Genomic DNA, 142,950 nt, shown 5'->3' on the forward strand with positions numbered 1-142,950 from the left:
TTTGCCAAAGCTCATGTGTATGAGACGATGTCGACTGATGCAGAAACACCTTTGTATGTCGGTTCAACTAAGTTCACACGTTTATCAGCGGTGTTAAGGCTCATGAATTTGAAGGCGAGCAATGGATGGACTGATAAGAGTTTTACAGAACTGTTGACGTTGTTGAATGAAATGTTGCCAGATGGAAATACACTGCCCACTCGTAATTATGATGCGAAGAAAATTCTTTGTCCAATGGGTATGGAGTATAAAAGGATACATGCTTGTCCCAATGACTGCATTTTGTATAGGAAAGAGTTTGAATTTTTGACAAAGTGTCCAAAATGTGGCTTATCACGATACAAGTCAAAAAACAATAGTGAAGATAATGGTCAGATAGAAAAAAATGTTTTTATATGCAGGTCTGTTTTTGTGGTAATGGATATCACAAAAACAGACCTGCAATTTTAAAAAACTGCAGGGGAATATGCCGCGGTTCTAACCACAACCGCGGCATATAGTGCTTCGTTTTTTTTACAAACGAGACATATGGCCGCGGTTTTGACACTAACCGCGGCATATTCATCGGCCTATATGCCGCGGTTGAACCGCGGCATATAGTGCATTTTTTAATTTTTTTTTTAAATTTTTTTAGGGTTTAGGCAGCGGTTCCCTAGACAACCGCGGCATATTCCGCAGCCTATATACCGCGGTTCGAACCGCGGTATAAAGTGTTAATGATATGAATATGTTGATCTATATATAGTGAAGGGAAGAAGGAAAAGTGGGGCAGGGAAGAGCAGCAAGTTTTGAAGAAACCAGTTTCAAGGTTCTGAATTGGAGGACTGGTTCCATTTCCATTCCAAGTTTATTAACAATACCGTTGACAAAAGTTCAGTCAGACCACGGGGCAAGACAGACACAGAAGACCCCATCCATGCTAATCGAAAAAGTGTCTCTTTCTTTCCTAGCACCTACTGCCTCTCTCCTTGTGTTTTTCCTATTATTACTCTCTTTTTGTTTCTTTCCATTATTATAAACTCTCAAAACACCAACTTAAAAACTAGTCTATAATCCATGTATATATATATATATAGATATATCAATTTAGCTGACTTTTGTGCATGCATATATTTTTAATTTGAGTAAAGTATCTATACAATACATCACTTCGTGTATTGTATATAGTATATGGAAGGAAGTGAGAGATGGAAAAAAGAAAGTAACACATGTGATAAAAGGTATGCTTATTTCATCTGGTTTGGCTAAGTCAGTGAAGTATAGCAGCCTTCGTTATCATGCCCTTTTGTCTTAACAAAATGGTTAGGATTTGAATTCAATGTCATTATTCTTTTAATTCATTTTTGATGGCTATGGTGTGGGGCAATGATTAATAATTGAAAATCCAAATCTTACTCCGTACTGAATTTACTTTCCACGTCATGTTTAAGCCTTTTGTGACTAAAATTTTTCATATTTCGTAGCTGAGGCAGCTTTTTCGCAAGCCACCACCATATACCTGTTATTAATATTAATGGGTAAGTAGCCTTGTGTTCTCTGTCTGCACTGTTAGCACTCTTTCTACATCTTTGTTTGAATTCTGATTTTGAATCTGATAACCTTTTCAAGTTACTTCTTCTATTTAACAATTATCACCATCTTCACCTGGTTAATGCTTATTAACTTACTAATTCTTTTGTCTGCTGAGTGCATCCGCATTGTTTTTATTATTCTGCTTAAAGGTTTGCACGTTTTAAATTACCGTCAATACGTGGAATTCCTTGTATTGGACTGCTTCCAGAAGTTTTTACAGCTGAGAAAATCATCTCTTTATCGGTTACATATTCATTCCTAAGTTCATCACATTCATGAGTCATACAAATATATCCTATATGAATAAGGAACAGGTCAAAATCAATCTGCTAAATTCTTCCATAATCGACTCTTTCTTAAATTTATACTTTTGATTTTATTTTTTACAATTTTTTTGGATACATTAAAAAGGTATATAATTTTAAAACATTTCTATAGACGTATTGGATATTTATCCACCAAAATTGTAAAAGGAATTTGTAATTACTGCAAAAAAAGGAAATTAAGTTTTAGTGATTATGGTTTTAAGAAAATTATTTTCAATATATGAAAATTTAGCCTTATTTATATTATTATTATTTTCGTTAAGTTTGTTTATATACAAACTAAAATAAAAAATTGATAGCATGATTAGACAAGTGGACCAGAATGTCCAACCCACTCTAACTCTTAATCAAATGGAATGGGACAAGTTAACCCACTTGTCAGATTGAAAGACAACGTTTATATTAAGACTGAACCCGTCAAAAATCTGAAGAGGAAATAAAAATAAATATTAAAATTTTATTTATCATCTCAATTTGAAAGTTTCATTTATTATTTTTATTTTTGTGGTTCATAATATTTACAAAGCATCTTAATATTAACAAATGTAGTACAAAGAATAAGATTGTCTTGAAAAACATAGTGCAACGTCCATCAAAGACAGAAAAATATGAAACATACAGATTTTTTACCCTTGCACTAAGCTAAACTTCTTACAATGCATGTTATTGTCAGTTAACGTTGTTCCATTACTTCTCCATGAGTGTTCTAAAGTAGAAATATAAATAGTAATTTTTGTATAATTTGAATTTTCTACTCATACTTAAATTTGAACAATAATAATGTCAAAATTGAAAACAGAAACTTATACAGATGCAGATTTTTGAGATGAGAAATTGTGTAGTTTCAAAATTGCGTGCTGTGACGAAAAGTTGACGATGGAAATTATTGTTAGTTTGACTGAGAGTGTGTTGGGAGGAGGGTTCCTAGAGAGTACTATAGTGAGTCATTTCACCAATAATTTTAGTTTCATTAAGTAGTATGCTTTCACTGTACCTTGCAGCAGGCATAGAAACTACGTATACCTATATATATATATATATACTATGTCTTATGTCTGTACGTGGTAATCAAACTAAAATGAGCCTGATGTAAAATAGATTGTTCAATTGTTTTATATCAATTTGACTTTATAATTTATAATTAATACCAGTAGGCTTTAGCTCTGGCAAATTTGTCTTGTTTTGAAGGATATTTTCGCAAGTTGCACAATTTATATATGCAAGATTTGAAACTTTCCTTAAATGTTTTTATTTTATTATCATCGAAAATACTTTTCAATTTTTATTTTTGTATATTATTTCGAAGAATTTTCTGAATTGTCCACAATTTTATTTCTTTAAAATGTCTTATTTGGTTCTATTTCTACTTTATTATTTTATAATAGTAATTTTCATATGATTTTTTTGTAAATCTTTGTCCGTGTAGTAAACTCTTCACTATTGCTATTTTTTCCTTGGCGTGATTTTTCAAGATTAAAAAGTATTGCAGATTGAAAAAATGGAGCACATACTTAAAGCATTATATCTTAACATTGATATTTTCATGCGTGTGTAGGGTTTATTTATGTCTCACTGTGCTCATTTTGTTTTTGTTGTTGTTGATGTTCGGTTTAGGAAACTTATTATTATATACTTAAACTTAAGTTGTTTTTTAATGGAACATTTAATGCTCAATAATCAACCATAATAACTGACTAAGTGACGAAGACTATAGAGTCCGTTTCACGCAGATCTATGCCTGCAAGTGTGCTTCCCATCAAATAATTTTACGGAATCACACATAATACAATATTGTCACACTTGATGAAGTTGCCAAGTGTGATTAGTTGATATAATTCAACATTTTCAATTTTTTTTGTTGTATGAGGTTTGTCTCTATAATTATTAGGTGACAAAATTAACTAGACTAAATTATCAATTTACTATTCTATATTGAAAAAAATTAAATTGTTTATAATAAAATCTGAATTTAACTATTTTATAGTTTAATTTTAAAAAATTAAACAATTTTAGTTAAAGTAATTACTCATTAACTTAAAATTATTCTATTTTATACTTTTTTTTATTTTTTTAGAATTTTTATCATATTTTTGTCATGATTGACTTCATCGATTTTTGGTCCTCACTCTATCAATTTTTTATCAATTTTTTATTAGAGACGATTCAACTTAATTTCGATAAAAAATAAAAACAACTAAATTTCAATGGTGAAATTTTTGACTGAAGCCTACTCAACTAAATTTCACCTAATTTTGCTTAAATTTGTTCTACAGAGAATTATAGACTAGTTAGTGTCAAACAAGTTTTTTTGTTGGAAATTTTGACATAATCTAGTTAAAGGAACACTTTTTATACCGTATGGAATGAATAATTTTAAATTCTTCTACAATACCGTTTTACTAATTGTTTTGCCTTTTTTAGGGCAAGTGTTCGATCTTTTATAGTTTTTATTAGATGTACTTCTTTTTAACTTAATATATATTTTTTTAAAATAGTATGAAAATTTGTTAGAATTCATGGTTCAGAAAATTAATATTAAGAGAGATGTATATAACTTTACAATTTTTTAAATAAAAACAATATAATTTTTTTTTTTTGTGAAGACTTAAGACTTCTACATGACTAAACTTGAAGCTATTTAAACAAGAGAAACATGACATGTACACTTCAATTTATCAAATTATCAATCACTAAAATTTTATGTATGTCTTACTGGACACTATTAAGATGTAAAAAAGAATAATCAATACAAAAGTGTTAAAAATTAAGGGTTACATCATCAAATTGTATTATAAGATTATGTGATAACCTTATATTCAATCCTATATTTGGAAAAGATACTAATTAAACTCTTAGTTTTAAGTTTTCTCTTATTCTTTTTGTGTGAGTGTGAAGCCTTGAGTGGTTAAACATTTTCTTGTTAAAGATTGATAATCGTCTAACTTGTGTAATTTATCATTTATTTTCAACATTTGATCATTTAGTAAATTTCTTTCACTTTTTTCTTAACTAGTATTTTGATCACTGTCAAGGTTTATTTTTAAGACATCTGAATTTTGTTTTTCATACTAATTAAAAATATATTAAAAAGTTAAAATTAAATATTATAATTTAAATAATGATAATAAATATAATTAAAGTAAATCATGCATAAATCATCATATTTTATATTGTATATATATATGGAGAGATACGTATGTTTCTATAATTATGAAGATACCTATTATTATTAAAATTGATATTACTGACTTAATTAATATAAAGTCTCATTTTCTATATTAATTACTTTTTTTTAATCGGTACCACCCATGTCTATTTCTTATTTTATTTGTCCCGTCAGGTTTATATCTTGTTTTATCTGATGTGGAACTTTGTTTGTACCCAACATCCAAACATGAACCATGGGCTTTAATACCAAATGTTGTGTAAGTTTGCTTTAGCTAAACTCTCACGGATTTGTTTTTGATATCATTCCAAAAGACCTTTTACTAAGAGAAGTATCTTATGTGTGTATAAATTCATGTTTATATCTTGTTTTATTTGATGTGGGACTTTGTTTGTACCCAACATGGGAGGTAAATCTTTTCATATTAAAACACTTTCCTCTCAAACATGAGTATTTTAGTGATAACCATTTCTTTATACTGTAATTCTACAACTAGACATATTTTCTTAAGATATATTTTCTTAAGATGGAAGAGTTTTAATGTAAGGAATCATTAAACTTTAATATTCTTTTCCTACTTTGTACTACACTCTTCCAAATTATTACCAAGATGAATTCGGCTTTGGTACCTACTAAGTTCTTTTATGAAAAATACACCAATAAATTGTAAACAAGTTTTTAAATATCATAATACCACTTTCAATCTAAAACGTTAACCCAATCAGTTTACATATCTTTCTCTTATATATTGGTCATTTGACATTGTTTAAGCATTTTTCCACTTTTACTTAATATGAAATTTCCAACTCACCTTATAATAAAATTATATTATTTATCATAATAAAACTTATAGCAAAATATTTGTTTTTTCACACAACTTTTTACACATCATCACTTTTATTGATTGATCTAATACACTAATTTAACTTACTAACAAGGGTCTACAGTAGTTTCTCAAGTCTCCCACTGCAATTGTAATTAATAAATCTTTTCCATGCATTACAGCTGTTGACCTTAAGTTTTTGAACATATGCTGTTGTACTTATGTATGAATTAATTAAACAAACGATATTAAGTGAGTGTGCACATCAATCTCTATACTATAGCTGAAGCACTCAATCACTAATTAATCATATCATAACATTTCATCAGTTAGGTGATGTTTAATAATCAGCATAAACAACCAGCAGATAGGATTTGAGCTAATAAAATAATGAAACCGTACATATATATATATATATATATATATATATATATTGTTGGATACAAACAAAGTCTCACATCGGATAAAATAAGAAATAGACATGAATTTATATACACATAAGATACCTCTCTCGATAATAGACTTTTTAGAATGATACCAAAAACAAATCTGTAAGGACTTAGTCCAAAATAAACAATATTTCTCTAACGTGGAGATCTATAAATATTATAGGTAAACTAGAATAGTTAGAGTAGCATGATATGTATACCATAAATGTTCACGAGAGGCATAGAATTATTAACCCTACAAGCTAAAGATGTTAATGCAGACAAAATCTCGTTTAAGGGAATTAAGGTAGTGGACCTACGAACATGGAATTTGATAATAGGTCTAAATTTTGATTAAAATTCTAATAATTAATATTAAACCTTATGCCGAACTCAATTTATCCAACCACGAAGTTTATTCTTGTTTATACAGTACAATTTATTTTTATTTTTAATCAATATAAGATCTGCAATAATAAAAAAAATAAAAGTAGTATTTATACTGTTCCACCAATAAAATTGACGGAGGAGGCTTGTGAGTTTGATATCAGGTCAAGGTCTATTGATGATGTTTTCTGCAATGGCCTTTTAAATTGAGAAAATTCATGCACTAAATTCCTAAGAGAAACAAACATAAAAACATTGTTTCAATCTAAATTGTTTGCATCCATTTATTTCATGACTTAACTTTATTAATTGATTATTTAATTTGTTTATTTGCATAGCCTTTTGTCTCTTACTCATTCATAAATTTCCACTAAAATTTGTCTTACATCCTGAATTCATTGGATGACATTTGCCTTACTATTGTAGCGTGAACTTCAACCAGTGATTCATCATATTTTATGTCTTTTAGTTTCACTGGTTTTCGCTCACCACCTTGTTATTTGGACTTTCTCAAAGGACCTTAGATATTGATTTACACTGTTTCAATCTGTTCAAAGACTGTTCACGCAGAAAGAAAGCAGAAGTTCAAAAAGTAATGTATTGAAAAGCGTAAAACTACAAACAAAAGATAAAATTTCAATCTTAAATTCCGGAGATTCAAAATAAATTTGCGAACAAAATGTACCATCCTCGATTATGATTTCCACTTAATAATCGAGGATGTCATAATATACTATCCTAAAATGATTATTGTATAAATATTTTGCTATCATTTATGTTTATATGTTTCACTTTTATTATTTTAAATATTATAATATAGGTTTTATATTTTACTAGAATAAGTAAATAAAATATAAATGTATTTATATATATATATATATATATATATATATATATTTATATTTATGTATGTGTATATATATATATATTATTTATTTATTTTTCTTGTAATAAGTATTTAAAATAAAAATAATATAATTAATTAGCTGATTTAAACTTTCATATTTTTGAATTTATATATTTTAATATATTATTATTTTAAAATGTAACTTGTTTATTTTTAAGAATTAATATTAAATGGTTTATTTATAAATAGTTTTGTTATAAAAGAGATCCATTATTTAAAAATATATCATATATCATATGTCTAGAAAATACCTTTTTGGAGTTCTTTACCTTTTCTCTAAGAGTTCTAACTCCTCGATCATCTATTTGACAACCAGGAGGTGTCTAGTTGATCACTGTGACAAGGTCTACCTATCTATCCGATCAATTTCTAATTTAGAGCAAGTAAGTTTCAACTCTTTTTTTTCTCTCGTTCTTAGTTTGAGATCATACGTTGTAATCCTTTGTTGCATGTGATTCATGATCTCTTTTCCTAATTCTTGGTCAATCTAAAGTCCTAAAGACTCTTTTCTTTTTTAATTTGGTGTTTCGTAGGTGTTTGTATAATTTCCTTGTGTTCCAAGCAATCGGGGGGACATTTTTAGAGTTTGATAGTTCCTCGTGAAGTAAGGGAAAGATTGTGAAACTAACGTGATAGTTCCTTGTGTTTCAAGCAAGCAATCGGGGAGACATTTTCAAAGTCATAATAATTGATTTATCATAGTTTCTGTTTTAATAGATTGTGAAACTAACGTAATCAATTAAAATAGACACTTCAGCCTAATTGATTATGACATTAACTTAATCAGACACTTTAATCTAATCGATTATGTTAGTGACATGATAGATTAAAATAGACAATTTAATATAAAAAATATTAAATGAATCATATCTACTACAAGTTTCACACTCAGTTTTCACTCCTTTTCCTTTTTTTCTTCTAAAGAAAGTATTAATTTTCATTTTCTTCTTTCGTTTCTGTTTAATATAAACAAAATTCTTATAAAAGTAATCACAATCCTTTTCCATTGAGGTAAGTCCCCAAATTTTAAATTTATCAAATATAAAGAAACATAGATATATTTGGGTGTATGTGAAAAATAGGATTTGACACAGTTTAATATATTTTATTTTTAAGAAAATAAAGTCTATAATGACGTGATAATATTTTTTATAACTATAGGTAGTGATTTTTTTAAAGAATCAAAACTTATTAGTGACATTTTTTAAAATATTTGTGCAACTAATATTAATTTTTTACAGAACTGAAAAGTATATTTGTGAATATATTTTTAAAAATATCATTCTATTTTCTAAAATTTTTAGTTCGTGTTTGAACAATTAATCTTGATTTTTCTTATTTTTACTTTCACTCTTGCTTTTACTTGCATTTCACAAAAATTTATTGATTTTTTAATTATTTTATATTTCGATTGTTTTATCAACGGGATGTTTCAATTCAGAATTGAAATCTAACCTCTTTATTTGTTAATAAAATTAAAATATAATGACAAAAAGAACCAACCAAAACCTCTCCTTACACAAGTTATATATATACATATATATATATATATATATACACACACTATCTAGTGATTGATTTTTCTAACGTTTGTTTGGACAAGTCTTTACCCTTGAAGGATAGGATTGGGCCAACCCAAATAACTAAAACTGAGTTTTGTTCAGAAGAGTATGCATTTGGGGCTAAGCATTTTTCAAGGACTTGATTGCATAGCAATTGTCCGAGATTTTATAAAAACTAGATTTTATCCGGGCGATGCACGGGTTTTAAATAGTTTTTATTTTATTTTATAGAACTATTATATTATTATGTCTGATTTTTTATTTTCTTTTATTTTCAATTTTAAACTATTATAATGTGTTCTATAAATAGATTGATAAATATGCTCAAAAAATGTTTAAGACATCATAAAATAAAGTATCATATTTTGTCTTTTGAAAAATAAATTATTTATACTGATATTTGTGACATCCCAAAATATATAGCAATGTATATATGTAGAATGCATCGATTATAATAATAGAAAGCAGTTAAGGGTACACAATAGATAGAATTAAGGAGTACAGCTATCCAAGTCTGGCTGAGAAGTTTTAAAACTTAAGTACAAGTTCATAATTCTCCAAAATACAAGACTAATGAAATTTTAAAGAGACCTAAAAAGTTTCCCGAAATGACGGATCATGATAAAATGAAGTCTAGAAGTCTTTCAAAATGAAGAGCTATATAACATAAGAGCTAGTAGAAATCCTAAGCACTAGGTGCTGGGTCTTCCTCAACTTTCAAAGCTTGCTCCAAAGGTACATCATCACCTACTGCTCACATCCAAAGGATTGGATGATCATCGCAAGGGGGAAAGCAAACACATGCAACACATACAAATGCAAGGGTGAGCTAGGTCTCAAACAATCATACAATTCATTTTCAACCAATCTAGCATTTACCAGAATATCCATACACATAAGTCATCATAAACATTAGCATTTATTTCATAAAACTCATCAAGACAAGCATCCTATCATGTTAAGACTCTAGACACGTCCGGACATAGAATGTATGTAGAGCTGGGGCGGGTTGTGCACTTGTGATGGCCTCTACTGCTTTGCAAAGCCATTGCCGAGGGGTTTCACCCGACCATACACAAGGCTAATCCGTTACCGCGGAATAGACCTCCAGTGATAGCGTCTACCCTAGGACCTCCCACTACTCCCACCACACGCGTCAATCCTCTCTAAGTGAGAATGAAAGACCGTTGGAGTGTTAGGGATAACCCCCCATATGGAAGCCTCTTACATTCATTCAATACACTAACTGATCCCACCGAGAGATCTAATTTCCGATTAAATCCGACCATTTTAAATGTCATGATATTCCTTTTGGATCGACAATGTACATCATAAACCACTTATAACCACACACTTTCAACCAATTTGGATCACATGAAAATGCATTCATAAATTGTAACTGAGATATTTAAATAACATAGCTTACTGGAATGAGAGGAAATAAAACAGAAAACTCCACCACTTAAATGGACGAACCCTGTTTGGACGGACGCCAAAAGCACTTGGACGAACCCTATTTGGACGAACGTCAAAAGCCCTTGGGCGGACACTGTTGGGACGAACGTCATACACCCTTGGACGGACACTGTTTGGACGAACGTCATACACCCTTGGACGGACACTGTTTGGACGAACGTCATACACCCTTGGACGGACACTGTTTGGACGAACGTCATACACCCTTGGACGGACACTGTTTGGACGAACGTCATACACCCTTGGACGGACATCAAACACTAGGTCGAACGCCTCCAATATGAACGCTCGCTACTACTTATGGACGCTCGCTACTAATTCAGCCCCTGACCGAACGCTAATTAAACCTTCAACTGACCGAACGCTACTCAGCACATGGCATGACCGAGCGTTCAACTCCGACATGGACGAACGCTCAGTTTGCACATTCTGCAGAATTCTGCAGACTGTATCAGAATCTCCCTTGGCCATTTCTAACCACTTTTCTCAACTTCTTAGACTCTTAATTCTCGTTTTAGACTTAATTAAACTTATCCAAATTATTCTAAACATTTCTACTACCATTTTTAAGTGATTAAAGTTCACTTTCAGCCCCAAAACACTAACTTCAACAACTTAGGGACCCAAATTTGATTCTTACCACTTTGCACCTATCTTGACCAAATTAGTGACTCAAACAAGTCACAATACAGTGGGTGAAACTGTCCCCACAGTCCAAAAACATGACAAACCTCATTTACTCAAAATCACTACCTCACTTCCTCCAAAATGACCAAAAAGTGACCTTAAGACACTTGATTTTCCTTCCTATCAACACCACAACAAATTTTACACACCAAAACAGTTCCAACATACATAATTCATCACTCAAAATCATCCCAAACAGTTCATATCCATCAATCACCAAATTCACGTAACACTCACACTTCTATACATGCATTTCAAGTTAGCAAAATTCAAAATTATGCTTCCAACAACATACCAATTTGAAAATCATCATGCATTCACGTCATACAACTAAATCGAAAAAGAAGAACTAGCTCCCCTTACCTCTAGTGTAGACAACCAAGCTCAAGTAGGAACCCTAGACCACTTGCTTGCACTTTCAAAATGTTAGAATCACCTATAAATCATCAATTGATGATAGAAAACGAATCTTAGCACCAAATAGAAGCTAGATTATGGAAGAAAACGAAATGGGTTGCATGCAACAAGTTCAATCACATGCTTACAACCCTAGGGCACATGAGAAAGGGGGTTTTCTTACCGGTTCTGATTAGAGAAAAGGATCGACTAAGAGCAAGACCCGCTACTTTGTGATCGTTGGAGCGGCACCTAATCGAGAATTTAATGGTTCAGTGTGAAGAATGGAAAGGGAGAAGATATAGGAGGAGGAGAGAGCTTGCAGGAAGAGGAATGGTTTCTCAGACAAGAGGAATGAGTTAAAAATCAATGTTTCAAAACTAATGAAATTTTATTTTAAAGTACTCAACCTCTCATCTTTTGCCACTTGTCATCCTCTTTTTGCTGACTCAAATCCAAGTCCTTACAATATTCCCCTCATGTGTTAATACAATATTATCATATTATAACAATGCGTACAAAATACAGTAATAAGCTAATACTTATCAAAAAGTAATATTTTTAATTTATAATTTTCAAATATTAAAATAAAAATAAAAGTAATATTGCTATCATCAATAATTATATAATCATAGCACATCCTCATTATTAAGACATGGTTTAAGATTTGAACTTATTTACTCCACCAGAACAAGATTAAGACAATTCCTGACATTTATTCAATCTGTGTTTGCGGTTGTGTCATCGCCTTCTTATCTAAATTTTTCATTTGGCATTTAATGAAACTTAATATCTCATTTCCTCAACAACTTCAATACTTAATGTACACTAATTCTAACATTAAGAAAAACATTCAAAATATAAAATTAATCTATTAAATTAAATTAAATCAATAAATATAAAAGAACATTTAAAAAATATAAGTAAATAAGAAAGGTTCACATTTTTAGCAATTTCCTTATGTTTGTTTCACCAATTTACTATAGCAGAGGATGGAAATGCATGTGAATGTTGTGTTTCTATCAGTTGATTTAGAAGGATTTGCAAAGATGGATTCAAGGGAGAGAGTGATCTTTCCTCTAGTGAAGAGATTTAAATGGAAAGTCAGCTCACTCCCCCACACAAATTCTGTCTTTATATTTTTACACTTTTGTACTTGTTTTTGCACTGTGCCTGGAATTTTATTTTATTTTTTACCTTTTCCATATTGCATGATATGTGTCTATGCTGCTTGACCAGATTCTCGAATGCATTGGTCATGGTAAAGGTAGTTGTTTTAAATTTTGAATGCTTTATTTAAGCCCGTTGAGAGGGGTTGATGGTGGCCTATATATATTGAGAGAGGACATGATTCCTGGTGGTCATTTCTAGATAATGTTGGTTACATGATTGTGAGTTTTAGTTTAATTGGTGCATCTTGTGAATGTGAGTGGTCGTGGCTTGTTTTGTTTGGTTCGTGAATCCAAGGTAAGTTTTGTTCTTGGAGGTTAACAATAAAGACTCTGAGATTTTTTATGGTGGTCAAGGTTTTGACACCAAAAGAAAATAGATATAATTGATTCTCTTTACTCACAATAATCGATGATGTCATAATAATAATAATAATAGAATTGTTTTTGCCATAATTCAGAGAGAATCGATTCTACTTTGTTTTCACGAATGATGCATGCTTTGTGTTGACATGGTTGTTGTTTTGTTATTTGTGTTGGAGTTGTTTTTTACAGTGTGGTGTGTTTTTGGCAAGTTTCGGTTGTTCTTCTTGCGAGTTCTAATGTTGTTATTGTCTTGGTAATGTGTAATCGTTAGAGTATGGTGATGTGATTTTCCTCGAGTTTAAGAATTGAAATTCTAATTTTTAAGTAAATTCTCATCTAAAATTGAAAACTTAGAGTCATGTGATTGAAATTATAACTTTAATCAAAGTAAATTTTCATTTAACATGTTTTTGTATCTCATGCTCAATATTCCAATTATAACAAATCTTAATTAAAATATTTATTTAAAGTAGATAAGCCAATTAAGAATTTAACATTAAATGCTAAATTGGGTATAAATATGCATTTATCACACCCTCACACTTATCTTTTTGCACTCTTAAGCAAAACTTAGTAACTTCAAAACTTTATTCTTGATCAATATTCATATCAACATTAAATCGAATAAAAAGATCTTCATTGGAAACAAATAAACTTTCTAAGTCAAGTTTTCATGAATCATGCAATTGAAAAAACTCTATTTTAAACATATGAATTAATATTTTGAATTTATCAGAAAATCAATAATAAAAGAGATCACCCAAGTTAAAATGAATATTCTCTCATTAATGCTCTCTAAAGCGTTTAAATTGTGTTTTCACTCAAAATATTATTATAAATAAACACTCTTAACTCAACAAAATTTTAATATTCATATACTTTTAAAAAAACATACACTCAAAAATCATAAAGACTTTTCAAAAATTATAATGTGATCAAGGTAAAAATAGAAAAAAATTTAAGATATAAAAAACTTAAAATATTTTAAAGAAAAAAAATTAAAAATCTAAAATTAAAGACTAAACGAGTATATCTATATATATATATATATATAATTAATTTATTATTATATGAAATACTCTGCATTCTTTACACTCACATAAGTTAGAGTGCACCAGATTTAATATATAGATTAATAATAAGTAGCAGTATTGATAAAATGACTAAAAAATTAATCCTAAACTTTTATACCATTTATTTCTTAATTAATTATCTAAATGTAGCTTAATTTCTTTTTTTCATTTTGAAAATGAAGTAGTCAATCTAACAACCCATCTTTGGAGGAATGAAAATTGAAGATCGACAAACCTAAACCAAAACCCAAAAAATAAAATGCAACTTTTCTTTCTTATTTAACCACAACCTCGACCAATTAATCATGATGAACCAATGACAAAACCTCTGTAATGAACTCCTATTTCTCCCCTCTCGTTATCTCCATTGTTGGCATAGTTTGTTCTACTGTGGCAATAGTGTACCACTGTATAATCCTCTTGAGGCATGTCGTTAGAACTCACGATGCACAAAGCAGAATCCTCTGGCATGTGGTCAGAACTCATAATGCACAACGCAGGGACAACAGAACTTGTGTAAAGAGTGAAGGGATCCAACAAGAAATCCTTAACAAAATCCCAGTTTTCCCAATCTCTATGACACAGACAAGTAGTAGTGCCATTGCCATTCATTTGGACCAAAATATTGAATGTTCCATTTGCCTTGGACAATGGGAAGATGAGGATGTGGTGCGGTTGTTGCCTTCTTGTAATCATGTTTTTCACAAATCCTGCATTGATACATGGTTCATGGACCATGCCAATTGCCCAGTCTGTCGGTCACCAATCACTTTTGACTGTGAGTTAGCCTTGCCAATGGCTTCACAAAATGGTGATGCCTAAAATTTCTCACCACATATGTGCATATTAATTTCTGTATAGGTTTGCATGCATTTTATATTCACTAAGCTTTTTTATTTCTGCCCTTGTTCTCCCCAATTTTCTTACCTAGGATTTTTAGGGTTCTTCACATGTTTTTGGATTTTCTCACTTTATTTATTTGCGTTTTTGATGGTTAAAGCTTTTAGAGTCGGAGTGATTTGGATCCAAAATCAAGACAATTGAGACTTTGTCAAAACTAGAATCAAGAAATAGAGTAACTATATAGACAACTTCATTGGAAGAAAAATGAAAAATAAAAAATGGCTTCGAAAAAAACAAAAGAACAAGACTAATGGAAATAAGGGCACGCTTTATTTTACATTGAATCCTTAAAATCACGTTGAAATATCGATTGGCATGTTTAATAAATATTTACACATGTTTGGTTTCGTGTTGAAGAATTTATTTTAGGTTCAAAATTGATTTCAAGTTAAAATAAATTCAGATAATGTTTTTGTTGTATCAGAAAAATTATATCAGGCTATGCTATTAATTGACTTCTATAACAAAAGCGTTTCAACATAAATCACATAGTGTTAAAATTAATGTAAATCAAAATCTTATTTTTAAAAAAGTTCATTGCTATAAATATTGATTTTTTTATACCATAACAAAACACTAATTAATAATTCATAAAAAATTAATTAGCAAAAAAATATCACATTAAATGCATCAAAAAGCTAAATTTCAAAGTATTAATTAATTTTGAACGCATATGATTTTTATCGGTTTTTATACCCTAAATTAAAATAGTAATGTATTACCAGTTTTTAGTCATCGCATCACTCTCTATACTTAGTAAATTATAAACATGGTATAAAAGAACTTTTCTAAGTGACACATGAATGATTTTTTGGTAGTTATTGTAATTATGTAAGCTTTCTTTTATTTTATTTTAGCTTAACGATTCGAAAATTGGGAAGAAATATAGATAGGTTGTTCAATACAAAAATTAAGAGACAAATTGTATTTACAAGTCAAACAATATGAGAAATAAAATAATTGCATCACATTCTTTAATTCTTAGGATAGTCAAATATATGTGATTATTTTCCTAATTATTTAAAAATGATTTAAAATAGTAAATAGGTGAATAGGCTTTAGTTCTCCATATAACCGAAGCTTATCCAACTATATGTTTCGGTCTCAAAATAACTTAATTCTAATCCCCTGTATGATTTGGTTCTAGTAACAGTTGAAGTTTATTTTTCACTATGTGCTATAACATATAATTGATTTTTTTTAATATTTTTTGTTTTGTTTTGGTTTCTGCTTATAAAACCAACCTAGACAAAATAAAACAATTAGATACAGTTAGACAAAAGCCATATACAACAATATATATAGATAACAAATTTGAATCAAAGTACTTTTAATAATGTATAAAGTATGTAAACATGATGATTATTACAGACTAGATGAAACTACTAAACATTTTTACTATATAGTTGGCACAATATTGGATAACTCAATCCGACAATAATCTCAAAGAAACAAAATTTAAGCATATAAAAACAAATTTTAAAAAAATAAATCAATTTATTAAACATGCAAAAATTACATTAAACAACATATATTAAAAAATTTTAATAATTAAACATATCTACCACATGAAAGGAACTAGGGAGTAGGAGAGAGAGAATGAAAACAACAACTAGTGTAAGAGCAAGAATAAGAGAGAACAAGATCCACCGCTAAAATGCAGACCAACAACTAAGACAAAAAGCAATGTTGCGGTGTCCCAAATGTCACACACCAAAACTAACAAAATGTTGTGAAAAGATGACCAAGACCTGCAATGTTGTGAACCCCAATGCGAAAAGATGCCAATGGCTACCAAAATGTAGTATAACAACACCAAAGTAAGAAGAAAAACAATATTAATGGAAGAAAATTGAGAAATGAAGATAAACAAGAATGAATAAATGAGAAACGAGAAACAAAAAAAAAACCTCCAATGAAGGCTATAATTTAGGAAAACACGAGTTTAGAAGCGGTTGATAAGAAGAATGTAGTGACGTTATGCAACAAGAGCTCTCGCGGGTTGTAAAAATTCATAAATTTATGCTATGCATACGAGTATAGGCTTTGGTTATAGATAAAATCGAAACTTATACTTTAATTACATAAGTGAAGACTTTGTCCCTTTCAAATAATCGAAGTCTATACTCATACATTGAAGGTAGAAACTTATGTTTAACCTAGAACTAAACGTATATTTTGATACTTGAAGTAAAATCTTTCATATAATAACCGAAGTATATATCTTATTTCATGAATATAGGTTTCGATTATTTGAAAAACTAAAGTTTATACTTATACAATCAAGTAATATTTGATTATTTTAAAACTAAAATTTATAGGTGTACAAATATTTCAAAAAATATGATTTTTTTTGAAGGTTTAGGTTTTTTTTTTTTAATCTGAACCTTATTAGATGAAATTAAATATGGATTCGAACAACTCCCACATAATCCATATTTTGAAAATGATAACGTTATCACCTAAATTTAATTATTCATTCGTTGTGTAGATTTATCAATTAAGGATAAAGGTAGGTAGATAGATGTTTGAGGTTTTTTTGTCTTTAAGTGAGGCTCCAAATTTCCAGCGCTCCTACCTAACTACTTCGTCTCTTTGTCCCAGAAAAGAAAAATTGCATCGTGGCATCGGTTTTAATAATCACAGAAAAAGGCACTACGCAGTGATAAAGTATAAACTAAACTTTTTTGTGTGGCCAGGTATAAGCAGAACTAATCATTCACATTTTTGGAGGGTTAAAAGAATGAGTGAAAGAAGGAAAGAAATTAACGAAGGAATATAGAGAAAAGCAGAGGGCGTATTTTTAGGAGGTTATGTAGGGCAAAAGGAGAGAAAGTGAGGCCAACTCATTGAGCTCTCCAAAATTGGAAATGATAAATAGAAAGTTAATTTGTCCCCATTACTTTACATGCACACAAATTAATAAGTAAAATAAAATACAAAATATACACACTAAAAAATAAAAAGCTATGGTTATCTTTATGTAAACGACCCATGTGGATGGTGGGTCATTGAAAACTATAAAACGGACTTCCCAAAGACATGCCCTTTTATTCCTTAATTACGCATACACCCACAACAATTAAACATTAAACAAATTGCATTATTGAATCTTCATAAGGGGTTTTTTCTTGGACCCGAAAAGAGGGAACTTTCCTATATACCCTTTCTTTTTTTCCCTTATCACGGACCTTGGGCAAACCCCCCTCCAAAGCCTCCCATTTCTTTATTGAAAAAATTTACAATCACGAGGTTTCTCACCAAAGAGTGCTGTATTATATATTACAAGTAAAAATATATATATAAATTTATGTGGTGAGGAGACGAAGTTGAAGTTGAATATTGGAGAATATGAATAAGCATCCTTAGGAGGCAAAGGGTGCCCTATGAGGAATTCCTTTTCTTCTCCTTGCGTTTGAAGGAGGTGTGACTTGATACATGTCTTGTGTTGAACCTTCACGCAATCCTTCTTCTTGCTGATTTGATGAGACTGATCCTCTTGAAGTTGATGTAGTGGTAGTGGTGGTAGTCTCCATTGTCAATTCTTCATTTCTACCATCCAAAGCAAAGCTTGCATCCCCATTTTTCTTTATTCCTTCAAGCTAGTTCAATCCCACAATTAAAGTATATATGTATTAGTATTAGTAGTACCATTCAATTAAATTAAATGGTCACATTAATGATATCTCACGCCATGTTCCCAACCATATACGCACAATTTAAATAATCGCAAAACTCGTGCTTTGTTTAACTATAATTATGATTATGACTATTAAAAATGAATTAAAATACTTTTATTCTCGGACATCATGAATATTCAAAAGTAACTCTGATGGTGAATGATGGCGATGGGGTTTCAAATGTAGGTGATGATGTATGGGTGGTGGGTGTTATACCCATATGATGAGGATGATTGAGTTGTGAATGATGTGCATGTTGATAATGAAATGAATAATACGGCAAAGATTAATAATTGTAGTAATAATATTTCACCTTACATCCCAAAGAACAGAAGCGAAATGGGTCCAAGAGGCTCCTTCCACAAATCTCACAAATGTGAGCTACTCCTTTCCCAGATTTTGGTTGTGGCCTCACATTCAAGAACAAAACTCGAGCACTGTTTATCACATATGTCTGCACTCCACTTATGTCCAACACCCTCTCAATTTCAGCCACCCTCACTACATCATGATACGAAGATCTTCTTATCTATATCCATCAATAAACAACAGCCTCACAAATTTTCAAAAACATTATTGCATATAATTTAACTCACAAAATACATATACAAATAACATATATACATATACGAACAAGTCTGTACTGCTCCACCCACCTGAATGACTCGATGATCTTTGTGTCGAGAAGAACGGCAATAAAAACAGAAGGCTTCGCCATTGCAATCTAAACAAAACATGTTACATTCACTCCTGGCTGCGTCTGCGTGAATTCGACAAACATTGAAGAAAGGTGTGTGAAGAAGTTGTTCCAGCCAAGGAGGTACCAGAACTGTGTCCTGTTCAAATCCCATTGTCGGAAAAAATGGACATTTTGTAAACCTCGTCAATTTAAAGACATAAACAGAACCTATGACTATGAAATAAATATATATGCATACAGATAAATATACCATTGTCGGTAGATATGGATAATATTAATAATGTGGATCGATGGGTGAGTACAGAATGTTGGAAAGGTGAAGGGGTTCGGTTTTCATTCACTTGTTCAAAAGGAAAAACTCAGACGCTGAAGATGAAAATGGCGAGGGAGAGAAAGAGCGATGAGAATGATAAACGGCCCTCGACTTAGAATTCAACTACACAACAACGCTAAAGACTGTATAAAGACAAAGGGTGATTAAATAAATAGGAGAATATACCGATGAGATTGAAAGATAGGAGCCGGAGAAGATCACGGCCGTTGGATGTTTGGGGATGTGTTTGGCGCTTACGCTACTTTGGATCTTCTTTGCGTCTAAGGTTGCACGATACAATATATACCTACCCTGGATGTATTGTAGTACTCGTTCATCATCCTACATGCCATACTTATCCACGTGTCGTTATGTGTATGGTCCATCACAGATTGGTGGCTCCCATTTTCAAGGAATCTTCTGTCTGCTCTTTCTAAAATATTGTGAAGGAAAATGTTTTCTTCAAACTATATATATTTATTTTTTTTACTATTTTAATCATTAAAAAGTTAACTCATATATTTATTAAAAACATAAAAAGATTAAAAAGCAAAATAGTGAATATAAAAAGTTCGTGAAATTTTATTCGATGTTAAACTAATAATACCTATTATAAATCCTGATATTTATATAGTTCACACATGTTTCTTTCGATGGTTTCATATTTTTTTTTTATTTTCTGATGTTTGTGTATAAAATGACCTAATAATAAGAAAAAAAAGGATAAAACTATTATTTTGTAAAGTGGGACTATATTTTTATTTACACTCAACACTTTTTTTATTTTATTTAACATTTTATGAGTATATTTTTATTTGTTTTTTATAATCTTATACAACAATAATTATTTTTAACTGGAGTTATATTTAGCATTTCTGACCGCTAAAAACATTTCTCGCAGTTTGCTATTTTTCTAAAAGAGCCAACGTCACTAAAAGTTTATTTAGAGTTTTTAGCAATCTCTGAAATAGTGCAACTTACAAATAATTAAATCTATGGTATTGGCTTGTGTTTGAAATTCTCATATTGTCTAGAGTTTGAAACCTCTTTATGTCAAAATAAACTTTAAATGTTTTTTATTAATTAAGGTTTTCTATTTCATTTGTTTCGTATTTTTTAATAATACATAAGTATTGAAATAAAAAAATGGTTAAATATATTTTTAATTCCTTAATTCTTAGTGAAAATTAGAAATAGTCTTTATTCAAAATTTTGATCCAATTTAGTCTTTCAAATTTATAAATGTGTGAATTTAGTCATTTAAACTAAATTTTGTTAGTTTATTTGATATTTCAAACCTATTTTATGATAGCATCTGAAGTGTTAACACTAATACAAAAATATATTAAACCGTATAAATAACTCAAATATTATCATGAAATGCATTTAAATTCACACGATTTTAAAAATAAAAATTAAATTAGTTTAAAATTTCAAAAATAAACTAATTCTAATTTTTACTAAAAAATAATAGACTAAAAATTTATTTAATCTAAAGAAAATTATAAAGGCAAGCAAAAATTTATAATTGTGGACTCTTTTTATATTTTTTTAGTAACTTTCATTTGATTTCTACAAATGTATTAAGAATTGTACAGACAAGAAAGTCCGCAGCACAAGGTGGAAACAAACCAAAGGTTAAAAACCCCTTTATGCGTATAAATTAGTAGAGGTTTATAACCTTAGTTAAAATTAAACTCTCTTGTGGTCATGCTTTGTTATTTTGTATCCTCTTTTGTGACAAAAAATGATTGATTAGATTTATTTGGTTTAAAGTTGTCTTTTTAATATTCTTAATATTTTTAACAACATTATTCTATTTTTTTATTATTTTCCTTTTCTATCAATTTTTATTCCTTTATAAAACATTTAATTAAAATAAATACATATATGTATACAGAGAGAAGAGAAGTATTAAATATATATATTTTTTAATTAAATTAACTTATGTATAAACTGAATAACTTCTCAAAATTACTATGTTTAATTTGATGATTGATCAGCTTGTGTGAGGAATATTACATGGAATAAAAATATTACTAAAACTAATAGAAATTACAAATTTTATTTATGTTGACATTTTTATGATAATAAAAAACTTATAAAATTAATTTAATTTTTATCAGTTATTATAATTATAAATAAAGTACTTTTAATTTTTATCAGGACCACTTTTATATATTTATTATAGATTATGAAAACTAAAAGTAATTAACAAAGATAAAGATAGACAAACATAAAAAGAAGTTACAAAAATTAATTTTTATGATTAATTGTGATAAATAGTCTTTATAAAAAATAGTATAATTAGAGGGGAAAAAAGTATTTTTTTTAATACAATTAGGAAAGTTTTCCTTTTTCCTTAATTTCTGATGCATTTATGCCATTTGGCCCATTCACTTCTATCAATGTTTTCTGTTTTGCACTGTTATTAATATTTTCGTTTATTTTATTATTTTAAAATATTAAATACTCATTATAGTGGGAACATGATTTTGATGTCTTTGATTACTTTTATATGAGAAAAAAAAAACTCTATAGACTTGAAGAGAAGATTGAGGATTTTTCACTATAGTTAATTTTAAATAAAAATTACTCAAATAAATAAATTTAAATATTTTTTCTTATATGGATAAAGATAAGATTTTACTGTAAAAAAATGGAATATGTATGACATAATTTTAAATTTTTCCGTGTTTATTTTGTATAATTTTTTAATGTGAGAAAAAATTGTGTGGGTTAAATACTATTTTGATTATGTTTAATTATTAGTTTTTAATTTAAACTGAAATATTTTAGGAATGTTAACATTTTAATGTGATCTGGTTTGGATTAAAATCATGCAGGAATTGTGAAATTAATTTAGTTTGATTTAAGCTTAAGTCGTTTGTATGATTTCAAAATTTAATTTGTATATTACACTGAAGCCGTATAAAACTTCAGTTTAAATTATGAAAAAAATACTTTTAACATGATTTCATTTTAAAAAAGTTTGAAATTATATCATTCATCCAACACTTCCTAAAAAAATCATTTCAGGCAATCACAACTTATTCATAAAATATTTAAAATTTACCAACTTTTATACTTTTTGTTTAAAATTGCACCTCTATTAAAATAAACCTAAAATATAACTTTATAAAAAAAATATTTTTAGATCATAAACTATTATTTATAAAAATATTTCATTACCAAATAAAAATTATAATAAAATAAAATATTTATGTTGCTTCAACTAAATTCATATACTTTTATTTGTTTAGTAAATAATAAATAATTAATAAATTATTTCTCTATTTATTTTTCTTAACTTCTTTCTCCCTATTTTCCTTTAAATTTTGATCTGTGTAAATACAAATGTTATCATGGAGTTTGTATGTAAATTTTAAATATCTATAAACTATTTAATTTTAAAAATAGTAATTAAAAGAATAAAATTAAGAAATATAAAAAATGTATATAATTATAGATATATAATATTGTGTAAATAATTTTTTATTATGAGTAATTATTTAAATTCGAAAAAATAATTGATAAAAAAGTATGTAATTATTTTATAATGAGTAATTATTTGAATTAAAAAATAATTACTAAAATGATAAAATTGAAAAGTAATATTTTTATTATAAATTATTATTTAAATTTAAAAAACTATTAAAAAAATAAAATTAAAAAAATTCCAAAATGATATATTATCTTTATAAATATAATTATAGATGAAAATTATTTTTCTAACTATAATTAACTTCGAATCCATAATTATATATTTTATTTTATTTTAGGTGATGGATAAAAGTTATAGGCCATAAAAGCACTGGGAGGTTAATTTTATGAGTAGCTTTACATTGTGCATAATGTGGACAAAATATCATGTCGTGATGGATTGGGTAACTTTAATTTGTCTTAAATCCCATCAATGTCTGCAAAGGAAATAATGAATAATTTGTTTCTTCTCTTATTGTACTTTCTCTTTCTCTTGCTATCATTTTGTTTTATTTTGTTTTTTACTTTTTTTATTTTTACTATCACTTTAGTTATGCCTATTCAATTTGCGGGCTAAAAACAATAGAAAATCTGAAATTACTCGACCTTTGCTAGGTAACAAATTACAGAAAAAGAATAAATGAAAATAATTTGGAAAAAATATAATAGAAATAACTTTTAAGATAATAGGATCCACTAAAAAAATCATGCCATCTAGAAATTATTCTGTGAAAGTTATAAAAAACCTTTAAAACCTTTAAAAAATAGTATGATTTATGATGGTTTTATCAAGACAAGATTTTAATTTTTTTCGGAGAAATTAATAACTTATTCAAATTACAATACATTTTTTACTTTTATTCTCACATTTTTTTACACATGTTCATTTTGAAAATTTTTTTCCCAAATTCATCTATCGTCACTTCCTTCTTTCGATTTTCTATTTTTTATTTCTTTTCTTTTGTTTCCTTCTTATTTCCAACATTCCACTTCTTAAGAATTAATAATCATTACCTTCCAATGTCTATAACAGAGCTACCATAGTGACAACAGAGCTCCAAACAACGATTGTACGAACCGATGGAATCAATACCAAACGGTGGAACTCTTATTCATAAGGTCACGATCCACGACAGACAAAGAGGAATCATTCATGATTTTTTCGTATTTGAGACACCATCTTTCACAATCTTATCAACTTTTGCTTAATGTTTACGACATTAGTGTTTCCTAAAACCTCATTTACCTTTCACTACTGCTTTGTTTGATATTTTCTTTTTAGCTTTTCTGCTTTCCTCATTTAGTGTTTAAAATGTGAAGTCCTATTATGAAATTCATATGCCTGCATCTCTGAAACCCTATTCGGTGTTCACATTACACTTAAGCATAAGTATTGAAGGTTTTACAAGTATTTTGTCTTCGCTTGTGTTCACAATACACTCAATCTTGCTTTTATATTCCATGAATATTGTTTTCTTTTTCATGTGTTAGTGTACTTCATTTTGTTTAGAAATTTTTTGAATGGATAAATCTTGGATTGCTAAAGCCTCAAAATACATTTAAACTCTCAATTGGTTTAGAAAAATTCTTAGATTTTTCTTTTGAGATACAATTTGATGTCCATGTCCCGAATGTGGGTTTATTGAATGGCAAACTAGAGGCATAGCTGAGTAGGACTTGATTTTAAAATAATTTTCCAAAAATTATGTTATTTAGAATATTCATGATGAGAAACAAACATTATATATTTCTATAAATAAAGATGATATACATGAAACATTTCATTTTGAAAGTCCAATGGAAACAATGATAAATGAAACATGTAGGCATTATAGGCAATAAGGTAGTAATACAGGCAGATCATGGCCATTGAGTGTAAATGATGTTTTGAATGAAAGGCCAAGGGAGAATCATAATGAATTTAATGAGTTTCTCAATGATGGAAATCAAATATTGTGTGACGGGAGAAAGTACACAAAATTAGAGTTTATAATTAAATTATAATGTATAAGGTTTTATGTGGATTAAGTGATAAGACAATGACTATGATCCTAGATTTATTAAGAGATGCATTTAGTGAAGCAATTCTTTTCATGAGGCTAAGAAAATCATTAGCAAACTTGGTCTTTACTATACCAAAATAGACGCGGGTCTGAATGATTGTATGTTATATTTAAGAGAGTTGAAAAAGATTTGCAAACATGCAAACATTGTAGTACATCTAAATGGAACCCAAACAAGAAAAAAAAAAGCAACCTGCAAAAGTTTTGCGTTACTTTCTATTAAAACCAATATTGCAAAGATTGTTAATGTGTTGTAATTAAGACTACAAAGCATATGAGATGAATTCTTTAGAGAACAAGGATGAGTTTTAAGACATGCCTAACACTTACTTTTCGGACTCTGTTTTAAGAAAATGTTATAATTATATATATCATTATGCATGTATGACATTTTATCTTTTTTAAATGTCACATTTACTTATAAATGTTAACACACTAATTATGTTTTTTTTTTTAAAAACCTCAGTTTTGTTTTAGGATTAGTGAAGCTAGTGCACAACGATGTTGCAAAATAACTCTAGGTAGGAAGCGGGTTGCACATAGCCAAAATTCATGGAATGAGTTTTATGATCTAACGAAAACCAAAGATCAAATCATAAGTAATGTGCCAACTTGATGGTATCCCCCACTCTTCGACGTAATCAAAACAACATCCTAGCACAACCTACTCTATTACACAATAATATGTTTAAGTGACCTCCTCATTGACCTACATAACCATGCGCTTAAGTAAAAATATTTGTCAACAATTAATATTCTCGAGTGGCTTCTCACTCGTCGATAACATAATAAGCTTGAGTGACCTCCCACTCACTAGCCAAATAATATGCTTGAGTGGCCCTACACTCACCAACAAATCAAAATATGTTTCGACTGCCACGTACTCACAAGCAGTTTAACAATTGATTCTTATAAAAACGTGTACTCTTTTTCCTTAATTTAGATTTCTTTTCCCCAAATTTGGTCTTTTATATAACAGTATCTTTTAACGAGACATATTATTTCAAATATATTATATCACTAAGTTCAGATGCACTTGATATTCATAAGCTACAGTTAAATGAAAAATGATAAAAGTCATTCATCCATGTTAAGAATAATAAAAGTCATTTATCCATTAACATGGTCCACCTGCATCTTATTTCTGACTTTAGACTGAAAATTCGTGTATATATATTATCAAAATATTACAAAATATCTTCAAAATATTTAAATATAAAATCTTATGATATAATAACTTATTATTTATATCTCCATTATATTATAATATAATATATTATATATAATATAGCATGGTATAATATCTTATTATATAATATAATAATTAATATCTTAAAGATATTATCATATAATAATTGATTATTTAACATTTTAATTATATTATAATATAATAATTAATTATTTAATATTTTCAAAATATAATATTTAATTATCTATTGATAAAATATGTTTAATATATTTGATCGTATAACTTTTGCTTTTTGAATTTTATTATTCTCTTGGTCCATTTATATATGATGTAGCCTTAACACTTATATTCTTTTAGTCAAATAATAATATGCAAAGGATAGTCACTTTTTTCAAAAGATAGATTAATAATTGAAATGAACCGTAGAGGAATGTTTTATACGAATAGCTAGGAATAGAAAATAGGTTTAATCCTTTCAATTAGGTCCTTTATAATGTAAAATTGAATCAATTTGGGTCTCGCCGTTAATTATGCTGGATGTAAAATTGAATCAATTTGGGTCTCGCCATTAATTATGCTGGACGGTGTTAAAAATTATGGTTTGTGGCTTGGTGACTCAACAAATTTTATTCACCTGGCAAAATTTGAACACCTGAATTTTATTTATTTATAATTTTAAAAAACTTTATTTTAATGAAAACACAACATTTTACTTAGGGAAAACTGATTAAAAGTTAAAGATTAGTGCTTTTATTGTTGAGTGCGTAGATTGGGGAAATTTGAAAAAAAGGGTTTTTTTTGGCTTGGTTATTGTGATTGGAAATTGAGGGTTTCTTCTTGCAGGTTCGGGTTGTTGATGGTTGAGAAGTGCGAAGACAAAGGTTGATGGAGGCAGGTTGCGCGACAGCAGCAACGAAGGTCGCGCTAGGGTTCGAACCCTTGCCTCTCTTCGCGATAGGGTTTCGCCTATTCTCCTCCGCGGTGCTGCTGATGCTCTGTGGTGGCGAGATGAAGGTTCGAATGGTTGGTTGGGTTCGCGTTAGTGATGGTGGCGGCGAGGAGCGAGAATCTAGAGGTTATCACGGTGGTGATTTAGGTTTTTAGGGTTCTTTCGGTTTGGGATTTTTCTGTGGGTTTCAGGGGGAATCATGGTGGTTCTGTTGGAGAAGATGAAGATTCATGATGGTGATGTAGGTGATGGCTAAAGGTGATTATACAATGGCGGAGACGCGACTTGCTTCATTTGGGTTTCGAACAGGTTTCTGGTGTAGTGGTTGTAGGTTCTCGCGTTGAGTGACGCGATTCTTACTGCGACAATGGCGTGAAAAGGGCTTTACAGCACGGCAGCGATGGTGGTGGCCTTGCGGCGACGTGTGCGTGGTGGTGGTGCGAGGCCATGGCGGCGATGGAGGGATTACGACAGCGATGGTGGTGGCCTTGCGGCGACGTGTTCGTGGTGGTGGTGCGAGGCAATGGCGACGATGGAGGATGACGGTGTTGTGGTTTTTCTGAGGCTTGGTTGTTGTGATTTCCCAAATTCCCCAATTTGGCACGCACGGAATAATCAAACCATTAATCTTAACTTTTAATCAGTTTTCCTTAAATAAACGTTGTGTTTTGATTAAAATAAAGTTTTTTAAAACTGTAAATAAATAAAATCCAGCTCGCTAAAATGCTGCCATGTGAATAAAATTTGCTTAGTTACCAAGTCACCAAACACAATTTTTAACGCCGTCCAGCCTAATTAACGACGAGACCAAAATTGATTGAATTTTACACAATAAAAACTTAATTGAGAGCATTTAGAATACGAAAACCTATTTGAGATAAACCTACACAAATAAAGATGTCCGAAAAAATTAACCCTATAAAATATAACAAATAAAAGTCACAAAAATCTTGGATTATTCGGTCACAAAAATATTATATTAATATTACATATAGATATATCATATTGCAGTAATTGTTGAAATATCTTATAAGACTGATTATATAGTATTTAAACCATCAATATAATTTTTGATTTTATATTGAATAAAAAAAGGTTAACGTTGTTGAAGTACTAAAATTAACAAAAGTATAAGATGGAGTTAGAAGATGTATTAAAAAAACGAAAGAAAGGAAAGGAAAAAGAAAGTAACGTGTAAAAAAAAAAGTAACGTGTAAAAGAAAAGTAATGGGTTTATTTATTAATATAAATTTATAATATAGAAATTTATTGAAATAAAATTGATTTTGTTAAAATTATTTTATGTGATAAAAAAAAACTCATAGTGAATGGGCCAGGCCGGAGCATTTCGAGGGGCCCAGCAAAAGTCAGCCCAGAGCCCGTAAAGGTTTTTATGTCTAAAACTTACATGAATTAAACTAAATTCAAAGAAGGACTAGTTTGTTCCCACACTGCGAAGTTTCCTTCTCTCTGAAATTTCGAGGGTTTCTGTCAATTCTTCGTCTGGTGGATCGGCAATTCGGGACCAGTTAGCCATGTTCAGATTCTGGTAATTCTTCTCTGCGCCCCTGAAACTCCAATTCGTTAAATTTCATCTACGTGTATCTCTCTTGGTTTAGATTAACGGAAAGAAATTGAAGGGGAAAGGGATGTGATTAAATAGTTAATGTTCATTTTTTGAATTGAGAGCTCTTTCCAATTGATTCCATGGTTTTCAGCCCTTTTTTTCCGAACCGGAGAGTGTGATAAAAATGGATATTTCTTTCTCTGTTTTTTTGGGAATTTATTGTTTTCTCCTTTAATTTCTTCAACCCTCCACCCTGTAGACTCCGTGGGAGGAGACCATGGATAGACAGCGAGTACTTTATTTTCTCACATGGCTCCATTAGGATTGCACGCCATTTCCTTAAAATTAGATTACATTATTTTGTTTTCTTTTAGCTATGAAGTTATGATTAACTTATACTCATTATATTTTTCATAGTCCCTCTTTCCTTTTTATCTTTTTCGATGAGATGCCCCTGATCTTCACATTCTTTTGGGCCCAAAGATACGCAACTATTTTATTTTTGTTTAATTTAGAAAAAAAAAATATCCCTTTTTTTTTTTATCTGTGAATTTATTATATAAGCCAAGTCAATCTCCCATGGAGTTTCCATCATCCTTAAAAGCATTCTTGTGTCCAAAACATATTTTTACTACCTTAGTTGATGCAAAATATAGGCATGTGGGAGGTGACATTAAAAAAGAGAATGATAACACATGATTGAAATGTATATATGTAAGATTATAATAAGGGTTGCAAGCTTACATATAAAAAAGATAAGTGTATTATTAGAAAATAATTCATTTATTCCGTTCTATTCATTACTTAAACAATGGAATAATAATTTTCTTCCATTCGCGCATAATATATCAAACAATAGGACAAAAGATTTATTATGTTATGTTTCGTTTCGTTTTAATCTATCCCTTTCTGTCCATTTATTTCCATTAATCCAAAACCTATAGAGCTTAATAGCATATATGAATAGCAGTAATAGTCTTTTTTGGCCGGTTAATCGCTATCGTGCATTTGGTAACATCAAACTTTCAGTAGAACAACGATAATGATAATAAACTGAATTTCCAGCGTGATAGTGGTTAATAGCATATAAGAATTTCTGTCTTCCAATTATGCGCAGGGGATCACAAGAGCAACAATCACAGGATGGTTCCTCGCAGTCACAGTCGTGGTATCCACCATCAGTGGTAAGTTCACCAAGTTCGTCTAGGCCTGCTACACCGTCTGGATCTTCTTCTTCATTACCGCATAGGCCTTCTTCTCATGTTCCGCCCTCCGAAGCCGCCGGAGTCATTGCTGTTTTGAAGGACAAGAGGTTTGAGTTTTCACAGTTTATTTGCTATTCATAATTGTGTTGTATCTGATTTTGCAAATGAAAAATAGTTGGAGGGGTGTTCTTGTTTGTACAATTAGTATTTTGTAGTTACGTTGAAGTTGTAAACTGTTCCTGTTTTTGAATATGCTGATCTTAATTGTTTTTTCTTGTCATTATAAATTGCAGTGTTGATGAGTTGCGGAAGCTTTTATCTGACAAAGATGCATACCAGCAGTTTTTACATTCGCTTGATCAGGTCAAGATTCAAACTAATGTAAGTTTCATATCTTCACTCCAATTTCTAGTGGTTTTTTTATTGACTTCATTGTAGTGCCACGGCCTTGGGTGCCTGGTCCTGGCCTTTTTCACTTCCAGCCTAATGAAAATTTTCATTTGGTCTTTTGATAAGTGGTTTGAAAAGGTTGGGGGCTGTCCATAGTTTACTTAAAAACGATTTTCTTTTCAATGTGCTAATTTTGTAATCAATACATCAGAGTTTTTTTTGTTCCTTTGTACTGCACTGAGATGGAGTTCAGTTGCATGCAGCATTTCTCGGTGTCTGAGAGTGTGAATATTACTGACATACTTGTTAAACTCTTGAGCTATTATAGAGTACTATTCTAGGTAGAAAAAATGAGTTAACTCCCTATCAAACACTTTTTTGGGAAAACTTGGTAAACTCGTGTAAACTCTCAAACAGTGTTTTACCTGACTCTAATGATTTAAAGAAATTAACTCATTTTAGAAATGTTTTTGCATCAGTAGCTTATGTTTTTATGAATTTAAATATAATTTGGTCATGTATGTGGTTTAATCTTTTTCAGTACCAGTCTATTATTACATTTTCTTATTGTGATTTGCTATGTTATTTTATTATGAAGTGAAATGTTGAGTTATCGTTGTGTTTAGAATATTGTTTCTTTTTGTGAGTAAAAGTATTATGTGTGTTTAGACTATTTTGTTAAGTGTATGTGTCATTAACAGTTTTATTGTTATGTTTTTTATTTTGTCTTACTGAGTTTACAAGTCAACTCTGCTAGTCAAGACTTTATAGGGGTCCACGTCATACACTCTCAAGTTTAACAACCTTTGTATAGCATTGTAAATCCTTTATATAATCTCTCAAGTCCACGTCATACTTTGTTAACCCACTCCCAATGTTATAACTTGCCACATTATTATTTTGTTCTAAAATCTAGAGGGATGGTGCCAATGTATTCCCATTTGTCTTCTAGGAGTATTGCAAGTGGCAACGTGGATATTTTAAAATGCAATTTGGTGGAATTTTCTCACAGACTTTTGAAAAAATTTTGGTAGTATACTGGCAGCATCTTACATTATCAATCAATTGCCCCAAGGTATTGAGTTTTGTAAATTGATACCTTTAATAACATTTTACAAAACTAAGTTTTATCTTTCGCAGAAAGTTATTAGAGGCATGTAGTTGAATCTCAAACAACTGTGAATTGAAAGACCCATGTGCAGAATCACGGATCTGTGAATTGTAAAATTCGTGATCAGTAATTTTTAAAACCCATATTCGTGTTCAATAACGTAAAATGTGACTCTAGGAGCAAGAGATGCATGAGGTCTTTTAAAATTTATTAATATGAAATAATATTAGAATTAAAATTTATAATAAAATTTGCTGATATTAAAATTATTATATATTAATTAAATATTTGTATTTGAAAAACCATAACAAGTTTTACTGTGTTTTTGTTATAAATTTTATTTATAAATAAAAGATAATGAACGTTAATTGAAATAAGAACAATTTCCACATCAATTAGATATTTTAATTTGATACTCGAGATTACACAGTGCTTTAAGTATCATGTCAATAATTAAAATGAAAGCTGATGGCCCAAAGTCAAAACATGTTTTGTCTTGCAAATAAAGCACAGGTTGCTAAAGTAAAAGTAGATACTAAACTGTTATTTTGGTTAGTATTTTCTAATCCGCTAGATGCAACCGTACCTGACTGGAACAAAAGTTAGAACTGCAGTTTGGCACAATTTACCTACTCCACTCACTGTTTTCTGCCATTTTGACCAAAAAACCTTCACGCCTAAGTGATGACCCTTGCGGATGGAGGCCTTGGAGAACTTCTCCAGGTTGTGATTGTTGCTTTCAAGTCCAGTTCATGCACCAAAATTATTTGTTCTTCAATTTGTATTACCAGCTTCTTGACTCGAATTATTTTCATTGTATTGAGAATTGTGTGATACTGATAAGCATGATTAAAGGTGCTGATTTATAAAGCTTAACATCTGACGACAGTTGAACTTATTCGTATGCAAGTCGAACTTTTTCGACAACTCTTAGAACTTTACGATTTTACAAATTAGAAGGGATCGAAGAATCCTGAACTGCAATCATGTTCGGGTTGGTGGATTGTGTCCAAATGCATAAGTATGGTAGGATTTTGTGACTTGGCTAACTCAGGAAATAGCAGCACGGTGGAGCTGTGTAGTCAATAATTCATTTAAATGAAAAGCAGCCTAAACTCATTAACCCATCAAAGATTAAACCTGGTCTTAATTGTCACGCTGCATTTGAAATGGGTTCTGTGTGATTATTAGATCTGAAATTTGACTCTTGTAATTGGGTGTGATTCCATTCTTTTTCCACTGGATGCATTTGTAGTTGTTACTGGGTGTTTCCGCCATTGCCCCTTCCTGAAACCCTTAATTCGTTGTTTCGGATTGGCCTTAATCTTGTTTATGCTCTTTCAACTGGGTGGTGCTGTAGATAGGTGTGAATATAATTTTATTATTTAATTGAATATTCTTTAAACGTGTTGCCAAAAAGTGTGGGAAGTGACTTGTATCTAATTATTTATTTAATGAAAATGAAAAAGAAATATTAACATTTTCTATCTGTCCAATATTTATGTTACTGTAAGACAGATGTCTTTAAATTCGTAAATTTTCTTTTTAATAGTTTAAATATGAATACTATATTGTTTTTTTTAACTCAAGGATTGATTGTTCAGTCAAAATGCTCCTTTTTTTAGAAAAATTAAAATTTTGAATGTTTTGAAGTGTATGTAATTTAAGAGATAAGATACAAAACGAAAAAAAATAATAAATGTAATAGTGATGTGGAATATTGACTTTTTATTTTGGCTTATTGACCTGATCAGCTGAAAGATGAACTTTGCAAGGAGAATTTGCAGCTTGCAGGTGAGTTATTTAATTTCTTTATATTGCCATTAAATGGTCGGCCTGCTGTTAAATTGTAGTAGAGCCTAAACTATTGCCTTCTACAGAGGAAAATCTTCAAAAGGAGCCTCGTATCATGGAACTTAGGAATCAAGTAAGAACACAATCCTATTATTAGTTTGATTTTTCTTTCGAACTATTGCTGATTACTAATTGCTGATTATTAAAGTTACTTCTTCCTCCTATGGAAACAGTGTAGAATAATTCGGACAACTGAGTTAGCTGCCGCTAAAGAGAAACTAAATGAGCTTGAGAAGCAGAAAGAAGAAATGTTGAAACTGAATTCACCAGCGTCTCTTGTCCAGAGGATTCAAGGTGTGACTTAAAATTGTAGTTTGCAACAATAGTTTTGGTTATAACAATTTTATTACTATTGAGACAAAGGGTAGGTCTAAATATGATAAACCATATAATATTTGCAGAGTCTGCGAATAAGACGGAAGAGGAATCTGACAATCTACACCAGCATTTCCTTGACGGAGAGATTGATCTTGGAGCTTTCTTGCAAAAGTACAAGAAGCTACGTACCACTTACCACAAAAAGACTCTCATACATCTTGCTGCTAAAACATCAACTGTATGAGCGCCAATTATGAAATATTAAGGAAGTAGCTTGTATTGGCAAGTACATATTTGATTTTTGATTCATTATTGTCAATAGTTGATATTGGTCAAGGATACTTGCCTCCTATTATACAAAGTTGCGGTCGCTGGGATACAGCAATCTACTATTAATGAGATTGTTCGTATATGTACAGCCTGTGATTGTTCATTCCAGTCACATTCTCGAGTGGTTTCAACGCCAGAGATGAGGTATGTACTCGTATGCAGACCTTCAACACTATTTGTATGAACTCTGAAGTACATGCCAAGATCACCATCGCTGATATAGGATTTTACTGTTGTATTGTAAAATATAAAACAAATTCTCCTTTTCTTTGGGAGCAACTACAAGTTTATCAGAACTCATTTTATGTTAAACCCTTGCCAACATTTTTCCCGATTCTTCATTTTCGTTCTTTTTGTTATGATGGATACACCAAGTTGAGAAAACAAAAGGAAAGAGCCTTCAATAAGTTGTGAATGTGAAATTTATTTTGGACATGAGAAATGCTCATTTTATATTTGTACGAAGGAGCACAAATAATTTTTTTTCGCCATTGTCATCAAATTTTAGGTTGAGATACACATTTGTTGCAAAAGTAAATAAGTGATAAACAATAATAATCATTTGTATTGAAATTAAGCAGAGTGAGTGTGGCCATTAATTAGTAGTAGCCTCCTGGACCGTGGTGATCTTGAGGTTCAGAATCAGAGACCTCAGTGTCTGGTTTATCGCACATAGGAGTGGTGTAATAAAAAGGTTTGAGCATGTATTTGATCAAACTGCGATACATTGATGTAGGATTGTTGAGCTTGACACCAGACTTTCCACCACCGAAGTCGGTGGGGATGTTGCAAACGTTATCTGGAGAAGACACCAACCTCACCGAGCATCGTTTTGTATCCAATTCCTTGCCATAGACATACTTTTTCACACTCAAGTCGTATTGACCTAACTCATCTGTTGTGTCACTTGTATAGTAAACAACCCTGCTTCTCTTGTCCATGCATGTTAGGGACACCTTAACTCCTGTCAGTGCACGCACAATTAGCAACGAGCTGTGGTAAATATGAATATGAATATGAATATGCGATGTAGGAAAATATTAGAATGATATTGCTACAATACCTTTCATAGGTTTGTCACCATCGACCCATTCGTTCCATCCCTGGCTGCAGTCCTGGCACATCACTTTTCCACCCACGTAAATCACTCCTGATTCATCCAAAGCTGAGGAGCAACCCACCAGCAGTGAGGTAATAACGATCATCAAAGCTCTTGGAAATCCCATCTCTTCCTCTCTCTCTCTCTCTTGATTCACAGGGTGATATATGGCTGAAAGAAGTATATATATATATATAACAAGCCATGTGGTTGAATTGTTAACAAAAGTGGAAGGGCACTACTACACTATCCGCTTAAGACGTGCACCCCACTACCCTACTGCAACATTAATTTGTCATATGAACTGATTATCATATTGATCAAGGCTAAACATTTTCCTTTTTTTCTATTTATTTATAGAAATGGAGTAAAATTGACGAGTCTAATTAGGATTATAGTTTGAAAAAATTAAAGCAATTGCTTTGCTTTATGTTTTAAAATTCAGAAAATGAAGATGAAACTTATGGATGCTCTTCTATAGAGACGAACTTAATACCTTGGGAAACGGATTGACAGTTTGGTAGAGACAATAAGAAAGAACAATTTAGGGACTGAGATTGTTACAGCACTTAGACGATGATTTAAGACAAGTGATGAATGAGTTGATACTTCATCCATTGATATAATAATCAAGTACAAAGAAAACTCATTCTCTTTCATAGATGCTCTGACTTCATTTAATAATATCCCAAGTTCTTTTACAATAAGATAATATGACTATTTATAGGAGAAATGTTATTTGTTTCTTGTCTTCCATTATTCATGCTCCTATTTTTTATTAGACTTAATAAACCTAAATAAAATATTTGTATTTTTACAAATGAAAAAAATACAATAAAAATAAATTTTTAATTTCTGAAACTTACACTTGACCTTTAATCTATAAGCAAAAATTTTATTTATTTAAGCTTTAAAACTATTTATAACTATAATAAAGAGATTGCATAGTTTTGTGTTTCCATCTTCGTTATACTGTTTTATCCTTTAATTAGAACTAGTCATTATAGTATCCTTTAATTATTCTCTAAATTACCAAAACTTTTTTTTTATTAAGTCTATAAATCGCTTAATATTTTTTTTCATACCATTATATCAAATTAGTTGTATTAAACTTTTGAAAGATAATAATCATAATTACTTTTCACCATCAACTACGCTACTATGTTAGGAGCAACCTCATTATCTTCTTCTATGTCTGCTTTCGTCTTCATACATTTGACGGCACCCCTTCCTCTTCATATTATTAATTATGCCTTCGGTAAATTCTTATATAATAATTACTTTGTTGATCATGTTAAAAATATTTTTTTATGGTTTGCGAATACAAAAAGTTATTTATCAACATTTATCAAATATCAATTAAACTACAAAAACACGAATTTAATTTAAACAAATTGGTGTTTAGGACAGAATTATGATTATGGATACATTACATGATCAATTACACCGATCCAACACAAAAACACATTACGTGATAAATAAAAATACGTGGAGCAGGTTGCATGGAAGGAATGCATGCACGATGTAGCTTACAACCAAAATAAGGAATGGATTGTTTGCATGGTGAAAGAAACAAGTTGATGCCATCTCTATTAATTCCATTCCATGCATCGTAAAACAAAAACCAAATAGATACAACAACATCAAAGAACGTTGTACCTGTCCAATTCCAGCCACAACAACCTGCGTGTTCCACCGGAAGAAGAGAGGAGAACGAGGAAATCCACCACCAGGTTTCCTCCTCTCTCTTCCAATATCATACATACCTATTCTTACGTAAATTTACCCTAAGCTAAAACCTTCAACAATGAAGATCCTCCAGAAAGATTTCGCCCTCAACCAAACCGGAACTGCGAAGCTCATGGCTGAAGAACCCGACGACGTGTGGGTCCTCTACAACCTCATCCTCCCCGGCGACGTCGTTTCAGCCGACACCACGCGCAAGGTTCACCACGATTCCTCCACCAAGAAAAACACAGCATCACGTGTCAAACTCACCCTCCACCTCAAAGTCACGTGCCGAGACTTCCACAAAGACTCCTCCACCCTCCGCCTCCAAGGCCGTAACCTCCAGCACAACCAACACGTCGCCGCAGGCTCCTTCCACACGCTCTCTCTCGAACCCAACAAACCCTTCCTCCTCCGAAAAAATCTCTGGCAAAACGACGCCGTCCAAACCCTCAACGACACCACCCGAAAAGAATGTTCCAAATCAAATTCCACTTCCATTCCCGACCTTGCCGTCGTTCTTTTCCACCCGCACCGCGCCGAGATCCACCTCGTCGCAGAAGGAGACAACACGCACTGCACCAAGGTCGAAGCCTGTCCCAACTCCAGGAAAAACGGAAAAGTTTCTTCGTCCGTGTTTTTCCGCCGAGTGTTGGCGGCTTTGGTGAAGCGCGTGGATTTCAAGGTTTTGAGGGGCGTGGTGGTGACGAACGAGGAGTTTCGTGCGTTTGCGGTGTCGGAAGCGAGGAAGATGGGGATACGGTGGATCGAGGATAACAAGACGAGCGTGGCGGTCGTGGAGGATGGTGATAGTTTGGAGAAAGTTTTGAGTGACCCGGCGGTGACGGCGTTGGTGAAGGACAGCAGGGTTAGGGCGTTTAGGGAGTTGTGGGAGATGGTGTGCAACGATTCGGGCCGCGCGTGTTATGGAGCCGAGGAGGTGGAGCGTGCGAAAGAAATGAAAGCGATTGAGACACTTTTGATTACGGATGATCTTTACAGGAACGAGGAAGTTGGTACGAGGCAGAGATACGATGGTCTGGTGAAATCGGTGAAAGACGGTGGAGGAAAGGCTTTGGTGTATTCGCCGATGCATGTTTCGGCGTCGCAACTGTCGCAGCTCACAGGCGTTGCCGCCATTCTCCGGTTTCCCTTGCCTGATCTCGAAGTCCAAGATTGAAATGGTGTTAAATAATTTACAGTTTTAAGAAACAGGGTTGTGTTGTACAGATTAACTAGTTCTAGTTAATTTGTTCGTTTAATTTCGTTAGTTGTTAATTAACTAGTTAATTAATCTCCTGCTGAAGTCAGGGGAAAGCGGATTGTCGAAGTTACGTGTAATGATTTGGGTTTGTGTGGTGTGTATGTAATCACGTGTTCTATTTGTTGTTTACTCTGTGATCAGAAACTTAGTAATGCATGTCAGTTCTAAAATAATTTTATTTTGAAAAATATTTTTTTAATAATTTTTTTTTACAACATTGATTTCAAATATACCAATCAATAAACACAGTCAATAAACACATAGTCTATTCTTAAAAAAGTTATTAATATATATATAATCTTTTTATTTTAGTAACCAAGTCTTCTCATCGGCACTGTACCATTTAAATTAAAAAAAGCAATCAAATATCACCACATTCTTGGTTGGATTAGATCCGACCAACATGCAAACAGATGCCAAATTTAAATCTAATCGAAGCACAAGCTGCTCCTGAAACAAAGAATAATTTGTGAGGTTATATATATATATATATATATATATATATATATATATATATATATATATATATATATATATATATATATATATATATGCTATTATCCTATTCCTTCTAACTAATAATATATTGCGTGAAATATGATTTCAATGTGACATTTTAATTTATTTATATTTAAAATTTCGATATATTTTATTTTTCAAATTTTAAAAATAATAAATGTAGTTTTTTAAAATTAATAATGTCGTAGACTGACATGTAATAAACTAAAACTAAAGTTTGTTTTGTTAAATTGATATTAACAATTTAAAAGCTATTGTGAAAGGTATTTGTATTTAATGTAATTGAATTAGAAATATTATATTTTTTATTTTTAAAGTTTAGAACCAAATTATCTTAAACTAAAAATATATTTAATCTAATACATTTTGGGATTCTTGCTAGGATAAACCAAAAACTATTACAGAATAAATAGAGGGATCTAGACATTGTTAATATTACTCTCAGCCATGCATAATATTTTGTGAAGAAATAATCTTTTGAATTCTTTATCAAAAAGCTTAAGTATCGCATATTCAAATTATGAAGAAAAATTATCCAAAAGAAAACGCTTCATTTACCTTTTGATTTATGCTATAATTTGATATCTTGAATGATGTGGGAATGTAAATGATGAGAAAGTTAGATAGAAACGAAAAAATTGAATAGACCCGTAAACTTTTTATCATATGTTTTGAGTTTTTTTATAAGTCTTACTATTTACTTGTATTGAATGTTAAGGTAAGTTAGTCTGATATTAAAAAAATAATAATAATAAGATGATTAATATATAAATATAAAATAACTCATTAATTGTTTTAAGGTTTTGAGTTGAAAATTCTTTTTTATCTGTTATATGGGTTAATTTACAACTTATTAGTATTAAATCTCTCAATAACTTTAAAAAAAGTCTAATGGTGTTATAAAGTTAATAGTTAGTCTTAGTATAGTTGCAATTTGACACTAGACTCGGATCATCCTCTTTGATTTAGAATCCTTGACTTCTAACTCGAAAGCTTTACGTCATTCTTCTCCTTAAACAGATTCCATCTTGATTTCGCAAACTGTCAAACCACTATCCACCTTGATCGTGTCATAAACATTGCTGGCATTGAATTCCTTGAAGCTTTCGATGATTGAATATGTATTTTTATCATGAATACGTAGAGTTTCTATGCTTCAATATGTATTAATGAAGTGTGAGGACCAGTATTCGTTATATGAAAGCAAAAGGTGTTTGATGGGTCACAAGCAACATAACATTGTAGTCAGTATCCTTAACACGGACAAAAATATATCAGCAAAGAAATAATGCTTTTGAAACCAACTAGCAGTGAAAATATGCATTCGGTCACAGGATTCCAAGAAGAAAAATTTAGTTTCGAAACATACTACCAGTAAAAGACCAAGGATTTTAAAGTTGAGGGATTAACATGGTCACACGAGTCTGCATAATTATTTCTTGGATTTTGACATGTTAATTACATTTTTCTAACAATTTTTTAACGATGAATCACGCATTACTATTCTATTAGTCTATTTAAATTTATTTTTAAAAAAATATTTAAAAGAGACCAATCATAAACCACCACGTTAACATCGTAAAAGTATGGTTAAAAAAACATTTTTTTTTATTTCTTATACTTCAACCGCTGTAGTGGCATTCAAATATGAATATTTTCAAAATTTTGGGCGTGGAAAAATGAAACAAATACCATTATTTTATTTTAGTCTCTTAAAATTTTAAATAAATTATATTAATTCATATTCTTAAAGTCTTAAACTAAAAATATTCAGTGAAAATATGAATTTCAAATATTATTATAATATTTATATAAAAATCAAAATTTAATTGCAATTTAAAAAATATAAAATTATTCTATATTAAAAAATATTGAAAATAACGAATAACGAATATAGGAATTGAATATAAAAATATTGATCCATATTACTAATCATAATACATGATACTACATTGGCTTGATGTGTGAATTTTTCTTTTTAAATTAAAAAATTAAAAAAACTAAAAACTTACTTCTTGTTTGTTAATTATTTAAATAATATTTAAAAAATAAATTGAATAAAATTAAAATGAAATTAAAAAATATTAAAATTAAATAAAAAAATATTAAAATTAAATAAAATAAATTCAACAGAAAAATAAAAATTAAATTATGAATAACCAGAAAAGTAATAAAAGAATGGAAAATAAAGAAGAAAAGAAAAACAGAAGATAGTCCAAGAGTTCAGCGCTGCACGCAGCAGGAGGCAGTGCCAGTGGGACAGTTTTGCGGTGACAGTGCGTTACAACGGATATCCTTTATTGGGTTCTGTTCCCTTCAAATTTCACCACATACAATATCTATAACTAAACAAACATGCTTTTTTACAAAAATGTCACATGACCAACTTCGGTAATACAATAACAAGTCACTGATTCTGTAACGAGGCTAATCAATATTCGACTATACTATTATTTGATAAATTTTAGAGATAAAATGTTTCTAGAATAAAGAATGAATATTAATAAAATATAATGTCAAATGATAATAAAAAAATCGTGACGTTAAAATATTTAATATGTACCTTTAACGTCACTTTGCATCTTTTTCCAATCTTGGTAATTGCTATGCTCTTTCAGACAAATTTTCAAATTCAATCAGACTTTGCCCAAGGGATCCATGATCAACCAACTTTGCTAAAACAAATTATGAACACAGACACAGTGACACTGTGCTGTGATCATTCATCATCGATCACATTAAGATTGGTAAATGTGGTGTGAAACAATGATGTGGTGAAAGATGAAATTGTGGTGCCTCAACGATGAACCAAAAAGAGCATTAGCAGGGTTAAACGGTCTCTTTCATGATGAACTTGGGGATCCCAATATGTCCCACTCAAGAAGAAAAGCTATTCAAGCATAACAAAAAATCTCATCCAAATTACTCTGCAATTGCTCACAAACAATTTTTAAGCCATTCGAGTATTTTATTTATTATTAGCTAAATTCAAATTTTGTGATAAAATAATTATTGAAGACGCTTTATAGACTAACTCTCATACAAAGAATTAAGCCAAACTTCTCATTTGATTCTTGCAAAATATTTGGAGCGTTTTTAATTTATTTTAAAATAAATAATGTTTATTTGAAGATATAAAAAAAATAGAAATCATATGTTAACACAATATTAAATTTGTACATTTCATATGTTAACACAATAGAAATCATATGTTAAAAAAAATAGGTATCATACGAACATGCTAATTAGTTTTACATCCACATATACCTTAGAAAATACAATTTAAAAAGTACACCGATAATAAATTTAATAAAAATGTTCTATTAATTTTGGTTAATTTGTACTCTTATTATGTATAATGTATAATATAATATAATATTCTAGTTAAGACTTAACAAGTGAGAGAAAAGAGACCAGGTCTTTTACTCTCTCTCTCTCTCTCTCTCTTTATTGTTTGTCTCTGTAGAAGACTCAATGCACCAACTGCGTCGTCGTGGTCGCGATTGAAGAGCAAGAAGAAAAAGAAGGCAGACAAAAATGCGGGCCTCCGTTTGCCTGTGGCTCGCGTTAGCCACCGTCGCGTTGTCTGCGGCGCTGGTGCACGGCGGTTTGACGGGGACTTTTCTTCCTCTGGAACGGGCCATTCCTCTGAACCAACGAGTGGAGTTAGAGTCGCTGAGAGCTCGCGACAGAGCACGCCACAGTCGAATCTTGCAAGGTGTCTTTGGTGGCGTTGTCGACTTCGCCGTCCAGGGAACCTCCGATCCTTACTTCGTTGGGTACGGGTAATTCTTTTTTTTTTCGCCTCCTTTCAAATTCCCCGTGTATTTTTTCTTCTTCGTAATATTCCATTTTTGTTATGCTTTTTCTGTTTACCGTATTTGCAAGAAGAAGAAAGAAAGAGGAATAGCCGTAACGGATAGAGTATTTATTTGAGATCATTGTTTTACATTATGATAATGATATTAACGGCTAAGAAGTTTGAAACAGCATATGGCATGTACTTTTGAAGCTTGGGGCTAATCTTGGTTTCCTTGCTCAGGCTCTATTTCACGAAAGTGAAGTTGGGATCGCCTGCGAAAGAGTTTTACGTTCAGATTGATACTGGAAGTGACATATTGTGGCTGAATTGCATGACTTGCAGTAATTGCCCGCAATCTAGTGGGTTAGGGGTGAGAATTTATGCTTTTATCTGTTGTCATTTAATTTGACATTTTTTTTTTGTGGATGAGAGTGTAATCATTTGACCTTTTCTTGGTGTTTTTGTATGCACACTACAGATTCAGCTTGATTTCTTTGACACGGCCGGCTCATCCACTGCTGCGTTTGTTTCCTGCGCTGATCCAATATGTTCTTATGCGGTTCGAACTGCGACAAGTGAATGCTCTTCTCAGGCTAATCATTGCAGCTACACTTTTCAGTATGGGGATGGAAGTGGGACAACTGGTTATTATGTTTCTGATACGATGTATTTTGACACAGTCGTGGGACAGGAATTGGTTTCTAACTCTTCATCTACCATCGCTTTTGGGTGAGTCCTTATGCTTTTGAGGATAGTCATGTCATGAGTGAGTTTGGGAACGTATAAAGATCAGAGCTGGATCATAGGGGTCAGAGGAGCGTAGTTTTTGTGTGTGAAGATTATGTTTCGAGCTTAGTAGCAAACATTGTAATTAAATTATTATTACTGATAATATAATACTGTGGATCAGGGAAACACTAACTGCATAAAAATATTGCCAAAAGGTAATTTTTTTTAAAGGGAGAGAAAAGGTAACACAATATGGGCTGTTTATTTTGAGGTTGTTCACTGTTTTACGTCCTCTTTCTGCTGTGATAGTTTGCACACTTTCTCCCTTGTTTATGCTAAGATGGATATTAAGTTTAAATGAACCTTTTGGGATTATTGTTTGGAAACAGGTGTAGCACCTACCAGTCTGGGGATTTGACCAAAACAGATAAAGCAGTTGATGGAATTTTTGGGTTTGGTCCTGGTGCTCTATCTGTTATATCACAATTGTCATCACAGGGTCTGACACCCAAAGCGTTCTCTCATTGCCTAAAAGGACAAGACAATGGAGGAGGTGTGTTAGTTCTCGGTGAAATTTTGGAGCCAAGTATTGTTTATAGCCCACTTGTCCCATCACAGTATGTTCTCTCTTCTGCATTCTTTTTCCAAGTTTACTTTATTCTGTTGGTGGACATGTTTTTTTTTTTTTTTCTTAATACGAAAGTACAAGTACTATTCATTTCCTAGAAAATTATGAAACTAGGTATTTGCATTATTGTTAAAGATTAATTAGTGTGTGTTTGGATGGTAGGTAGGAAGTTGAGTTGAGTTGAACTCAACTGGAGTTAAGAAAAAGCAACCATTGTGGGTGTGTTTGTATTTTAGTTAGAACAACTGAATCAGCTTTCAGTTTCCATTGAATACTGTTCGTGCAAGTTTGACATGTTTTTAGATCCAGTTAGAAATAAAATTCACCTCTAACTCTAGTCGACTTAAAACCTATGATGAGTTGCTTTTGTATCAACTCCAATTGAGTGCAACTCAATAAAACTTTCTAACGAAAATCTAAACACGCACTAGCTTTTAATTCAACTGGAGTTTGAGGTGATTTTTGTTTCTATCTAGAGGTGAAAAAAAGTGCCAAACATGTTGACACAACATTCAGTGGAAGATGAAAGTTGGTTTGGGTCTCCCAACTGGTATCCAAACACACCCTTAATGGTAGACAATTATGAGCTAATTAATCTTGAATTTAGCATACCAGTTTACTAGTTACATTACAAGTTGTGTACAGCAAAACATAAAATTAGCACTGCTAGTTGACATCTTGAAAAAGTTACTAGCTAACACGAAGTTTCTGATTTTTGTTGTTGTGAGGACTGCTCATAAAATTGTCACCTTTTATCCTTGATTGTAATTTTCTGAAGGGTAATTTTGGCCAAATATGTTAATTTTGGCCAGTGTTCTAGTTATAAAAACATTGGGTTTGAAGTTTTTATATTTAAGTTCATGCCTTTAGCGGAGAAGGTGAAAACTTTCTTGGTTTCCCAATGTGATATTATTGTGTAGGGCTCAGCTCTCTCCTTTCCAAGACAGTTTATTTTCATGGAGCTCACAGTTACGTGCCATACCCTTGTTTAATGAGCATGACTCAACCTGGAAGTGGAAACCTGTTTTCAGCTTTTGGGGGTTTTAAACCTCACATTATGAACTATTTATTCAGCAAAGTTTGTAATAAAAACGACTATATATGATAGTACACAACAAAATTTTTTAATTAAATGAAATAAGCTTTTGAATTCAACATAATACGCCATATTGCTTACTCAGTTACCAAACTAGCACCAGTTCTGTGTGGTAGTCTCAAGATCAGTTCCCGCAACGTTGAAATAATTCTTGGCTTGTGGAAGCTTTGTCCTGCGAGAGTTCTTGGTTGTTAGATTTGGGATGTCCATGGACAAAAATGAATTCTATATCTATCAGTATATTGCTGTGTTCTATGTCTTACTTTTTATTTGGCTAATTCTTTGGTGAAATTTCAGGCCTCATTACAACTTAAATCTTCAGAGCATTGCTGTTAATGGACAAATTCTCCCAATTGATTCAGATGTATTTGCGACAGCTAATAATCGAGGAACTATAGTTGACACTGGAACGACATTGGCATACCTTGTTCAAGAAGCATACAATCCTTTTGTCGATGCTGTGAGTTTACTTTTACTTTAAATTTGTGGCACTACAGTCTGCTGTAGACAATTTCTGTTGTTTTATTCTCCAGATATACTTCTGAGTACATAAAATCTGACATTGCCCGCGACCCTAACAGGAAGTTCCTTCTGTCTAAACCAGAAGATTAGGCTGTTCGTTTGAGGTTGTCCTCCGTTTTCAGTAGGTCCCTAGTTAACTGAATGATCAATCTCAAAGGATGGTTTTAAGATGTATATGATAAGTCTATGAGAGGCTACTTACATGCCCATTAAACTGTTTACCCCATCTCTTTGGAAAAATCACATTGACCAGTTACCAATTTCATACACGAGAGATGTTTAAATATCTGCAAAACCCTGTCTTGTATGTGAAAACAGGGGAGTTGCTGCAACTTCTCCCTCAAACTTTATTATTAGAGTGAGTATGAAGATGGTAATTTCATAGGAAACTTTTCAACTTTTGTTACTATCATATATTAGTGTAGACCCTCGTCATAGATGAAGTTATAAAGAGGCTTATAAAGTTACGCCGTTGTGGTAAGAGAGGTTGAGTCACTAGTGTCCGTAAAGTAAACTTTGTTATGGAATTTGATTCTTAGAAATGCTTTCTAGACAAATTGTCTATGTAGATTGGATTATGTAGTTTTATTACTTTATTACCTACTAAGTCCCAAACACAATACTTTGTCTCACTATGCCCTACTAGTCAACCTTATGAACCTTATCCACACAGTTGCCTTGTATCATTAACAGTCATGTCATTTCTGACTGCCGTATACAGCTGGCAAGTCCACATTAACTGAGGGCTATCAGCATCATATGTTGACTATGCTACATCGGCATACAGCCAACCCACTTATGTGATTGCCATGTCACTTGGCCTCCTCACTTATTTCCGTGTCATCTGTTGACCCGTCACATTTCCATTTTTTGTAGATTATTGGCTTTGACAAAGTTGACTATAACCTTGGTCCTTCATAACAAGAGTTGCTTGGCTTCCGATCACCTTTTGGTTTCAATTCCCTTCAAAATGCATTTTTTCAAACTTCAAAACTTGCCTGAGATTTTTATTAATTGTGGTTTTTGTGTTAGGGCTTTTGTTAAGAAATTCTAGTATCCACCTAAGAAGTTCGAACGATTACACCAAATCTTGATTCCATGATACATGCGCATGTTATTAAATGAAAAGACTACTGTTACTGTAGTTGTGTTATCAGATGTAATATGATCTGTATATATAATACTCTCCTATAGGGAGATGTTTCAATATGCATTCTACGCTGAAAAATGTAAATTTCTTGTTACAATTTTTTGCCTCAAAAACGTGTTTAAGAGAGGCAAACAAATTCTTTAGCATATTTATCATGAATTTAATTTTTTTAAGAAATCGTATATCATGTGCTGATGTTGAATATCTAAACGAATGTGTAGATAACTGCTGCTGTGTCACAGTTCTACAAACCCATTATTTCAAAAGGAAACCAGTGTTATCTGGTATCAAACAGGTTACTTCAATTTAAAGTCAACTTTTTAACAAAGATCTTTCAATTCTTTCGTCGTAATATCTTTTGTCTTATTATAGTTTGAGGATCTGATTTGAATTTATGCTTATTCAGCGTAGGTGATATATTTCCTCAAGTCAGTTTAAACTTCATGGGTGGGGCATCTATGATTTTAGATCCAGAACATTACCTTATGCATTATGGTTTCCTTGTAAGTATGTCTATTTTTAGTTTGGTCACGTTATTGCCTCTTCTATCTTGCCGAAGTAGGAGTAATTCTATTGAAATGCGTGTCACTAATAACAGTCTGATGTACGCTACCTTGATTTCACAGGATGGTGCTGCAATGTGGTGCATTGGCTTCCAAAGAGGGGAGCAGGGATTCACCATTTTAGGAGGTTAGAAGCTAGAAAAGTTATCTAAACAGAATCAAATCTGCATGGAGTTTGAAGAAAAACTCACTTTTCAAAATTGATTATGAAATGGGCTCTTTAGTTAGCAGCATAGAAAATCTTCATTGATAAATGTCATGTATTCGATGGTAGTAAACTCCATTACGTAGTTATATCTTTGAGAATTCGTTTTGGTAGGCTGAATATGAGATTAGAAAAACTGAAAACACATGGTAAGTTGTTTCACAAAGAACCTTAATCGGTTATTTTCGGTAAACATTCAAATGGAATTTCAAAATACGATAAAAATGGGTAGATTCTGTCTTGTCATTAAAAGTTTTATCGTACTTATTGTGTCAATTATGCATGAAATTATTTGGTCAGCAAGTGGATCAACCAAGTCTTTTGGGTTCTTTTGCAGATCTTGTCCTAAAAGATAAGATATTTGTATACGATTTAGCTAATCAACGAATTGGGTGGGCCAACTATGACTGTAAGCTCGCTAAAGTAACTGAATCTTTCTGCATGTATGGTATTTTTACTTTATCATAATCTTGAGTTGGTGGTCAGGTTCCTTGGCTGTAAACGTCTCTATGGCTACGAGCAAGAGCAAAGATGCATACATCAACAATTCAGGACCCATGAGTGTGGGCTGCCCCCACATAGGCACTTTCTCCAAGTTGCTAGCATCAGGCATTGCTGCTTTCCTTGTGCACATAGTTTTCATGGAGTTCCCATTTTTGTAAAGCGCTACCACGAGTCAAAGATAAATTTTTGAAGCTTACATGGGTTGGCTGATGTTTTATTTATTGTCAGCATGCCCTTGCGTTGAAACGGGAGGTGGTTGCTGTTTTCTGCGCGGTATTTAATTTCGTTGGCATCTTTGTAAATTGGTTTACCACTGGAGTAGATGGGAATTGTACTATTTATAAACTACTCTGACTGCATAAAACAGTTTACTTGTGAGATTTTCAACAAAGGATATGGGAATATCATATTCTTGGAATTCTGTTCTTATTGTCACCAATGGATTGATCCGTGCACCGTGCAGCTACAAGTTGTCAAACCAATGTAAAGAAAGACGAACAATATTTCTTCAAATAGGTAATTGGTTATCTCTGTTATTATATTCCTAAACGAGTTGATTATAGATATTTCTTAATTATATCTTTGCTGTTCATTAATGCAATATATATATATATATATGTATATAATGCATAATTAAACTACTAAAGTGTGTAATTAAGTATGTAGAGAAAAATAGATATATAATGTGCCTATAATAATTTATTTATCGTTATTGTCAGAGAGAGATTGAGAGAAAATGACGGAAAACTAAAACTTTATACGTGTTATGTATCCTCTAAATATGTTTATTATTTGACATGCATATTATATTGAATTAGGTTATTCTTTCGAGCAACTACAAACATTCGATTTGAGTAACTTTTTCTTACATTAATGGATAATGAAAAGAGACTACAAAACGACTAAAACAGAAGGTATTGGTACACGCGTAACTGTGTAATTTAATACAGGAGAGGGAAATAAAATGAATCGTTTGGCACGAAGGTGTTTTCTGTTTTCTTTGTTGCGTTCCGTGCATATTTGAAACAATCTCCTCATTTTCCTCATTCCTCAACGCTCGTACGTCCGTCTCTTTCTCTCCCACTTTCTTTTCTTTTTCTTCTACCACGCGCCCATCGCCTCTCTTCCAACACAATTCCACCAATTTTCTTTCATATCACATTCTAACATCCCCAACTCTTTCCTCCTTAACCTAAAAATATACCATATTTCTAAACTACACACATAACTATATATCCACTATTACCATTATTAATAACCACACTTTCCTAAATGCACGCCATTGTGTTCTTTTCTTTTTCCACTAAATGTACAACGAAACACACTGATTAAATATGTTTTGTAAAATAATATAACAGGAAAACCATAGCTATCTATTATACACACAGAATAATGGCATCAGTTAAATACAACCAGAGGTAATAATTTCAACCATATCACCCAACAGACACATTTTCTACGAACAATAAGATAGTATAGCAGTAAATAGATTTATGTATAGTTTGAATACTTTATTTAAAACAGATAATAGAGCAAACTTATCCAAAGACATTGACTATTTGTTGATGAGGCGCGAATTTCCTTAAATAATAAATATGAAAAATTGGAAAGTGAAGAGGAGTGTGAGCGACACTCGAGCAAGGCGCGTGAAGGTGGAGAGGATGGTTTATAGCACCCAACGGCCATGCATGCGGAATCTTCCTACACTCACTCACTCTCACACGAACAAACAAGCCAACTCCTCTGTCCTTCGCCAATATCATCATCAAATCGTATCATACTCTTTCCCTCTCCTTTCTTCTTTCACTCACCTCACAACCAACGTTTTTTTGTTCAGTAAAACACGAGAACAATCCCCTGCGGTCGCGCCTTCTCTTCCCTTTCCTACTACTTCGCTCGGCAGATTTATCCATGGCGGTTCCTCCGTCGGTCGCTGGCTCTCCGGCGTCACTCTACGTCGGCGACCTCCATTCTGACGTCTCCGACAGCCACCTCATCGACGCATTCTCCGAGTTCAAGAGCCTTAACTCCGTTCGCGTCTGCAAAGACTCCTCCACCGGCAAATCCCTCTGTTACGGCTACGTCAACTTTGTTTCTCCTCAGGACGGTGTGTTTCGCCTCCATTCACTTTTTCTTCGTTTAGGTTTGACGCAAGTGTGCTCCGTTTTCTTTTCATGAAACCTTGATTTTTGTTTGTTTTTAGATTAAATAATTTCTCGTTATGATATTATATATAAACACGTTGCTTGAATGAAAGAGAGCGACGGGGGTGTGTTGATCGACATCTTTGAGTTTGTTTATCGTGTTACTGAAATGGTGTTTGCTATAGCAATTCGTGCAATCGAGATTAAGAATCATACGTTGCTGAATGGAAAAATGATGAGAGTGATGTGGTCGCGTCGCGATCCTGATGCGAGGAAGAGCACTATTGGGAACTTGTTTATTAAGGTATCTGTTAGACAAAGCTTTCTTTTAAAAATTGAAATGGTTAAGGCATTGTTTGGTTCTTGGTTGTTTCTAAAGGGATTCTTGCTGAGAGTTTCTTGTGTGTTGGCAGAACATACCGGAATCGATAGATAATTCTGGACTGCAAGATATATTCAAGAAATATGGAAATATTTTGTCCAGCAAAGTTGTCACGTCTGACGATGGGAAGAGTAAAGGATACGGTTTTGTTCAATTTGAATCGGAGGAATCCTCTCATGTTGCTATAGAGAAGCTGAATGGCTCTACTGTTGGTGATAAACAGTTGTATGTGAAATTCTGCATTGTACCATCAGTTAATGTCTGTAATTTACATTCAATTTATGTACGCATATATTTTGTTATGTTAATTATAACCTGGTTATGACGCTTGGTCAGATATGTCGGGAAGTTTGTAAAAAAAAGTGATCGCATTTTTTCTGGCGCGGATGGATATACAAACTTGTACATGAAGAATTTAGACTTGGATATTACAGAAGCAAAATTGAAGGAGAAGTTTTCCTCTTTCGGGAAAATTGTTAGCTTGGCTATTGCAAAGGACCACAATGGGATGCCCAAGGGTTTTGGCTTTGTGAACTATGATAACCCCGATGATGCTAAAAAGGCAATGGAAGGAATGAATGGATCACAATTAGGTAGTTCATGCACTCTTTTAGGCTTTCTGCAGGGTAATGTTGAAATTTCTTGATGTATAAGTGGTTTTGATTTTTCATAAACAGGTTCTAAGATTCTGTACGTAGCCAGAGCGCAAAAGAAAGCTGAGCGCGAGCAGATCTTGCAGCACCAATTTGAGGAGAAACGGAAGGAACAAATATTGAAATACAAGGTGATTTTCTATGCCATTCTCACATATTTAACTTGTCACTTATGTTTTAGTTGTCTTAGAGTGTCAACATTTAACTCCAGGGGTCGAACGTTTATGTGAAAAACATTCATGACAATGTAAATGACGAAGAACTGAGGGATCTTTTCAGTGCATGTGGCACTATAACTTCATCAAAAGTTATGCAAGATGACAAAGGCATATGTAAAGGGTTTGGCTTTGTCAACTTCTCCACTCCAGAGGAGGCTAATAAAGCCGTGAACACTTTTCATGGTAAGCAAGTTAAGTTGATTATGAGATTGGGTCTGCTCCAGTGTTTAGATAAATATTCCAGCCCGTCTTATGGAATAAGAATGCTAGTGCTTGCTTATATTTATTGGAGTTAGTTTAAAATATACAGTGATCTTAACCTACAAAAATTTAAGGGATGAGAATACCCCATTACTTGTGCATTTTGTTATACAAGCTCGTTTTATAGAAGCCCATTTCTTATACAACCAATCCTTCTTGTTAACACAAAGGATATCCATTAATCTGAAAATATATTTTTTCATCAATCGCTAATTGTATATTGGTTTGGAACAGAAGTTCTGAAATATAAGTTTGCATTTCTCCCTTTTTACACGTAATTTTGGTGAAAACTCTATCTAAATGCATTTCATATGTATGATTTCCTTTCTTTGAAAAAAAATTCAATTACTATTTACTATTTAAATCAATTTATCGTTGTTATATTTTTGTGACTTTTTTTTATTTCTTAGAAAAAAATTATTATTTGAACTGGAATGTAACTGTTATTTTATTTTTTATTTTCATTTACCTGTACGAAATTTTTCGTAGTTTAAATTTATTTTATTTTATTCGTTTAGAAAATATTCAATTGTTGTTTGAACTATTATATAATTATTATATTTTTTCTTTTTATTTTTCTATAAATATTAATTTTTTGTTTAACGATTCTGATTGTTTTTCTATATAAGGTTGATACAAAAATCTGTCACATCTGTAGTGGGTTGAGAACTATTGAAGAAATGTTTGAAGAAAAAGAGGAGGATGAACTATAAGATGATATCATATTAAAATAAAAAGATGAATGAAATGAGATTGATCTCGAAAATGATTAATGAACATATAACACTAAAATGTAAATTTAAAAGTTGAAAATAGTAATTACATTTTATCATCTGGTTTTCATGAGTTCAATACTTCATTTTTGCGTAGAATATTTTTAATACTTTTCCCCATGTCTCTTAGTGTTCATGTATATTTACTATTTATAATATACTGTTCTAATAAATGTAAAAGGATTTACTATTCCAATCGAGATTCCACACCCAAGACTATTTGTCTGCAATGCCTTAATTATGTTTAAGTTGATCTTATGTGACACAGGATTCATGTTTCATGGTAAACCACTGTATGTTGCCCTTGCTCAGAGGAAAGAGGATAGGAAAACACAATTGAAGCTTCAATACACACAGCAAATAGCAGGACTAGCTGGACCTTCGACTACTATTATCCCTGGTGGATACACTGCTTATTATTATGCAGCTACTGGTGCTATTTCACATGTGCCTCCTCGAGCTGGACTGATGTATCATCCTCTTGCATTGAGGCCTGGATGGGGAGCTAATGCCTTTGCACCCCCTGCTATATCATTTCAACAGTCATCTGTTCCCGCAGTGAGTAAAAACTTTGTTTTGGAACCCAAGAAATGCTTGTATTTATTCAATTCTTCATGATTTTTTAGAATGGATCATGATCTTTTAGCATGAAGGAACTAAATTGCCACATTTGTTTTACTTGGAAAACTAGTCTTGTCTCAGTGAAAGCTGCAATTAGTCGAATATATATGTCTTTCTTTCACAGGTTTCTAACAATAATAGGCAGCATAGGCAAAACAGGGGAAGGTTGAATGGGCATTCAGCATCACAGGGAAATACTCAGTCTGGTACTTATTTGCAACAAGGCCAGCAGACTTCTCAGTCAATGATCTCTTCAAGAGACTCAAGTACTCAGCAGGTTTGCCCTTTCTTTTTGTTTTTTTTTTGAGCTCCCTTTTCTGTTTACTTTGCTGTAATAAATGTCATTTCAGGGAACATACTCAAAGCAAATACAGTGGTGCTAGTCCCACTTGTTTTTAGAAACTGAACTTGAAACCAGGACTAGCAAAACAATTGTTGTCTGTTTAGTTTTCAATATAGAACAATTGAAAATAGTTGGATTTTATTTCAATACAAGCCAATCCCTTTCATGTGTTGAAAGTTCTTATTTCTGAAGTTTCTATCTTTTGAAGAGAACCGGACACCTTAAGTATATACCCAATGGACGCCAGCGTGAAATGGAAAAAGGATCTGGTTCCTCATCCGCTACTTGTAGGGATCCCAGGGTCCAGAAATGCTGCATAGCTTTCTTGCTGGGGCTGCTCCCGAGCAGCAGAAGCAGATACTCGGAGAGCATCTTTACATGCTTGTTCAGAAACTAAAGGCATAACAATCTTCTATTCTGTTTTGCTTTTTGTTGTTGAAGGTTAAGTTTTTAAATTCTTACAGTGTGTTTATTGTGATATCTTTGAGCAGCCTAGCCTAGCAGCAAAAGTAACAGGTATGCTTTTGGAGATGGACAATGGAGAATTGTTGGTTCTCCTGGAATCGCCGGAGGCTCTTTCCGTGAAGGTGGAAGAAGTTGTGCAAGTGCTTAAGAACACTAAGACCAAAGTTTCTGGCCAGGACGTACTTCGTTCAAATTACCTTTCAGCTGAAGTTGCAGTAAACTAAACACTTTAACCTGATATTTTAGTTTTAGCATAAATCAGGAAGGGCCTCCAAAGAACTCAGAAATTTGAGACATGAATTTTGACATCAATGATTACCTTAGTGTTTCTTCTACAGTATATTTCCTAACGAAAACAACTTTACGTCTTCTGCTGGCCTTTAGGTTTGACAAAATTTGGTAGTGACGATAAGAATCATGGATAAGTTTGTTTTTGGTTTTTGATTGCATGGATTAACTTCGATGAATCTTATTTTTTTCGTTTCCTTTTCATATGCTATGTAGAATATATTCTACACATATAACCAATTTTTCAATCAACTGTGATACGCTAAACCATCAATTTACCTTTGTAGTTTGGATTTATCCTTCAGATATTGGAATCCTATTGGAACCCTGCACTCTACCACCTACCTCAAGTTGTATTGGGCTTTCGACATTTCTTTTGTGGATCTCTCTTGTAACAAGAATGTTCGTCCTCGACCATCATCACAGCACCACCTCGTACCTATTTTATCCTTGTTATAAAATCGATGTCACCGTTTATATATTTTATATTTTAGTTTATTATTTTTATTTAAAAAAAAATCTTCAACGGATGTGACACATCCATTTAATAAATTTTTCAAAAATATTTAAATTATTATTTAAATAATAATACATAAACTAAATTAATAATTATTATTTTATTAAATAAAATAAAATTATAAATAATTAAATAATAATTTAAAAAAATTTAAATAATATTTATATATTAATTTAAAATATAATAAATTAAAAAACTAAAAATTAAAAGAAAAAAAAACTTCACGGATGTCGCCACATTCTCGCACATCCGTTTTAATAAATTTTTTAAAAATATTTTAATTATTATTTAAATAATAATACATAAATTAAATTAATAATTATTATTTTATTAAATAAAATAAAATAAATTTATAAATAATTAAGTAATAATTTTAAAAAAATTAAATAATATTTATATATTAATTTAAAATACAATAAATTAAAAACCTAAAAACTAAAAAAAAAAATCTCAACGGATGTGGCACATTCGTTGAATAATTTTTTCTTCAACGGATGTTGACATCCGTTAAAGAAAAAAGTTGGGGTGTAGGATATTTTAAAATATAAAGGATAGTTTTGGAATTTAAGAAAAACGTGGGATAATGTAGGGAGTAATGTGGGGTGGTGTAGGGAGTAACCCTCTTGTAATAATTAGATATAGACCATGATCAACTCAATTCCTCAAGTTAGAATAGGTACATCTAAACCCTACCCCTGACCATACCACCCCATCCATGCCCTAACTTTAAACCTAATTCATAGCCATAAACCCTACCATTAAAACCCCAAACCTCCTAATCCCAAACTTAAGTCTAACTCTAACCTCAAATCCTATTGCTTAAACTTAAACCATAAACATTAACCTTGACATAAACTTAAATCCTATTTACTAAACAAGGCAAATTTTCAAAATTAAGGTAGTTTGAGCCTTAATTTACAAGAAAATAAAAATAAAAATGATAGTTTGATTTTATTTTAATAGATTTAGATAAATAGTCATGAACCTAAAACATAACCATAAATCTAGTGCTGTTAAAACAGGTCATTTGGCCCAACCCGACCTAGCCCACCATAACCATGGGTTAGTCACTTAGTGAGCCAATCAAACCCAACTCATTTAGGGTGTTGCTCCCTCCACCACCACACCTTTCTCCCTCCACCTCCCCTTTACTATTTTGCCCCTAAGTAAAATTTTAGTTTAGGGTTATTATTTTTTAATTTTACCCATTCACAACCTATTCCACTAATAACCTATTATAGTCCCTTACATGAGTAAAATACTTTTCTTTCATTTTAACATTATAGTTCTTCCTCTTTTTCTTTCTTTGCTGTGAGATACAAGTTGCAAAGGTTGGTGGTGGTGGAAAGAATTATGAAGCAGTCTTCCTCTAGTGGTGCAGTGTGGCTCTCATGGTGTAGTGTGTGTGGTGCTTCCTCCAAGTGCGTATAGATCTTCAAATAAAACCCTAAAATAAAAAATGTAACCTTTAAACGGTGACATCCTTCAACCGATGTCAACATCCGTTTAAGGTAAAACGAATGTCAACATCCGTTTAAGGTAAAATGGATGTCGACATCCGTTTTTCCTTAAACAGATGTTGACATCCGTTGAAGGATGTCACCTCCGTTTAAAGGTTACGTTTTTTATTTTAGGGTTTGTTTTATTAGTTTATTCTTTATTTTGGAGATATTTTAATAATTTAATTTAAATGTTTTATTTATTATTTTTGAATATATTTTTAATGTATTTTAATAATGTAAGGAAAATGAAGAAGAAAGAAATGGAGAGGAGAAGTGAAACGAAGAAGACAAATGGAGTTGCAGAGTAAAACAGAAGACAAATTGTTAAATGGAAATGGGAGATGGAAAGATTGGGTGCAGGGAGTAAAATAGGAGAACTAGGTTTGAAATAAATTAAAATAGTAAAATAGTAAAAGTAAAAAATTTTAATATGAGGATATAATTGGAATTAAAGAAAATTGGGAAGGTGGAGGGAGAAAAGTGTGGTGGTGGAGGGAGCGACACCCACTCATTTATTAGTGAGCTGAAAAGATTTGAACTGGGTCCGACCCACCACGGGTTGGTTCACTAACTCACTTAATTACAAGTTTTTTTCTAAATCGAGAAAAATTACAATTTTCTTGTAATTTAAATTTAAATAATTTTACTCTAAAATGATGTTAAACTCAAAAGACAATTTTAAAAAAATTAACATACAACTCAAATGTAATCCAAAAGCAAACCCAAAAAAGGAATAAATAAGTTTATATATAATATTGATAATTTTTGTGACACATATCCATTTATAATATTAGAGCCTTGAATGGATAAATTTATAATATTTTGCAAACATCTTTTTCTTTATTCTCATTTACAATACAATAAAAAAAGTTAACTATTAATATTAAAATACAAAATAATAAATAATTAAATTAAATTAGGTGAACCCAACTCGGCTCACCACAGGTTCAACCCAGGTGACCTGGGTTCTAAGTGAGCCGGGTTGAAAATTGACCCGCATAAAAAAATTTCATTTTTTTCAAATCCAACTCAGTCTGAACCCGTGGTGAGCCGAATTGATCCAAAAATTCTAACTCATTTTGAAATTACTACATAAATCATAACTGAAACCATAACTCTAATCTCAACTCTAGCCATAAATAATAAATCATGAATCTTTAACCCAAACAATAAATCCTAATCCTAATTCCTAACATAAACTCTAATATTAACCCTAACACTAACCATACCTTAATTCTAACTTTAAATCATAAACTCTACCCGTATGTCTACACATTCCCCTAACCATAATCATAAACGATAATCCTAACCCTAAACACCACCATAACCCTGTACTCACTCATTTTTTTTTCTAGGAAAATAATTTTTGGTGGTCTTATTTTAGTATTTCTTTTTTAAATGAAGTGATAAAAATAAGGCTACTAGTAAGAAAAAGAATAATTATTAAAAAATTATTTAAAATTTAAATTCATATATTTATATTTTTTATTTAGGTCTATAAAATTGAAGTTATTTTTAAAACAATACATTTTATTTTATGATTTATATTTTGTTATAACTCATTCTAATTTACATGCATTAACATTTTAGAAAGTACCTTGATTTGAATTATACTTTAAAAATGATATTTTGTTTGATTTTATATTTTAAAGATTTCGTTTTAAGCAATTTTATTTAAACCTAAGTCTAATCCTAAACATAACTTTATCCATGACCCTAAACATACACCTTAACCTTAACTCTGAGCGTGAAACTCTCAGTAACATTATTTCTAAATCTAACCTTAACATTAATCCTATACCTTAACTAATAAATCTTAAATCCTAACTCTGAAACATTAAATACTAAACCTTAGACCCTAATCATAAACCATAAACTCTAATCATAACTATAAACCCAACCCATAAGCCATAAACCCACAATCCTAACTAACCCTAACTTAACTCTAACACATACCCCTAACCCTAACCCTAACCCAAACATAAACACAAACACTACATCCCAACACTAAAATATATATCCTAGCCCCTAACTCTAATCCCTAACCCTTAAATCTTAAATCATAAGACATTAACCCTAATCCTTAGACCATAACATGCTCTCACATGTAACTCCTAATGCCTATCCTAAACCTTAAAAAACCCAAATCTCAAACCTCAAACCGTAACTCTAACCCTAACTTAAAAGCCCTAACAATATTAAATCATAAACCATAAACCCTAACTTATCCTAAGTCATAACCCTAAACCTTAAATCATAAATCTTAAACCTTAAAACCTTAAATAGTAACCCTTATACCATAAGCCTTAACCAATAAATCGTAACCCTTAAACCTACTAGTATCCCTTAAACATAAGCCCCAAACTCCAGGCCCTAAAATCCCAAACCCCAACCAACAACCCCTATACCCTAATCCCTAAATCCAAAACTATAAAATCATAACATCTTAAATAAGTTTCATTGTCTTTAATTTTGAAAAACTCCTTTCGAACTTAAACCTTAATCCAAACCCCAAACCTTAAATCCGACATATCCCTTAATCCCTTATCCCCTAATCCTTAAACCTATAAACCATGATCAACTCAATTCCTCAAGTTTGTATAAGGACAACTAAACCCTACCCCCTAACCATACAACCCCACCCAAATCCTAATTGTAACCATAATCCCTAAAGCTTAACACTAAAAACCCTAAATACTAAATCCTAACCATAACCCTAACACTAACCCCTAAGCATAACCCTACCATAAACCCTAACCTAACACTAACCCTAATCCTAATCCTAATATTTACACCTTAACCTTAACTCATAACCCCAAACCTTAATTGTAAATCGTACTCTTAACCCTAATCATAACTTAACATTACTATAACATTAACCTTAACATTAACCATATCCATAATCATACTCGTAACTCAAAACACGAAATGATAAATCTTAAATTGTAATCGTAACCATAATCATAATCTTAATTTAAATTGTTGTCTTTCTATTAAGGGTATAATATTTTTTTAGTAAGTGCAATTGTTTGACCTTAGTACAACAAGATCCTATCTACATGGATTTAGTGATCCATTCAAGTTATGTAAAGAGTTTCAACCTAAGAATATAATGGATACAATTTGATATTTAAACTAATTTTCTTATATTAGTTGTGAGTGATGGTATGATCGTAATTTAAGAATAATAAATCATGTATCAACTTAGTTGTGAGAAATTTATATAAATTTTGATGTTTTGATAAAAATATTAATTTAGTATTCACAACTATACCTTAAAGTCTGAGAAAGTATTATTACGTTTGAGATTAAATTTTCATGATCATAAGAATTTAAATAAACTTGTTTCTTAAATATGTATGATTACGAAAACTATATATCTATATTTGAACTATAATATAATTAACTATACTTTGTTTTATATTATTCAAAGAGTGATCCATAAAGTAATATCTTGATTGAGTATGCAATTTTGATAACTGTAAGGTGACAAAAGATACTATAAACACAACAATTAAAAAAAAACAAAGACCAAAAACCAAAAAGCAACAAAATCACGAGAACAAAAACGTATTTAAGCTTTTCAAGAAAATAGAAGTAATCAATTACATTATTAAACATACAACTAAGATTAAAGTTTTTTGTTTTAGAATAAATTGTTTTAAAAATGAAATCATAATATAAACATGAATTTATATATAGAAACACTCACCTAACCCTAATAGACCTTCCTCACTTATTCAATTTGTTTATCTCTCATCTTCATCCTTTCTCACATCCACACACAACAACCCACGAAACCGCAATTTGTTGCTCTTGCTCTGTTCATTCATTTGTTTTCACTTTAATAACAAAATAATTGATGATGTTGATTTTTGATTGGAGGACTGTGTTATATCTTTTCCCTTCTGATTGTTAATAAATTTGTAAAAAACTAAAGTTTACAATAATTTCAAAACTAAAAAAAAACAAGAAACCCCCACGAAAAGACATTAGCATCAACCTATAATAGTTGCAAAATATTTAGTTTCTTAATACCAATTTTGATAAAATTACAGAAATGAAAGGAGTAGAAGTTAAACTATAAGCATGATGGTAACAAATTTATTAAGTTTAAATTCCAATTTGAAATTCAGTGCATTTTGTTTTTCTTAATCTCACTTCTGCGACAAATGATAAATCAGAATGACAACATCATGTTTATAATTTTGATAAAATCATAGAAATGAAAGGAGTAGAAGTTAAACTATGAGCCTGATGGTAACAAATTTATTAAGTTTAAATTCCAATTTGAAATTTAGTGTGTTTTGTTGATAAATTAGAATAACAACATCATGTTTATATATCCAAACAAGTTGGAGATGTGAATTGTTTAACATACATGATGTGTTTACTTCGGAAAGTAATTTTTTAGTCCAACTGAGAGCTGACAGGTTCATTATGACTAGTTTACTAATTTCTGGTTGATTTTTAATTAGTTGGTACATCAATGCAGTTCTTCTTGGAAACTACTCCATATTCTGCAATATGCTCAAATCTAGAAGATGTGTAATTTGTTAGAATATTTTTATTCTTCTTACAAAAATGAAATGAAAATATGCTTATCAATATGAAACATTCGAAAGGTAACGAACAATGATCTCTTTTCTGAATAAGGGGACAGAGTCAACAACAACAATTTTCTCTGTTCATAACTCTCTTCAATAATTTGTTTATGTTAAATCATTTAGTATGATGTGCAAGAGCTTCATTTTTTTGTTGTGTTTTGAAGTTGGTTATATATAGGAAGGTGAAAAGTATATTTTGAAATATTGTTTTTAGCGGAAAATATGTTTTTAGAATTTTTTTTTACAATCTGACTTAAAAAATCTATTTTCTGGACAATGACTTACCCTTTCAGAATCCCCTTTCCACATAAGAGTTTTTCTCTTCTAGAAAATATTTCCAGACAACTTAATAGTCAAAATATCAAATCTCCATAAACTACTAATTCTAAAATTTAAAAACGAAATTTAATAACAATTAGAAGGAAAAGATATAAGACAACCCTCCAATAAAAAATCAACATCAACATCATCAATTATTTTGTTATTAAAGTGGAAAACAAATGAATGAACAGAGCAACAACAACAAATTGCGGTGTTGCAGGTTATTGTGTGTGGGTGAAAGAGAGGATGAAGATGAGAGATAAACAAACTGGATAAGTGAGGAAGATGAATTAGGGTTAGGTGAGTGTTTCTTAACTTTTCACTTAGGGCTATTATAGGGATGACAGATAAGAGGATCGAGTGAGAGAGATGAAAAAGAAATGGTTGAGAGGAATGAAGGATGAGACAAGGGTGAGTAAGAGTTTGAGTATTTCTTGTTTTTAGTTTTGAAAATGAAAATTATTCAAATACTTTTAACCTTAAAACTTAAAATTCATAATATATGAAAATATTTTTGTTTAATAAAATCTGATACACCTTACTAAAATATATTTTCTGAAAAAACAATTTACATATGTTATATATATATATATATATACATATATATATATATATATATATATATATATATATATATATATATGTGTGTGTGTTTGTTGACGTGACGTATGTATATTTAAAATTTAAAAATAATAAAAATGTAGTTGAAATCATAATAATATTAAAACTGTAGATTAGAAATCTAAAATCTGTTATTACATTAATTATTAACTACAATAATATAAAGGTATAATACCTATTTGGTCCCAATTTTTGTTCGGAATATTCGAAATGATCCCAACTTTTTTTGTTGTTTAATGTTGTCTTAAAAATTGTAATTTGTGTTCAATTTAGTCCTTTTTGCAAACATCGTTTAAATCGTTAACGATCAAATGTCCAGCACTAATCAGTGAATGATGTGGACACTTTAACTGCTCACTTGTCTTGACTGAAACATGACGCAACCAATGAGGGACTGTCGCGTGACAACCCCTTTTCCACCAAAAATTAGGGTTTCAGATTGGGGAAAGGGGAAAACCTAGTGGCTTCTTCCTCTTGCGCCGCTCACTTGCGTTCATGGTTGCTTGTGAATGAAGAAGCGACACTGCTCAAGGGTTGACGGTAATGGCGCATTGGATTCATGAAGCGCAATGAAGATGATGACGGGTCTGTTTCATGGTTTAAACGAGTTAGGGTTCTGTTGATTTTGGAATTTGCAGGTGAAAGATGTTGGCATCGCGATGGTTTTTTCGATTACGGAGGCTTCCGTGGCTAGACATTGAAGAAGACGAAGATGGTCTTTTGTGATGGCGGTTGAAGCTTCGTGCATCAATGGAGTTTGCGATTTCTGGGTTCTTCTGCAGGTTTCTGATGTGGCAGATGATGGTGATGCGTTAAGGATTGCGCGTGACGCTCGTGAGGTTGAATAGCGATTCGATTTAGGGTTTGAACGACAACGCTGATGGGCCGCCATGGTGATGGTTTGAGAAGGAGAGGCAGTGACGTTAATGGAGATCCATGGCGGAGGAAGGGGAAGATGATCCTGGTGGTGTTTCTGGGTGGTTGTTGGACGGAGAAGATGAACAACAGTGCTGATTGTACTGCTGGACATTTGGCCGTTAACGATTTAAACGACATTTATAAAAAGTATTAAATTGAACACAAATTACAATTTGTAGGACAACATTAAACAACAACAAAAAATTGGGACCATTTCGAATATTTCCAACCAAAATAGGTATTATATCTATTAGATATATTATATCTTTTATCTTTATCTTTTATCTTTTAGTTAATTTGTTATTATTTTCTTATTTGTATTTTGGGGTATTATACCTATTAGATATATTATATCTTTTATCTTTTAGTTAATTTGTTATTATTTTTTTATTTGTATTTTGGGGTATTATACCTATTAGATATATTATATTTTTTATCTTTTAGTTAATTTTTTATTATTTTCTTATTTGTATTTTGAAATATTATATTTATTAGATATATTATATCTTTTATCTTTTAATTAATTTATTATTATTTTTTTATTTATATTTTGGGTTTAGCGATATTTCTTTTATAATAAGTAGATTTAAGACAAAGATATTAATCCATTTTATAGTGTCATTATATTCAACAATACCTAATATAAATGTATAAATATAAGTGCGAGAACACGAGTTAGATGAAAGTTATCGTGTCGTGAGAAGTTTTCACTATCTCCGCGTTTCAATTAATTCACGTTGCAGAGGTTTGAATTAGCAGCGCCGCATACCACTCCAATTTCTTTCTTCGTTCACCAAAGCCACAACACAGTTTTGCTTTCGCTGAATTTTCGTTAGAGAATGGGGAGGAGTAGCGGAAGAGACCGAAGACGAAGAAGATCCGATGAGTCCGAATCCGAGTCACCGTCCGATTCCGACTCGGACCGACGCCATCGTAGCAGTAGCCGCCGGTCTAGGTGTGACTCAGACGGAGATAGGAAGAAGAAGAAGAAATCCTCGATGAACATCACAGAAGAGGAAATCGCGCAGTACATGACCAAAAGGGCTCAATCGAAGGTCTTCATCTAGTTTCCCTATGCCTTTCTTGTCCCTTCACCGTTAGAATTCGCATATTGAATGACTTTCCATTGTTTCAGGCTATGAAAGTCGCAAAAAAGTTGAAAACCAGTACGGTGTCGGGCTATTCCAACGATTCGAATCCGTTCGGTGACTCCAATCTCAATGAGAAGTAAGTTGCTGCCAATTTGACGTTGTTCTTCGTATCTCGTGGTTAAATTAAACTTATTTTAGCGTCACAATACATAAATCTTGAGATAAGTTGTGGTCGCTTTTATAGATTGTAAACCTACACAAATGTTATGTGTAGGTTTGTTTGGCGCAAGAAGATTGAACGCGACGTTTCTCAAGGTGTTTCTATTGATACGTTTTCTGTTAAGGCCGAGAAAAAAAGACAGATAGAAAGGATGGTATGTACTTGTATCCATGAATTTTGTTTGGGTTAAATGTGATATAGGTTCTCAATTTTACCTTAAATTGATTTTAGTATATACTTTATAATCGATAGATTTTCTTCATTGCATATTTTTGTAATTCGCCGAAAGTTAAAGGGATCTATATCACAATTTTCCCTTTTTATTTTAACCGGCATGACGCGGGATATATGTTGCATGGTCATTATTTGTTTCTACCACTGCAACATTTCTTATACACTTGATTTAGAAGCTTTAAAGCGATAATTGTATATCGGTATCTTGATACCAATTTGGTTCCTGGACCATGTGTGCACATAATCTCACATATATACTTTTCCCCTTCAATTTAGTTAGCTCATTGGGGGATGAATGGGAATCTGGTTTGTTTTAATTATATTGAAATAGGGTTTATGAAAAGGTCTATGTATGAGCTTGGTTTGGGTGCAATGTCAAGGTTTTTGGGGTCTCTACCACTTTAAATCTCAGATAGAGATGCCTGGTGGGCTTTCCTCAAAAATGATAAAATTACTAATATTAATGACATTTATAATTCATAATTAACAATAAAAACTCATAGTTATCTTAAAGTATACAAGTAAATACCAACAAAAGTCTAATGCAAGTTTCCTATACAGGAATCATCAATCATCATATTCAAAATCCAGGCCTTTATTATTTCCTCCTGGTTTTCATCAACAGGGGAGAATATTATATGTTGCCTCAACAAGTCCTTAAAACCCTGGTCTTTGAGATTGAAGTTGTATTCACAATTGTATTTTTCCTCAATTTCCTACAATATCAAGGAATGTGACAACCATGACGACAACTGCAACTTAAAACTTTGTATTAAATTTAAATCTGTAGCTGGGAATGGGTTCAATGGATTGAACTAGTCCAATAATAATAGATATAGTTTTGAATTAAATTGTATTGTGGTTAGCCTTTGCGGCTTTGTTTGCTTTCCCAAATTTGTTGGTCCTTTTTTATGTCATTGATGGTTTTTAATAGCTAAACGTTTTCACTTCTATGATAACAATATTGCAGGCAGAAATTGAAAAAGTGAAAAAGAGAAGAGAGGAAAGGGCACTCGAGAAAGCTCGGCATGAGGAAGAAATGGTATGTCCTTTCTCATAATTTGCTATTAATCCATAATTATTGTGTATTGTTAACCTATTATTAGTTTTGGGCTTGTACTAGTTCTATGGTACTTCATTTTACACTTTACATTAATATAGAATTATATATAAGAGTATTATATCAGCCTCTGGTATCTCAACTCAATTATATTGTCTCCTTTCTAACTATTTTGTTGAATTTCAACATTCACCATTTTTATCACGGCATTGTATTTTTGTGTGGTCATATTCTAATGCGAAATACCAATCATGTCCTTTCCTTGTTTTTTGATTTGTTTTTGGGGTGGGGCAAATATTTGAGTCAAGCCTAGGCTTGATTTGTAGACTGTTGATGGAGCATAAACTATGTTATATTATCCTGATTTAACAGATTCTTTCTCCCAGGCACTGTTAGCTAGAGAACGTGCTCGAGCTGAGTTTCAGGACTGGGAAAAAAAAGAAGAAGAGGTACTGTATCTTTAGTTTTTTTTATTTATTTGTTGTTATTTTATATAATATTGTCAGTTTTATTGACATAGACAATTTAATCTGCAGTTCCATTTTGATCAAAGCAAAGTTAGGTCAGAAATTAGATTGCGTGAAGGGCGTGCCAGACCAATTGATGTCCTAACCAAGCATCTCAACGGCTCTGATGATTTGGATATAGAAATAAATGAACCATATATGGTCTTCAAGGTTAATTTAGAGTTTTTCTTTTCATTTTATTTGTCCTCACTGTTCTAATGTTATATGGTATGTATGACTAAGGACATAATATTATTGGACAAGCCACATAATGATTTGATATTTGGTGCAGGGTTTGACTGTAAACGAAATGAACGAGCTACGTGATGACATCAAAATGCATCTGGACCTTGACAGGGCAACACCAACTCATGTAGAATATTGGGAGGTATCACCCTGTTTCCATGGTTCATTATGGGATACTTAATTTATGGGTTCTACCTTATCTATATTATGGCAACAACAAATTGAGCATAATATTTAAACAAAATTTGAGGTGCTTTGGAACCCAAATGACTTGTTGACTGTTATGACCTTTTCCTGCTTTAGTTAATTTGTATGACTAGTATGGTTGGTATCGTGTTTAAAGTTCAAAGCACATTGTTTAATGTCGTCTTCACGTAGGCACTCCTTCTTGTGTGTGATTGGGAGCTAGCAGAAGTGCGAAAAAAGGATGCATTTGATCGAGCTAGAGTGCGAGGAGAAGAACCTCCTGCTGAGCTGCTTGCAGAAGAAAGGGGATTGCATTCCAGTGTTGAGCCAGATGTAAAGAGGCTTTTGCAGGGGAAGACACGTGCAGAATTGGAGGCTTTACAGGTTCACATTGAATCAGAAATGCGTTCTGGTACAGCAAAGGTGGTTGAATACTGGGAGGCCATTTTAAAACATCTCCACATTTATAAAGCCAAGGTATTTCCCGTCACATTAATTTCCCATTCTTTTCCATGGCTTTAGGCAATGGTTGGTTTTTACTATTATTAAATTACTCCAAATACAGGCTTGTTTGAAGGAAATTCATGCTAAATTGCTACGTAAGCATTTGCAATCTCTAGAGAGACCATTGGAGGATGAAGATAAATTGGAGGATGCTAATGTTATGATACCTGACGAGGAGGAAGATACAGAGGATGATATTAAAGGTAAAAGCTTTTTTTCTGTTATGGACATGTAGTTGTATATGAAAACTTTTATTTCCAATCATCTCAATTTTCATACTGAAATTTATTGTTCCTTTTTCTTGCTAGTCCGATCTCTAGATGAATCATTTTCACCAGAACCCATTAGAGGGGAGCAAGAAGATGAAGAAGACGAGGTTGGATCATTTTCGCCACAACTGTTGCATGGTGATGAAAGTGAGGAAGCTATTGACCCTGAAGAGGATAGAGCCATGCTGGTAATATTTCTAACCATAATTTTTAATGCTGATCTCCTACTTAATTTATATATTTTATAACCTTGTACACTTATAGGAGCGGAACCGCAAGGCTGTCTTAGAAGAGCAGCAAAGACGAGTTCAGGAAGCAATGATATCAAAGCCAGCTCCTTCTGAAGATAATTTTGAGATGAAGGCTTTAAAAGCTATGGGGGATATGGAAGATGGAGATGCTGTGTTTGGATCTGGTGCTGAAGTGAGCCTGGATTCCCAGGTATAGTGTCTTGGCTTTATATGACATGACAATTGTGGAATGTCACATGACATTAACTTGCCCCTTATGATACTTTGAATTTTTAGTTTGTTTTTGTCTGTAAGTTCCTTAATTTTCTTTAGAGCTTTTCTCCAAGTGGATTTTGAAACTTGTTACTTTTTCTCTTTTAAATTTCCTGATGGTCTGATAAATGTTGGAACAGGTTTATTGGTGGCATGACAAATACAGGCCTAGGAAGCCGAAGTATTTCAACCGTGTTCACACTGGATACGAGTGGAACAAATATAATCAGACTCACTATGATCATGACAACCCACCTCCAAAGATTGTGCAAGGATACAAATTTAATATTTTCTATCCTGATCTTGTAGACAAGACAAAAGCCCCAACCTACACCATTGAGAAGGATGGCAGCAATGGGGAAACTTGCATTATAAGATTCCATGCTGGGCCACCGTACGAAGACATAGTAAGTCTATTATCCTTTGTGTTATGAAGGATATTTAGTTTTTAATCAATTTACTAATTTCATTGTGTTTTCCAGGCTTTCCGCATCGTAAACAAAGAATGGGAATATTCTCACAAAAAGGGTTTTAAGTGCACATTTGAACGTGGAATTCTGCACGTGTACTTTAATTTCAAACGCCACCGCTACCGCAGATAATTTCGCACGAGGCAATGTTTCACTTTATGTAAAATATTTCCTACTAGAAGGGCTACGTGGCTCCTGCCATTTTTAATCGTGAATTTTGTGGCATGGTGCTGGCAGTAGATATAAATGGCCAGGAAATTTATTACTGAGATTGAGAAGGTACTATTAGAGTAAGTAATACCCGCACCAGTTAAAGTCTGATCCAAATCTTATCATGATATTCTAGACTTGATTTACGGTTATTCTAGACTTGTTATAACTAAGTCGAGACCCAAGGTCTTTCCAAACGCTGAGATACTAATTGTATGTCTTTTTTTTTGGTGCACACATTATTTACATAATCCTGTCTGATTTACATAATCCTGTCTGATTTAACTAGATTTTCCTCATCATTGTAGAAAATCACATTGTTCAACTATTTTTGTAGAAAAAGTTTATTATTGTACCTTGAAGATGGTTGTAATATCATGAGGTGAAAGAATTTGTACAATTTAATTTTCATTATAACCCTTCTTGTTGTTTGTCTATAATATGCTCCTTGCTTTAGAAGATGCACATATTCTCGGTTCATGTGATTGCTGATTTTGCATTAAAATACACTAGGAACCATTGAATGATCTTGAACTGGTAAAAGCTCAAGAAATAAGAATTTAGGTAGCCTTAAAAGAGTAGCGTGTTTGATTTAAGTCGATTCCAACTCCCAAGGAACATTGAATGCCAATCTCACCCTCACTGGTTATTTGTTCTATGTAATAGGTTTCTATCGGTGAGTAGTGTTATTTGATGTTAAACTTTTCAGATGTATTGATTTTTCACATATCCCCATCCGCGTATTTGACAAAAATAATGGGCGTACATCACTATTGTGAGTTTTTTTATGGTGTGCTGTTCGAGTGTACACGGACACGTGTGTGAGAATTCAGTGTCATGGCTATATATATATATATATATATAATCAGTCTGTTATGCTGCTGCAGTTTCTATTAATAAAGGCGTTGGAATGAATGACATCGACAATTCTACAGTTTCGCAAATTAAGTTTGTCAGAACAATTTATTTTAATTGTTTACTATTTATTCACTTTCGTTAAAGTTCTTTATAGTTTAATACGACGTCGACTTACTTCTAATTTCCTTTAACTTAGCAACTAATGTGGCAGGGTCATGCAAATATAAAAATTAAAGCGAATGTTTATTCTGATCCGTATTCAAGGAAACACAGTAACTACTCCATGACATCACCATTATTATTTTCATTGCCATGGAAGTATGTTTGCTTCTAATTATAGTGATAGATTTGAGGAGAGTAAAGGAATGAATGTGAGAAGATAAAGAAAGGATTATGGTGATATTTATGTTAAGGAATGCAGAGGTGAAATTAATAGATTTGAAGGAAAAATTTATAAAAGTTTGTGAATGTTTTGATGAAACATGTAGGTCACTCCTTCATCTTTGTCAATAGTAATTTCCTGAAGGTAAACAATTGAGATATTCATATATCCGCCATCTAAAATCAACAATGGAAGTGAACTCAATATCTTTTCTATAACTCAAATGAAATCATTAGTTTCAAGCGTATCTTACATTACTCTCTTTCTTAATTAATTGTTTGTCAGTATAAGTTCTGGTTTTTTATTACAGGAATTCTACTCTACAATCAACGTAAGAAACATTATGGATTCTTATTTTAACAAAGAGCAACCACCACTTCGATTTTAAGTCTTATAATATAAACGGAGTCAAAATAAATATTATTTAAGAGCTCTTAGTTAACTAGATTTCTCTAATTATATTTGATTTCAGCAACTGCTTCTATGCGTTAAAGGATCTCACGAGATGTTTTGTTTTTGTTAATCAGGTCAACGTAATAACAATAAACTGAAAGAAAGTTGAATAAGGATATTGAAAGCAGTGGTACCATACTTTATTGATGTTGAATAAGGATCATAGACAGCAGCCTTTAACAATCATTGGAGTTGTTGAAGAATCATTGACCACAACTTTTCATAGTTGTTGAAGAATCAAACACCATAGCCTTAAGTGCTGGGAATTAGAATAAAAGGCTGAACCAGGAATGACACAACCGACCATGGAATTCCCCAGCTAAGCAAAACATGGAAAAAATAAAATAAAATGTTAAGGATAATCCTCAACAATAGATACAAATACTGTTTTGTGTTTTTGAACAAGGAAATAAAAGGTGGTGTAAGATTAATCTATAAAACTAATAAAATGTTATAATTACTATATGAACTATTAAACAAGTTTTAAACTTAATCTATTATTTTTTATCCTAATTACATGAAAGATTATTATTTAATTACATTTTATGTTTATTTTTTACTGATCAGCTTTTCAAGAACCCTTTTTTTTAGTTTTAACTATGCTTTTTAATTTTAGGAATAAAAGAACTCTTTAAACATAATTCTATTTTGTATTATTTTTCATAAATTGAAATAAAAATGGAAGAGGACAACGATGCCTTGACTATAACTTGATGTTTTGGTCGACTGAAAGAAATGAAATCGATTGAATAAAATGGCATTACTTATTATCATTTGATTTATTTGAAAATTGGAAATAAAAAGACATGGCATAACATTTATCACGTGTTTTCTATTATTTTATTTGAGACGAGCTTAAACAATTTTCTTATCAATTCATCTTAAAATATAATAAGAAAATTGTTTCGATTATGAGATTAGGTTATCTGTTTATTAAGTTTTGTGTATTTTGATGTTTGTTTTTTAAACTATTTGATCAAATTGAAAAGTTACTACAAAAGGTATTTAATGACAAAATTAGTAAAAATTTGATAAGTTTAGTAATTAATATGTAATAAATATAATTATTTTTTTTAAAATATATAGTTATAAATTTCGAAATAAATTTTGGATTATTAACTATCGATCTAATTAGTCTTAATTATGTTTTTATCATAAATTAATCTCCATATCATTGTTTAAAGGTGATCGTTGCATCAGTATAATACAGTGGTTGAATTTCTTGGACAATAATTGTGGTATTGCTAGTTGTGTAACCATTGCCCAAGATTAATCGAAGGGCTGTACAATACAAAAATAATTATTAAAAAATCAATAAGTGTACGGTAGCTTTATTTATTTCATTCAATTCATCATTAAATTATACATGAACACGTATAGTAATGTTTACATTCATACAAAAATGAAATAAAATGCCATTAATTTCATTATTTAATTGTTTTAAAATTAGATAACTTTATGCATATTATTATTTCTTCATTTTTATCCTATATTTAGTTTTTTTTTCTTTGAGTGTAAAATAAAACAATCATTTACATCTCATCACATAATTTATGTTTTGTTTGAATTAAATGATGCAAAATGAAAGTATATAAAAGAAAAGAGTAAGAGAATAAAAAAATAAGTAAAAAACTATTTAAATTAAAAAACGAAAGAAAAATTCTATCATGATATAATTTTAATTATTTTTTTATTTATATTTTATCATTATTATTATTTTATAAACATTTGAAAATTAAAAAGCAATATAACTAATTAATTATGCTTATATTATCGATTAAGATATCAACATAATCTATTATCTGGCAAATTTAATAGATTATATTGACTTTTAGTGTTTTTCTTTTTTCTTTTTCGAAGTCTGAATTTGCATAATATTTTGCAGTTTCTACATTGGTGAGTGAAACAAACGACACCCATGTGCATAAATTCGTGCTCATCCATTCACGGGAACAGTGAAATGGTAGTAAATTATTCTTTTCTCAAAGTTGGGTAGTAAATTATTGAAATGATTTAGGTTAAAGTTAGTGGCATGCAATTAAGAAATATTCTACTAAAAGAGTAATTTTCTCTCAATAATTTATGTTCTCTTGATGAAAATTTACTCAAGTAGTTTTTGAGCACCAAAAGATTTATATAATGAGATGGGAGTGGTGAAGGGGAACCAAAATTATTCACATAAAAAAAGGTTTTAATGCTTAATGATCTGGGTTTGGTTGGCTGCGCGTGAACCTAGGATGTGGAATTTGCATAATTACTTGGCTACTACGAATCTAGTGTTGCCATTACCAAGACCTGCTAATTTTTTTTATGATGATTACTTTCCCATATTGCAAGGAAGAAGAAGTGTGTAAAGTTTGGAGAATAATGCAAAAGCAAGCATTATAGGAACTAATCACATTGCTTTTGACTTATCCCACTTAAAAGTGCTCTTTAATTTCCTCTAATTTTTTCCCACCATCAAGAATCCCTTGCATAAGTTGTGCTCGACAAATTTAGCAACTTTGAACGTTAATTTCTTTTCTTTTTTCAATTCTTTTGATTTTAGCCGCAAAAAGGTTTTCATGTTCCAAATAAATGGTGATATAGTAGAAAGTAAATAGCATGTTTATAACATAGGGATGTACCTAAATAGCATGTTCATCCCTTCGTATGAGTTTGTTGGGACCTCGAGAGCGTTAGGGCATCGATGAGCAGGGTGGTTAAAGATCGCATATAATCCTTTGTGGATTCGGTGAATCATAACCTTTTGATGATGCTTTCCTACTATGAAAAATTGAACTTCCACTTTAAACTCAAATTCAATTCGTTTACCCAAATTGTAAAAGGAAGATTAGTTTGGATGACAATGAAATCCAAAATTCTCAAAGATTCTAACAGCTCACATAATGAATTCAAAGCATCTGATTCAACCCAATCAAATCCTTTGGAATCACTTTACCTCCTTTCTCAGTGGGCTAATCACTATCTCTCTAAGACCCCATTGCCACTACCTTCTTTTTCTATCAATACAGATACTAAGTTTTGCACCAATAATAATTAAATACTATCTACTACACAAACCACACGTGTACGTACTATTTCACTCTCCTTCTTCAATCCTAATTATGTATAGTAGGCGTTGAACAATATCCTTCATACTTGGCCTTTCAGCTTTCTTCTCTCTCAGACATTCAAGTGCAAGCTCCAACAACAGTTTTATGCTTGTCAACATTTTATCCCCCGAGCTCTCCACGGAAACAAGCCTTTGATCCACCAATTCCATGATTGTACCATTGCTTGCACGTTGACTCACATGAATTGCCAGGTTCACATCATCTTCGTCACGACTGAAGTCAATCGCTTTTTGTGAAGTCAAAAGCTCTAGCAACACAACCCCATAACTATAAACATCACTTTTATCTGTTAACTGATAGTTGCGGTAGTATTCAGGATCCAAGTACCCCAACGTTCCCTGAGCACATGTTGAAACGTGACTGAGTCCTGGGCTAGCCAATCTGGAGAGTCCAAAATCTGAGACCTTGGCATTGAAATCATCATCCAATAGTATGTTTGTTGACTTAACATCTCTGTGGTAGATGGGAGTGTGTGCAGCAGAATGCAGGTAGGCCAATGCTTCTGCTGTTTGAAAAGCAACCTTGAGCCTCGTTTTCCAGTTTAGAAAGTTCGAACAATATTTGCCATGAAGATGGTCGTAGAGGGTCCCATTTGAGATATACTCGTAGATCATAAATGGTAGCTCAGATTCCACACAGCATCCCAAGAGCCTGACCAAGTTCTTGTGATTGACTTGAGAAAGTATTGCAACCTCATTAAGCACTTGTTGGGTGCTTTTCAGGTTTCCCACTCTAGCTTTCTTCACTGCCACCAATGTTCCATCTTGTAGCTCACCTTTGTAAACTTCCCCAAAGCCACCACTTCCCAAGAACCTCTGATGGGAAAAATCATTTGTTGCTTTCTTCACCTCTTTCAGTTGAAACATCCTACAAGGCTTATCCCCAGCACTTGATTTCAGTTTGTCTTCTCTTTCCTTCGCTTTATTATCTCTATAGGTTGAGATTTTGCGGGACTTTGAGATGATGGTCAGAACCACAACAAGAGAGAAAAAGGTAACAACAACCCCTATTGAAACCACCAAACTGGTTTTCCATTTGGGTTTTCTTTCACACTTCACACACGTTGTGACAAAAGGGTCCCAACGGTGTCCCCCATTACAAAGACAGCGAAATAAACCACTTCTACCAGAAGGGGAACACGTAGAGTCTCCAGAGCAATCCTTTTGTGTCTTGCACACTGGTTCAGGTGGAAGAGCCCATTGAATTTCAAGCCCTTCCTCCCACTGATTAGGAGGCTTGTCTTGGTTCAAATGAAGGATGCTTCTGAATGCTTTGCAGCCAGACTCATGAAGCCTGATCCTGTAAGCTGAAGGTATTCCACCAGCTAGAAAAGTGCAACAAGGGTGAAGACCGCTTGCACAGTCAAACGCTCGTTTTGTGTCAACATGACCAGAACTCTCTAAGTAACGATGGCAAACACTAGAATAAGTGCAGTTGAGAGGAGAAACCAAGAGGCGTGGAGAGCAATTAAGGAGGAACACTGTATTGGATGAAGTTATATTGAAAGGAAGTGACTGGTTCAACCATATACCGTTGCTTCTGGGCATGTCTTGTGTAACACAGGAACCTGGTAACCAAGGTGATGGCTCCACCACCATGCGTTGGATTGAAGGCATGATTCGGAGAAGGAGATAGGAACTTCCATTGAGGGTGTCGAAGTAAAGCTTTTGAGAGTGGGAATCACAACGAAGCTTGTAGTATGGATCACCACAACTTGGATGTGTGCTCAAAGGATATGGAACTTGCATAGAGCCACAGTTTGGGCAAGTCTTCTGTGAAGTAGTGTGATGGGCAAGGAGAAGGAAAAGAAATAGAAAGGTATAGGAATAGCAACAATGGAAGCAGGGTCTCATGTTTGATTCAGCAATCATTTGCATGGGGAATTATTAGGGAAGAAACATCTTATGAACTGAAAGATACACGATGAATAAATATAAAGGGTGCTCCCAGTTACTGCAGAAAAAAGTGGCTGCAAGAATCTACCACAACGAATACTATTCTAGCCCATCCTACACCTTAGGTCCAGCTTCGCCAAGTATATAATTCTCAAACATATGTTTAAGGAGAGTTAATGGTTTTTTTTTTTTTACCTAAATGGACAAATCTGATTGTCATATTATCGTATGGACAAATTTTAAAAAATTTAAGTAAAGAAAATTATGTAAATGACTTTTTTTCACTTTTAAACAACTCAGTAAAAAAAATTAGTAACTTTTGTTACAAATCTCTGAAACCATTTAAAATCGAATGAAACTCGATCCATCTTTTAGATCTTTTAATTAGATCTTTTAATTATATGTTATCCAAAATTTAACATAGATCATTGTTTAGGTAGGATTGAGATCCCTAACCCAAAACATTCAAAATTGTAATAAAGATTAATAATTGCCTTTTCTGTCGACATATATATTTATAAATATTATTAATGAGCTTACCATTAGGTCTGACTCATTAATTACCAATAAATGACTTTATTCCTGTTAATTGTCAAGCAATATTATTCTAATTAAGTGTCCATTAATGGCTATTATTGCTCAGAATAATTTTCAGACCGGTAAATTGTTTTCTCACTGGATGGTCAGCTGTCGGTCCTTTGACTGATCGCGTTGTCCTACAGTACACAAACCCCCAAGCCTAAGCACAATATAATGTGCAAAGGGGTTTTAGGTAGTATGCTTCTGATGCGAATTAATTTTACCTTCGACACGTGTCTTTGTGTGTTGTTGTACGTTTGACCAAGATTCTGAACCTCTTTGACTAGTCGTTGCAAGTAAGGCAGGAGTTCAAAAAGTTCATTGACAACTTTTGAATGGCTGAACAGGAGTTGAAAAACATTCCCTGTCAAGATGTTGAAGGTAAGTCAAGAGTTGAGAAACGTTCATAACCACATGTGAAGGGCTCGATACGAGTTGAAAAACGTTTCCTGTCGACTGTTTGAAAGTAATTCAAGAGTTAAAAAATCGTTCCCTAACCACCTAGTTGAAAGTAATTCAGGAGTTAAAAAAGTTCCTAACCACCTGTAAAAGGCTCGACAGGAGTTGAAAAACGTTTCCTACCAGCTAATTGAAGGTAAGTCAAGAGTTGAGAAACGTTCCCTACGAGCCAGTTTTTCAAAGTTGGCCAAGTACTTTGTATTTATGGTTTGTCAATTATGATAGTGTTTGTTGTATAATATTTCTGTATGTAACTAAAAACAACTCTGATTGAGAGTGACAAAAAGGACAAATTCTATAAACTCGTATCCTTAAGGACAAGTTAGTGATTTTGAAATCAAAATAAACCTTTTCATCCTTCACTCCACGTAATGTTTTTTATTGTAACTCAAATGATCTTTAAGGAATTAACTTTTTCATTAAATATTTTGACTTTACAATTTTATAAATTTATTGAACATAAGTAGTAGTTTAACGTTATTTTAGCACAAATGTACATAATACCATACTGTGGTTTTCTAATTTGTTTAATAATAAATTTGCTAGAATTAATGTTGAATAATTTGCTAGAATAAGTTTTGGGTAATTCCAATGTCATCTTAAAAAATAAACTTTAAATTTAATCAAATTTTACAAAAGAAAAGAGAGTTATAAGATGGGACTTATGTCTCTTATACTTACTTTATGGAAAATCTTTAATATGAAGTCTTTTTTATCTTAAAAGAATAATTTTCTATAAAGTTAAAATATAATTATTATATTTTATTGTGAAATTAAGTTAATCTTACAGTAATCTAAAGCTATTATTTATATTGATTATAATTTATTAAATATAAAAAGTGATGTAGTAACGTAATAATACATAAGATAACATTTTTTATATTGATTAGCGTTACAGTCTATATCAAAAGTAGATGGTGACATTTGTGATAAATAAGAATTTTTTCTACATCAATTCTAATTTTAATTGTAACCGATATAAAAAAAGGGACGCACTGATATTTTTGTAATAAATAAAATAATATTATATATCAATTATAATTATAATCAAGAAAAGTGTCTGAGTACATTTGTAATAAATAAAAAAGTTTCAATATGATTCTAATGATCACAGATGTAGAAAATAATTTTTTATATTTTTTATCTATTTATAAATACAAACCTATACTCAAATCTTTTAACTTTTGAAATCCTTAAGCAGACCCACACACTCTAATCGTGAATCCTCTTTTCTTTAATCATCAGGCCACCCTCGCGCAATCACAACGTTAGGAGGTCACCAACGTAATGCTGACGTCGACGACTGTCTTTACCAGTGCGAGTTCTTTTTCTCATGTTGAGACTCAAAATTTGATATAGATTATGACTGTGCTATTTATATAATCATTTCTGTATGTAACTAAAAACAACTCTGATTGAGAGTGCCAAAGAGAACATAAATTCTTTAAGTTCGTATCTCTCAAGGACAAGTTAGTAATTTTTAAAACAAATTAAACCTTTTCATCCTTCACTCCACGTAATGCTAATGTTTTTTATCGTAACTCAAATGATTTTAAGGAATTAACTTGTTTTATAAATATTTTGACTTTACAATTTTATAAATTTATTGACCATATTGATTTCACTTATTTTTAACACTGGCTTGCTGATATAAAAAATCCTTAGACTTATATGCACTAGTGTTACAATAGTCTTTCCTAACTTAAATTGAGTGTGGGCGTTTCTCCATCATCCAGCTTGAATTCTGATGGACGCAAGCATAGAATTTTGGACACACAATCGTGTAATATTATAAAGGAACAAATGTCATAAAAATGGTGTCATGATTGGGACCAGTTTTGATACCACATGAATGGCATCAAACTTTCGTAGCCATATACACTCTCTTTATAAGGTGCAAAGTTAAAAGGTTTTTGGCATGTACTCAATTTTTTCAGTGTTCTCTTTCTTTTACACAAGCGATCATAGTGGAGAAATTATAGTAATTTAAATATACCAAAATGCAAGACCATTATACTTATTGCAGTATCAGTAATTATATCTGCCATCTACTATTCTGACACATATGGATTATATGCATGCGCAACCACATTAATATTAAACCATTTCGTCATGTGAATTGAAGTTGAAGGTTCAAATTAACAATTATACTGCTATACTTGAGAACGGTGAAAATGGAGTTGACATGAACTCTCACATCAGTATAGAAATAGCTAAATTCGTAATACAGTTCACAAATTTATTGTTTTGAATGGTAAGTGATGTCCTTTTGCTGTTGGCTGTCACGCATTATGATGAAGATATTTTTAGTGTTTTTTTCATGTACAAAGTGGGAGAAAGATTCTGCATAACAAAAACACGACACCTGTACACACATTATAGTTTATTTCTATCTCAGTAAGAAAAAGCAAACACACTTATTATCCTTGCAGCATAAAATTTACAATGATTTTATATAAGAAGAAGAAGAATTAGTATCTATCTCTAGACGAAAAGAATATCAGTTTTAGCTTTCACGCTGGTATAAAAATTTTACACTTTAACTAATTAGAAGTTAATTTAGATATTTAAAAAATTAATTATCTAAGTATAAACAAAAACAATTAATTTTCGTATTTTGAAGGTTAATTTTTAACTCAGAACATACCTCTGTCAAAAAGAAAAAAGTAGAGGATATATACCGTTTACGCCCAACAAAACAATTAAAGTATGTTATGAATGTTTGTATTAAAGTTGTTTTAATATTTTCATTTTTAATTAATTTGTCTACAAAAACTGCTTAAATTTTCTCTTTTCATATATGAGTTACTTGTATTTTTAATCTTTTTAATTATCATCTTGAATTTATTTCTAATTTTTTAATTTAGCCTCTATTATTAATAATGTAATTTTGGTTTATCTATTTATTTGACATTTAATTTTAATATAAAAATTATATGGCATTCTATTATAATATTATGTCAGTACATTTATATTGGTGTGATGAAAGTTTAGATAATTTCACTTTGTTGTTTTTATTAAATATTATTAATGAAAACACATGTGACGTGCGTGTTTACTTTTATTTGATAATAAATAATGAAATTATCATTATAAAAATAAATATAAATAGTTTTTATTTATTTATTTTGTAGATATTTTTATTTATTGTGTAGATATTTTTATTTATTTAATTTTAAAAAATATAAAAATTTCCTTTATATATAAATATAGAAGTAAAAAAAATAATTAGTTAGTGCAACTCTTAACTTGACATATAATTTGCTTCTGTATTGATATCTAGTCCCAACTAAAAATATTATAACCTTAAAATAAGTCAAATTAAAATGAAAAGATTATAATAAGTAAAAGTAAAATTTGTTGGAAGTCTCACAATGACTATATATAAGGTCAATTCATAGTTTATAAGTGGGTGCGTGCAGATCTTATCTTACAAGTCGGTTTTGTAAGATTGAGTTAGGCTTAAAGTCTATGAGGTTCCACTACCCACAAGATTATTATTAGCATGTTGGTGGTAGGTCTCAACAAAATTTGATAAGAAGGACTTTTCAATTTTTACCTTATTTTCTATCAATTGTATGTTATCTTTATGTTATCTTGTCAATTTTTACATCATTTTTACCTCATTTTCTACCTGTTGAAGCGAATATGATGAAAATGTCTTAGGTTCATGAAAAATCAAGGTGGTTAGCATTTGAAAAATAAACAACATGTGTTTTTATATAAGGAGACCATTCTTCCTTAACAATCTCATTCTCCTTCTTTCCCTTGTATGTTTCAGAGAAAATTACAAGAGGAAATATTAGTTTCGTTTAAAGATTTTAATATTTGTTTGTTTCCTTACAATAAGAGAATACTATGTAATTTTTTATCATTTGTATAAATTTTCATTCTGTTTATTGTTGATATTTTTCTCATTTTTACTTTAATTGTGTGTGCTTGTAAAATTTGTCTTGTACTTAATATTGAGTTGATATGTTTAATGAATGAAAGAATTATATATTGATTAAAGTAAATTTTGGTAAAAAAAAATATGTTTATATTTTTCTTGAAACTTAAGATCATTTAAAGTCTTCTTTAGTTTTTAAAATATCATATAAATAAGATAAAAAAAAGGTGTGATAAAAACTTGATAAAAGAATAATAAGATAAGAATTAATCATCCTGAAAGTTTGATATGTATGAAATATAAGAATTAAACTTAACGTATCTTCGTAAAGGAGAGATAAGAAATGATATAATGTTTGAGAAATATATATATATATATATATATATATATATATATAGTTTCGGGTAAGGTGTTGAGATTCTTTACTCAAAACATTTAAAACTGTTCTGAAGACTAGATGTGTTTTCTGATAGTCCTCCATTACCAAGTTATATTGTTCGCTCTCTCCCCCTTGTTCTAGTCGTGGGGGGTACTTATCAAAGCTAGTGCTGTAAAAATGGGTTGTAACCTGTGAGCCAACCCGGCTCACCACGGGTTTGAGTCGGGTTGTGTTTGAAAGAAATGTAATTTTTTATGCGGGTTAATTTTCAACCCGGCTCATCTGGGTTGAACCCGTGGTGATCCGAGTTGGCTCACCAACCCACTTAGTGTAATTTAATTATTTATTATTTTGTGTTTCAATATTATTAGTTAGCCTTTTTTTATTATATTGTAGATGAGATAAAAAAAAGATGTTTCAAAAGACAAAAATATTATAGATTTATCAATTCAAGACTCTTATAATATTATAGATGGACAAGTGATACAAAAATTATCAATATTAAAAGAAGAAAGAAAATCAGACACTAAAAAATGAAGAATCAAATTTGAAAATTTAAAATTCAAATAATAAGATATTAAAATATTGAAAATATTTACTTAATATTTTTTATTTAAATTAGTTTTCAATAATATTTCAATTTTGAAAATATCTTTTAATTTTAAAAATTAATTATTGTTTTAGATTTAGGAAATCAAATATTGTAAATATTTTATATTTGATATTATAATTATTTTTGCTTTATATATAAAATACATCAATAAAATAAAATAACAAGTTACTCCATATCTCTTATATTTCTCATATTTCCAAAACTCTTAAAAAATTCCAAACATTTATAAATAAATTCTTAAATGAAGTTCAAATTTCATTTAAGTTTAATGTTGATACACTAAAATAATCTTACAATGTGATTTTGTAATAAATTACAGCTAATATAATTTTTAAGATAATTATTACAAAAATGAATAAACTTATTATACATGATAGTTTATTATTTTTTAAGCAAGGTATAGCTAAAAACCATCACCAATTTGCCGAATTGTAAAAAACCCTAATGTGACTTCTACATCTTATAATAAATTACAGAATATTTTTCTCACTCGTTTTATTTTATAATGTAAGTTTTTTTTTTAAATATATATATATATATATATATATATATATATATATATATATATATATATATATATATATATATATATTCACTTTGGGACTAACTAATATGCTTACCTTAATTGTTGAATCAGTTTTTTTACCTGCATTGTAAAGATATGTATATTAGTTGAACTGTAGTTTGCAAACTAAAGTCTGCATTTTATGGGAGACAATGTTTTATCTTCCGATAATGTTTAATATTAAGTAGTAACGAGTATTTTAAAATTAAAAAAAATAATCAAAATCGAAATTAGTTTCTGAATTTGAAGGGTATCAAACCAAAAAATGACACTTCATGAAAGGCCAAATGAATCAAGTTTTAGAAACATCAAAACAAACAAACATGGTTAATACTAAATCATCTTAAACCATAAACATTATTCTTTGGTTGGAGATCTCATATAAGTTTTATAAGCTTGAGTTGAATTTAAATTTATTATCTTAATATGATATGAGGATTATACGAACATTTAAACCTATATTATGGGTGGGTGTTACTTGTAGAGAATAAACTCATTATCTAATTACCTTTTAAATTTGAAATTGTTACAGTCAATTGGTTAGATGTTTATTATACCTGAATATATATGTAACCGGTGCTTACACTATGCTGAATGCCTATTAATTTACAATGTGAATAGATAAACACCTTCAAATTTGATGAGATATGTTAATGGTAGATCACGTCGTCGTGGTAGACATATGTTTCAAACTATATTAATGCTCTGTAAATTGTGGTGTTCTGAAGGAGGAAGGAGCTAGAGTCACTGCTTGTGTGCTCAAGCACTAGAACACGATTTCCTTCTAGGAACTAGATTTTCATCTCTCCCTTTGGAAACAGAATGCCTAACTCTAGCCTTTTCACTGCCTTCCACCCATCTCTTGAGCCTTTCAAGCAACTTTGTCCTTTTTGAAGAACCACTGTCACTGTGATCATGACCACTACGATGCTCATCAAAGGAAGGATCGCTGTGTAGTTCGTGCTCTGAGTCATAATGAATGACCACATCATTTCTTCCAAATTCCAATTCTGAATGGGTTTTATCTTGGTCGTGTTGTTGTTCATGAGGCCTCATTAGATCATGCCTTAAACAGGCATTGGTCCACCGCAAGTAAATCAGTTCTTTAGCTTCATCTGCTCGTTCCTTCTTCATCTGCTCTACTTCATCCACAACCTGTTTGTACTCTTCCCTACTTACATCTCCACCTTCAATCTGCAAATGGAAAACCTTATGTTGTAATCATTATGATCCTTAGAAACTCTCCCTTCAAAGAAACAAATTTGAATTGGAACACACTAACAATTAAACTAGTTATTTTTCTTCAATTGCTCAATCATGGATTATAGTTCAAAAATATTAATCATAATTATTTTTGGTAACAGCATAAACCTGACACCACAAGTAGATCAAAATTAAATAGATACACCCACCACTACTATTACTTTGATTATTGATTTGAACCGGTAAATGATGGGTTTTATGCATTGCTTACCTTTGAAGCATGTGATTTTTCTGCTGTGTCAAGCTTCTTCAGAAGTTCATTTTTTTCATTCTGCAATTGATCCAAATCCCTCTGCATCTCTTCCATTTTGTCCTCTAATTTACCTATGACATCGACTTTTGTTTCCAAAGCATCACGGCTTCTCAAGATTTCTTCTTCTTCCATTTTTATCTTCAAAGCCTGCTCCTTGGCCACACGGGTTTGTGCCTTTGATTTCCTCGTTAGCTTCTGAAACTTCCTCCGAAGCATTCTATTCTCAGATTTCAAACGTTCAATCTGTTCTACAACTCTGAGATATTGAGCAACAAAACTCTCCAACCTCCTATTCTGTGTCTCCATCGATGAAATCTCCCTATCCAAGAAGTCAACACGCGCAGTCTCAAGTGACAACATGTTTTTGATCTCCCCAACCTCCATTTCTTGCTCTTTCAAACCACAATAACGATCAAGCTGCAAACGCAAGGCCAACTCTTTCATTTGCATACCCTCAATCCTGCTTCTTAAGCCATTAATCTCCTCTTCTAAACATGGGGAACTTTCAGCAACAACACTTTCATCCAAAGTTGTGCTATTTCCTTCATCTTCCATACAACAGAGGCTATGGCTATGACTATGACAACTTTCTTCATATGAAGGGTCGTGGTGGGAATCGTTTTCATGGGAACTTGCTCCATTTGGTGATAAAGAAGATGTTTTAGAGAGGCTTTTCTTCGCCACGAACCAAGCATAGACAAAACCAGCAAAAGAAACAGCCAAAGGAACACCTGCTTTGAGGATCACTGGCTTCAGGACCTCATGCTTTGATGTTGAGTTTTCCATTCTGAAGAGAGAGACAGGTATAATTTCAGAGATTTTGTTTTGATAAAAAAACCCAATGGAAGACACTAAATATATTGATTTGATTCTTGCTGTGTGTTGCGTTAGCAAAGATTTGAAAGATGGTTTCCTTTTAGAGGAAGAAGCACAATGATATAGCTTTTTGACTTCCCCTGGAGGCCTTCTACACCACCAAATGCTGTCAACTACCTTCTTCTTCATCTTCGGAATCTAATTCTTTTCTGAATTAACAAAAATTTTGGCTTCTTTCCTTCTACGGTAAACCATGCACATTTCTAAAGCTTGAGCATTTACAGGGATATCCATTGGGAATTACCAAAATGAACTGCATTTCGCTGTGAAAAATTATTCCTTGAATGCTGTGATTTCACATAATTTCATTATTAGATCAACTGTAGTAGTAAGTATGATGATTTTGTGTTTCGGGTTTAGGATTTATGTGTCATGATACTAACTAAATCACTATAAAACTTAGATATAGTTTTAAGTCTCCCGATTTAAGATAATTAATTTTAGTCTTTTAAAAAAGTTTAGGAAAATTATTTTTTTTTCATTCATTCTTCTTTTACATCATCTTACTTTTTTGAGGCAGGGAGAGTAAGGAAAGGAATAATCCTTCTTTTACTTTTTGTTGTATTTTTATCTACTTATATTTTTTTATATACTAACTATTGATTTTATTTTATTTTTGTGTTAGTGCGTTCTTCATTGGCAACTTTAATATTATTCTTTCTAATTTAATTTTGGAAAATGTTCCAGAATAAAAGAGATCATATAAAAAAACTTTAGAATTCAAACTCGAAAATCTTTTAACTTAAACTTTATGAAAAAAATTATAGTTGACCGTGTACTTCACTAAATGATCTGAGATCAATTCTATCTTAAAATAGACTTAAAAAAAGTTAGTTTAGGCTTCTGAATATCCAAAAAAAAAAATGTTTTCAAATGAAAAAAAAAAAAGTTATTAATCTTAGTACTCTCACTGTGAAATTCTCGGATAGAATAATTTAATTTAAATAAATTAAATTTATTATTAGTGAGATATGCTTGAAATATAATTTCAGATTATGAAATCAGTGATTCAATAAACTTTTCAAGGATATATAATTTATCATTTTTTGCTATCGTTTGCTACTTTATGAAACTTTCTTTCAATATTTGTGATATCCGGAAAAAAGAAGTAAAGAAGAAGTTAACTCTGTTTCGTTTAAATACCTACTTTTAATATTTTCTTCATTTAAATAATTTGAAACCGTATTTATTAAAACATAGACTAAGAAAAATCTTTAACTTTGACTTTTTTTTTTATTCGCTTATAAAGCTTTTTTAAAAATTAGGTTATGTTTTTTAATGTCGGTGCTTCAAATTCTGAAAAGTTTAGGGGACCTTTTTTTTTTTCTATTCTGTTGATAAATAGTTTTAAAAACTTAGTTAAATATTACGAAGTTATTGAGATTCTCAAATATTTATAACTATTTTTTTATAGAACTTAATGTTCTTAATAAAAAAGCTTAGAGTCAAAATTTTGAAAGAAAGTGATGTGTTGATAAAAAAAATGTTAAATGTTTTTAATTTATACTTTATATATAAAAAGTTTCATCGTATCTATATTTATTTTTTAATTTTATTCTATAAGTATATATTTGTTAAATTAAAATAATTACTTTATCAATTATATTTTTAATGTGATTTTTTTAAATTTAATCTTTTTTTAAAATTTGACTATTATTTAAACTTAACCATTCTTTTATTTTAAAAAATACATATAAAATAAACAAAAAAAATTACAATAAAATTACAAAAATTATTTTAATTTTATAATTATAATAATAATAATAATTTTATTTTCCTTTCGTAAGCTGACTCGATTTTCAAAATCTAAACTCAAGTACATTTCTTTTTTGTTTTTGCTAATATTTAATGTTTGATAGTTAATTTATTGTGGTGTTCAATAATCCTAAACAAAGCCCCACTTTTAGAGGAAAAAATTAAATCTTTAGAATTAGAAGCTTCGTAGTTTAGGATAAACCCACTTAACTTTAAAGAACCACATTTCATCCTTATATAAAGAAGAAACGAATCTTTTTTAAGCTTTAAAGAGTTCGTCTGTTTTTCTACGCAAAAAATGTTACTTTGTTAATGTGTATTTTACTGGTTATTTTATTTTTACATCAGTATCAGTTACTTAATACATCTCGAGTGGTAAACTATTAATTATGTGATTTATAAGAACACAACTCTCCTCTTCTTGTTACAGATTAAATTGATTTTTTTTATATATATATATAGACTATTTTAGTCATAAAAAACTTAAAACTATATACTTCAATTGCATGATTATCATTATTCTCACTTTAACATCTGATTCAAATAAATCTAATAACAGGGTTTCCAACATGAGCATACAAGAAACTCCTTGCACGGGGATAATGGAAGATTGGAGTAACATCTGCACCAACTGGCTGTGTTGCCCGCAGTCATTATTAAGCCTCTGGAAGCAACCAATTTCTTTCCAGACCAAATCAGGATGCCTTTTTCTTTAGCATAAACTGAAACAGCATCTTTGGTAATTGATATATATTAACATCTTTGGGATGTGATCACCAGTTCACCAACAATGGCATGTGCCAGAAAAAGGACACAACAAGTCGCATGAACAAATATTCAATTGAGAGCTCTCAAATTCCTTGAATATGAATTAAACTGCAGAAGAATGCATGGGATTAACAAGATCATCTAAGGCAGTTGATTATCAATAAATTAAATCTCCCCGATGTGTATGTATGATTTTCAGTCACAAACTCAAACTAGAAATCCGAAATCCAATGACGTTACTAAATTGGCTTGTTTGGCTTGTTTCTAAATTGGCCTTTAAATTGAATGTTAGTTCCTTCAGAAACATGTTTGACACCAATATTACCTGCCCACTTCCATTGACCTTTTCATTGAGTGAAATAAAGACATAAGAACATTGTTTATCCTTAATGCAAAAAATGGCACAATCAAAAATACTAGCACATAAAGGACAGTGAACAGAAACACAGAAACATGACCTGATCTTGCCACACTTATCAAAGTAGGTGCAACAGAAATTGGTACGATTTCATTATATACAACATAAAAATACTGACCACCTGAAGCAAATCAAGAAAGTTCAAATCCGGCATTTGAACTTATAGCATATAGAAGCTTTGCTCTCAAGGTTCCTGGACGTTTGTATGTCGGAAGCTGTAATCATTGAGAAATAGAAAATAAAAGCATAAATAATTCAGAAGTATGACAAATTGACGAGAGATTGCCTGAAAATACCAACAATTTTGTCTTGAGTGACTCCATCACTAAATGGGCATGGTTAGTTAGTGGACATACAAATGTCCGCACTTATTACTAAGAAACCTATTTATATGATATTTTGAAATACGAGATTATGAAAAACTCAAGATTGTGATGCGTACTCATAAACAACATAAAGATCTTGACTTTCAAGCATCTCATGCCAAACCCCAAATACATTATTCATAAAATCTACAAACCCCTGTGCTGGAGGCTCCTCACTTCACAAATGTACCGAGGGAGAGTAATTATATGTAACCTTCCCCCATTGCACAAAGCAACGAAGCAATTTAACAACTAACCAAGGCAAAACTTTACTGTTGTGTCAAGGATCTCCCTCCTTATTCATAGATTTAAAATAATAATAGAAATAAAAAACCGTGGGAATTTAGAAATCAATCATGGTAAACGACTTCTCCTAAGAACAAAGTTAGGAAAGTGTTTCCCTGTTACTATATCAGTAGTACCTTAAGCGTATTGTAGCAGGTTGAAGCTGATGGAAGCCGATCTACATCCTGTCCTCCAATTGTTGCCCAAAGAGGAACATCACAAGCAACCTGTGTAAGTAAACAAATAAACATCAGTGCTAATCAATGAAATCAAGACGTTTTATGATTAAAAAAATGCATCATTTTTATGGATTCATCTAATAACTGGATCTTGATGTTGCATAGGAGGGAAAAAGAATAACAGAAATCCTAGAAAAAAAAAAGGCAGGTGACAAGATGAAGGCCTGAGTATCTCATAGCAAGCACTTAAAGCACTAAATATCTAATGGAAAGCTTCTTCATTTGTAACATCGAGAGCAACAAATTATTTTGGATAACTGATTAGAAGAGTTCAAGACGTTTTGCTTCCTAACTCAATTGCGGTGCTTAATATACTCTGCGTGAGCATGAGAAAAAATTCAAATATATTTTAATCATTAAAGGACAGAACAGAATGGGAACAGAGAAGGCTTAGTATAAATGATTTTGAATGTCCATCAAACATAAAAGATTAAGAACATACCTTGTGGATGGTTAGTGGTGGCTGCAAGTATTTGAACCCAAGTAATGGAGCACGAGAACAACTGGTGACAAATTTAAGAAGCATACAACGCTCTTGAGGTTCAAATCCTTTAATTACCTGTACACAATTGGCAGAAAGCAGAAAATGAATAAGGATAACTTAAAATTAGCATCTGCACAAATAATATGAATTAACTCTTAAATATAATTCATGAAGGTGAGAAAAATGCTCAAAAACCACGTGTGTTCAACCAAAAAAATGGAACCTAATAGCCCTTTCTAGGAGAGGAACAGAGGAATGAAAGACCCCTGATTTTTTAACTTTGTATTTTAGGATTTACTTCATCTATAACCTACCGATCTTAAACAACAGAAAATATGAAGAAATAACTTTGACTCTTGTCAAACATCTATATAGTAACACAGCCATTGTATCATTGTATGTATCTGACCTGTTTGAATTCTAGAAGAAATATTTGATTGTTTGTTTTGAAATGAAAAATGAAATTATCTTTTCCTGTTAGTTTTTAAAGGAAAAACTAATGCCCTAAAGTCCCATAATTATTTTTGAGAGAGCTATCCATGGAATGGAATTATTACCATGTCAAGTCCAATTTACCCCAATTTATTAAAAATAATATAATAAAGGACGCAACTTTTTACAACAAATCTTTAATTCTTACTTACAAGCAAAATCACAAGAAAAAATCTGCAAAATTTTCCACGTATTAGTTATATGATCACCATGCACAAAATTGGGTTTGATACTAGTAAATAAAGCAGAACAGAAGCAATATCATCAGCTTAAATAATTTGTTTTGCATGGACAGTTTTAATACAAAAACAACTGGACAAATATTCATGAGAACTGTACATGTTTGGGTTAGGATCCAAGTACACACGGTTGAATACTTAGTCAAATTACACTGTTAATAACTTTCCACACAATGCAAATTTAATCAATCCAACCGTTGATTTTTATTATATTATCTCAATTATCACATATATAAAAAATAAATAAAAAAAAAAACACTTATTGAGAAGACAATACCTCCCAAAATATCTTGATTGTCCGGCTTCCCTCATTGTAACCACCAGTATATCGAGTGTTATTTTTCAAATCATCAACATCAATATCATAATTGCCACCTGAAAGCAACTGCATTCCTATATAGCTAAGAAATCATGCTGGTAAAATTAACTGACTAAAATGTATTTTTACTATATAAATATTTTTCACATTGGGTGTAGTTGGTGAATAAATGACTCTAGATTTGGGGACTCTAATAGAGTATCTTTCTCTTATTATATTCATTTGAACAAATTAAATAGCTACTTCAATACTGATACAGCGGACAATAATACTAAATGCAGAATTCTGTCACAAAAATGTCCTGATGCCCTTTGTACAAGAAAGAAGAAGAAAGAGTAAATTTGCAAAAGAAAACCATTTCAACACGCTAAGAAAGAGAAGATACCTGATTAAATTCACTAGCATTGAATAACTTCAACCAGGATGGAGATATAAGATCAGTTAACCCTCTATAAAACGCATTTGAAAAGGGCAACATCTGCAATTTCAACATGGTCAAATATATATCCATGATACAACAGAGAATACAGAAGTGAATAACCTGCATTATACTACAGTAAACAATAGTAAAACCTGTTGGTTGAGTTTGTAGTCTGCCATTGCATGCATGTATTGCATCTTGTTCTCGTTCGTTACAGAAATATCTTTGCCACCAGACTTAAGTTCAACCACATACCTTTTGCCCAATGATTCTTCAGTAACTGTGAAATCAAGACAGAGCTCCGTGACATCACCGTCATAATTCTGCATGAATGAGTATGTGAACCTTCCAGTAGAATGGCAAAATGCCAGAACACAAATACACAGTATCCACTAAAGTCAAACAAACAAAAGCTAAATTTTAAAAACAATCATACAATAAAATGCAGTACGAAGAACATTACTGAACTTTTAAGGATGTCATGAATAATAGTGTTATTGTAGAGTTATATAACATCCAGTTACTACACCTAACCAGAAAAAGACATGGACTCTTTGAACAATATTTGTATACAATATTAGTTATGCTTTTCGTAGGATTGCAAATGGACCTGGCTTGTCTACAGAAGAAGAAAAACTGTAGGGGTCAAGCCATCAGCAAACCAAGTAAAAATTCAGAAAACATGGATCCTATTATAAACCAATGAATCGTTTTGAATGTCCTGAATCCTGATTAGTTTTGACAAAATATTTATATGAATTAGATGCAAAACATAATGGATTTTTCTCATGGTTTACCTTGACATACATAAGATTCCTGTATAGCTCTGGATCAAGTGTTGATAATTCATCAAGAAAACTATATCGTCCCAAAAGCTTTTGTACAAAAACATGGGAGAAAGAGTAATCAAGTAATATTCCTTCATATAGAGCTTTCCCAACTACTCGTCCAAGGAATTCAATCATCTGAAGACCATTCTCCAAATATCTGGCAGAAGCAGTTGGAATTAGAAGCCTGTCTGAAGTTGAGGTTTGGGAAAACAGTCCATATCTAAGACAAAAAGGACTAGGTGTCAGTTTACAAAGTCAATTCTTAAAGATGCAATAACCAAGAAATAAAATTGACAAAGTTTGAAATATTTTGTCAAACTTACTCAGGAGCAAATGCTGCTTTTGATAAGTCAGTCAGAAACTCTTTAGATAACCCACCATAGTCTAGGCCAGCCTCAAGAAGACCACATTCACTAACAAATGATACATGGATGGATGACTTCAACCTTGACCCAAGGGAATTTAATTGCCGAAATCCATCTTCAACAATATGACCCCGACGTATTACTATCTCAATGGCTCGTGAACCAGGTTCAGAAATTTCACCGGCCATTTTTCGAGATGCTTTATCCATCTTGATGAATTCACGAAATATCTCAACTCTATTGCAGTGTTTAAAAAGATGATTGAGTTCCTTCTATAATCGATAGTAGACCATATAATGTCTTAAGCTCAATAAATGTCATGATTTTGATGACAAGTTGCAATCAAATATTCCATCTGAACTCAGTTACTCAACTTTTCTTAAAAAAACTCCATCATATTGATCAATACTGTCATTAACAATAGTTTATTCCTATTTATTTTCTTTACTTGTGTCTTTCTAATGTTTATCATATAGTGTATAATTCATACATAAATACAACCACTCATGTAATACAATGTCCATTACTTCATAGTATAAATGAATATTATTTCAAAATGATTTTCATGAGCATATAAAATTTAAGATAGTTTGAAAGATAAAGTGATAATATCAGTAATCTTCTATAGTGTAGTCTGTTTAAAGATATTTCATTTGACCAGCCAACAGTACAAGGAACAAAAAATAATATATGAATGTACCTTGAAATGTTAATTTAGTCTATACAAGCTCGCTCGGTGACTTGACAACCAAATTAAGATCATATTTTTATGTAACTTATAATTTCTGCTCACGTGATAAAATTTAATAAATCGATTCATTTTGGCTACAACACGGATCATCTAGCTCTTCACTTATACCTTATCCTTCAAAGAAATCAATACAATGCAACAACTGAAATGTCATAAGACATAAAGAACAGAATAGCATAATTAGATAAAACATTTATCAGTCTTCTTAATGATCATGGAATCAGTTACCTCTCCTCAAAAGGGAAAACGTGAGGAACAATAGTGACAACAGAACCAACACTCAGTGAAGCTGATGAATAATCATCATGTATCAGGTTGGCTGCTAAAACTTCATGAGTTCTGGCAGCTACAGCAATTGGTGGCCGACTTTTTCTAGCAGGAGAAAGCCACAAAGCAGGAGGACAAAATGGGTGCCTGCAATCCCTTTCATACAGTAAATGTAAGCATCTGATAGCACAATCCATTAGGGACTTATTATGATGACCACCAACATGGGACAAGCCATTATAAACCAATGTATTGAGCATAGATGCAATTTTTCTTTGCTGCTCTATTTGGAATGGAACCTAGAAACATTATATTGCGAAAAGTTAGTTTGAAAATGTGAATTAATTGATAGAAGAAGAACAGGGATAAGGAGCAACAGATCAGTTACCTGTTTCTCATAGAACTCTATGTCATCAAGAACTAAAAGCAGGTGAGAATAGGTCGCACAAAAAAGATGAAGCATAGCAAACATATCCTTTGGAATGCCTTGCGGCCCATTCCTCATAGGTTCTATGTCCCATATATCTGATGAATCGTCATTTGGTCTGCTAGGCTCAGTGTGACTGCTATTAAAGTCAGTGCAATCTGTTGCTGCTCGTGACCTACCTGCAAATTTATGAAGTACATTGACCCACTTATTAGGCCCATCTTTACTGACTTGTTTTTGCATCTTCTCAAAGGCTTTATGTTTGCTGTTTTCACTTATGTAATTATCAAAATTATGTTTGTCTCCTGAAAAAAAGGAACTCTCCAGTACACTCCACAATCTCACAAGAAATCCAGGAGTGAATGATAGCATGTTGAGAACTGATAATGAGCCACGAATTGGACTCAAGACTGAAAATATTCTAAGTACATTAGAATAAAAAAGAGCAACATCACACAATTCTAGATTTCCCAGACATTCCAGGCTACTTGATGGCACAGTCTCAGCCTTGTTTATGGAATCTCTATTAATTGATGCCAAAAGAATTTTAAGATGCCACTGCTGACAAACAGGCCTAAATTGATCCATGTATGACAATATTAAGGATTCATTGGTCGCTTCACCCTCATGCTGAACTGCATCAACTGGGTGTGTTGAACTTTCGTCATTTTGAAGGACTTTCTTTTTCTTTTTGACCCATCCAATATTATCAAGACAAGACAGCAGAGCTTCTGATAGAGTAATAACAACATGGGCATACAATCCATGGTCTAAACCTTGATTGAAAGATTCATTCTCATTCACTGTTGCTAAGCAGATAATGTTAGCAAGGGCCCAACCAACTGGTGGAATAGCCTTGAAAGAGACAGCAATCTCTGATTTGACGAACTCTGACATCTCCATCAAAACTTTCTCTTTCAAAATCTGTCATTGCCTGTCAGAGTTTGATCAGTTCTGATATGTTTTAATTCTAAATTATGAAGTCATATGATCTTATTATTGACTTGAGTTAAAAGCCAATGGAAGGCATATTCAAGAGAAAAGTTCAAAATCTAATAATTCAATTAAGACTCACTATTTTTAATTCCATCTGTCACGACTAAATATATATTATGGAGGTTTTTCTCTTCACCATCAATAACATAAAATATGTATTTAGGCAAAAAACAAGTTATTAGATAACTAAGGGTGAAAAATTCATCTTTCAATGATTATTTTTCCTTTCATAGAAAAATATGCAGTGTTTTCAGTTAGAATTATTGTATCTATATATTACAGGATATCAATAGTGAAAAATGATTAGAAGGAATATTTAAAAATAAGAGCAGAACAATTATTTGCATCATCATAATTTCAATACTAAATGATGATAATACAAATACAAAAATTAGCTTTAAAGCAAGTTTCATCTTTGATTTTGCAAGCATACAACTACAACATCAAACAATATGTATGGCATTGAAATAAAACAGCAGACTAATAATTTAGCAGGTGAAAATATTCTGCTTTAATAATGATGCTTACCAATAGAGTCTGGAAGCATGGAAACAAAATAGATTTGTGCTTTAAAGCTGGTAGAAGAACAAGGGGGAGACGTTGCACTAGCCAAGGTATAGTCAGCAGATAAAGAATATACTGCTCAGCAGCATAGTTGAAATCCAGCGTATGAGGCACTTCTGCATCATAGTTTATCAGATAAAATGGCCGTACAGCTAAAGTTATTACACTTGCAGTAATGAAAAAAATTTCATCTGCCTGGGTGATGGTCTTTGACTGGGAAGAAGGATTTTCTAATGCACTAATATATCTGCCAATAGACACATAACAACCACTTTTATCACTGCCCATGAACTGAATTAAATCTTTCACTGCTAAATCTGCATCAAAGTGGTTGTCATTTGTTATTCCTTTCCATCCTTTCAGATCAGTTAACATTACAAGAATACGCATAGCGAGAGATGTAACAACAGGAATATCTTGGGCCCCGGAAGGGCGTTTACTGAACTCTGAAAGAATAACAAAACTAAGAAAAGTCAGCTTGCGTGCCTGGTATCTCCATATTCTTCTTTCTTCAGTTGTACCAATTGCCAAAAAGCAAAAGTTCAGCTTTGAATCTAACCAAAGACAAAAATAGACCCCTTAGTAATGGTATTAATTACATTAAACAAAAGGAAAAATGGGAAGCAAGGAGGGGGGGGGAGGGACAGTCCTTTTGAACTCTCAAAACTAAGAAAAACAGCACAACAAAAAAGTATCTTCACATTCATTATTTCATATAATCTCGTCATGTAACTAAAATAAACTGACTTGAAAGTCAACTTCAAATCCAATAAAATAACATCCAAATAAGAGGATATACCAGAAGATTTCAGGCTTTCCAGTACGACGGTAAAGCACAGTTTCATAGAATCTATTCTCTTGAAGTGGACCTTCGGACGCTGAGTGGAGATAAGGGTAATAAAGAACAGAAATGGTCTCAACAAATTGTTTGAAATCCAATCTGCTGTCATTACACCAGTATAATGACTCACTGCTATCTCCCACTCTTGCTGAAGTTGTAGAGAAACTGCCTTTGTGACCTTGAAGCGCCTCCACACTCTCTGTTAACAACATTAAAAATAGCCCTTATTTCTCCACTTTGATCCAACAGAAGGTACAAATGAAAACTATAATGTATTAACAAATTGCAGTTCCAACTTTCTAATGTTGTGTTTACAGCATAGTAGGCCTCAAGTGTACAAACTTTTGTTTTCAATGACTCTAAGTTCATCGACTTCATGTTTGGAACAAAAGTAATACCAAACATAGTCTAAAAAAGTACAAAGAAATATCCTAAGAAAATTTGGACATTAAATTGCATTTCACTTTGTAACCCATTGCTTCTATAAGCAGTCAAGAAATGACACTGAATGAACAATAGCTCACAAACAAAAAAATTGACATAAAAGGGAAGTCACAACACTGACTCCATTCTGATGTCTAGGGAAAGTAAGATGTACACAAGTTGTGAGCATATAGGGTGTTTCCACAACCAGAATTCATGGCGAAGAGATCACATCAAGCTACAATTTTTCAACTGGACCGAGGTTCACTAAGAAACATGGAAACTTCTAAATGTTAGTATATCACTCAAATTATATCATTCCTCCCCCTATACTTGCCTAATAGTTTTCTGTTGTGAAAGAAAGTTGTCACATACAGTTGCTATACAATTGATTACTTTTACTCCTTTACCAGATTTCTAACTTACAGTTGAGGCTCGCTCATCTACAAATATGAGAAACCACAGCTATGTCAAAAAGAGAAGAATAATAGTTTTACAGATTCATTTTTTTCTAAACCTTGGAGTTTTCTTTTCTCTCTCAATTTTCTCTTCTCGTGAAATCATAACGTGTCAAACCCATATTAGTGTTTAGGCATTGCATTAACACTTTGATTACTTCTAGTTTTTCTTTTTCTATAATTTCACATCGCTATAAAATTCAGCACAATAGATAAATTTTAGCATTTTATCATGTCTACAATGACCCATACTCATTTAAAACACGAATTCTCTCCCTTTGCACAATATTTTTATTCATACTAATTTTACATGACTTTTGTATAAGTCATATGTTTCCTCTGCATAAGACAATCTTGTTTGAATGAGAGAAAGACCATTTCATGCAGTAAAGTTCTCCCTCCGAATATTTAATATCACTGGTTACCTAGGTTTCGAATTTGAAACCACTGATGAAGGTAAATTGTCCTTGAGCTCAGTGATAAATTAAGTTTATACATGCTATAAGCTTGTAGTGCCACATAATGTTTAGAATTTACCGTATTCCCGCGCCCAAGTGGCGTCTTAACTTTTAAAATGAAAGAAATTGAAAGAACCTGAATGAAGAGAGCAGCAGCAGCAGCTCGTTTTGCATAATTGCGAAGTTCTCTTTCCTGAGAGACCTTCTGAAGAAGAGCGTCTCGCGTTATCTCCTTCGCACTTGCTCCTCTCAGCGACACCTTAACGGCGAAATTAACAACAAGCTCCATAATCAGAAAATGATGAAAATTTAATTAGAGTAATTGATCGCGGAGGCAAATCGAGCGCAGTATTCATGCGAAATTCAGAAACAAGATTGATTGATTGCAGGTAAGAAGAACGAGTGAGTACCAACCTGCTGCTTACGAGGTGCATCCATGGAAATCACTTGCGGAGGTCAGCCACGATTCTCAATTCCGTTTCTTTCCCTTCTCCATCGCCCTCTTTTTCTTTGCTTTATTTTTAAGTTAATTTCGCTGTAAAAAAAACAAAACAAACACGGAACAGTATGTTTTAAGTTTTATCGTCACAAAAGTTGACAGCTGATTTTCTTTTATTTTGTGATTTGTGAAAACTGATTACCGTCCCTACTATTTATTGAAAAATTATTAAATTTATATTTTATATAAAAAATGCAAGCATAATAATTGAGTGTGTGTAATTATTATTATTATTATTATTATTATTATTATTATTATGATTGTTACAATTACTGTAAAGATGAGACAAAGATAAGTAGATCACGTAATTAGAGTTCTTAAAACGGGTAACTTCCACCGGTTAATTATTTAGTGAGTCAATCCAACCTGATTTAATTAATATAAAAGAAAATGAAACAAAAGAACTTTATTGTTATATATTCTAAGTCATTAAGCATTAAATTTTGTCAATTTAGTTTAATGAGATATTCACGACCGTTTCACCAAGAAACTACATATAACGGTTAACAAGGAAACTTTTAGATAGACAACAGCACCCAAAGCAAATGTTAATTTAATTAATTTGATTTCAATAAAAAAAAGTTGGATTGGTGACGGTTTAAAATTGACTCGCATAAAAAAAATTTATTTTTATTTAACTTAATTCAATTTAAGAATCATTCACTTCCGAGTTTCAACCTATTTTGACAGGAGTACTCATAAGTCTTTAAGCACGATAAAAACAATTGCATAAAATGAGATTATTTAAAATTAGAAAATATCATAAATGTTAAATAAAACTACGTGATAAATGAGAAAGGTGTTCTTTTGTAGAAGCAGTGATGGGGTTTGCTTCCTCGGGACAGAAATTGTAAATATATGACAGGGTGTGTGTTTACGCGCCAAGGATGGAGAGTGGAAATTGCAGTTGCAACATAGGATATGGTATTGCTACCGGTGTAGATAGGTGGCACCCGAGCCTCCATTGCAAACCCTTCAACTCTTCCCTTTTCCTCAAACCACCACCCTCCAAACCTCTTTCCCTCTCTTTCCGCCGCAACCTCCGCCATGCCACACACTACCTCCCCCCTGATTCCCACTCTCTCATCCACGCACTCCACGTCTCCTCCCGCGCCGCCGACACCCAACTCGTCAAGACCGTCCACGCCGTGCTCCTTAAACTCCACGAACACGACACTCGCCTCTTCAACGCCCTCATATCCGCTTACCTCAAAGTCCGCCTCTTCCCCCACGCCCTCCGCCTCTTCCTCTCTCTGCCTTCCCCCAACGCCGTCTCGTATACAGCCCTCATCTCCGCCCTATCGAAATGGCCCAACCGCGAGCATCACGCGCTCAAGCTCTTCCTCCGCATGACGCACTCCCACCTCATCCCCAACGCGTACACATACGTCGCCGTTTTAACTGCCTGCACAAGAATTCTTCATTTCCAGTTGGGCCTCCAGGTCCACGCTGCCGCTCTCAAAACGGCCCATTTCGATTCCACCTTCGTCGCAAACGCGCTCGTTTCTCTTTACGCCAAGCACGCCCCTTTCCACGATGCGCTTAAACTCTTTTACCAAACACGGCACAGGGACATTGCGTCGTGGAACACTATTATCTCTGCTGCGGTGCAGGAATCCATGTACGACACTGCGTTTCGGTTATTCCGCGACATGCAGACGACGGATGCTTTTCGAGTTGATGATTTCACCTTGTCGATACTTTTGTCTGCGTGTGCGTCGTTGGTGGAAGGTCAGCAAGTTCACGCGCACGCTGTTAAATTGGGTTTGGAAACTAGTTTGAACGTTGGAAATGGACTCACTGGGTTTTACACTAAGTTTGGAACCCTTGAGGATGTGGAGTGGTTGTTTGAGGAGATGAAAGTGAGGGATGTTATAACTTGGACTCAGATGGTGACCATGTATATGGAGTTTGGGTTGGTGGATTTGGCTCTGGAGGTGTTTGATGAAATGTCCGAGAAGAATTCTGTGTCTTATAACGCTGTTTTGTCTGGGTTTTGTCAAAACGAGGAAGGCTTGGAGGCGTTGAAGTTGTTTGTGAAAATGGTGGAGGAGGGTTTGGAGTTGACGGATTTTAGTTTGACTAGCGGAGTAGATGCTTGTGGATTGATTGGTGATCCCAAGGTCAGCAAGCAGGTTCATGGGTTTGCGGTGAAGTTTGGGTTTGGATCAAATGTTTGTATTGAAGCGGCATTGCTTGACATGTACACGAGGTGTGGGAGGATGGTGGATGCGGAGAAGATGTTTCTGAGATGGGAGGTGGAGCAGTTTAGCTCTGTGTGTTGGACAGCCATGATATGTGGCTATGCTCGAAACGGGCGGCCAGAGGAGGCCATTTCTCTTTTCCACGTTGGTCGATCCAATGAAAAGGTGATTATGGATGAAGTTGTGGTGACTTCGATGCTTGGTCTTTGTGGAACAGTTGGCCATCATGATATGGGTAAGCAAATTCACGGTCATGTTGTTAAATGTGGTTTGGGATCTAATTTGGAAGTGGGAAATGCACTTCTTAGCATGTATTTTAAGTGTGGGGACGTGGACGATGCGACGAAGGTGTTTCGTGATATGGCTTGTACAGATATAGTTACATGGAATACTTTGATCTCGGGAAATCTTATACACAGACAGGGGGGCAGAGCATTGGAAGTATGGGTGGAAATGCAGGAGAAGAACATAAAGCCTGACCAAGTTACATTTGTATTGATAATTTCAGCTTACAGGCAAACAAACTCAAATTTGGTTGATGATTGTCGTAGTTTGTTTAACTCTATGAGAACTGTTTATCAAATTGAGCCCACATCCATGCATTATGCTTCCTTCATCAGTGTTTTGGGTCACTGGGGTTTTCTGCAAGAAGCACTAGAAACTATCAATAAAATGCCTTTCCAGCCTTCAGCTCTTGTTTGGCGCGCATTGCTTGATGCTTCCAAACAGCATCAGAATAATATGATTGGAAAATGGGCTGCTCAGAATATTCTTTCCTTCAAACCTAAAGATCCTTCAACGTTTATACTTGTTTCAAATCTGTATTCTGCATCTGGGAGATGGGACCGCTCTGACATGGTCAGGGACGAGATGAGGCAAAAAGGGATTCGCAAACACCCAGCTCAAAGTTGGATCATTTCTGAGAAGAAAATACATACATTTTATCCGAGAGATAGATCACATCCTCAGGAGAAAGACATATACAGTGGTTTAGAAATTTTGATCTTGGAGTGCCTAAAAGTTGGATATGAACCTGACACGAGCTTTGTTCTCCATGAAGTAGAGGAGTATCACAAGAAATTTTTTCTATTCCATCACAGTGCCAAACTGGCAGCAACTTATGGGATACTGATGAGCAAGCCTGGAATGCCCGTTCGGATAGTAAAGAACATCCTTCTTTGTGGGGACTGCCATACATTCTTAAAATATGCATCAATTGTCACGAAAAGAGATATATTTGTGAGAGATTCTTCTGGATTTCATTGTTTCTCCGGTGGCCAGTGCTCGTGTAAAGACTGCTGGTGAAAAGCTGGCTCTTGTAGCCGGTCAACGTGATTTATATCAGTGGCCTTTGCTGAATAATTTTGTTAGTTATAGGACAGCAATGTTAGATAAGAGTTGTATTAGAGATTTTTATATAGATGTTACCACGATTTTGGTGGAACCAGTCATCTAAGGAGAAAAGGAGTAGAACAGCAAGAGGAAGTGGAAGAAAGATTCTCCTTTACAAATGTTTCTGTAAAAAATTTAGGGGTTAGAGCTCCACGGTCTCATCTGAACAAAGATGTATTTTGTCAGTTTGTTGATAACCTTTGATGTCTGTGATCTAACACAGTTAGGTATTTACCAACTCAGCTTGGTATTTTGTCGGAGTTTGGAGTATTGAAATATTTACTCCAACTACATTAATTTTTATTGTTCGGATGGACTTTTTAATTCGTGTATGAAAATAGCCTCTCTCTTTTTCCTTCAAAGTTACACTAGAGGCCATGTAATAGTTGATTTGCAATTATTTTAAATGTTTTGTAAGATAAATATCTTTTATTTCAACCAGCAACCTTTTCATTCACCACCTTTCTTCTCTACTTATTTAATAGATAAAAACAATTTTTTATATAACTTGAATGATATATATAATTCACTGTCTTATAGTAATTTCACCATCTCTAAATATATGTTAATTTTGTCACATGAGCTTCGTAGAATCAATCAAATTTATTTCAAAAAAACTAGTTATGTTATATTTATTTTTATCATTAATCCCAACACATATCAATGTTAGATGGCCGCCCAGTTCTTTTCCTGTGTTGAGTTCACCAAGTTGGTTATATAAAAAGGGCAAAAGGACACTGTAACTCTATATTTTTTCCCCTCTATTTCCATAATTATTTTTTCATTTTACTTTTTTTGTACTATTTTTTAACTTTTGGATTATTCAATCCGAAAGCAAAAATAACTAATCTGAAAACCCGTTTTTTTTCTTAAAAAAACCTTTCGGATTAAACAATCTAGAAGCATCCGGAAGCCAAATAACTTTCAGAAATCTAGAAGCCATTTTTTTAAAAAATAATAATTTCATAGTCCGAAAAATCAGTTTTCACTTTTGAATAGTATAATTTAGAAGTCGTTTCTTATTTTTAGATATTTTTAAAAAACAAAAATACTTTCGAGATGTGCAAATGTAAAAAAATTATGGAGATATAAGAAGAAAGTTACAAACGGAGAGGAAGAAACTGGCATAAAAAGATGTTGGGTGTTACTCCCTCCACCCCCACACGTCTCTTCCTCCACCTCCCCAATTTTCTAAAATGCCAATTATATCCTTCTAAAATGACAATTATATCCTCAAAAGTTAAAATTTTTTATTTTTATTATTTTAATATTTTAATTTATTTAAAACTTCTGATTTACTTCCCTCTGCACCTCTTCCTCTCTTCCATTTTCGTTTACCTTTCTCTCTTCCGTTAAGCTTCTTCTCCACCTATAACAAATTCATATTTTAACAAATTCATATTTTAACAAAATTATTACGTTTAAAAACTAACCATATATAACATTTAAAATTATAAATTTAAATATAAATTACTGTAAATAAAATAAACAAATAAAATAAAAACGAAACGTAAAAGGAACACTGCCTCTGGACGGATGATATCCTTCAACGGATGTCAACATCCGTTGAAGGCAAAACGGATGTCGACATCCGTTTTGCCTTAAACGGATGTCGACATCCGTTTTGCCTTAAACGGATGTTGACATCCGTTGAAGGATGTCATCCGTCCATAGGCAGTGTTCCTTTTACGTTTCGTTTTTATTTTACTACGTTTTGCGGCTCATGCAAGGATTATAGGCTTGGATATTAAAAGGATTATTGGAAGTATGGGAAGGATTTAGGGTTTAGGATTATTGGAAGGATTATGACTACGTACCTGGAGAGGAACCACGACAAGGACACTACACCATAAACGCACTGCACCACGTACTGCACCGAGAACAAGAAGAAGATTGTTTGATAATTCTTTTCACGATCACCAAGCTTTGTAGAAAAATATTTTACTCATACAAGAAACTACGTAGGTTATCAGTGAAATATGTTATAAATGAATAAAATTAAAAAACAACAATTTTAAAAATAAAATTTTACTGAGGGGCAAAATAGTAAAGGAAAGGTGGAGGAAGGGGCAAAATAGTAAAGGGGAGGTGGAGGAAGAGATGTGTGGGGGTGGAGGGAGCAACACCCAAAGATGTTAATCAGATGCTAATCGAGCCCATACCGATGGATATTGTGAGAAAATTAGAGTGATTCATCCTACAACTCTAAATATCATCTGCATCTTCAAAAATTTTACTTTAAACTTTCTAACATATGCATTTCTAACTTTTTCAAAAAATTTATCTTTTAATTTTAATAAAAATATTTTTATTTTGTTCTTTTTTTCTTTAAAAACACTTTAATAAATATATTTTTATTTCTTCTCTTTTTATTAAACATCACCTTAATAATAATTTAATTTAATTTAAAATGTAAATATTATTTAATATAATTTTATATTTTAATAATTATTAAAATAAATTTATATTATAATAATAATTATATTAAAAAGTAAAAAGAATAAATAAAAAATAAAAAAAATAGAAAAAAGAAAATAATAATAATAAAAAATTTGATTTGATATGTTAAAATATATTAAAATATTAAAATAAATGACGCAATTATTAAATTTTAAATACAAACAAATTTTAAATATGCTAACGGTTTTGTTTTTTATTTAAATTTAATAAATATTCAATTTAATTAAAAATAATAATATTATTTTTTATATTTTTATAATTTAATAATTATTAAAATATGATTTATATTTTTATAATAATTTTATTAAAAAATAAAAATAAAAATAACTAAAATAAAAGTAATAATAATGAAATAAAAATAGTGTTTAAAATCATATTAAAAATATTTAAATATATTATATTAAAAAAATTATTAAATTAAATAATTATTAAAATTTAAATAAAAAACAAAATTAAAATTTGTTAATCGAATATAGAAATCCGATAATATATTATTCGAATATGATATCCGATTAAAAATCTTCTCAAAATTTTATATTTTATTTAATTTTAATAATTATTTAATTTAATTTAATATTTTAATATAATTTAATATATTAAATGTGATTTTAAATATTATTTTTATTTTAATTATTTTTATTTTTACTTTTTAATAATATTATTATAAAAATATAAATTATATTTTAATAATTATTAAAATATAAAAGTATAATAAATAACATTATAATTTTCATTTAAATGAAATATTTATTAAATTTTAAATAAAAAACAAAACCGTTAGCATATTTAATTTTTTTTATTTAAAATTTAATTTGTTTAATTTATTTTAATATTTTAATATATTTTAACATATCAAATCAAATTTTATATTATTATTATTATTTCATGTTTTCTATTTTTTATTTTTATTACTATTTTTATTTTTATTTTTATTTTTTTATTTTTATTTTTTTAATATAAATATTATTATAATATAAATCATAATTTAATAATTATTAAAATATAAAATTATATTAAATAATATTTAAATTTTAAATTAAATTAAATTATTATTAAGGTGGTGTAGAGTGAAAGAAAAAGAAAGAAATAAAAATATATTTATTAAAGTTAAAAATTACATTTTTTGAAAAAGTTAGAGGTAGATTATTGATATGGTAGAAGGTTAAAAAAATGTTAGAGGGTGGGATGAAACTCGAAAAATTATCTTGAATTGGTTTTGGGCTTGATGTCAGAGAAAGACGGTTAGACTAATTCTTTTTGCACCTCAATGTTTTCTTATTGCACCGCATAGGCGTGATGGAATAACCATTTTATACCATTTCTTTCTCTCACTTCCTTTTCCTTCCTTCTCTTTATCCAGTGGCGCAACCCCCTTTACCCATCATCACTCGCAGTTCAACACATATATATTTAAAGGCTCATGCAAAAGTCAATAACTAACTCAAAGAAAGGGATTTAAAAATGACCGAGCAAGCAAACTACCTTTATTTTTAATAAACATAGAAATTACAAGAAAATTAAATAAACTTATTTTATGTTCTTATAAACAATAAATTATTAATTATAATTTTTTTTAATTTATATTTCACATATAGAATATATATATATATATATATATATATATATATATATATATATATAATGTGTAGAATACTGTCAAAATCACTAAATATTAATTACAAAATATTTTTTAGCCTTTTAATTTCTGAAATTAGATTTATCTTCAATTTTAAATTATTTTTATTTAAAACTTTATTATGAATACAGTTCTCGTAATCAAAGAATATTAAAAGTGTGTTGATGTGATAAATGATATTATTTCTTATCAACACTTACTCATATAGACATACACAGTTTGTTACATTAACAAATTTTTTAACATTGTTTCCTCGTAAAGATTAAATGTATACGTAAAAGAAATTGAGGAAAAGGATAAAAATGATTAAAAGTTTAACTGAAATCCTATTTTTCATAAAAGTTAAACAATAATTGAACATTATCGCTTCATTAAAAAGCATCGTGCAACAATTTGTCCACAGTGAGTACAAATTTTATCATGCAACTAAATCAAGTTTATTAAATCTGAAACTCATGACCCTAATATATTACATAACTCAGTAAAAGAAACAACTAAAAACCTATTTCTCAATAAAAAGACGCAATTTAGATTGGATTTGGATAAAATCCAACGCATAACGTAGTAAATTAAAAGTTGTCACGAATGGTTACGTTTAATTTTGCTTCAACCTGTGAATTGAACACGAGAAATGGGCCTACTTATTTCCATCTTTCACCCTCTCCCACCTCTCCTTACCCTCTTCACAAGAAACACTTACGCATGTTTAGTGTTCACCATATCACACCAATTAAACAACAATCTTAGCCAAACAATCTTTCTTAACATTATCAATAACTATGTTCTATGTGGTTGTTGCTTCCTGTTGATGTTCAATTTCGGGAATTGATTATTTTATTTTTTTCAATTTGTTGGTTTCAGATCTACTTGTATTTTGTATATTTTATAATATTATACAAGGGTCAACTTTTTGTTGTTGTTTAAAGAGATTTCGGTGCCGTTGCGTCAAGCAGTTTAATTAATATAAATGAACTGAGTGAATAACACGCTGCTTTTGGCCTTTTGTCGAGGCTTCACTCGCAGCCCCTCTCCCAATTTCTTTTTAAATACAAAAAATGGAAAATGTAGAAAAGTAAATAACACTTTGGCTGAAATATATTTTTATCTTAAAAAAATGTGTTTTTTCGGAAAGCTTGCTGTGCTTTTTTGTTTGTAGAAAGTTATAGGTTACATCTCTTTATGTAGATTGTTAGAATTGGACACATTTTACTACTGAAATTATAAAAAAAAAATCACATCTCAAAAAGGAAACTTGAAATCATATTTAAAATAATTAAAAAATAATAATCTCATAAACAACAGTCTAATGAGTACAACAAAAAATCTTGCCCGTGTTATATATTTGAACGAAAGGATACAAAAATAACGAAAGGCGTTAATTTATAATAATTATAAATTTTGAACGATTGTAATGATTTAGTTTAGTTGTATAATATATAAAGAATAATTAAATTGTGTTTAAAAAATATACAGTATTATCTATTAAAATAATTACAATGAAGTGTATATATATGTACAAAATTTATTAAAAGGTTTTGGGTTGGGATTGGGATTTTAGTAGAAGTTCTTTATGACCACTCAAATTACATGATTTGGAAAACGACGTCGTCTCAGTCCTGTCAATTAGAATAGTGTTCGTGAATTAATGTTTTATTATGGTATGATGTAAAAAATAAACGCATGTTTACATTTAGCAACGTATTAAAAACTTTTTCTTAAAAGGTCATTACTTCATGTTTGTGTTCTTTTGAACTTTGAAGAGAGATTGTAATTTGCACAATACCAAATTAAGAAAAATTCCAAACCATATTTATAGCAAATTTCATCCATAAGTTACTGTGTGCGATTGTGCTTCGGTTGGACTGTTGGAAAAATAAAATATTACCGTTTTGGGACATTATTTTCCCTTTTTATCACAAGATGTGAGCTTTATACTCACCAAAATAAAGATGATGAATATTTCAACCATATGGATTAATCTGCTTAAAAAGCAGAATGTTGCGTAAAACTGTGAAGTTATGGGAAAAACTGTAAATATTAAAATTATAAAAAGAAAATTGGAAAAGTGTGTCATCATGGCTTGACCTCTAACTCCCGTTGATGAAATAAATAGGAGGTGGCATGCATAAGAATTATGACTTATGAACTTCTACTAAATTACCGTTTTGCTCCTATTCAATGTCTTTTTATTTTTTAGTCAATGCTTTTCTACTCTCAGTTATTACTATCATATTACATTTATTTTTATTCTTGCCATTGTTACTACCAGTTAGGAGCTGTTTAATTTACAAAACATTATTACATTTTGAAAAACTCCTATAAAATACTAAAACCAACAAAAAAAAACTTTTAAATAAAAGTAATACAATTTAAATGCGAAAATTATTTCAATAGAAACAAATCCTTGATTTTCCTAAAGATAACAACCTTTAAGAAAAATAGGAAAGCAAAAAAATAGGGCAACACTTGCATGTAATCTAAACGAGTCGTGAAATTAAAATTAAATTATAAATAAACTAACAAGAATAGTCTTAATAAATGTGTAAAAGCGTGATCACTATATATGGTTGATATAATTAAAATAAAGAAGGTTGCTTTTATGGAGTTTATTAAACTAAAAACAATGTGTTTCTTTTTTCTATAATATACTTTATTTTTTCCATTGGCATATTATTTTTGACGTACAAACATATATTGATTAATTAATAAAAAACTTTTATAACTAGTCAAATACACTTTAATATGTGTTGTACAATATTGATTAAATTGTAATTTTGATTTGTCACTTTTATACATAGTTTTAGCTTGTGTTTTTTTTATTTTAGACTCTCTAAGTAAAGCGAAGAACTTTTGTTCACACTTTAATTTTTAATATTTGTATTAAATATAAAACTTAAAATGAGGAACGAAAACATTAAATAATAATATATTGTATATATGAGGTCCGTATGTTATAGTTTATTCTCATGTATTTCTGATCCAAAACGACACGTTTGAAGCGAATCGAAGTAACAAAACGACACGTGTGGGCTAAAACACCTGGGTTGGGAGAGAGGGAAGAAAATAAAGAGATTATTAATAAGTGGGTCGGTGAGTTGTTGGTAAGAAGCATAAGAGAGGGGTAAAAGAGGAAATGCAAAAAGTTGCATGCAAAAACTCAGATTTTGAGGGCAAAGTGTGAGGACGCTTGGCTTGATATCGCACCCATTTATTAGCAACACTTCAACGTCAGATTCCTCTGCCACCAAAACCAAAACTCTCTTCTCTCATCTCTCTCTTTCTCTCTCTCTTCACAAACAAAACACAACTATGTCTTCTGCATAGACAACAGAAACCACCTGCTTTCTGAATTCTGTAGGAAAAGGTTAACAAACAGCATCAATGGGTTCAGGGGATTCTTCGTCCACAAAGCTCTTTCTGTTCATGCTTCCTCTCGTGCTTGTTGCAGGGCTGGTTTCTGTTTTGGGTCCTAGCCCCTCTAGTTGGTTTTCCACTGCGAAGCCACCGGTGTTATTATTGAGCTCTGTTACTTCCTCAGCTGCTAATATTGGTGCTGTGACCACCCCTTCTGAGGTGAAGCAGAGAGAAGAGTTGCTGGTTGTGGCCGTGGATAATCGTGCCGGAGAGAATCTTATCTCCGATGACACTCACTTCAATCTCTCCTCTACTCCTCCATTTTCTGTTCAGGCCATACAACAACATGTGAGAGCTTTTTCTTCTTTTCTTATCATAATTCCACCCTTAAGTTTACCATTTTTCTTTCTTTATATGAATGACATTACCACAGGGGTAGGATGGGACATAATTTCGATACGACTCTACTTTACTCCTACAGAATTTCACTGTGATAATCCAAATAACAAGGGCAGCCACCCTGCTATGAGAATCCGACCAACAACACCTATTTTTAAGAACAAAACTATGCTATAAATGTTTGAATAAAAATATTATATGAGTTTGTTATAAAACTTGAATCTGATCCTGTATTCAAGTTTTCTACCTCAATTAATTAGTAATTTATCTGAGTATTTAAGTTTTCTTTTCCGAGTTTTGTCCGGTAGAAAAATAGGTAGCAGTGTAGGTTATGGAAGCTTCTAAGGTGAAATTTTCGTTAAAAATGTCAGATGATTGTTACATTTAAGAAGGAAAGAATGTACAGATAGAAAGAAAAGAATGCAACTAAAGCACTGAGAATGTTACAGACCAGATACCTTAACTTTTTCTTTAATTTTGCAGAAAAGATATAGGAGTTTGAATAAATCTGTTGTGGGATAAAACCCAAAGGAAGGGAGAGAGATTTTATCCTATTATTATACAATTTGACTGTGTTGTTATTCTAATTCTATTATTTTTAAAGTAAAATTTACAGAATAAGGAGATGCAATACCACAGTCTAAGTTATAGCAGAAATGAAAACATCGATCTCACATGGCACTTGGTCGATGTATAAAATTTTCCAGATTGAATTAGTAGAATGAAGATAAATTTGGAACATGAGGAATTAAAAATTGATATTTAACTGAACCTTACTCTTTCGTCTACGCACTGCTATCATATTATAATTATATATTTGCTTTATTTTCATCTTTTCGAGACAACTTCTCTCTGTGAAATGAAGGAATTGAAATAATGCAAATTGATCTATCAACTTGGATGTTACTCTGTACTTGTTGCCTCAGTGTTGCGATCCAAGGAGCTATTTGCGTATTTGAGGATTTTAAGACCTATAATATATGACTATCATGTCCCCTTGTTGAATATACTAACTTCGTAAATACGCAAAGAAATGCGAATCCCCATCCCTTGGGTTTTCACTTTTCAGATACTTTAGTTGGTTTTCAGTGTGCAATTTGTTTCTACGAGTTACCAAAATAAATCGCAGTGATAAATATTTGGCTGCGTTTATCTTCTAAATTATTTTTTGGATGATTTCCATTTTAGATGGGACTTAGTTCAATTTCTTATGCATGGATTCAACTCTCACACTGCAAATGTAGCAATGATTTCGAAAAGGTTTAAATTTAAGAAACTAGTTGTCAAGTTCCGTTTTAAGAAAGGAAATAGAAAAGAAGCGACTTGTTAGGCAGAGAATTGTAGCATGGTTGAAATTAAAAGGCTATCCATTTATGAGTTTTAAATAAAGGTGATGACGACCCGTCATTTTATTTACCAGAGCAGGGATGAACAAAACGTTCCCCAAAATTTGGGCAATGTGAGTTCCGTGAACGAGTCTTATGTTCCAGCAGAGAGGCCAAAACTGGAAAGAAAATTCAGCATCTTAGACAGGACCGAAGCAGGTCTAATAAAAGCTCGAGCTGCGATTAGAGAAGCAAGAAACGGAAATCAAACGCAAGATACAGACTACGCTCCTATTGGACCAATGTACATGAATGCCAATGCATTTCACAGGTAAAAGAAGCAAATAACATTAGGACTTTGTCGGCTTAACAAAAGTAAGTAAGTAATTTGATTTTTGCATGTTACAGGAGTTACTTGGAAATGGAGAAACAGCTGAAAGTGTATGTGTACGAAGAAGGGGAGGCTCCGGTTTTTCATAACGGACCTTGCAAGAGCATATACTCGATGGAGGGGAATTTCATCCATGCTATTGAGATGAACGAGAAATTCCGAACAAGAGATCCTGAGAAAGCACATGTTTTTTTCTTACCTTTTAGTGTAGCAATGCTGGTCCAATTCGTGTATGTACGAGACTCTCATGACTTTAGCCCCATAAAAAAAACTGTCACGGATTACATCGACGTCATCGCAGGAAGATACCCCTATTGGAACAGAAGCCTTGGAGCCGATCATTTCTATCTTGCTTGCCACGATTGGGTAATTAAACCATCACTGCATTGTGCATTTTTATTTTATATTTTAATGATCATCAGAAAATAATCTTGATTGTTGTAAATTGTTTTTCAGGGGCCAGAGACTTCGCGCTCGGTTCCTAATTTGAAAGATAATTCGATACGCGTGTTGTGCAATGCTAACACTTCTGAGGGATTCAAGCCCTCGAAGGATGTCTCTTTGCCGGAAATTAACCTCCAAAGTGGTTCCATAACCGGTTTGATCGGTGGGCCGTCTGCTTCGAAGCGTCCACTCTTGGCCTTCTTTGCCGGTGGACTTCACGGCCCAATTAGGCCGGTTCTTCTTGAACAGTGGGAAAACAAGGACGAGGACATAAAGGTTCAGAAGTACCTTCCGAAGGGTGTGTCGTACTATGAGATGCTGAGGAAGAGCAGGTTCTGTCTTTGTCCCAGTGGGTACGAGGTGGCGAGTCCGAGAGTGGTGGAGGCAATCTACACAGGGTGTGTCCCAGTTCTGATTTCGGATCACTATGTCCCTCCGTTCAGTGATGTTTTGAATTGGAAGTCGTTTTCCGTTGAGGTTTCGGTTGAGGAGATTCCGAAATTGAAGGAAATTTTGTTGAGTATTTCTCCAAGACAGTATATAAGAATGCAGAGGAGAGTGGTACAAGTTAGGAGGCACTTTGAGGTGCACTCTCCTCCCAAGAGGTTCGATGTCTTTCACATGATCCTTCATTCTGTATGGCTTAGAAGATTGAACTTTAGAGTCCACGATCATCAATCACAACTCTCTTAGTTTCCCATTGTTATCCTATGTAATATGCTGTCATTTTTTTTTCCATTGTCAGAAGAAAAAATAATATTTCATTTTCCCCATACTCCATGTAAAAAAACTTCAGTTTTCAGAATAAGAAAATAAGTAATGGTACACACATTTACATTCTTCATGAGGAAAATGTTCATAGAAAATATGTGAACAGAGTCAACCTGTGTTGTTTAAGAGATTAGATACCTTTATCCATCTTACCTTCCCATTCCATCTTATACCCCCTTAGCCCTTATTCTGGATTGAAACAAAGATATGGATTGATGATATGTATATACATGGTTCGCAGTACAATTTGGTATGTGAAACAGAGGTTATTTTGGGTCAGACCAATGATTGGAATGCACGATATGAAATTGGAAAGGAAAATCAACAAACTCAACAACGAACACAAAAAGGAAGAAAATAATATGGAACAACGCACAAATTATGCTTTGAAGTTAAAACTGTTTTTTTTTTTTTACAATTTCAATCAAAACAGACGTATAATCTAAGTATGAATTTTATTTATTCATCACTATAAGATTTTTTTTTAATTATCAATGAAATTTTATTGATAGAAATAAATTTATTAATTTTTTGATAAAATAGAATTTATTGATGAATTTTACTCATGAAAATAAATTTGTTTGTAGCGTAAACTTGAATTAAACATGTATCAATAAATCTCGTATATAAGAAAGAAAAGGCGAAAACTAAAAAACTAATAATATATACATATACATATAATTAAAACTTAAAATTAATTTTTATTCGAAAATATTTGAATCATAATATTGACTTTACAAAAGTTATATAATGTGGTTGTAATTTTAAGAAGGTAACTATATCATTAAAATGATTTCGTTAATATTAATTCATGCAATAACATAGTTAAAACTATTTTCACACATTAGTTTAAATTATATTTTTTATTAAGATATTAAAATTAAATAATAATTATTTAATAAATTTAAAATATTAATTATTATTTTAAGATCTTATATAAATTTCCTATAATATAAAAGATAGTAATGTAAATAAAATAAAAATTTGTATAATTTATTTAAATAATATTTAATAATAATAATAAACTGTTATTTAAATACAACCAATATCATATTTTATTACTATTTAGTTTGTTATTGTATTACATCAATACAAGATCGGACAAACAACTAAGTATATAAAGTTTACCATACCTAGATTACAGTGTTTAATGAAACCTGCTTATGTGGCTTAAAGTGTTCTACTATAACCGTTCTCAATAATAATAAATAAGTTGTGAAATACAATCCATCTAAATTCCTCAACTTTGAGATTTAACTTTACAAAAGAGGCTGAAGAAAAATTTCAGGAATGTCAGCAAATTAGAAGAATTAGTTTACAAGAATAAATATTCAACCGGGACAAAAATTCTTAAAATGAAACATCACTGTCACTGTTAATTTATACATTTAATGTTACACTTCACCTTAACAAGGTTTCGTTAATTATTATTGTTAAAATTTAACATAATCATTCATTTTATAAGTAAATTTTATTATACTAAAATTAATTAATTAAAAGCAAACAGGCACAAAAGAGTGGGAAATGGCATGGTCGAGAGAATCCTACATGAGTCAAAGAAGACAAGCTCAGCGGACGCCACGTTTCTGACACGTGTCAGATAATCTTGGATAGATATGAAGGTAGGAGATGGTTCGAAAGATATATATACATGTCAGTACCGAGTAGCATCATAGGCTACGTGTCACACTCCCATGTCTCCTTTCTTTCCACGTGTCGCTCTCCTCCTTAACGTTTTGCGTTTCAAAACCTTATATATATCTTCACCCATGGTTGTTCATTCATCAACCTTCCATAAGTTCATTCAAACACAACTCACAACCAGCTCTGACACTCGAGACAACATCGTACAATCAACCCATAAGATCAATGGCGTCGGGACAGCAATTCAAGGGAGACAGAGCGGAGGCAGCGGCCAAACTTGCCGCCAAAGACATCGGCGATATCAACAGAGCGAACGAGCGCAACGACAACTTCGACCTTCATTCCGAGGCCAACTTTAAGCAAGCACGAGCAGAAGCAGCTGCGAAGCTCGCCGCAAAGGATCTGGAGGATGTTAACAAAATGAGGGACAGTAATGCCACCACATTCAAAGAGCAGCAGCACTACAGCGAGAATAAACCCGGTGTGATAGGGTCCATGTTCAGAGCCGCTAAGGAAGCGGTGGTTGGGAAGCCTCACGATGCGGTTGAGACCTGTCCAGGGGTTTACGATTCCAGCAGAGAGAGGATAACGAAGGAGCAAGGTGGGTCGAAGATGGGGGAATATGCAGATTATGCGACTCAGAAGGCGAGAGAAACGAAGGATGCAACGGTGCAGAAGGCTGGGGAGTACACGGACTTTGCGACTCAGAAAGCAAAAGAAAGCAAGGACTACGCCGCGGATAAGGCAAAGGAAGCTAAAGATGCTACAGTGCAGAAAGCTTCAGAGTACAAGGATTATACTGCTGAGAAGGCTAAGGAAGGGAAGGACAGTGCAACGGGGAAGCTTGGAGAGTTGAAGGACTCTGCTGCTGATGCTGCTAAAAGAGCTATGGGCTACTTCACCGGCACCAGAGACGAAACAAAGGTTAACTTCAACTTCCAAGACTTTTTCTGTTGAGTTATTGATTTGGTTACTAATTATTTAATGTTTCTTCCTTTTCCTTGAACAGGTGAGTGGAACTGCGGAGGATACCAGGCGAAGAACCCAAGAGGTAAGGGTGCAGGATAAGGACTATGGAACGGGGCATGGAGGAGAGAAGGTGGTGATAAAAATGGAGGAGTCTCGGCCGGGAGCGGTGGCGGATGCGATGAAAGCGGCGGAGAGGGCCTTGGGCGGCGAGATGGAGGAAGAAGGTATCCTTCGTGTGGAGCGTCGTAGGGAGAAAATGTGAACGTGTGTGTTATGTTATGGATGAAGTATAACAGTAGTAGCAATAATAATGTGTTTTGTAATAAAGATATTTGAAGTTGTTGTGGTGAAGCATCCCCTCTAGCTTTCATTCCTATATCAACACCTTCGTGTCCACTTCTCTAGAGGATATACATACATTTAAATAAAAAGTTTGGATCACTTTTCATTTTAATAATGTGTGTGTAACTATATATACATCCGTGAAAATTAAAAACTTATTTAATAGCTTCTGCTTTTATTTTAATTCCTTCTTTATTTATTATTACATAGATATGTTCACTCGAATTTTAATTTAAGAGATATCTCTTAGGAAGAAAAGTAACAAAAAAAGGTTAAAAGTTATATTCATCTCTTAAGTTTGTCAATCAAAATTGATTTCTTTTTTTAAAAGAAAAACGTTAATCGGTTTAACATAATTCCACTTCAAATATACACACTTGACAACTATTTCTATTTATTTATATTTATTGCAACTATTTAAAAACTCTATTTTACTTACATATAATAATAAAATTTCAAATTTATGCATGTTTATTTATATTTTAATATTTATGATTATTATTATATTAATAAAATTTTTGAATGATTGCCTTTTGGAAATGATGTGTGATATAAAATTTCAACAATTCATATTTAATTTCTTTGTATTATTTTTTTATAACAAAAATGATGAAATGATTTAATTATAGATAATTTTTATTTAGTTATGGATACTTTTTATTTATTTAGTAGATAGTTTTTATTTTATAGTTAAATTCAAAAAATTAGAATTACAAAAATAAGTATAAATAATTTTTACAATAGATAATTTTTATTTATTTAGTTAATTTTTAAAAACCAAATAAAACAGTAAAGTAAAAGAAATATACAAGAGAATTTAAAAAAAACAGTTAAATTTAAATAAAATAGTAACTTGAAAGGTATAAGTGAAAAAAAAAATCTCCTATAGATACTTATATGAAAGCAAGTGCACTATAAACAAATTTATTCTACTTTTAATTTATTCGATGTGATTCGGTTCTATATCAGATTTATGGATATCATATTTACGGATCAACGAGATCTTTCGAGTTCCAAAGATTTTCAAAATAAAAATGGAATATATTTTCTGAATTTAAAAACTTATATTATTAAATTTAAATTTTAAGCATGGTGATTTAATATATAAATAAGAGTTAATTTTTAGTCTCTAAACTTCTTTAAAAAAAATAGTAGATATATTAAACTGCATTACATTTGAATTCAGCTCAAATGTTAATATTTCTTTCTTAACAGCCTATCCATATTTCTCTCTTCCTTTTCCTCCTACAAAATAGAGCATTTAGGTAACGAATCAAACTCGCACAAACAGACTCACATTATCTAGATTTAAGTGATATTATATTAAAATATCTTTTATAAAAAATAAATTAAACTTTATTACCAAAAAATAACTCATTAAAATTAACCGGCTAAAAATATCTAACAAGAACTATTCATCAAAATTAATATACTATAGTAAAAGTTAGCCTTTTTAATTTGGATAAATTCTTTAAAAGAAAAATAGAAAATAATTATTGTATAGTTGTATCTAATAAAACTTAAGCCAACCACAATTCTCAGTCACGAATTGCACCGTTTGGTTGGTGAAGCAGAACATCAATCTGCACTATCACGTGCCTGCGGTTCACATCGTTTGGTGAACGTGAATGAGAGTCTAAAACGTGCTTATGATAGAAATGAATTGTGAGCATAAGTTAATGAAAATCTGTGAAGTACTCATTTTACTCCCACGCTTTAGCAAAGCAGATCAAATCACACATTTTTTTTCTCATTCTTCAATAATATTATTTATCAGTTGCCTTAACCAATGATAAATTAGTGTAAAGTAGATGATCAATAGAAGTAAAATTGTTATTTGCTCTATAATAAACAATTTGTTTTACGACAAAATCAAAGTTTTAGGTTACTATATTTGTGCGATGCAAGAGAATCACTTTATTGAAAGATATCACTCAAATACCGAGTTTAACTAACTTAGTTCAACCTTTAAATTAAGACTAATTAAACACATTTAATAGAGAATAGTTGATAAAAAATAGTTAAATATTATTGATTATAAAATTATAATTTATATTAATAAAAATAATTTAATAACTTTCATATTTTTAAAGAAGGTTTAATGTCTCGGTAGGTCCCTATTTTCGGCGTGAATTTCAAATAGGTCCCTTTTCTTTTCAGCGTCTCAATTGGGTTCTTTTTTGTGTAAAATTGGAGCAATTAGGGGTCTGCCGTCAAATTACACAAACGGCCGTTTAAGTTTGCCTACGTGTTATTAAAAATGATTTTGAATTAATTTTTGTATTAAAAAATGAATTTGTTCTTCAAGGGCAAAAAAGGCAACAGTCCTTTCACAAGGTTCCTTTCTCTCTCTTTCTATCTCTCTGTGTTTTTCGTTTCGAGGTTCTTGATATTTCTTTCACTTGGAGCGAAACGTGCGAACACCTTCGTTCAAGGTTTCGAGATTATTGCTTTGCTCGCTCGCGCATTGCTGGAAAATGAGAAACAACAGAACGAATTAATCCACGTGTTAGAGATGCTATCAGATATGGGTGCGATTTTTCTAATCTTAGGTTTGTTAATTGTGTAGATCCTTTTCATGAGGTGAAGAGCAAGCGGGAAAAGAAAAAAGAGGTGGACGATTTTTTTTGTTGGTTTCAGCTGTTCAGGATTGATTCCATGATATCTTAAAAACAAGAAGAAAGAATCTGTCTTTGATATTCAGATAATCAAATTATCAATTCGGTTTCTTCTTTCATGACTGTGTTCTACTGCTGTGTGACAGTAGGTGAATCTGTGTGCTAAGTTTGTACGTGGATACGAAGAGTTTGTTTGACTTGAGCATTTTGTTTCTGCTAGCTGTCTCTACTTTTGTTTTTAATATTCTTGTCGGAGAAGAGCGAAGAAGGAGAAGGTCGCGTTGACGCTGGTAAATCTTCCTCCTATGGTGACCGTCATCGCCGGTGGCTGTCCTAGCTTGACGGAGCGTGGTCGCGCAACGGTCGCCTGACTGGAGATCTCGAGGGGTCGCGACGGTTGTGGACGCTGGTGCAGGAGTGCTTTGCCCGAAGTGAAGCGGGGCGCTGGGAGAAGCCCTGGTGGTGACCGGCGTCGTCGCCGGCGGTCCTGATAGCGAATAGCATCGTGACCTCTTGTAAGTTCTTCATTCGGAAGGGATTTCCCCTCCGCGCTTCCAATCGAAGAAGAAAAGAAGAACCGCGCTTCCAATCGAAGAAGAAAAGAAGAAAAGGGTTTGCCCCAGTTTGCCTTTTTTGCCCTTGAAGAACAAATCCATTTTTTAATACAAAAATTAATTCAAAATCATTTTTAATAACACGTAGGCAAACTTAAACGGCCGTTTGTGTAATTTGACGGCAGACCCCTAATTGCTCCAATTTTACACAAAAAAGAACCCAATTGAGACGCCGAAAAGAAAAGGGACCTATTTGAAATTCACGCCGAAAATAGCGACCTACCGAGAGATTAAACCTTTAAAGAAATATATTTATTAAAATTTTATATACGATAAACCTTTACCGTATGTATAATCCACGTCCTTTCATAAAGAAGAGAAGATGTTGATGGTTAAATATTCTTTTTGCTATAAATGATCAGAAGTGCCATAATTAGAAATTTGGCATTGCACTCAACATACTATTTCATCTGTGTAACGATTATTTTGTTCAATCAAAACACATACCATGTATGTTTTTGTGTAGTTTTGTTAATCAATTACTAAATGAGACAGTTAGATTAGTAACAATTATTAACATTTTTAAGAAAAAAAAATAGCAAAAGAGCAATGATGTCTGTCATGTTCTCTGCAGTTGTGTAGTTTTGGTGGAGAACGCCCTAGGACGCAAGCCACAACGTGACTATCTAATATCTATAGATGTATAAGCATCTATCTATCTCCTTCAAGGTTGTTATCTTTTGGATTCCCAAAATCTTTGCATTGGCCGCCACCAATGTCCACCAAAGTCTTCCTTATCTATCTCCTATCCTCTTTCTCTGCCGTCGCTCTTCTCTTTGCGCTGTTCCTCGCCGGAATTTCCGACTTCAAACATGATGCGTCATTGTCTCCTCCCTCTCTCAATCATGGATCCGAAAACGACAAAGTTTGGCCTGTATGTCACACCTTCGTCTCTTCTCTGTCACGCTATCGTTGTGGGAAAAAAGACTAATGCTTTCTTTGTTGGGGGTGCAGGAATTGAAGGTGGGGTGGAGAATTGCGTTGGCCACGGTCATTGGGTTTCTTGGATCAGCTTTTGGGACAGTTGGAGGGGTAGGTGGGGGAGGCATTTTCGTTCCTATGCTCACTCTTATTGTGGGTTTTGATACCAAGTCTGCTGCTGCTCTCTCTAAATGTAATAAGGCTCTCTTTTTTCTTGTTTCACGTTGTGACATGTGAGAACGTCCACAAACTTAGTTTTTTGGTTCTTGTTTTGTGACCGAGTGTGATATTGTTCACCTGTTTTCAGGTATGATAATGGGGGCATCAACAGCTTCTGTCTGGTATAACCTGAGAGTGCCTCATCCAACCAAAGAGGTGCCTATAATAGACTATGATCTGGGACTTATTTTTCAGCCCATGCTCATGCTTGGTATTACTGTTGGTGTAGCGCTCAGTGTTGTCTTCCCCTACTGGCTCATCACTGTCCTTATCATTATTCTCTTCATTGGTCTCTCTCTCATGTCATTTATTTTAGCAGAAAAGTTTACTTATAAAACAAACCATGCTTTGGCTGAATCAGTTCTTCGTTGGTCTCTGCTGATAAATGGTGGAAAATGTTCTTTTACCTTTTGACAGGTACCTCTTCAAGGTCTTTCTTTAAGGGAACTCAGATGTGGAGGGAAGAGACTCTTCTAAAGGTAAAGTTTCATTACTTGAGATCGCGGTTCTTCAACGGAATCATTTAACAGAGGCAAATGTATTATTTGTGTTTGCTAATTGCAGAAAGAAATGGCCAGGCAAAAAGCAACTTTCGTTAATTCTCACGGGGAACGTAAGTAAAGATTATATATATACTTTAAACCATTTCTTTACTAAGAACAAAAAGCACTTTATTTGGGATTTACTAATTCAACCATATTCAAATTAATTAGTACATAAGAGTTATAAAATTTTGAAATAAGAAATAGTTTTTCTGTCAAGCGTGCCCTGCGTATTTAGTTCTTAAAATGAAGATATTTCATTTTATGCGCAGTACTAATTGATACAGAATATGAGCAGTTGATTCCTAAAGAAGAGAAGTCATCAATGGTATGCAAAGTCTCATAGTTTTTCATCGAGTCATACTAGGTGATGAGGAGAAGCCTGACTTTTTTTTTGTTCTCTCCCTTGAACAACACCTCAGCAAATTTTTTGTTTCAATCTCAAGTGGAAAAGGATTTTGGTACTAATGGTCGTGTGGGTTTCTTTCCTACTACTTCAAGTCACCAAGGCAAGTCCCCCTCTCTCCAATTCACATCACAAATCTGTTCACTCATTATTTCTTTGTTTTAAGTCTATTAATTGTGGGATTGCAGAATACTGTAGAGGTCTGTAGTGAATGGTATTGGGTGCTTTTCAGCTTACAGGTACAATGGGAACATCAATTACACTAGCACTTGTTAATTACTACCATGCAGTGGGGTCAAATCCAACGTATTGACATGTACCTTTCTTCTTTCTGTTTCAGTTTCCTATTGCACTTTTGGTATTTGGCTATGAAGCAGTGAAGTTATACAGGGATTACAAAGAGAGAATGAGCACAGGAAACATGGAATACATCTGTGAGGCATCAATTGAATGGACTGTTCTGCACATTTTATTTTGTGCACTATGTGGCATTTTAGGAGGAACTGTGGGAGGCCTACTTGGTTCTGGTGGTGGATTCATTTTGGGCCCTCTGCTCATCGAGATTGGTGTCATCCCCCAGGTAAATTGCATATGCAAGAGACAGTTTGATTGACAATAATGTTGAAGCAACTTAACTTCCAAGGACGTGTTTTTGTTCAAATTACAGGTTGCTAGTGCAACATCAACATTTGTGATGATGTTTTCATCATCTTTGTCTGTGGTGGAATTCTACCTTCTCAAGAGGTTTCCCATTCCTTATGGTAATTTTCATAATATTTTCAATCTTACATCTCTTTCCAATCTGTCTTGCCTTTAAATTGTCACTTCCTACCATTTAAGAGTTTAAGTGACAGGTTCATGTGGAAACAAACAGGCAAAGATGGCTACATATTGTGGTCCACCATATGCTATGTTTACTATCCATTTTTCACTTGGCTTCCTTTTCAAAAAGGCTTCTTTTTCACCAGGGCCTTAGAGCTTGAACACATACTAAAATAATACCCTGTAGTGAAAATGATCTGATCTGCTCCATGCTTAATGCATTTCTCACATTTCTTTTGTAGCGTTATACCTCACTGCAGTGTCTGTTCTGGCTGGCTTTTGGGGACAGTATTTTGTAAGGAAATTGATGGAAGTTCTCGAGAGAGCTTCAATCATTGTATTCATCCTCTCAGGGGTCATTTTTGCTAGCGCTCTCACCATGGGTAAAGCTATTCAAATCCACAGACATTTGCTGATTTATATATATGGTTTATGCGCCAATGTTCAACTATATAATTGACCCTTTTCGTTTCAGGTGTGGTTGGTATTGACAAGAGCATTAAAATGATCCAAGACCATGAGTTCATGGGATTTTTAGACTTCTGCAGCAGTCAGTGATTCATGTAGTGTACAGCAGGTGGCAAACGAAGACAACATTGTGGAGTGTGTAAAAAATGGTTGGAAATTAAGGATAGGACAATAGGAGTCATGAATGTTGGTCAATGCCTGGTTCACCGACAAGGAGATCCTTCCTTTTCAAGTATCAAATAACGGTAGCCTGCCCTCCCTTGTGTGAAACACTGTTTGTAGTTGAATGTTAGCTACTGGCTAACACTCTTCTCATTGCAGTGCAACATTTGTTTGATATGTATATTATTTAAGTTTCTGTTGAACCTCCATTCAGTTCTAGACTCAGTATGAGAAAAGCTTGTATATTCTGGGTACGACAACAACTTTCAGGAATGTTGGTCAATGTTTGGTTGACCATCGGAAGTTCCTTTCCTCTGTGTAATAAATAAGGCTTGATGGTTCTTCCCTTTGGGAAAATCAGTCTGTGGTTGAGTTGTTATGCGACTGACTGATGGCAAAACATGACGGATTTTTTATTTCTTTTGCATCGGATCTTCACATGTCCATTGGATTGTTTAAGGTTGAAAGGTTTGCTTCTGAACGAGTAGTTCAAAGAATTTGTCTCTATTCTTGCTTGTATAACAAAGTTATTATTTGATCGCCGTAAATCAATTGAATACAATTTATCACAAAACAACTATTATGTTTCTCCCGTATGGTATGCCCGTTTGGTTAACTTCGAATGACCAACCATCAACCCAATGATCTAATTCCAAAACTGATGATTCTTTGGGTCAAATTTCATTGGGTTGAGTTTTTATGGATTGATCACTCTTGATCGATTACTATGGATCGAACTCTTCTGGATTAACCACTCTGAGCCGAGTTCTTTTGGTTGATCACTCTTGGCCAACTACTTTAGAAAGTTTCCTTGGTCCAACTAGGCCGACCTCTTGGACATATCACCTATATCACTTGTGATTGACCATCTTGACTGAACATGGTCGACAAGTTACAAAATGGTCATATTAACAATAGTAATGACAAATCTACATGTTACTACCAATTAAAATATGATTAGACTAGGAAAAAAATAAAAGCACAGAACAACTAATATAAATAAAGTTTTGAGCTTTGTTCACTTAAATGAATTTGGAGAAGAGTGATTCAGAGGATTTGAAAGTAAAATTTTGTTGTTGTTTATTTGAGTGAATTTGGAGGTAAATGAGAATGGATTTGGAAGTAAGTTTTTTTAATCTATCACATCAATCAAATCCTACACTAATTCTTACAAACTTTACTTCCAATCCACTCTCAGTTACATCCAAATCCAGTTAAATAAACAACAAAAAAATTTACCTTCAAATCATCTCAAATCTCCTCAATCACTCTCCCCCAAATTCATTCAAGTGAACAAAGCCTTAATGTATAACTTTCATAGTGTTGGGAATCCAAATGTGAGTCTAAGTCTCACATTAGATAGGAATAAGAAAATATAGCACTAAATAAAGGAGAAAGATCCATTAACTTCTTGTCTTAAAGTTTTGGGTAAAGAATGATGTCAATTCCTTATATGATTGATCTCATATCTCATGGGTAATACTTGATGTTAAATTGGTCATAAACTGTAAGTGAACCTGATTTGAGGTTGATATTTTGTTTAGCCTGTAGTTTTATAATTTTCTTAAAAGGGGTAGAGTTAAATTAATTATTTAGCTCATTGAATCACAATCTAACAAAGCATAGAGTTCATTAAACTTAAACTTCAACATATGTACGACATTTGGAGTCAAATTTCTTTTAAAAGAAAGTTTAAGTATTTTAAAATCTTAAAATGATGAAGTGTTTAAACAGTTGGTATAAGTTTTGAAGTTTCAATTTTACTTTTGTTATTATAAAAAAAAATCAAGTAGGATGATTTAATTGTTGGAATATCATGCTATATAAATATGAAAAAAATAAAATAAAATTAAAAACATCATTATAATCCATGCATAATAATTAGTAGTACAAAAGTTAATTTATTATTTGAATTTATTATTATTTAATTTAATTTATTTAGATTTGATTAAATTGATTCAGGTTAAACATTCATAATATCTAAATCAAGCAACATCTCTGTAAATTAAAATTTTAGACTTATTTTAATAAAGCTAATTGAGATTATGTTTTATGGTAAACGTAATTTAATTTTAATCTTATTTCTAATCACCATAATATGCTGAAATAAAGTCTTTTAACTCATCAAAACACGATAGTTGAAAATCATGTCCTTCTGCACCGCATTTGTTATGAAGATTCTAAACCCTTTAGAACAATACCAATTATTCAGCCATTCGGTGGTACAGTTTTGTATTCTGGAACAGTTCAATCAACATACGTAATTTTCTTTTAATATTGAGATTTAAAAAAAAAAAAACAGATTTCAATCTAATGAAAATCCTCCCGCGATAAGTTTTGCCTCTTTTATTAATTGTTTTATTTTATTTTTAAAAAATATTTATTGTTTATTTATTATCTGCGTTCTTCTTCTTATATGGGCTCATTGACGAAGCCCAAATGATAAATTCGGATTCTTATGGACTAGGCTATTTAATTTGGGCCCAGGAGTGCATTTATATGGTTTTATTTCGGAGTATAGAGAGATTCAGGGAGAATTAGGTTTTAGGGTTTACACCAAGCAGCCACAGCTGAAGCAGCAGCCATGGTCCTCAAGTGAGTTTTCATGAACACTTTCTTCTTCTTCCTTTAACTCCTTTCGTAGGATCTCATAGCAGTTACTTTCTTCTATAATTATTGGGTTTGGATGCATACACTTATCTGTACTCTAAAATCGTTGTTTGTTGTAGTTAATCTCGTTTTTTTTTTCATTATTTTTGTTCGGTTTACTTCTCCCATTCTCCATTTGTTTCAGTGGTTTGGATTTTGTTTTTAGTTTATCTCTCTTGAAGTATTATTTTTGTGATTATTGTTTCGTTCTAAAGCATATTGTGTGGAATAATTTTCGATGCGTCTAAAATTAATTCCACAAGATGTATATCATTATCATTTGCTGCTTACTGACTTCAATTCAATTCCTCAACTAATTCTCTGGAATAGTTTTGTATCTGCTTCTTTATTCTTAGTTTCTGTTTGAGCTTTTCTGACTATTAGAGGCATCAATAGGTTTTGAAAACATGTCGGAGAATGTGTTCTTTTTCTGAAGCTTTTGAACAAGTTCAGACGCATAACTCTTGTAGATTGTTGAACATAGTTTCAGCTAAACTATTCAGTGTCTTACGCATTATGTTTGATCTATGGATAATTATTTTCATAGAGGACGATGACTTATTAATGTGTTGTATTCCTGTATCAGAACTGAACTATGCAGATTCAGTGGTGCCAAGATTTACCCAGGAAAAGGGATTAGATTTGTTCGTGGTGATTCTCAGGTGACATATAATGTCTCGTTGAATTTGGGGTCCATTTATCACATTATTTAAATCTTGTCTTGTTTGATGTAACTTAATGATTGTTAGTTGTGACGGTTTTTGTTTGTCATTAGTTATGATATTGAAAAGAGGGTATTTGTTTGTGGAATCTACAGGTTTTCCTCTTTGCCAATTCCAAATGCAAGAGGTATTTCCACAACCGCTTGAAGCCATCAAAGCTTACCTGGACTGCAATGTACAGGAAGCAACACAAGAAGGTATTTATTTAATTCAAATGTCTGAAAGATGCAAAAATTAATCTACATAGAGATCCTGAACTTTTTAAATGAGAATTTCCATTGGCATTGATGAACCGGTCTAGGAATGAAAATGTTGCTTTTTTTACTGAATTTGGTGTCATCTGATTTTGCCTAGTGGATAGTAATTCGAATTTCACATGAAAAACAGATTACTGTAGGCATTCCTCAATTGTTGTGTGCATTTGGTTCAATTACTTGTGTGAATGGGATGTGTAGGACATTGCTCAAGAAGCTGTGAAGAAGAGAAGACGTGCTGCCAAGAAGCCTTACTCTAGGTCCATTGTCGGTGCCACTTTGGAAGTTATCCAGAAGAAGAGAACTGAGAAGCCAGAAGTTAGAGACGCAGCTAGGGAAGCTGCCCTTCGGTGTGTTTTTGTTAATTCCTGCCTCTTCGTTCCGTTAGATGTGTGCATATTTAATCACATTCTTAGTCATTCATTTTCTGATCAACTATTATAATTACGCTTTACTCTCTGTTCACCTCTCGCTTCAGTGAAGCTTAATCCTCTTAATAATTTCCTGCTTTATTTCTAGTGTTATGAATTTTTTTTTAGTCACATGCTTGAATCCGTAGTTCTGCTTCAGAGCCTTGCATTTTAACAGCTCTTTTATTTTCAAATGTGGATTCCACATGCATCTGATCTTGGATGTTGTGGTGCAGTGAAATTAAGGAGAGGATCAAGAAGACAAAGGATGAGAAGAAGGCTAAGAAAGCCGAAGTTGCAGCTAAGTCACAAAAAGCAGGAGGTAAAGGCAATGTTTCCAAGGGTGCTATGCCTAAAGGTCCCAAACTCGGTGGTGGAGGCGGGAAGCGCTGAGCTATTAAGTTTTGTTCCTATTTTTGCTACAATTTAAATAGTGTTGTTTTCAAACATCTGTACTGATATTTAATTTGCATGATTAATCTTTTATTTTACTGCTTAATTAAACCTGTTTTGGAGCTTCAGAAAGTACCTAGTTATTGAATGCATTCCCCTTCACGTTATTGAATGATTAATCAGCTGTTTTTAGTGGGTCGTTTTTTGGTTTCTGAATTTGACCTAGAATGGGGACGCCGAATGACGTTGCTATTCATGTTTTGCAATTATGTTCTTTATTGTAGCTTCCAATTGATTTCACCATGCACAGTGCCTGATTTGCATTGTAGGCTTGCATTACCAAACCAAATTTTGATTCAAAGCAACTATTTTATCTATATAACCACGCAGTGCCTGAGATCTCTGTTCTTCAACGATATTGCTAGCAATACGATTGTCTCATGTAGGCTTTTTCTTCAATTCTTTTGCTATTGCTGATGACGGACTTATGTTCTGATCAAAGAAAACTCCTATTCATTCAATCTAGTATATGGTATAAAATGGTCAAGATATGACTGGGTATGTTTTAAAGTATATGGTTAAAAGGTTGTTGAAAACAACTATCTTTTAGACAGACTATAATTTTCAGATTGTCTTTTTATGCATTCCGCGTAGATAGAAAGAGTTTGTCTCTTTGATTCGCATATTAACGTTGAACGTCACAACTAGGATTTCATGGGTTATGTTATGGGTTTATCTCTGCATTAACGTTCTCACAATAGATACTTTTAGTGAATTACTTCGTACACTTATCATTTTTCTTCCTGTACCCTAACACTTTCGGAATACAAAAACAGTTCCGGATTTTTTTTCCGGACAGCAATCACACTTTTATTACTGAAAAAATAAATTCTGTAGGATTTTTTATGGGATGGATAGAGAAATGTGATAGAGTGCAGGAAGCAACACCCATACTTTTATACTTGGATCAAGTTATGGATCAATTTTAAAGATCATAAAATACTGAGTCAGGAATTTTGTATTTGTAATATCACTTTACTAATAATGCACGTCTATTTATTAATCAATTTTATTGATAGATCTAAATACATTACACTTTATTAATAAATTTAACTCTTAAGAAATTTTTTATTTTAATTTTTTTAAATATATAACTAGTTTTAAATTTGGGTCTATATACAAGTTGATGTTTGTTTGTGTGTTTATTAAAAGAGATTTAAAGGTTGAAGAAAAAATATATTATTATTTTCAAGTTTATAATTAAGTTTTAAATAGAATTAATTTGAAAATGATTTATAAGTTTAGAAAGTCAATATGTTTATAAAAAATATAAATAGTAATGTTTGTAAAAAATATAGAGAATAAAACATGTGTAAAAATGTAGGATAGATTCTAAAAATACAAAGGGTGCATGCAAAAACATGTAGAGTAAAATCATTGTAAATATAAAATAGTATACAAAGAGACTGGTTTAATGTGTATTGCTAGATTTATATAATTAGTACATTGATAAACTCATAATATGTATTTTTAGGCTAATCTAATTAGTATATAAAAACACTTGTCTAATGCGTATTGTTAGATTCATCTAATTAGTATATGAATAAACTTGTTTAATGTAAATTGTAAGACTCGTTTAATCAGAATATAGATAGAGGCATCTAATGTATATTAATATATTCATCTAATATGTGAATGAACAAACTTATGTAACATATATTGCTAGACTTGTATAATCATGTATGAACAAAGATATCTAATGTGTTACAAGACTCATTTGATTAATGTATAAACATATTCATATAATGTGTATTCTTAAACTAATATAATCAATGTATGAAGTGTCTCATATAATATTTTTTGCTATGCACATCTAATTAGTATATAAACAAATTCGTCTAATGTTTTTCACTATACTCATAAACTTGTCTAATGTATATTAATATATTCATCTAATTTGTGTGCTGAAAAGAATTGTAAAATATATATTTGGGTGTTGCTCCCTCCACCACCACCTCTTGCTTCCTCCACCACCCCATTCTTCTTTTACCCCTCTCTTTATTTTTTCATTCCTATTTTATCCTTAGTAAAATTTTAGGGTTAATATTTTTTAACTTCTATCCACTCTAATCATCTACATGTATGAACCAACCATTTTTCTTTCTCTTTATCGTTCGTCCCCTCATTGTTTCATTGTTCTCTTCTTCCTCTCTTTCACGTTTCACTTCTTCCTCTTATTTTTTAATTGTGATAGAATTATAGTTTGAGAGTGTGGTAGACTTTCATTAGTCGGTATGCTTAGTAAGAAATTGCAAGTGGTAGTGGAAGTAATTGATCAGTGTGTAAAAAAGTAAACGATATAATCTTTAAACGACGGATGTCAATATCCGGTTAAGAAAAAACGGATGTCGATATCCGGTTAAGAAAAAACGGATGTTGATATCCGTTTTGTCTTAAACGGATGTTGACATCCGTTAAAGACTACACATGTTTATTTTCTGGAAAAGTTGTACCTGTGACAAATAGTATCAGTCTTTCAGAGTTGGTTCACTTGGCTTCCAACTGCACTGCAGAGATGTCAAAATATATTAGTGTCTGCCACATATTAATCATTCAATTTTATTATTGAATATATAAAGGTCTTACAGCCCCAACATTAATAAATTTTTCGAAGGGGTACCCTACCCCCTTTCATATATACTATTATTTAAACATATACGTTGATTTTCCCAATGCATGTTGTTCTTCATTTACGTACACCACATAAACTTCCACAAGCACACTATACCATGTCAGAAACAATATTAATATTGTATATTATATAAGGGCTTAAGAAAGAAGAGGCGAAGCTCAATAATTGAAAGCGAAATCGCTTTGTGAGATGACAGGAACGGGCATGGTGGAGTTTGGCGTGGAAATATGAAGAGAGAGAGTTGGGAGATGGATCTGAAAAGTAAAAATGATAGGAAGATAGGGTTTAAATTTAAAATAAATAAATAGAAATAAAAATAAAAAAAGGTTATTTTTGTAATTAAATTTTTTTAATAGAAAGTTGGGGAGGTGGAGGAAGAAATGGTGGTGGTGGAGGGAGCAACACCCTATATATTTTTAGTCATTTAATCAATATTAGAGCTATCAAAACGGGCCACCCGGCCCGGCCTACCACGGATTGGTCACTTAGTGAGTCAACCCAACCCGATTCATTTATTAGCGAGACAGAAAAATTTGAACCCGGCCTGACCCACCATGTAAGATCCTTGAAAATATTTGTATGTTAAAATGTAAGATCCATGAAAAAAAAAAAATATTTATAATAGTAAATTTTAACATTTTATTAGTAATAATAATTTTAATGGATAGAAAAATGTAAATTTTTGGATATAAAGTTATAGTAATTTTGGAGGGAGAGCTTCAAATTTTTGATAACTTATTTAGGATTTTTTTAGAAATGTGAATAGTGAATAGTGAATAGTAAATAGTAAATAGTGAATAGTGAATAGTGAATAGTTAAAAAAAAATATTAAAATAAATTATGGAAGAGAACACTCCACGTAGAATTAATCATTCAGAGATAAGAATGGTGAATAAAAAATAATTTTTGAATAGTAAAAATGAATAGTAAAAGTGAATAGTAAAAATGAATAGTAAAAATGAATAGTAAAATTTTTGGCTATAAATAGCCAAGGGGGGGAGGCTGAAGATTTACACCAAAATTCTAGAGAAATTGTGAGAGAAGAGAGTTAGAGGAAATTCTAGTTAAAGAGGGGAAATTCTGGAAGTTTCCGGAGAACGGTTTGAGAAGAGGAAACTAAGTCTGGAATAGAGGTAAGGGAAGCTAACTTTGAGTATTTCTTTTTGTATTATCTTGAGTCTTGAATATGCTATATTTTTCTTTTGTCTGATTTTAAATCTTAAATATGGAGTATTTTGTTTCTGTATGATTTTGAATTTTAAATGAGAATATGTTTTTTTTTGTGTTAATATCCAAGTGTGATAATTGTAAAATGTGATATTGATTATGTTATGTCAATTGTATGTTATTAGTGGTTTATATTTTTATTTTGGAAGGATTAGAAATTGTCTAACCGGCTCTGCCAGATTCAATTTCTTGTTTCCCCAAACATTTTATTGTTTTCCTTATTTATTTTTATTGTATTTTGGAAGGATTAGAAATTGTCTAACCGGCTCTGCCAGATTCAATTTCTTGATTCCCCAAACTTTTTTTTATTTCCTTCCGTATTTATTTTATTACATTTTTGGAAGGATTAGAAGTTGTCTAACCGGCTCTGCCAGATTCAACTTCTTGTTTCCCCAAACTATTTATTTCTTTACTTATTTATTTTATTGCATTTTTGGAAGGATTAGAAGTTGTCTAACCGGCTCTGCCAGATTCAACTTCTTATTTCCCCAGACATGTATTGTTCTTGTTATTTAATTATATTGTATTGATGGATGGATTAGAAGTTGTCTAACCGGCTCTGCCAGATTCAACTTCTTGTTTCCCCATGAATTTTTATATTAAGATTATTTTTATGATTGTCAAATATTGTATTCTTCTATGACCATTTATAGTAATGTTTTATTATTGTTAATTGTTTATAATTATCTTGTATGAATTCTATTATGGATGTTTATTGTGATGATTTTATTGAATGAGTTTGTTGGCTGAAATTAATCTTGTTGGAAGGTTTGGAATAAGGGTTCTATAATAGCTTGTATATGGGTATTAAATATATATACAGTGTTTGAGGTTGTTGTGAGAGGAAGTAAAATTAGGCATTTTAAGATTTAGAGCATAAGAAAACAAGGTAGATAAATTAAATAAATAAATTGTTAATTATTGAAGGCCTCCCTTTGTTGGTAGGATAGAGGAACCTTAAAAACCTGAGTTGGCACATCCCTGATCATAGAGCAGCCCTGGCCTGGTCCAGTCAGTTGTGACTAGTCATATGTGCTGGCGTCGAAGGTGAGTTTGATGCGTTCAGACATCTGGGTCCTCTCCGGTGACCAATTGGGGTAAAGAAAAATCTCTACTAGGATGAAAATAAAATAAAACAAGTTGATTGTAGATGCATAATATTATCATGGTAAAAATTTCATATATATTTTATTTATCATTACATTGAGCCCAGACTTTAATATGTAGTTCCTAAGATATGTTGATGTATTTTGGTTGATCCATGATCTTTGTTTGGTGAAAATATGTTGAGTTATACTCGTTATGGGCAAAATGAGTTTATAATATGAAGCATGATATCTGTCAATGTGTTTAATTTATCGATACCAAAACGGGTTATTATGAATTCATGATTAAAGAATGAACATGATTGAGTTAGGTGGATAAGAGGGTATGAATTGTTGGTTTTTATGAAATGTTGGAGTGGATATGAGAAATCATTACTTATGAAATGATGTTTACTACCGGGAGTAGTATGTTCGAGTTATACCATGAGAGTTTGGTATGAGCAAAGTAACACCTGAGATTTATGGAAGCAGGCAGAGAGGGGTCTGACCATAAGGCTTCAGAAAGTAAGACATAGTATGTAAGTGAGGCTTAAGGAAGCAGGCAGAGAGCGGTCTGACCATAAGGCTTCATGAGTAAGCATGGTACACTTGTAAGATTTATGGAAATGAGAAAGATGATTTTGATAATGATGAATTAATGACATCGGAATAATGATATTTTATCAATTGCAGAAATACCTGATTTTAATATTTTTGTTACAAGTTTAATGATTTTATGATATGGTTGGCTTACCCTTATTTGTTTGTACTATGATCATATAACTCATGTTATATGTGATTAGATAATGTTGCAGATGCGGTTGAAAAAGCTTAGAGATGAGAGAGATGCGGGGAAAAACTTTCAGGGATTTTTGTAAAAAGAATAAATTTGTATTGGGAAGATTATGTTGTGTAAAATTTATAAGTTGAAATTTCAATGGTGAAGACTATATTGTTTAAAGTTTGTAAGTTTGGTATTGTACTTTGGAGTAATTGAAATAAAGTTTGATTGTTTATATGAGATATCAAATTAATTTAGTCTCTACTATCAGTAATACCCTTTAAAATATTCGGGTGTTACATTATGGTATCAGAGCAATGGTTTTCGAAAGTATTTTGGGACTATGGGGAGTGAAATTATTATTCTTAGTAAAACTATTAATGGTTATGATGAAAATGACTATTTGGAGGAAATTGATATCATATGCTAAATTGTATTGTTATCTTTTTGAAGAAATCATTTAAACTCGACAAAGATGCAGCAACAACAAGTTGATCAAGTACCTCAAAATCATTCTAGCTTGAATGACTTCTTAAGGCATGATCCAACTAAATTTAATGGGGAGGCTACTCCTGATGAGGCTGACTCTTGGCTAAGGCAGAACGAGAAGATTTTTCGGGTAATAACTTGCTCAGAAGAACAAAAATTAACTTATGCATCATTTCTTTTGGTGGGTGAGGCTGAATATTGGTGGGAAAGTATGCAACAGTTGATGACGGTTCGTGGTGAGACTGTGAATTGGGAGAACTTTAAGATAAGGTTCTTGGAAAAATATTTTCCAAACAGTGCAAAATTTGCAAGGGAGGCGGAGTTTCTGACCTTACAACAAAGAAGGTTATCAGTACAAGAGTACGTAGTAAAATTTAATTATCTCTCGAGGTTTTATACTCAGAATATCACAGAAGAATGGAGATGTCGAAAATTCGAGGGAGGACTAAGGCATGAACTGAAGAAGGTACTTATGCCATTGGAAATACAAGAGTTTCCAGCATTGGTAGAGAAAGCCAGAATGATAGAATTGTTGGAGTTTGATCCAAGTAGAGTTTCCAGACTTGCAAAGGGAGAATCTTCAATGAAATTCAACAAGAAACCTTATGAAAAACCACAATTATCATATCGAGGAACAGTGAAGTGTTTTGAGTGTGGAGGGGCACATTTCAGACGTGACTGCCCTAAACTTACTGGGGAAAGAGTTGAAGGGAAGAGATGTTTCATCTGCAATGATCCAGGACACTTTGCTAATGTCTGTCCAAAGAAAAAGAAGGTGGGAGAACCACAACAACAAGATTCTGCTGAAGTAAAGCCCCGGGCAACAGGAAGAGTATTCGCAATGTCTGCAGAAGAGGCTACTAAGCCAGGTACATTAATCTTACACACCTGTATGCTGTTAGGAGAATGCGTATATGTTTTGTTTGACTCTGGAGCCACACACTCCTTTATATCTCTAGCATGTTTAGAAAGACTCGGATTACCGATGCTTGATCTAGGGTGTGAATTAGTAGTTTCTACACCAGCATCGGGACCAGTTACGACCAGTTCAGTCTGTGTCGGATGCCCGATCCAAATTGCAGGACGCAAGTTCAAAGTGAACTTGATCTGCTTACCCCTTCAAAATCTAGACATTATTTTAGGAATGGATTGGTTGACTGCCAATCACGTTCTTATTGATTGTGGGAAACAAAAGATAGAGTTTCTAAATTTGAACAATTTAGAACTAAGCTCAACTCGAGTCGCTGCGAAGGATATCAAAGATGGAGCTACCTGCTATGTGGTGTTAGCTCAGGAGAAAAGAGAGAATACTGAAGAACAAATCATCGGAATACCTGTGGTAGAAGAATATGTTGATGTTTTTCCAGAAGAAGTGCCAGGTTTACCACCTAGTCGAGAGATCGATTTCACAATAGATCTAGTGCCCGGAGCTGGCCCGGTTTCTATGGCTCCATACAGAATGGCTCCTGCCGAACTAGCAGAGTTGAAAAAGCAAATCGAAGATCTGTTGGAGAAGAAGTTTATCCGTCCAAGTGTGTCTCCATGGGGAGCTCCTGTATTGCTGGTGAAGAAGAAGGATGGAAGTTCAAGGTTGTGCGTGGATTATCGACAGTTGAACAAGGTTACAATAAAGAACAAATATCCTTTGCCAAGAATCGATGATCTATTAGATCAGTTGAGAGGAGCAGAGGTGTTTTCAAAAATTGATCTCAGATCTGGTTACCATCAGATTCTTGTCAAGACGGAAGATGTACAAAAGACGGCTTTCAGATCTCGCTATGGACACTTTGAGTACGTGGTAATGCCGTTTGGTGTGACGAATGCCCCAGCGATTTTTATGGACTACATGAACAGAATATTTCGGTCATGTTTAGATAAGTTCGTGGTAGTATTTATCGACGATATTCTTATCTATTCAGAGAATAAGGAAAAGCATGCAGAACACTTGAGGGTGGCGTTGGAAATTTTAAGAAAACATCAACTGTATGGGAAACTATCAAAGTGTGAGTTCTGGATAGAGAAAGTACAATTTTTGGGTCATGTGATTTCTGCTCAAGGAATCTCAGTGGATCCAGCAAAAGTGGAAGCTGTGCTAAAGTGGGAGCGGCCGAAAACTGTAACTGAAGTACGAAGTTTTGTAGGATTAGCCGGTTATTACCGACGTTTTGTCGAAGGGTTTTCCAAGATTGTAGGTCCTCTAACTCAGTTAACTCGTAAAGATCAACCATTTCTGTGGACTGACAAGTGCGAAGCCAGTTTTGAAAATATGAAGCAACGACTAACATCAGCACCAGTATTAATCATTCCAGACTCTAGCAAATCTTTTGAGGTGTACTGCGATGCGTCATATCAAGGATTGGGGTGCGTTCTAATGCAAGGAAGGAGACCTGTAGCTTATGCATCTAGGCAGTTAAAAGCGCATGAGAAAAACTACCCAACGCATGACATCGAACTTGCAGCAGTAGTATTTGCATTAAAGACATGGAGACACTACCTCTATGGGGCAAGTTTCCAAGTTTTTAGTGACCATAAGAGTCTAAAGTATTTGTTCGATCAAAAGGAATTGAACATGCGACAAAGAAGATGGATGGAATATATGAAGGACTATGACTTCGAGCTTTTATATCACCCAGGAAAAGCCAATGTGGTGGCAGATGCATTGAGTAGGAGACAAGCTCAGATAACAACGATGATGGTGAAGGAATTAGAACTGTTAGAAAAGTTACGTGATATGAACTTGGGGTTGCAGTTAAACCCAGATCACATATGGTGTAGTCATTTAGTAATCACTAGTGACTTCTTAGAACAAGTGAAGGTTGAGCAGTCGATGGATCAAGAGTTGCAGCAAAAGATCAGGTTGTTGGACACCGATCAAGCTAAGGAGTTCGTTCTAAGTAAAGATGGCATACTTCGATTTAAAAACAGAGTGTGTATCCCTGCAAAGAGTGAATTAAAACATTTAATTTTAGACGAAGGCCATAAAAGTCGTCTTAGCATACATCCAGGTATGACTAAGATGTATAAGGACCTGAAAGAGTCATTTTGGTGGAATGGAATGAAGAGGGATGTGGCCGAGTTTGTAGCAGCCTGCTTGGTGTGTCAAAAAGCAAAAGTGGAGCATCAAAAACCGGGAGGGATGTTACGACAGTTAGACATTCCTCAATGGAAGTGGGACAGTATCTCGATGGACTTTGTAACACATTTACCAAAATCATCAAAAGGTCACGATTCTATCTGGGTTATCGTTGATAGACTAACCAAGAGCGCTCACTTTTTGCCTATTAATCAACGTATGTCACTAGAAAAGCTGACGGAGTTATACATCGGGGAAGTAGTGAGGTTGCATGGCATACCTACAAGCATTGTGTCAGACAGAGATCCAAGGTTTACTTCAAGGTTTTGGCAGACGCTACAGAAGGCTCTGGGAACACAGTTGAAGATGAGTTCGGCTTATCACCCTCAGACTGATGGTCAAACAGAAAGGACTATTCAATCTTTGGAGGATTTGCTGAGAACTTGTGTATTAGATCATCTTGGAAGTTGGAATGAGATACTACCATTAGTAGAATTTACTTACAACAACAGTTATCATTCCAGTATTGGTATGCCACCATATGAAGCTTTATATGGAAGAAGATGTAGAACACCGTTGTGTTGGTTTCAAGATGGGGAAGCACTGACAGTGGGACCCGAGCTATTACAACAAACCACAGAAAAAATAAAATTAGTCCAAGATCGGATGAAAGCAACTCAAAGTAGACAAAAGTCATATGCCGACAAAAGAAGAAGACCGTTAGAATTTGAAGAAGGAGATCATGTATTCTTACGAGTAACGCCAACTACAGGAGTCGGGAGAGCTATCAAGATGAGGAAACTGACACCAAAATTTCTCGGACCGTATCAAATTCTCAAAAAGATTGGGCCAGTGGCTTATGAGATAGCACTACCACCTCGATTGACATATTTGCATAACGTTTTTCATGTATCCCAACTGCGGAAGTATATTCCAGATCCAAAGCATGTGTTAGAAGTTGATGAAATTCAGGTCAAGGAAAATTTAACAATGGAAGTTGGCCCAGTGCGTATACTAGATGTTCAAATGAAAAAGTTAAGAGGGAAGGATATTCGCACGGTAAAGGTACTTTGGAATGAAGACACACAGGAAATGACTTGGGAATTGGAAGAATTTATGATAAAGGAATATCCATATCTCTTTTGTAAGTAATTTTTTTTTTGTTAAATAGTCTTTGTTTAAATAAATAATTTTCGAGGGCGAAAATAATTGTTGTTGGGGAGATTGTAAGATCCTTGAAAATATTTGTATGTTAAAATGTAAGATCCATGAAAAAAAAAATATTTATAATAGTAAATTTTAACATTTTATTAGTAATAATAATTTTAATGGATAGAAAAATGTAAATTTTTGGATATAAAGTTATAGTAATTTTGGAGGGAGAGCTTCAAATTTTTGATAACTTATTTAGGATTTTTTTAGAAATGTGAATAGTGAATAGTGAATAGTAAATAGTAAATAGTGAATAGTGAATAGTGAATAGTTAAAAAAAAAATATTAAAATAAATTATGGAAGAGAACACTCCACGTAGAATTAATCATTCAGAGATAAGAATGGTGAATAAAAAATAATTTTTGAATAGTAAAAATGAATAGTAAAAGTGAATAGTAAAAATGAATAGTAAAAATGAATAGTAAAATTTTTGGCTATAAATAGCCAAGGGGGGGGCTGAAGATTTACACCAAAATTCTAGAGAAATTGTGAGAGAAGAGAGTTAGAGGAAATTCTAGTTAAAGAGGGGAAATTCTGGAAGTTTCCGGAGAACGGTTTGAGAAGAGGAAACTAAGTCTGGAATAGAGGTAAGGGAAGCTAACTTTGAGTATTTCTTTTTGTATTATCTTGAGTCTTGAATATGCTATATTTTTCTTTTGTCTGATTTTAAATCTTAAATATGGAGTATTTTGTTTCTGTATGATTTTGAATTTTAAATGAGAATATGTTTTTTTTGTGTGTTAATATCCAAGTGTGATAATTGTAAAATGTGATATTGATTATGTTATGTCAATTGTATGTTATTAGTGGTTTATATTTTTATTTTGGAAGGATTAGAAATTGTCTAACCGGCTCTGCCAGATTCAATTTCTTGTTTCCCCAAACATTTTATTGTTTTCCTTATTTATTTTTATTGTATTTTGGAAGGATTAGAAATTGTCTAACCGGCTCTGCCAGATTCAATTTCTTGATTCCCCAAACTTTTTTTTATTTCCTTCCGTATTTATTTTATTACATTTTTGGAAGGATTAGAAGTTGTCTAACCGGCTCTGCCAGATTCAACTTCTTGTTTCCCCAAACTATTTATTTCTTTACTTATTTATTTTATTGCATTTTTGGAAGGATTAGAAGTTGTCTAACCGGCTCTGCCAGATTCAACTTCTTATTTCCCCAGACATGTATTGTTCTTGTTATTTAATTATATTGTATTGATGGATGGATTAGAAGTTGTCTAACCGGCTCTGCCAGATTCAACTTCTTGTTTCCCCATGAATTTTTATATTAAGATTATTTTATGATTGTCAAATATTGTATTCTTCTATGACCATTTATAGTAATGTTTTATTATTGTTAATTGTTTATAATTATCTTGTATGAATTCTATTATGGATGTTTATTGTGATGATTTTATTGAATGAGTTTGTTGGCTGAAATTAATCTTGTTGGAAGGTTTGGAATAAGGGTTCTATAATAGCTTGTATATGGGTATTAAATATATATACAGTGTTTGAGGTTGTTGTGAGAGGAAGTAAAATTAGGCATTTTAAGATTTAGAGCATAAGAAAACAAGGTAGATAAATTAAATAAATAAATTGTTAATTATTGAAGGCCTCCCTTTGTTGGTAGGATAGAGGAACCTTAAAAACCTGAGTTGGCACATCCCTGATCATAGAGCAGCCCTGGCCTGGTCCAGTCAGTTGTGACTAGTCATATGTGCTGGCGTCGAAGGTGAGTTTGATGCGTTCAGACATCTGGGTCCTCTCCGGTGACCAATTGGGGTAAAGAAAAATCTCTACTAGGATGAAAATAAAATAAAACAAGTTGATTGTAGATGCATAATATTATCATGGTAAAAATTTCATATATATTTTATTTATCATTACATTGAGCCCAGACTTTAATATGTAGTTCCTAAGATATGTTGATGTATTTTGGTTGATCCATGATCTTTGTTTGGTGAAAATATGTTGAGTTATACTCGTTATGGGCAAAATGAGTTTATAATATGAAGCATGATATCTGTCAATGTGTTTAATTTATCGATACCAAAACGGGTTATTATGAATTCATGATTAAAGAATGAACATGATTGAGTTAGGTGGATAAGAGGGTATGAATTGTTGGTTTTTATGAAATGTTGGAGTGGATATGAGAAATCATTACTTATGAAATGATGTTTACTACCGGGAGTAGTATGTTCGAGTTATACCATGAGAGTTTGGTATGAGCAAAGTAACACCTGAGATTTATGGAAGCAGGCAGAGAGGGGTCTGACCATAAGGCTTCAGAAAGTAAGACATAGTATGTAAGTGAGGCTTAAGGAAGCAGGCAGAGAGCGGTCTGACCATAAGGCTTCATGAGTAAGCATGGTACACTTGTAAGATTTATGGAAATGAGAAAGATGATTTTGATAATGATGAATTAATGACATCGGAATAATGATATTTTATCAATTGCAGAAATACCTGATTTTAATATTTTTGTTACAAGTTTAATGATTTTATGATATGGTTGGCTTACCCTTATTTGTTTGTACTATGATCATATAACTCATGTTATATGTGATTAGATAATGTTGCAGATGCGGTTGAAAAAGCTTAGAGATGAGAGAGATGCGGGGAAAAACTTTCAGGGATTTTTGTAAAAAGAATAAATTTGTATTGGGAAGATTATGTTGTGTAAAATTTATAAGTTGAAATTTCAATGGTGAAGACTATATTGTTTAAAGTTTGTAAGTTTGGTATTGTACTTTGGAGTAATTGAAATAAAGTTTGATTGTTTATATGAGATATCAAATTAATTTAGTCTCTACTATCAGTAATACCCTTTAAAATATTCGGGTGTTACACACCACGGGTTGGTGGGTAAACCGGTTGGCTCACTGGCTCACTTAATTACAATTTTTTTTAAATAAAAGGAATTTACAAACTTTCTATAATTCAAATCTATACAAATTTCACTCCCAACATGGGTGTTTAATTAATTTTTAAAATAAAAAATTTAAATAATTTTTTCAAGCAAAAAAAAATAATTAAATATTTTTTTTATAAAATTAAAATTAAATTTTAATAAAATAAAATTAGGTAGGTGGGTTGCTGGGCCAATCCGACCCACCACGGGTTCAACCCGCATGAGCCGGGTTGAAATCTGACCCATATAAAAAAAATACAATTTTTTTAACCCAACTCGACTCGAATCCGTGGTGGGCCGGGTTGACCCACGGGTTTGCCCACGAGTTGCGACCCATTTTGACAGTTCTAATCAATATATAAATGACTTGTCTGATGTCTATTAACATTTTATGTTTTATATACTAAAAGTATAACAAATATTCAATAATAAGAATTTCATATTATAATTTAATATAAGAAAATAAGTGTAATTTAATGTTAACAATTTTTTTCAAGACAAAATTATTATGAAAATGTAAACAATTTGTGTTATCAATAAAAATATATTATTTTTTACATAATATAATTTTAAGAAATAAAAATAATATATATTTTTCTAAATTTAGTTTTTTAATAAATGATCAGGTAATTAGAAATTGTAAAAGGATAAAATTAAAAATAAAAAATAGTGTTGAAAAAAGAATTAATATTTTAAATATAAATTATTCTTTTCTAATGTTTTTTGTGATTCATCTGGTGTTTATTGTTATATAATTGTCTAATCAATAGGTACAGTATATATTCTTAGACTCAATTGACAATATGTATGGATACATTATATTTTAAGATAATAAGTTTGTTAGCTAATATTTTTTTTTCACAGTTTTATTAAAGTCATAAGTTATGATAATGTAAAGATGGAAATAGTAGAACATGAATTCAATGAATATAAAAAATATATACTATTAAGAAGTGTGATTTCTTTTATTATAAATATATATATAAACCTTTAAAATGAATTATTAAGTACAATTTTCTAATTTATTTTGTTATAAATATAATTATTTAAAATCTTATAACAACTTCTATTTATATACACTTTATGCTAATTTTGTATTAAATAACATTAGTTTAATTTTTACATAATAAAAATAAAAAGAATATTTCAAATAAGGTCATATTTTGAACTTTGACATCTCAACATTACTAATACTCAAAAATACACGTGATGGTTCTTTTTTAGGTCTGTCAATCATATAAAACTAAACTGATTTTGACACTTTGTTAGTTCATTACATATATATATTTATCCGTATATAATTACATAAGAATACAAATTTGAATAGTTAACAAAAAAAAATTCTTGTAATGCAAGTTATATCTCATTGATAATAAATATGTAAAAACTAAGTTATATCACTAAAAAAGTTATAACTTATATATATATATATATATATATATATATATATATATATATATATATATATATATATATATGCTTTGCAGTATATGATTGAATTATATTCCGGTTCATGTCCATAATCGTTTTACTCCATTAAATAGATCGGATTAATATTTATGATTAATGAGCAGTTAATCACTTATATTATATCCAAGCAATGCTATTTATTTGCAGCTAATTTTTCATATTAAAATAAAAAAAAAATAATGATTTGTGACAAGCAACTTCGTCACTCTAAACCAAGTATGATAGATAAAGTGGTACCCATAGAAGTAAGTAGGTACAGTGGGTGATAATTTATGCAAGTCAATTAATTACTTGAAACTAAACTACGAGTTAAATTACGCATGCCCTGATAAGGTGTTTCAGGAGTAATAACTACAACCAGACATGTCTGCACAGATCCTAATGTCATTCAGACAAAGGTTATCATCTTCCACGTAACAACACTAATACTAATGTTTGTACTTTTGGAACATGAATTATGGATAAATTAATAGCTAATAAGGCACAACAGGCCACTGGCTGAAAGGCACTGAATCAGTGTTATAATCTTCCACGCTAAAAGAGCAAAAGCCCTCATCTGCGACCTGATCAATGTTACTCTTTCCCTTGTTGGAACCCCTCAGACCCTCTGAAGTGCTTTCTACCGTTTCTACTCCAGATATTTCTGGATAACCTCCCAATCTTTGCTTCCCAAAACCTTGCTCTTTACTTAGCAGTGCCTTTAACTTCATAACCTGAACCAACCAAATGCATATTCATGTTCACAGGCAAAAGCAGACCATTATGTCATGTTATTTGCACGCATTTTTTGATACTTTTGCTGAACAAGATACACTTCTTTTGTCTGAAAAACATTGCATGACGTAAAATAGTAATGCAGTTAACATATAACATATACAGTTTCATATTTCTATCACCCCGGGTGTCTTTCATGACACAAGCCCTAATCTTAGAGATAAAAATCGTGTCATTATTTTTTTGGCGTGACCAAGGCAGGAGATAGATAGCCACTGTATTCAAACTTGAAATGAAAAGAGATATGTTTGAATGTATAATATTTGCAGGTAGAGACACCATGATACGTGTAAAAGCAACTAAACATTTATAATGCGTGTGGGAGTGTGTGAAAGTGAAGTTGGAAGATACCTCTTCTTGAAGCTTCTGCTTTTCGTTGGAGATGACATCATATTGGTGCTTGAGAACATCATATAAGTGCTCAAGCTGCTTGGTTTTCCACCTCGTACGTCTATTTTGGAACCAAACAGCGATTTGACGAGGCTGAAGGCCTAGCTCCCTCGAAAGTTTCATCTTCCTTTCAGGGTCTAACTTTATTTCCTCCTGGAAGCTCCTCTCCAATAACTCTAACTGGTTGCTTGTTAACCGCTTCTTCTTCTCTTTGCTTCCATTGTACATTGCCGGAATAGAACCTTCTCCTGTCTCCAACAATGTCGCCTGTTTCATTTCCACTCCTGAAAATATGCTACACAAAGGGTTACGTTGGAAAAGCAGCAAGGTGTTTGAAGATCTGGTGGTAATAACTATTTACACTTCTTAGTATCACAAAGTCCTGCCTCTAATACATGATCAACAAAAGCATTTTAGCTAGGGTTATAACCTGTTTTATGATAAAAAAACATAAATATTCTATCTTTTAAAATATAAAACATAAACATTTAGGCTGTAGGATTGATCTTCTGGAGGTTGTCTTAGCTGAACATGCTTTTGCCAATGTTTCCTATGCTAGGTATCTTCAGAAAAGCAAGAAAATGGGACAATTACTTGGGATTCAAGTTACTAATACAAAACTGAGAAATATTGAAATGGGGTGGTTGCAAAATATAGGCTGATTCTTGGAAGCTATTAATTGAGTCACACGCATATATAGAAGCTAACTGCATCTGAAAATCGTAAAGCAAAGGAAGTAGAAAGAAATGCAAGTTGAGATTTTGTTGATGTTTAACCTGGATAAGGGTTGTTGTTGTAGTTGTAGAAGAAGCTTAAGGTGTCTGGGTGAGGAAGAAATGGTTTTGTGGTGTAATGCCAATCCATATCTTTTTACAGCTTTAGGGCTAGATCTTTCTTTCCATAGAATTCCATCTGCCAAACGATCTCTTATATATTTGAGGATTGACTTGGACCACGTAGGCCGATAGAAAAATGTGTGTAGCAAGTTTAGCTAAGGCAGTGAGGTGTTGCACGATCGTTCTGACTTGTTATTATGAGAGGCAAAAGGCTGTTTATTCCTTTCACATTTTTGGTGCCAGCTAATTAATCTTTAATTTTTCAATGCTTCTAGCTAATAAATTTCATTATGAAAATAACATCCAGAGCATTTATTTCATCACTTACTCCTTCTAAATCAAAGTTAATTAACTTTAAGAGAGTTGCAGAGATAATACAGAGTTGTAGCTATCCGGGGCTATAGAGAGTGGTACGCGCACCCAAGGAAGGTTAAAAAGGTGTGAAAAGGGGAACCGTGTGTTGAGTTGGCCACTGAGTAGCCTTCATGATTCCCGTTTCAAAAAAATATCCCTCTTATACCGTTTCTTTTACAATAACTCTTGTAAGTTTGAATCTGATAACATAAATCATGTGATGTAATATATTAGTCCAAATAATATTACTAAAATTTATTATGAAAGCACGTGATTACTCAAGATCCGTATATTGAGTTTGTTTGTGTTTGTAAGGACAGGTTGAGTTTTCAAGATAATTTAATTCTTTCTTTTCTTCTCCACAAGGTCATCTATGATATGTTTGATAATAAATTTGGTTTAATTGTTTTCTTAAATCTCTAGTTTGGCTTGTAACGTGTCTAAGTTGTTCATAAATGTTTCAATTTCGTTAAATTTCTTTTAATTAAATCTCTTCTGTTAAATATATATAATCGGAATTAACTGTTTCGTGATGTGACAAAAGAG

The 142,950-nt window shown here is 32.1% G+C and overlaps 14 protein-coding genes and 3 pseudogenes across 21 annotated transcripts; 11 read left to right on the forward strand and 6 right to left on the reverse strand.

Annotated features, from left to right (window-relative positions):
* Positions 1–18,323: 18,323 nt before the first annotated feature.
* LOC124819702 (protein RGF1 INDUCIBLE TRANSCRIPTION FACTOR 1-like) lies at positions 18,324–20,078 on the reverse strand. 2 transcript variants are annotated; one of them, XM_047291265.2, is made up of 4 exons: positions 19,872–20,078; positions 19,578–19,757; positions 19,235–19,450; positions 18,324–18,843 (listed from the first exon to the last, which is right to left on the reverse strand). In XM_047291265.2, exons 1-4 carry the CDS (start codon positions 19,872–19,874, stop codon positions 18,607–18,609), a joined length of 636 nt encoding a protein of 211 aa, XP_047147221.2. In that variant the 5' UTR covers positions 19,875–20,078; the 3' UTR covers positions 18,324–18,606. The 2 variants fall into 2 exon arrangements, with proteins under 2 accessions (XP_047147221.2, XP_047147220.2); XM_047291264.2 differs by lacking the exon at positions 19,872–20,078 and having other exon boundaries at positions 19,578–19,772.
* Positions 20,079–29,019: 8,941 nt separating this feature from the next.
* On the forward strand, positions 29,020–34,705 carry VPS37-1 (Modifier of rudimentary (Mod(r)) protein). 2 transcript variants are annotated; one of them, XM_088116674.1, is made up of 8 exons: positions 29,020–29,167; positions 30,303–30,497; positions 30,684–30,771; positions 33,646–33,685; positions 33,772–33,818; positions 33,919–34,039; positions 34,147–34,301; positions 34,386–34,705. In XM_088116674.1, exons 1-8 carry the CDS (start codon positions 29,154–29,156, stop codon positions 34,575–34,577), a joined length of 852 nt encoding a protein of 283 aa, XP_087972800.1. In that variant the 5' UTR covers positions 29,020–29,153; the 3' UTR covers positions 34,578–34,705. The 2 variants fall into 2 exon arrangements, with proteins under 2 accessions (XP_087972800.1, XP_087972799.1); XM_088116673.1 differs by having other exon boundaries at positions 34,147–34,484.
* Positions 34,706–34,838: 133 nt separating this feature from the next.
* On the reverse strand, positions 34,839–35,667 carry LOC148198054 (pistil-specific extensin-like protein). The gene is made up of 2 exons (XM_088116675.1): positions 35,457–35,667; positions 34,839–35,357 (listed from the first exon to the last, which is right to left on the reverse strand). The coding sequence occupies exons 1-2, from the start codon at positions 35,617–35,619 to the stop codon at positions 34,993–34,995; spliced, it is 528 nt and encodes a 175-aa protein (XP_087972801.1). The 5' UTR covers positions 35,620–35,667; the 3' UTR covers positions 34,839–34,992.
* Positions 35,668–37,116: 1,449 nt separating this feature from the next.
* On the forward strand, positions 37,117–38,613 carry LOC148198055 (protein PELOTA 1 pseudogene; annotated as a pseudogene).
* Positions 38,614–42,409: 3,796 nt separating this feature from the next.
* Positions 42,410–48,743, forward strand: LOC124820119 (aspartic proteinase 36-like). 2 transcript variants are annotated; one of them, XM_047291759.2, is made up of 10 exons: positions 42,410–42,788; positions 43,046–43,175; positions 43,284–43,534; positions 43,924–44,151; positions 45,556–45,718; positions 47,152–47,225; positions 47,337–47,433; positions 47,557–47,620; positions 48,036–48,107; positions 48,185–48,743. In XM_047291759.2, exons 1-10 carry the CDS (start codon positions 42,541–42,543, stop codon positions 48,358–48,360), a joined length of 1,503 nt encoding a protein of 500 aa, XP_047147715.1. In that variant the 5' UTR covers positions 42,410–42,540; the 3' UTR covers positions 48,361–48,743. The 2 variants fall into 2 exon arrangements, with proteins under 2 accessions (XP_047147715.1, XP_047147716.1); XM_047291760.2 differs by having other exon boundaries at positions 42,410–42,782.
* Positions 48,744–49,947: 1,204 nt separating this feature from the next.
* Positions 49,948–54,547, forward strand: LOC124820120 (polyadenylate-binding protein 7-like; annotated as a pseudogene). Its single transcript, XR_015779746.1, has 10 exons — positions 49,948–50,309; positions 50,532–50,650; positions 50,760–50,953; positions 51,065–51,321; positions 51,406–51,512; positions 51,593–51,782; positions 52,902–53,191; positions 53,379–53,531; positions 53,806–53,996; positions 54,089–54,547. The product of XR_015779746.1 is annotated as a polyadenylate-binding protein 7-like (transcript).
* An 8,970-nt stretch (positions 54,548–63,517) lies between these two features.
* Positions 63,518–68,586, forward strand: LOC124839668 (splicing factor Cactin-like). Of its 2 annotated transcripts, XM_088091908.1 has the most exons (13): positions 63,518–63,891; positions 63,972–64,063; positions 64,202–64,301; positions 65,352–65,423; positions 65,828–65,890; positions 65,978–66,118; positions 66,240–66,335; positions 66,572–66,856; positions 66,945–67,086; positions 67,192–67,340; positions 67,417–67,593; positions 67,796–68,062; positions 68,138–68,586. In XM_088091908.1, the coding sequence occupies exons 1-13, from the start codon at positions 63,676–63,678 to the stop codon at positions 68,255–68,257; spliced, it is 1,920 nt and encodes a 639-aa protein (XP_087948034.1). In that variant the 5' UTR covers positions 63,518–63,675; the 3' UTR covers positions 68,258–68,586. The 2 variants fall into 2 exon arrangements, with proteins under 2 accessions (XP_087948034.1, XP_087948035.1); XM_088091909.1 differs by lacking the exon at positions 63,518–63,891 and having other exon boundaries at positions 64,172–64,301.
* Positions 68,587–72,837: 4,251 nt separating this feature from the next.
* On the reverse strand, positions 72,838–75,289 carry LOC124839667 (wall-associated receptor kinase-like 20 pseudogene; annotated as a pseudogene).
* A 6,712-nt stretch (positions 75,290–82,001) lies between these two features.
* Positions 82,002–84,116, reverse strand: LOC148198056 (uncharacterized). Its single transcript, XM_088091720.1, has 2 exons — positions 82,998–84,116; positions 82,002–82,717 (listed from the first exon to the last, which is right to left on the reverse strand). Exons 1-2 carry the CDS (start codon positions 84,042–84,044, stop codon positions 82,283–82,285), a joined length of 1,482 nt encoding a protein of 493 aa, XP_087947846.1. The 5' UTR covers positions 84,045–84,116; the 3' UTR covers positions 82,002–82,282.
* Positions 84,117–86,145: 2,029 nt separating this feature from the next.
* UPL7 (ubiquitin-protein ligase 7) lies at positions 86,146–96,637 on the reverse strand. Of its 3 annotated transcripts, none has more exons than XM_047322614.2 (15): positions 96,495–96,637; positions 96,217–96,339; positions 94,700–94,940; positions 93,865–94,454; positions 92,302–93,264; positions 91,875–92,212; positions 90,854–91,132; positions 90,498–90,750; positions 89,853–90,023; positions 89,665–89,757; positions 89,238–89,345; positions 88,188–88,304; positions 87,644–87,733; positions 86,975–87,071; positions 86,146–86,546 (listed from the first exon to the last, which is right to left on the reverse strand). In XM_047322614.2, the coding sequence occupies exons 1-14, from the start codon at positions 96,516–96,518 to the stop codon at positions 86,988–86,990; spliced, it is 3,474 nt and encodes a 1,157-aa protein (XP_047178570.2). In that variant the 5' UTR covers positions 96,519–96,637; the 3' UTR covers positions 86,146–86,546; positions 86,975–86,987. The 3 variants fall into 3 exon arrangements, with proteins under 3 accessions (XP_047178570.2, XP_047178569.2, XP_047178568.2); XM_047322613.2 differs by having other exon boundaries at positions 86,978–87,071; positions 96,217–96,363; positions 96,495–96,631; XM_047322612.2 differs by having other exon boundaries at positions 96,217–96,363; positions 96,495–96,631.
* Positions 96,638–97,389: 752 nt separating this feature from the next.
* Positions 97,390–100,632, forward strand: EMB175 (Pentatricopeptide repeat (PPR) superfamily protein). Its single transcript, XM_047322615.2, has one exon. It carries the CDS (start codon positions 97,467–97,469, stop codon positions 100,086–100,088), a length of 2,622 nt encoding a protein of 873 aa, XP_047178571.2. The 5' UTR covers positions 97,390–97,466; the 3' UTR covers positions 100,089–100,632.
* A 6,857-nt stretch (positions 100,633–107,489) lies between these two features.
* LOC124847254 (Exostosin family protein) lies at positions 107,490–111,028 on the forward strand. Its single transcript, XM_047324705.2, has 4 exons — positions 107,490–107,973; positions 109,445–109,680; positions 109,758–110,106; positions 110,197–111,028. Exons 1-4 carry the CDS (start codon positions 107,653–107,655, stop codon positions 110,875–110,877), a joined length of 1,587 nt encoding a protein of 528 aa, XP_047180661.2. The 5' UTR covers positions 107,490–107,652; the 3' UTR covers positions 110,878–111,028.
* Positions 111,029–112,743: 1,715 nt separating this feature from the next.
* Positions 112,744–114,075, forward strand: LOC124847245 (uncharacterized). The gene is made up of 2 exons (XM_047324693.2): positions 112,744–113,523; positions 113,609–114,075. Exons 1-2 carry the CDS (start codon positions 112,825–112,827, stop codon positions 113,828–113,830), a joined length of 921 nt encoding a protein of 306 aa, XP_047180649.1. The 5' UTR covers positions 112,744–112,824; the 3' UTR covers positions 113,831–114,075.
* Positions 114,076–117,674: 3,599 nt separating this feature from the next.
* Positions 117,675–121,107, forward strand: LOC124847238 (sulfite exporter TauE/SafE family protein 4-like). Its single transcript, XM_047324683.2, has 12 exons — positions 117,675–118,016; positions 118,097–118,256; positions 118,371–118,571; positions 118,700–118,761; positions 118,847–118,895; positions 119,097–119,152; positions 119,247–119,333; positions 119,419–119,469; positions 119,571–119,810; positions 119,898–119,991; positions 120,295–120,435; positions 120,528–121,107. The coding sequence occupies exons 1-12, from the start codon at positions 117,858–117,860 to the stop codon at positions 120,608–120,610; spliced, it is 1,383 nt and encodes a 460-aa protein (XP_047180639.2). The 5' UTR covers positions 117,675–117,857; the 3' UTR covers positions 120,611–121,107.
* Positions 121,108–123,130: 2,023 nt separating this feature from the next.
* LOC124847228 (large ribosomal subunit protein eL24) lies at positions 123,131–125,289 on the forward strand. The gene is made up of 5 exons (XM_047324673.2): positions 123,131–123,277; positions 123,918–123,993; positions 124,149–124,250; positions 124,509–124,657; positions 124,954–125,289. The coding sequence occupies exons 1-5, from the start codon at positions 123,267–123,269 to the stop codon at positions 125,108–125,110; spliced, it is 495 nt and encodes a 164-aa protein (XP_047180629.2). The 5' UTR covers positions 123,131–123,266; the 3' UTR covers positions 125,111–125,289.
* Positions 125,290–131,817: 6,528 nt separating this feature from the next.
* On the forward strand, positions 131,818–138,440 carry LOC148198057 (uncharacterized). The gene is made up of 2 exons (XM_088115064.1): positions 131,818–132,253; positions 138,240–138,440. Exons 1-2 carry the CDS (start codon positions 131,857–131,859, stop codon positions 138,269–138,271), a joined length of 429 nt encoding a protein of 142 aa, XP_087971190.1. The 5' UTR covers positions 131,818–131,856; the 3' UTR covers positions 138,272–138,440.
* A 1,897-nt stretch (positions 138,441–140,337) lies between these two features.
* Positions 140,338–142,104, reverse strand: LOC148198058 (putative homeobox-leucine zipper protein ATHB-51). The gene is made up of 3 exons (XM_088116372.1): positions 141,991–142,104; positions 141,176–141,498; positions 140,338–140,763 (listed from the first exon to the last, which is right to left on the reverse strand). Exons 1-3 carry the CDS (start codon positions 142,076–142,078, stop codon positions 140,524–140,526), a joined length of 651 nt encoding a protein of 216 aa, XP_087972498.1. The 5' UTR covers positions 142,079–142,104; the 3' UTR covers positions 140,338–140,523.
* Between the last annotated feature and the right edge of the window lie 846 nt (positions 142,105–142,950).

Source organism: Vigna umbellata, chromosome 5, assembly GCF_029865625.1.
Source record: "Vigna umbellata cultivar VRB3 chromosome 5, Vumbellata_1.0, whole genome shotgun sequence".
NCBI lineage: Eukaryota > Viridiplantae > Streptophyta > Magnoliopsida > Fabales > Fabaceae > Vigna > Vigna umbellata.

Excerpts from the sequence above, each read along its gene's own strand:
- LOC148198057 (XM_088115064.1), top strand. The coding sequence starts at position 131,857 with ATGCCATTGGAAATACAAGAGTTTCCAGCATTGGTAGAGAAAGCCAGA. Across the intron at positions 132,254-138,239 it reads AGAAGAGGCTACTAAGCCAG|ATAATGTTGCAGATGCGGTT; the intron begins GTACATTAATCT and ends ATATGTGATTAG.
- LOC124847254 (XM_047324705.2), top strand. The coding sequence starts at position 107,653 with ATGGGTTCAGGGGATTCTTCGTCCACAAAGCTCTTTCTGTTCATGCTT. Across the intron at positions 107,974-109,444 it reads TTCAGGCCATACAACAACAT|AGCAGGGATGAACAAAACGT; the intron begins GTGAGAGCTTTT and ends TTTATTTACCAG. Across the intron at positions 110,107-110,196 it reads ATCTTGCTTGCCACGATTGG|GGGCCAGAGACTTCGCGCTC; the intron begins GTAATTAAACCA and ends ATTGTTTTTCAG.
- LOC148198058 (XM_088116372.1), bottom strand. The coding sequence starts at position 142,078 with ATGGATTGGCATTACACCACAAAACCATTTCTTCCTCACCCAGACACC. Across the intron at positions 141,499-141,990 it reads CAACAACAACCCTTATCCAG|GAGTGGAAATGAAACAGGCG; the intron begins GTTAAACATCAA and ends GCATATTTTCAG. Across the intron at positions 140,764-141,175 it reads AGCAGAAGCTTCAAGAAGAG|GTTATGAAGTTAAAGGCACT; the intron begins GTATCTTCCAAC and ends TGGTTGGTTCAG.
- VPS37-1 (XM_088116674.1), top strand. Across the intron at positions 30,772-33,645 it reads AGGTCAAGATTCAAACTAAT|CTGAAAGATGAACTTTGCAA; the intron begins GTAAGTTTCATA and ends TGACCTGATCAG. Across the intron at positions 34,040-34,146 it reads TCTTGTCCAGAGGATTCAAG|AGTCTGCGAATAAGACGGAA; the intron begins GTGTGACTTAAA and ends TAATATTTGCAG.
- LOC124847228 (XM_047324673.2), top strand. Across the intron at positions 123,994-124,148 it reads TTGTTCGTGGTGATTCTCAG|GTTTTCCTCTTTGCCAATTC; the intron begins GTGACATATAAT and ends TGGAATCTACAG. Across the intron at positions 124,251-124,508 it reads ACAGGAAGCAACACAAGAAG|GACATTGCTCAAGAAGCTGT; the intron begins GTATTTATTTAA and ends TGGGATGTGTAG.
- LOC124819702 (XM_047291264.2), bottom strand. The coding sequence starts at position 19,772 with ATGGGATTTGAACAGGACACAGTTCTGGTACCTCCTTGGCTGGAACAA. Across the intron at positions 19,451-19,577 it reads AAGATCATCGAGTCATTCAG|ATAAGAAGATCTTCGTATCA; the intron begins GTGGGTGGAGCA and ends TGATGGATATAG. Across the intron at positions 18,844-19,234 it reads TCTGTTCTTTGGGATGTAAG|CTTGAAGGAATAAAGAAAAA; the intron begins GTGAAATATTAT and ends GGATTGAACTAG.
- UPL7 (XM_047322613.2), bottom strand. The coding sequence starts at position 96,518 with ATGGATGCACCTCGTAAGCAGCAG. Across the intron at positions 92,213-92,301 it reads TAGAGTTCTATGAGAAACAG|GTTCCATTCCAAATAGAGCA; the intron begins GTAACTGATCTG and ends TAATGTTTCTAG. Across the intron at positions 91,133-91,874 it reads GTTTTCCCTTTTGAGGAGAG|AGTTGAGATATTTCGTGAAT; the intron begins GTAACTGATTCC and ends ACACTGCAATAG.
- EMB175 (XM_047322615.2), top strand. The coding sequence starts at position 97,467 with ATGGAGAGTGGAAATTGCAGTTGCAACATAGGATATGGTATTGCTACC.
- LOC148198056 (XM_088091720.1), bottom strand. The coding sequence starts at position 84,044 with ATGAAGAAGAAGGTAGTTGACAGCATTTGGTGGTGTAGAAGGCCTCCA. Across the intron at positions 82,718-82,997 it reads AAAAATCACATGCTTCAAAG|ATTGAAGGTGGAGATGTAAG; the intron begins GTAAGCAATGCA and ends TTCCATTTGCAG.
- LOC124847238 (XM_047324683.2), top strand. The coding sequence starts at position 117,858 with ATGTCCACCAAAGTCTTCCTTATCTATCTCCTATCCTCTTTCTCTGCC. Across the intron at positions 118,572-118,699 it reads TATCATTATTCTCTTCATTG|GTACCTCTTCAAGGTCTTTC; the intron begins GTCTCTCTCTCA and ends ACCTTTTGACAG. Across the intron at positions 119,153-119,246 it reads AAGAAGAGAAGTCATCAATG|CAAATTTTTTGTTTCAATCT; the intron begins GTATGCAAAGTC and ends ACAACACCTCAG.
- LOC124847245 (XM_047324693.2), top strand. The coding sequence starts at position 112,825 with ATGGCGTCGGGACAGCAATTCAAGGGAGACAGAGCGGAGGCAGCGGCC. Across the intron at positions 113,524-113,608 it reads GCACCAGAGACGAAACAAAG|GTGAGTGGAACTGCGGAGGA; the intron begins GTTAACTTCAAC and ends TTCCTTGAACAG.
- LOC124820119 (XM_047291759.2), top strand. The coding sequence starts at position 42,541 with ATGCGGGCCTCCGTTTGCCTGTGGCTCGCGTTAGCCACCGTCGCGTTG. Across the intron at positions 44,152-45,555 it reads AGCCCACTTGTCCCATCACA|GCCTCATTACAACTTAAATC; the intron begins GTATGTTCTCTC and ends GTGAAATTTCAG. Across the intron at positions 47,226-47,336 it reads TGTTATCTGGTATCAAACAG|CGTAGGTGATATATTTCCTC; the intron begins GTTACTTCAATT and ends ATGCTTATTCAG.
- LOC148198054 (XM_088116675.1), bottom strand. The coding sequence starts at position 35,619 with ATGGGATTTCCAAGAGCTTTGATGATCGTTATTACCTCACTGCTGGTG. Across the intron at positions 35,358-35,456 it reads TGGTGACAAACCTATGAAAG|GAGTTAAGGTGTCCCTAACA; the intron begins GTATTGTAGCAA and ends GTGCACTGACAG.
- LOC124839668 (XM_088091908.1), top strand. The coding sequence starts at position 63,676 with ATGGGGAGGAGTAGCGGAAGAGACCGAAGACGAAGAAGATCCGATGAG. Across the intron at positions 66,857-66,944 it reads TCCACATTTATAAAGCCAAG|GCTTGTTTGAAGGAAATTCA; the intron begins GTATTTCCCGTC and ends CTCCAAATACAG. Across the intron at positions 67,594-67,795 it reads AAGTGAGCCTGGATTCCCAG|GTTTATTGGTGGCATGACAA; the intron begins GTATAGTGTCTT and ends ATGTTGGAACAG.